Below are 118,860 nucleotides of genomic sequence, written 5' to 3'. Positions count from 1 at the left end.
TGAAATTTGAGCCTAATTTTGAGCCCTCACTAATTTATCTTTGTGTCTTGAACCTTTGACAATTAATTTTCAACATTGACCCATTTAATGTTCACAATATTTTATTATATTATACTTTTTCAATCATGTGATTTGTATTATTAATAGTGAGAATATAGTCAAAGGTGTGCAAATTGAGTTTTAATGAACTTTAACAAAGTTTTATAAATATGCTATTGGTCGAATTCATGTTCTATGCATTTTGATGATATGTGCGAATCATCATCAATTTATTTATTAAATTATTAGCATATCTCCGGTTAATTAATTTAATATATTGTTAAGGTAAAATACTTAGGCTGTGTTTGATAATAGCTTATTCAAGTAAAATTAGCTTATTTGACCAACATTAACTTATTGACTTTTAAATAAGCTAATTTAAAATGTTTGGAGGAAAGCTTATTCCACTAAATAAGCTCTTTTACAAAAAGCTCCTTTAAAAGTTTTTTCATTAACTTATACAATATTTTAAAGTGGAATGACATTATACCCCCATTTAATTTAAAATCCTATCTCAACTACATACCCTTACAATTAGCTTATTGGTCATTTCCCATAGTCAAACTACTTTAACAATCAGGTAGTCAAAACCAGCTAACACAATCAGCTTTAGTTTTCAGCTTTTCACAACACACGATCTTAATATTATTAAAGCTAATAAATTAAGTTCAATTGTGTTCGTAAATCGTACTCCCTCAGTCCCTATTAGCCGCCCCATTGTAAAAAAAAAAAAAAAAAGAGTCAAGCTTTATAATCTTAACCATATGATATTCTTAGGCCCTGTTCTTTTGAGCTTCTGGGCAGAGCAGAGCAGATTAAATTTCAGCAGAGCAGAGCAGAGCAGATTTCAGAATAGCAGAGCAGAGCCGAGCAGAGCAGATTTCGACATTATTATTAATATCATTATTAATGTTATTATTATTAATGTTGTTGTTGTTATCATCATCATCATCATTGTTATTATTATTATTAAGTGCGTATACCATTGATTTAGGTGAGTGAAAATATTAACATATGTGTACCATATTTAACATATGTTAATAGTAGAAAGATAAAAGACAACGGTTTAACATCTTCAAATTATTACAAGCGCATATCAAAATAGGAATATAATTAGATTAGAGTTTAACATCATGGTGAATTAACCATCCACTTCCATATGATAGTCATTTTCATCATCTTCATTGTCCCTTTGATCTTCGTTGTTATCACCTTTATTGTCGCTTTTGAGTAAATAGGGTTGTTGGGAAGAACGTATTTTAAAGCACACAATTTTTTGTTGTTTTTTTATTCTTTTTATATCATTGGTAATAATTATTAAATAAAATTATGTATTTAGTATTATTATTAAATATTAAGTATTGCTTTTCAAAAAAAAAAAAAAATACTAAGTATTATTTATTTTTTTGAAACAATTGTTATAATTATTAGAAATTATTAATTAATAATATTATTAAATATTAATTCTTAATATTTTGAATTATTTATTATTATTGATAATTATTATTAATAATTATTATTATGAATAACAAATACTAATTATTATTAATATTAATATTAATAATTATTATAATTATTATTTATAATTATTATTAATATTAATAATTATTATAATTATTTTTAATATTATTAATTATTATAATTATTTAAAATAATAAATTATTATCAACAATACAATATTAATTATTATTATTCAATATTAATTATTATTATTGTTATTATTAATTATTATTTGAAAATAGAGCAGAGCAGAGCAGATTTGATCTGAGCAGAGCAGGACTTAGCAGAGCAGAGCAGCTCTAAAGAACGGGGCCTTAATCTATATGAGATAACATAGTCATGTGGAATCTTATTAGATTCGTCTTATTGTATATTTTATCAATATTCAATTTTTTTCTTAAAAAAAAATCACATATGAAATTGAAGATGAAATCATTTTAAGATGTGTCTTGGAGATCGCATGCAAAATGGCAAATGGGGCAATATACTAGAGATGGAGGGAGTAATAGTTTTAGAGCCTTTTCTATTCATCTTAATTCCACTTCCTAATTTCCTTCTCTCATAAACAATTCGTTTCAATTTAGTTCAGTTCAGCCTCAATTAGTTAAGTTCAATTCACTTGTTTTCAATAAATCGGAATAGGCTTTTAGCCTCCTTTGCTTTGTTATGGCCTATGGGCTTTAAAGGTTTAAATCATGGGTCTCACTATTTAAGTTGAGATATGGGCCTTGCTTTTTCATGAGATTCTAAGGGAAGGCCCTTCAGTCTTTGTTATTGGTTTGCTACTTTGCTGGATAATGACTTTGATGAAATCCGAGTAGCTTGCTTACAAAAGTAGAAAAATAAAATTAGTTGATTCAAAAATTATTCCTTTGTTTCTTCAAAAAAAAAAAAATTATTCCTTTGTTAGCTCTAAATAATTTACGTTTGACAAACTTTGATTATAAATAATAATTTATACTTCCACCGTTTCTTTATACTTGCAATACTTCCCTAAAATGGAAATGTCACAATAGTTGCAACACTCTATAAAAAGAAAGTTTTTAATTGTGAAAATTGTACTATTACCTTTATTTAAAGCACATGACCCACTTGATTATGCTCCTTTCAACCTATTAACCTCATTCTATGTGTATTATATTATGTGAGGTCCACTTATCTTAAATACCGTAGTAAATATGTTGCAAGTATAAAGAAACGGATGAAGTATTATCTAATAGCAATATAACTACAAATTTGATATTTTAAAAGTTTACACTAAGAAAATTCAAGCACGAAAAATATATACTTTTTATACACGAGTAAAACATGAGCGCTCAAACATCGTATATGAGTAATGCTAAATTCAAACTATAACAATTTTAAGAAAACAATATCTTCATACTACGCATTTATAGTAGCAACCAAAACCGTTCCCTTAAACAAATATTAACACATTGACAAAGCGACTAATGAAGTAATGAGGACATATTATACAAATATCAACACATTGATAAAAGTAAATTATTGGTGATGAAGAGGTTAAGGATTCAAGCTTTGATATCAAGCAGTTATAAAATTTCAAATAATAAAAGCCAACTAAATAATGTAACTCAATTTCTTAGACTAATTAAGCCCAAATAAATGTGGCATAGTACTACGTAGTGTAACTCGTCCTTTAATTTTATTATACATCACAAACTCATCAATTATAGGCAGTATCAAGTAACATAATTTCCTACAGAAAGTAATAACAAGGAATATTTTAATTTATTTTATGTTTTTATTATACTCTATACATTAATAATTTCAATACTTTAATATAATCATTAGATAAAACCCATTTAAATGCATCGATCACATGTTTAACTATTTTAATTTAATTTACTGATGCATTACATTTAAAAACCTTGTTTCATGAGACATTCTAATAGAAAAAAATCATTTAATTAATGCATTACACATTAAGTAATTAGTATTGTAACGACATGCATGCATAGACAAAACTCAAGCTTAACAATGACTAAACATTTTTTACAATTAGATAATAACAAATAAATGTATGATTTAGGTAAACGTATAAAATATATACAACCTTGATTATTATTTATGAAACAATATTATAGAAAAAAAAAATCCAAAATAAATAAATTATTCCCCCATAAAACAAAAAGAAATAGGAAAGAATTTTAATTGATTGCTTCCTTTCGTCTCCTAACAAGAAAGCTAATCTAGGAGTGCAACTTTTGACAAAACAAAGCATCAAAATATGGATATACATGCATCAACGTGTTCTTTCTTCTACCAATCTTTCTCCCTCCTAACTTCACCACCTCCCATTCTTCCCCACTTGAAATTTTCTCATCACTTGTCTATTCACATTTATGTTTACTTTTTGTACGTACAAATATTTATTTTCTTTTACATAAATAACTCCTTCATTCTTTAAAGATTGCTCCATTTTTTTTTACGTATTAGACTGTTCTTTAAAAATTATCCCATAACAATAATGTATAAGAAGAACACAACTTTACTCTCACAAACATTACTTAAAAATTTCATTAATTTTTTGTCTAATCAATTTTACTCGGCCAAAACCTAATAAATTATTTAAAATATGACTATAGGGCAAACAATCGAGAATGAAGCGCATTAAATATAGATCAATTAGCAAACGAGTAGCAACGTCACCATATATATTTTCCCCCACAAATCCACGTTATCCTAATATTGTTAGTACTACGTGTATTTTTTACGTACTCTATATATATCCATATTCCTTGAATTTATATAAATACATACATAAAAATGAGACATATTTAGCTCTATTATTCATATCCTCAAAAAATAAAAATTGTTTTATCTTATATTATACCTTGATCATGGCTCAACCTGCTACTTTGCCTCTTCTTCCTCTTTCTATTTCTACTACAACAGGAAATAATAGCAACCTAGGTTGGTTTATTGTTCTTATACTTTGATATAAATGAATAAATAAATTTATAATTATTATATTTTTTATTTTGATTTATGAAATAATACTAAAGGGACAGAACTAAAGAAAAATAATTTGGGTGTTACGCAGAAGAAAGTGATGAAGAATTGTTTATGGTGCCGGATATGGACACGAGAGAGGAAGAGGAAACAAAGTTGATAAATCAAGGAAGTTTGCAAAGCTCTAATGGTAACAACAATGGTGGCGAAGTAGCGCCTCCTAAGCGTAAAAGAGGCCGTAATCCTGTTGATAAGGAGTATAGAAGACTTAAGAGGTTTGTTAATAGTTAATAATTTTGTTGTGTTCAATTTGAGTCATGATCTATGTAGATTTTTTTAAAAAAAAAAAAAAAAAAAAAAAAAAAAAACTTAAGAACCAATAATGACTAATTCGTTGGAAAATAATTAGGTTTAGCTCTAATGTAAGAGATATTATCCTATTAATTAAGAAAAATTTGACTATTAATTTTAATTATTATTATTAATTATTATATAAAAAGGACAATGGCAAGTAGATTTTTTTTTTCTTTTTTTTTTTTTTTTTGACACAAGCAAGTAGATTATTTAGATATGAGAATGAAAGGTAGAACATAACTCTAACATGAAATTTACTGTACTATAAGTCTATAATGTAGGTGCCTCAAATTACCCATCCAATTGATTAAACACATATTGTTAATTAGGCATTTTGCTAAAATCAACTACTCGTCCAAAAAAAAAAGAAGGAAAAAAAAAATCAACTAAAAGAGAAATAAATAAATTAATTTTGCTGGATATTATAGTATGTTAATAATAAATCGTGCCTAACAGATCGATTGAGTCTTAATTGAGCTTAGATAGATCTAATGATTTCTTGTGAGATCATTTAGCAGAACAATTAGTCCTTGAGAAGGATTGGTACTACCTCCATTACTCATCAAAAATTTATTTGGAGTAGATAATTTAATTGGGAGTGTAATTATTTTTATTAATTAATAATAATGAATCTTTATTTCTTTACCCTATTGGTCCGACAAAAGGGCAAAATATAAAAGTATATTAAGTATTAGATTTAAAAAAAGAGACCTTTGATATATGTATATATGGATCACACATTGCATTGTTTTGAGTCTTTAAGTGGATTGTAAGTTTGTAACCATGGTATGATGGTAATCATATACTACATATAGGTTATCAGTTTGTCATAATTTTATCTTATTAAAGATCAACAAAGTCAATTGTTAAGAAATTCATTTATTTGTTCATAATATATGCATTGCAATTATTTGCAAAGCTAAATACACCTTTTACAATATGGGAGATGAAAAAATTAACCTAAACCTAATACTAGTAATTTACATCCGATTACATCTCAAAATTTAATATTTTAAAAAACCTTGTATACTTCATAATTATTTCCTTTTCACCCTTTGTCAAAAAAAAAAAAAAAAAAAAAAAAAAAAAAAGCACTTTAAAAAACTTTAAAATAATTATTTCAATCTTACTTCTATTTTTATTTTTTAATTTGAACTCAACAAGGTTTATATATATACGTAGTATATATGAATATGATTTCTTGATATGATGGTGTTGTGTTAGTTTTTTAGCCTTTCCTTTTTTTATACATGCAATAATTGTATATTTCTATTTAAGTTTCAAGCTAAAAAATCAAGATAAAAAATTCCCAAATTTTGGTGAAAATATAAGATTATATATATACATATATATATATATATATATATATATATATATATATATATATATATATATATATATATATATATATATATATATATATATATATATATATATATATATATATATATATATATATATATATATATAATCTTATATATACCATTGTTTGATAGATTGCTAGAAAATTTTTTTGTCGGGCGTGCAACATTGTGTTATTGTAAATAAAAAAAGAAAAAAAATCCCTAATTTTCTAAAGTTGTATTGTTTGATGGGCCAGATAAAAAGCCATTCTATATCAATAGAACAACTATATACCAATTAAGTTACCAAGTACTTACATATCTCCACCGTTTATCCCACGGTAGTGGACGACTCAATGTGGAAGTCGATCTATTAGTAACTAGAAATATAGGGTCTATTCAGCATCATTGTAGTTTTTAGTTTTTTTGATTTTGAAAGTCTTATAATATATTTCTTAATAAGAATAAAGAAAAGTCTACATTATTAAAATCATCATTATTTTTATAACTGGCAACAAAAAAGTCCATATCACATTTTGTGGTTTCCTTTTTTTATTTTTAGTTTTCAAAAAAATCGAAAAAAATAAAGAAAAAGGCAAACGAGTCCATAATTATTTGTTTTTGAGTTCTAGTACAATGAAAAACAATTTTAAAAATATGTTAATTTTACTCCGTACTATTTTTTTTTAATAATGTTGAAGGGTTGTTGATTTATTGGTTGTCCCCGGCTCCTAAAATGACAACCATTCGTAGCATTCGACTAATAAAGAAAGTCAATCAACAAATATATAAGATCAAATTTGAGTCTAACCTACGTATACAATTAAGAGTTAAATTAAATCATCTCAATTGTGTGTTGAACAGCGATGTATGATAAAGATGAAAGCAAGAAAGATAAACTTTTTACATGTACTACTGGGCCAGGATTCGAACTCGTGACTGAAGTTCACAATTCCTCTAGATAAAGCTACATGCATGTACATGTAAAAATTGGATTTTTGGATAAATGATGAAGATTTTGTAGTAATGAAAGAGAAGGATATTTTGTAATCGAAACTAATTACGTTGGTTAAAATGCAGGTTGTTAAGGAACAGGGTGTCCGCTCAACAAGCACGTGAAAGGAAAAAGGTTTATGTGAACGATTTAGAGTCAAGAGCCAATGAATTGCAAGAGCAAAACTTCAAATTAGAAGAGAAAATTTCTACTCTTGTTAACGAAAACACCATGCTTCGAAAGGTATATCTAATGAATTGCCTACGTATCAATAAAATATTTATGGGTTTTTCTAAGCTATGCCCCCAAGTTTTTTGATTTCTAAGCTGTATCCATGCTTTTTCAAAGTTATAAGTTGTGCCCTACACCTCACGATATTTTATCAACAATACCCTTTGATAGCCATATCCGTTAACGAAAGTTAAGTTATTTTATCAACAATGGTGTCGTCGCGTTATTAATTTGACACGTGTCCCGTTCTAATTGGCTTAACACTTTAAAAAAATTAAAAAAACCAGAAAATAAAATAATAAAAAAAAAGTTATTGTTAACGGCAAAGGTTATTGTTAATAAAAATTAGTAAGGTTGAGGGCACAACTTAGATGTTTGAAAAAGTATGGACACAATTTAGAAACTGAAAAAATTTGAGGGCATAACTTAGAAAAACCCAATATTTATTATAGTATATACGGAATATAATAATTGAAATGTTTAATTTATTTCCAGGACAAAATACATAGTTATTTTAACATGTACGGAATATATGAATATAATGCCTCCACAACCACAAGTCCTTAATAATGCAAAAACATTGGTTCATATTGTTTATATTGAATGGTCATGATTACTTAGACATAAGATAATCATCAATCTTAAAATTATTACATTTTATTCACCTTATTTCCAATTGACTATTTGATTTTTTTTCAAAATCAATATATCTATATGTTTTTTCACGAACTAAACTAATAATATTTTCAAAATTGGATTGGAATAATTTGAAATAATTATATAATTCCTACATCGATAACTATAAATAAAGTGAGGAAAAAAAGTTAACCTATTTGATAAGGTTGTATGTTGAAATTCTTTAAAAAGTACATAATATAATTAAAGCGTTAAATAACTCTTTTTAAAGGCAAATGATATATGCAGCTAGTCACAAAGTGTATAAGAAGATTCAAAAGGAAAGAATAATGTGTTATGTGGTATTACGCCTTATATAATAATATCGATCCATACAAAATTTTGTTACACATTCCAAACTTGTACCATTTTAACAAGTATATTTAATTCTTATGTACAACCTTAAGATATACTTGTATCATATATAAAGTAGCATGAAGTCTTAATGCCTTATAGTCATATGTTTCGTTCACCTTATTTTCACTTATTTAAGGTCTAATAAGTTCGGTTAAGTTCATATAAATTTAGTTCAAGAAAAATAAATTTTTATAAGAGTTACCTAAGTTTACATTACAACTAATAAAGTTTTAAATAATTTCAGAACGATAAAATAATTCAATTCAGATAAGTGAAAATCGGATAAATAGAACACACTCTAAGTACCTAACCATTAGGCGGGAACAGTCATCCAGGCCACCAGGAATGCTTAGGGGTGAAAGTTCGGTTTTCGATTTGGGCAAACCGAACCACAATATTTCGATTTTTGGATTTTGCAAACCACACCGCACCACTTTTAGCTTTGAAACCAAAACAAACCACCTAAAATTTCGGTTTTCTTTAAAAAAAAAAAAAAAAAACAAAACCGCATCGAATTTTTGCTCCCTTTTTTTTTTTCTCCAGATTTTGAGATACTTGGTCAGTCTCGTGTTCGGTTTGAGGCTCGTCAGGAACACCTTCCACATTGGTTGCCATTGGTCTAGGACATATAAAAAAACACATATCAATACAGCAACTTAGCAAAGCAGTAACTTACATAGATTAATAGGCGAATTGAACAATTGAGCTTAGCAAATAGGCGAAATTGCAATTGGATCGCAGTTAAAAAGATTAATAGCATACCTTTAGAGTTTGGACGGTGGAAGGTGGACGGTTGCCAGTGGAGTGAGGAACTGAGTGGAGTATGAGTCTATGAGAGATTGAGAGTCGGAAGTTAGATTAGGGTTTTTTTTTTTTTTTTTTTTTTTTGTGCTTTATATATATACTTTGTCTAAAACTAGAGTTGGGCTTAGGGTTTATTTGGGGTTTGGGCTGAAAATTCGGTTCGGTTTCGATTTTTTGGTTTGTCAATTCCTCAAACCGAAACCGAACCATAAATATTTCGATTTTTGAATTTTACAAACCGCACCGAACCACTTAAAGAAAAAAAACTTAACCATAATTCTAATTCGATTCGGTTTTATTTTAAACCGAATTATTTTCACCCCTAGGAATGCCTCACTGGTAACTTCTTTTGAATGAATAGAAAAATTGTAAATCATCTAACTTTGACAAATTTATTACTTTTAAATTCAACAAAATTTGACTCTAATAATAATAACCAGACGGACCTACCAGTCTCACCAGAAATGAAGTGTAATAATGTTGTTTGGTAATTGACAAAAAAGGAAAAAAGAAAAGAAAAGTGTTTTGATAAACTCTTACGTAGTATATACAATCATGCATTAATTTGTTTTGTAATTGCAGATACTTATGAATACCAGACCAAAGACTGACGAAAGTGAAGACCCCAAGTGTTCATAATTTAAAGATTGCTCGCGTTTTTATTTTCTTATTTTGCAAATTTCTATTCAAAGATGTAATTTGTAATTTGTAAAATATTTGAATTATTTACATACAAAGCTTATATATAGTTTAAGCATAGATACATAAACTTACCATCAAATACACGAGGCTAACTGTATGCGTGCATGCACATTACTTAATATACTATTTTAATTTTGGGAAATTTTATCAAGAACTACCAATTAAAGCGCGTGTTTTGAAAACAACTACCTATTAATTTTTTTTTTAAAATAACTACCACAAAGTTGTAAAAAGTTTAAGTAACACTATCACTCTAATAATTCCAACTAGAATATTCCGTATGTAGGTTCCACTTTTCACCTTTACCTCATAAAATAACCATCTAAATTAACTAAATTACCCTTCACAAAGGTAAAAAGTGATACTCAAATGTCGGAGTATAAAAGGGTTGATTTTATAGGTAGTTGTTTTCAAAACACGTGCTTTAATTGGTAGTTGTTTGGTGCGAATGGGTATGTATGAAAGGGTTGATAATGTACAATTTTTATTACTATTTATTTTGTTATAAACTCTAGACACTTTTTTTAAAAAATAAAATAAAATACTTTGATCTGTGCAATATTCATATATACATGTCTAGTTTTTTTTGGACTTCTCTGCAATTAATTACAGTTCAATTCAATCAGCTTAGAGCTTGTTTGGCATCATTTTAGGTTTTCAGTTTTCTGTTTTTTTGAAAACTAAAAACCAAAAACAGGAAACAAGAAAAAGGTGTTTCCACTTTTCAGTTGTCAGTTTTCAAAATTATCATGATTTTAATAAATCTAAATATTTTTTGATTCATTATGTGGCATATATAATATACTTTAAAAAAACAAAAAACCAAAAAACAGAAAACCACAACGATGCCAAACGAACCCTTAGTTTAGGTTGTTTTAGTTTAATGTAGTTCAACTCGTTTATGATCTATAAAATAAAGAAAAGTATAGTCACTTGAGATCTTTATTAAATTAATAATTGAAATAATGTAATAATGTATTATTAGCAAACGTGAAAAGAGAAGCGTTGCAATTTTAGTAAAATGATGAAGGAAATACAATTAGTTAGTATCATAGTATGTTTTTCCTCAAAATTTAAAAAAAAAAAAAAAATTAAAAAAAAAAAATTAAAATTTAAAAAAAAATTAAAAAAAAAAAAAAAAAGTATCATAGTATGTGTTATGACTTTTTTCCTTCAAGACTTTGTATACTTAAACCGATCACTAATTTTATGGGCAAACTTACAATTAGAATTCCGAATGTTAAAAAAAAAACCAAGTGTGAGATTCATTATTGTCATATTCCAAAGTGACATGATTTTTGGCCCAAGAAATCTGGAATGTGTTCTATATATAAACTTCTATTCAAATGAATTGATAGGGTGTTTTTGCATTGGTTTGAACTTTAGAAATTTATTAGATCTTGTCGGTCTAAATTTTTCTTATGTGTTTGGTTTGATCTTATTATATTTGACCTTATCATTTAATTGAACTTTGATCATATGTATTATTAATTAACGTATGCTAATATATATGTTGTACTGTTGATAATTTAATAACTTCAGTACGAGTAAAAAAAAATTCCATATAAATGACAATAACCAAAGGCCGATCAATTAGAAGATACGATTTTTTTAAAAATATTAACTAAAATAGTTTCTCACATGAAACAAGTTGAACTACACATAGCTTAATTTAATCGAAAAGGAAAAAAAAATGTCTTTAAGGGTTGCCTAAGCTAGTCTCCTAGAGTCCTAGGACTCGTTATTGGTGATATATTTCCTTTAATTGAGCCTTTGTACAAGTCATGTTCATTGAGGTTTATGCTCATTGAGTATGTGTTCATGTTTTTTATTTTATACTTGATATTAAATGAATATTGTGCATACGCCTCCACCATCATATTTGCGTCATCTCCCCTTTACAATCCAACAACAAAAATTTCTTCAACTCTGATGCAACGACACCCCCCTTTTTGGTTGCCACCCACTTCCCTGTCCATCGTTAGCCTTTACCCGGCCACCTTCGTACCTACCTTTTTCTCTCTTCCTTCACTCATAATTTTTATTTCTGTTTTAGGGATGTTGTTGTATGTGATCAAACTGATGATTTTTTGAGAAGGTAAGGGTTGGGTGGGTGATCGTGATTTGATTGGGGGGAATGGGTTGTTAGTTCAAGGTTATTAATTAGGTTGGGTGATTTTGAATTGGTTGGATTAGGTTTGGAGGTAAGTTGAAGGTGTGATTGGGCATTTTTGAGTTGGTGCGTGGGGTGGTTTTTTGGGTGGATGAAGTGGTTTCAAGGTAGGATTAAGTGGTTTTGGGTTTTGGTGGGGGTAGGGGTAGGGGTTGGATTTTTATTTTTTTTTCCAAGGTGGTTGTAAGGATGGTGGTGAGTGAGTGGTGGAGGTGGCGGCAGCTGAGGTTGCGCTATTGCTTTTATCAAGTTTCATTATTTATTATTCAATCAAGCTAAGCTTAAACTCTAAATACAAAAAAGCACATTTGTGAACAAAGAACAAGTATTAGCATCATTGACACAAATGTTTATACCATGATAAGATGACAAAATATCATCTAGAAGACTTATAGAGTCGTAACGCATTAATCGTTATGCATTATGATTTCCTCATACTCTAACCACTGATCTACCACTCACGCCTAACGCCTTAACTTCCATCGAACACATGTCAAAATAAGTTGTTTTCTTTCAATCAATGAAGACTTTTAGGCCCTCCAAAATTTGTTAGACAAATAATCCCACATTGGTGATGAAACCCATATGATCCATAACCCTACCAATTAATTTAAATGAAAAAGTTCCATTACCCTACCATAACACCCCCTATTTTCATTTCATGCTACCACCGACAAGATTTAGAATTTTACCAAAAAAATATGGTATTTTGGTTCTAACAAGATCAAACACTCCTTTTACCAAGAAGAATGACAAAGATTTTACCAGGGAATAGCGCCCAATTATAAAATTAATTCATGCTAACAATATCACTGTAACACATCGGTGCAACATTAATTACTATAAGATTTTTAACCTATAGTTTTTATGTAATTAATAATAATTATGAGTAATGAGCAATGAGTAAGAAGACCAACATTTCCGTGAACTACAACTGTAAAGTTCAGCTGCATTCACATTTCTCACCTCTTTCTGTTTCTGTCACTTTCTTGGTGGCCCATTTCACATCCATTTTTTTCATTTTAAATTACAAATTATTTTCCATTTCTATGATAATTCTTACTCTTAAAAAGGGTATTTTTTTTTTTAATTTTCTTTTTAATTAAACAATTTATATTCTTTTGAGTGAGATTTAAGCAGAATTTAGATACCCAAATGGGAAATTTGAGGTTATTGTTAAATAAACCCATGAAAATTTTCTGGGTTTTGGGTGTTGTTTTTGTATTAATTTCAAGGAAAAGAGTTGATTGTTTTGAAGGATTGAATGTGACAGAGATTGTTTATGATGAGCAGAAAAATGGGTGGTCTAATAGACCTCTGTTGGTGGGTCTCACTCTAATTTCTTCTGCTGCTGCTAAAGGAGCTGGTATATTACTCTTCATTTCTCTATTATTTTCATAATTATTACATATAATTTGCTGATTTTTGTCTTTTGAATTATAGTTTTGTTTCTATTTGTCAGTTGAATTGCTTTTGCTATAATATATTTGTAAGCATTTGATTTTCTGTTGCATGACTGATTTGTTATTGTTTTAGTTCAAGTAGTTTGCATGCATGCTCAATTCATTGATGTGTAATGTCTTCTTAGATTGGATGCTGACTTTTCGAGATCAAATCTCGTTTATATTGTCTTTTGTGACTTTCTATACACCAAAAAGGTTGTTTAGCTTCCTAGAGCTTCAATATAGATGTCTAAGGATTTGCTATGCTAGTTATAGCTAAGCTGCTTAGATTTGGTCCTAATTATACGCATTTGTACATTATTGCCTTTGCAAGATGTATCGGATGTATCTTTTGGAAAGTAGCTTTATAAAGATGTTAAATTTGCTGTGCAATTTGAATTTCATGACAAGCTCCGTGTTTGGGAAGGGAATTCAGTGTGTTGTCTAATTCCTGAAGTGTTCATTCTTAATTGGATTGCACCACGATCACTTTCACATGAACATGTTGTCATTATTGCACTGTGATCACTTGTACGTGAGCATGTAGTCATTAAAATCATCGTGATCACTTGTACATGAAGTCATGAAGATCTAGTCATTATAAGTGCCTTTATAAATATGATTTTCTCCTATGTACTTGATTCGGATTGCAATTGCATTTTAGTTTGTAAATCTACATTTTAGCTCAAGTGCTCATGCTGGCTACTTGACACTCATATATAAGAATGTGTATGGACTATGGACACTTCAATTTCAGTCAATAAACACTGTTTTAATGCATGTATAACAGAAAAATGTAGATCTCTATATCATAACTTTGGGCACTAGTATTTGTGTCCACATATCTTAAAGACTTCAAGTTGAGATCTTTTCATGTCACTCTCAGATCCATACCCGAGTCTGACACTTTTATCTATGGTCCAAGCGTCACACTTCCTATATTAGACACTGTCATTGATCTCATTAGACAGCCATAATAGCTCCATATATAGCACCTCATTGATCTCAATGTGCAGTCTGCTTGGATGGATCATTGCCGGGATACCATCTTCACCGTGGATTTGGATCAGGGGCAAACAGTTGGCTTGTTCAACTTGAGGTGCGTGAAAAAACTTGAATATTTAGCGACATGTTGCTGGCATTGCTGCTCTTCAGCTGGCATGCTCCACAAGTTGGAATCAATTTCCCCCTTGTTGGCTGCAATACTGATTTTGTCACTTGAGATGATAACAGGGGGGAGGATGGTGTGATACAATAAGAAATTGTGTGTATAGAAAGAAAACACGTCATGGTTCCTCAAAGTATATGGAGAAGTTCATACCGTTTTCAGGATTACTCAGCAATAAGCGTTCCGAGAATCCTGGTATATGTTTGTTCATTTGTTATTTCTTCTTTATTCTTTGCTTATTGATTTCTATTGGATTTCTGTTCTATCAATGGACTAATTTCACTTCATTAATGGGTTAATGGTTTCTGCAGATTTTTACAATTGGAACCGAGTAAAAGTTCGCTATTGTGATGGTGGCTCGTTCAGTGGGGATAGCCAGCATAAGGTTTGTAAAACCATGGTTTATTTTACTGAAAGAAATTGAGGATATCATTAAAACACAACATAATTCTGGCCTATTAAAAATTAATACTAATTACATTTTTCTGTTAGCAATATTTGCATTGTCAAAGTTACTGTAATTCTTGTTTCCTTATACTTCAGTTCAATGCTATTATTTTTTCTGTAGGGAGCACAATTGTACTTTAGAGGGCAGCGTATATATTCAGCGGCTATGGAGGAGTTAAAGTCTCTAGGAATGAGGCACGCAAATCAGGTAATGCTTCTTTTGTTCTGGATGGAACCTATATATGTATATCTGGGCATCTGCATATGTTGACAGTTGATTCTATAGGCTCTTCTCTCTGGATGTTCAGCTGGGGGTGTGGCGTCGATACTGCATTGTGATGAGTTCCGAGCATTGTTCCCAGGACGTACAAGAGTAAAGTGTCTGAGTGATGCAGGGTTATTCCTTGATGCGTAATCTCCTATTACCTTATTGACTTATAATCATCCCCTCCCTCATAATTTAATCATAACAAAATATTCCTGTAAACTATTTTGATGACAATTGAAGCGATCAACCTTTTTTCCATGGATGCAATAATTTTTCTTTTTTTTCCCCATTGGATGAGTATTTTATTATCTTGCAAGTTTATCTATTAAAAGAGATGGAAAAATCCTGAATTATCTCAATTGTAAATACTCCGTAATATATCATATGCACAAAGTTACTACTACTATTATTGTAGAGATAAAAGTGTATGAAAATAACATACAAATGAAAGCATGACTAACACAATCTTATCCTGATAAATGTATTGGGAAACTGGCAATGAATCATTTTTATAAATGTAGTGGGAAATTGGCAATTGTAGAGACATTTTTATGATGTCTGTTGAACAAAAAGAAATTATCAGTTGAAATAATAAAAAGGGAAATCAGAGCTGGAATATGAGGAATGGTAGAGAGAACTCGCGAGCAAAAGAAAAAAGAAAGCATCAATGCATTCATGATTTTCACAGTTATATTTGGTATTACAGTGTTGATGTGGCCGGTCAACGCACTATGAGAAAATTATTTGGGAATGTTGTTCGCTTGCAGGTATTATTCTGAAATGACTCTTGTTTTAGTAGATATAGCTCATATGCAAGCATGTGCAGCCTATTTTAAGTGTTAATTACTTAATTATGTAGAAATTCGAGGGATACATATGACAAGGCCTTGTACAGCCATACGTCATCCGCTCATCCTTGTTATCCTTACTTTAGGAGTCAGCTTCATGATCACTTTCATTAAAAGTTATCTCAATTTTGTAAATTTTGTTCAATTAGACTTCCTTTTCCATTTGAACAGAATAAATGTGAAGATTGTGAAACCGCTTAATAAGCCAACTATTTTCTCTTCTTTATCCACCTTTTCAGTTCTCATTTTTTAGATACTAAAGTATGCTTTCTTGTGAAATTTGCAGGCTGTGGGTCCACACCTTCCTCGCAGTTGTACTAGTCGCCTTAATCCTATCATGGTAATATATCTAGCAAGCAAGCATGTTATCTGAGTTAAAAGTAGGATTACAAACATTTTTTATGCCCCAAGCCTAATCTTCTGTCAACTTTCTTTTCCGCAGTGTTTCTTCCCTCACCGTTTAATAGCAGATGTTAAGACACCATTATTTCTCGTCAATGCAGCATATGACTCATGGCAGGTTTGTCTTTCTTTACTTGAATCTTTGTCAGATGAACTGTGTGTCTGTCACTGTGTGCATTGTGAATTATACTCTGAATTTGTCATGGTATGAGCGTCTTTCAAAAAGGAAAGTTTGCAGTCTAATATGGCTTCACCTATTGAACTATGAATTTGGGATGAATCTGCCAATCAGCATGATCTAATAGAACTTAATTTGTGGATTTATTATCAACAGTTGCAGGGCTTTTTACTGCCCTCATCTTATTATCAAATGTTAAAAAGTGTCAATTAGAAACTAAAAACATTTAAGTAAATCATTTTCAGTATATATTAACATAGCTTAATCAGATTTTGTGCATTATAAAGTAGCTCTTGATGAGAGGCTAATGTTCTTGCTTGACAAGGGAGTTATTATAGTGTTTAGACCTAGAATGGTAGAACCCATGGTGTCCATGGCCTCAAATTTTAGCTTCAGGTAAAGGCTTCACCGGTGCAATTCATGTGATAACACCCCACAACTTTTTGGTTGGGTATGTCCATTGCTCTGGAGTTGGGACATAACTAGAACAAATTAAAATGATACTGTTTCTGTCTTGTCTTTGCCGAGTAGTAAATACATGGCAGGACCCAAATTGATTGGTTGATTGGATTGTTCAACTATCTCTACACTGCATTAATCTGCCACCTTTTTTCAATTTATTTGTATCCACTATAGAAAATAGAAATTAGCCCAAATGACTTAACTATGATCCTAAATTTTGCTTCAACCAGATTCAGGCAAGTTTAGCCCCTGCATCTTCTGATCCTCACGGAAACTGGTATGGATGCAAGTTGAATAATGCACACTGTAGTGCTCCACAAATCCGATTTCTCCAAGGTTCATTATAGCCATCTTATTTTCACTTCCAGTCTTTTCATATCCTGTTATGTTTTGGTTCCTTTCTTTATTGATACTTTGATAGGCTTGCATTATTGGAACAAATTACTAAAACTGAACCATTTTGAAACAGGTTTTAGAGGACAGATGCTCAGTGCAATTAGGCGCTTTGGTAAGTTCAGAAAGAACGGGTATTTCATCAACTCATGCTTTTCTCATGGCCAGACTGAGAGACAGGATACATGGTTTGCCTCTGGTTCACCTCACATTGGAAATACAGTATGTTATTGATCCCCTTTATAAAACTTGTAGTTTTATAGTCCTTGAAATAGCATTGAATCAATGGTTATTTTAGTTTCTCATGTTATATTTTAGAAATTTGAATTAGATTGTGGGGGTATATGAGGCGCATGTGTGCTTTTCCCACGTCAATAGTTCGTGTTTTCATTAAAAGCTATATTAAATATTCAAACTTTAAGGCAATTAAAAATACTCAGTAACAACATTTTCCAGCTCATAGAGTCGCTATCATAATACTAACTAAAGATTGGATGCATTTCACAGCAAAAGCTTCAATCAAAGCAACGATATACCAATAACCTTGGCTGGGCAATATACGGCTTTGCTCAGCCTCAAGTAACACTAGTCTTTGATGACTACTCTAGTGGATCCTATTGGTACTAAGCTGTGCTTACCAATCTCAGTACCAGAATACTTCTTATTAGCATCAATTAGAACTTAGGCTTTGTTATCCCAATAGACTCCTTTTTCGGAACTCAATTAGTGCCAACATCACACAAAGTAGTACCAATAGGATCCCACTAGAGTCTTCAAGGACCTTCGTGATTATAGGCATAGACTTTCTTATCTTTGAATGATTAGATATTTTCTTTCCCACCCAAGGTTTTTTTTTTTTTTTTTTTTTTTTTTTTTTTTTTTTTTTTTTAATTATGACCTTTAATGTCTTTTGAATTTTAAAATAAGCCAATCCAACTCTTATACCCTCTTTTTTTGCATCTTTAATTTGTCAATAAAAAACAAACCAATGTAAATATGTACTAAATATTGTTCATTTAATACTCTGGTTTATGCCATTTGTTGTGTAAATATTGCACCTTCGTGTTTCTGTTCTTTGTTTCTTTGTAAAACATACGAAGTAGCATTTTACACAATTACAAATTACTATTGTTGACCCAATACTGCCCTATGTAACCATAGTAATAAGCATTCGTGCTTTATCTACATTTAATATGGATATGAATATATGATGCCTACAATCCAACCTTAGTTCTTGCTGCATTCATTGCATGTTTTGCTTCATGATTATGTCATCTGATCCAAGATTTACTCCTGTCAATCTCATTTGCTCCCCACCGGCCACCACCTAGGGGGAAAATTTTAACAAAAGTAATGTTTGGCTAGGGGCAAAAAAGGGATGCTTTTTCCCTTTACATTCCAATTTTTCTTGTTAATATAAACTATTTATTATATGCAGGGGATCGCCCAGTCAGTTGGCAACTGGTATTTTGATCGAGCACAGACGAAAATCATTGATTGCCCCTACCCTTGTGACAAAACTTGTCACAATTTGGTTTTTGCACATCTTTAAACCATCTTCAATTTTTTACACCCACCACACCCAACCCCAACACTCCCCTCCTCAAACAACAAAATACAATACAGTTTGGCACATCATTTTATAGATTTTATAGCGATCACAGATAGAATATACTTCATAGTCTATCAATAAAATCTTTCTTCGCCTATCAAAAGTCACAATTGATTTGCTCGAGGAGATGTAATCAAAGAATTTATTGCTGAGATTGGAGCTTGTAACATTTGTGCTTGAGTTACGCCCAAGTTTGTTTGGGAAGTTTCAGTGTTGAACATGGCTCATAAATCACACTGTAAGTGTACCTGTATTAATATAGTGTTGTACCTACACTGTAAGTGTACCCTCAGAGATAGATGAAAAGCAGTGAAAATAGTATATTGAAATAGAGTGAAGTGTTGTATGCACGGCTATGCAAGAGGAAGAAATAGCAGCAGAGTTTCCAGAGCAATGCACAGGCAACAGGCTAGAAAACAACACATTGCCTACCCAAGGCCATTCTAGGAAGTGTTCTTCATGCAGCTTTTCTCATAATATATGTTGTTTCGATTCATTTAAATTTCTGTACAAGTTAAATTTAAGACAATACAAAATACAAATTTGAAGTGTAATATTATTTTATCATCATAGTAATATACTAATATAGTATGTCTCCATTATAACCACTATTACTTTCTCAATACTCTTTTATACTTTTTAAGCACTTATTAGTCGTGTGAAACTAGTTTCTATCAAGAAATTTTGAGGGAGCCCAATTTTCTCTTCTTGATAATCATAATTCCTTTATCAAAGGGTTAAAATTGTAATATAACAGGCAAAACTGCTCATTGAAATAGCAGTTAAGGGTATAAACAGTGCAATCATCAATCAATATTATATACTAAAAGACACACCAGCAATGATACGTGTCATCTCCTGGCATGTCCTTAGTTATTTTATTTTATTATTAAATAAAAATACTTATTAAAAAAAAATACTTATTAAGGAAACAAATCATTTATAAAAATAATTTATTTTTATATACATATTCCATATTAATGTAGTATCTATTATAATTAGTATAAAAAGATTTCACAAATCTTTTAAAAAAAGTTTTGGCAGCTACAAACCCAAAAATATATTCTTAAAATAATTTATAACTTATTTTAGAATGAGAAAAAAGATTGCTTGAATTTTTTTGCCTACTTTTGTTTTAGTTGTATATTAGAAACTCATGCAAATACAAATTAACCTATCACATACTTTTATTATTCCTCGACTAATATATGATTATAATACTTAGGGTGTGTTCTATTCACCTGATTTTCACTGATCTGAAGTTATCTGAACATACCTGAACTTATTAAATCTTATTAAAACTTATTTTAGTTGTAATTTATACTTGAGTAACCCTCATCAAAACTTATTAAACCTGATCTGAAGTTAACTGAACTTATCTAAACTTATTACATCTGAAATAAATGAAAATAAGGTGAACAGGCCCTTATCAATCAATAATATATAAATACATATAATTATAGATCACCGTGCATGGCACGGGATCTAACCTAGTATTATGCTATTTCTCTACCTTTAAAAATTTTGAGATAACTCATTGAAATAACAGTGTTCGGATAGTTATACCTTCTACCGTATTTATTTATTTTGAACCCTTAAACAATATTATATGGATATTAATTCCCTTAATAATATGGAAAAATTGAAATAAATAATCCCACCTTTGCTCGACTTGCTCAAAACGAGCCCACCTTTGTATGTTCTGGGAACGAGTCCATATATTTTAGAAAAATAAGCCTTTTTACCTATGATCTATTGAGCAAGTTAATTTTTTTTTGTTTTTTTTAGAAAAATCTTTCTCCTCCACCTCACCACCCACTTCCCACATGGCCACATGCATTCCCTGCCACCACCAACACTACCATCCCCTGCTCCTCGCACCACTCCTCACCGCAAGCAAAGTCACCGCATCACCTTCTCAGCAACAATACACCACCAAATAACAACATAAACCACCAACGTCACCTCTCATCTCCGACCTTCATCACCCTCAATTAATCACAGCACCTTCACACCCACAACCCACTTGCTGCACTCGCCCAGCACCACCACCGAACCGCACACATCACCTCTGCCAACACCGCAGGCCGCATTAACCGCACCAAATAACAGCAGCAGCACCACAAGTCACTTGCAAGCAATTTACAAACCCCCAAATCACCAATTTGGCGCACAAGCAGCAATAACTAGCAATTAATGCTCCAATTGAGTGGGTTCTTTAGGTGGGACTTTTGAGTGGTGGAGGTAAGTTAAGGGGGGTGGGTTGGTGGTTTTTTGGGTGAGTTTGGGCGGAGAGCCAGTGTGATAGGGGTGGGTAAAGGTTTTTACGTGTGGGTTTCAGGGTGAATGAGGGGAGGTTGCGGGTGGGATTCAGGATGGATGAAGGTGGTTGTCGCTGCGGGGAGGGCAGGGGCAGCAGGCAGAGGGGTGAGAGGCAGCAGTGGCGGTGGCTGGGGGGAAGGGCAGGGGCGGTAGCCGGAGGGGGGATGGACGGTAGTGGCAGTGGTTGAGATATGGGGGAGGAGAGAAGTTTTTTTTAAAAAATTATTTTTATTTATTTTTTAAAAATTGGACCAATTAGAAGGTGACATGTGACAGTCACCTTCTAAAAACCGGTTGCTATATTAAAAAACCGGTCAAGGGATTGTTTTGAGATTATAGAGGGGAAAGGTGAGCTCGTTCCAAAATATGCAAAGGTGGGCTCGTTTTGAACAGGTCGAGCAAAGGTGGGATTATTCTTTTCAATTTTTCCTAAAAATATTTATTTACTTATTTATCTCATTTTAGAAATGGATATATGGCTACCTATAACATGCGCATAATACGGTTAGCTGCCCTATTTATTACAAGTTTTCCAATTAACAAATGTTGGTTTATCAAAAAAAAAAAAAAAAAAAAAAAAAAAAAAAAAAAAAACTTGTATTATCTCCTTTATATCTCACTACTCAATACTATTATTTTAAAACAAGAAGTTGGAGGACACTTGTTCTCTTCCTATTTTTCCTGTTTTAAAATAATTTTTTTTAATTAAAAAAAAATTAATTACAATCATACATCTCTTCAATCCAAATCCTAATCATGCTTATTCATCAAAATAATATTTTCATCAAAAAAAAAAAAATTACAACAAAATTCAATCAAACATCTCTTCTACCCCAATTCCCTAATCATGCCTATTCAAGAAAATAATTTTTTTCATAAGATAAATAAATAAAATTATTACAACAGAAATTCAATAAAACATCTCTTACATCCAAATTTTCAAATTTTTTAATCATGTCTTTTCGAAATACATGCGTAGGATTATCATTAGATTTTAATCAATATCAATACTTCAATTTAATAACATGAACTTTTGCAAACAAATTAGAGTGCCATGATGCCATATTTACATTCCATTATTTTTTTTTTGTTTTTTACCTTTGATTTTTTTTTTCCAATTTACCTTTTTTTTAAAAAAAAAGAAGTTCTCTCTATCATAGTATCATGTTGTTTCATGAGGGTAGTTTCCCCCATCTTCTTTTAATCTTCTTCCTCTCATCTAAACATATTTTTATTTTACAACAAATCTCCCTCTTTCTCCTCAAATCCCTCCTCTTTAGAATTAGTGATTTTTTCTCAATTTAAATTTTAAATTATATTTTTTAATTGCTCATGAGAATTATAGTTGAAATTTAGTCAAATTTGTCTTTAATTAAATTTCTTCCCAACTGTTTTAAGTAAGTTCATTATTATGTTTCTCTTTTAATGTTGTATTCAAATCCTAATGGTTAGTTCATCTAATTCCGGGGAATTCCAATAGTTGCAAGTTAGTTGTGACGGACTGACGACCACTTAGAATTTGCCATTCGAACTACTTCTCAGGTTTCCTTCTTTTCAATTTTTCTTCTTAAAGTTGGTATATTCTTAAAGTTTGTTGACAATGTTTTATTTTTGGATTTGAAGGATTATTTTAATCGTTTATTCCTCTACTCCTAAAAATTGATGAGAAATTCAGTAGTGTTAATTTTAATTAAAATTTCTTGTATTTATTTTTTTATATAAATCTTTTTAGCCCAATTTTATGAGACTTTACTACTCTCAATTATGAAAAAATATCTGCTCCATAATGTTGAAATAATATCTCGGTTAACAATATCAAGACAATATATATATGAATCCATTATGTATGGGGGTTGCTAAATCCACAATAGAATTACTTATGCTGCGGTATTGAATGACCCATCTACCCTTACTTGTTTTTTTGGCAAATTTGTTATTTTTTTAAGCCCGTAAATTTACTAATTTTTTTAAGCCATAAATTTTACTAATTACATTAAGTGTATTTTGTTATTTTTAATAATTATTAAAAATTAATTAATATAAATTAAACAATTTGCTTAAAAAAAAAATTAAACGATACCCGGTCGCATGCTACATGCGACTATATGCGACTACACCACGGTATAGTCGCATATAACATTGCGACTATACCGTGGTGTAGTCGCATATAGCATGCGACCGGGTACAACGGAAATTGAAAAAAAAGTTCGACATATTCCTAACTCGACGGCGTCGAAGGTTCGTCGTCCTCACCAAGTGCCTCCGATATGAACGTAGACCGTCGTCGACTCATTTTATTGGACGGAAAGTACAGTGTTAGTGGTCAACTGTCGTGGAATCGGTCAAGTTTTTTGTTAAGGTGGAGTCGTGGCGGTGGAAAGTCAAGGTGAGTGGTGGAGCTGATGGTCAAGGTGGAGCTAAGGCTTGAGTATAGTCAAGGTGGGACAAAGTTAGTAGTTAGTAATGGTTGGATTGTTATGTTATTTTCAGAATTATAAGGGGCATGAAAGTCTTTTAATACTATAGCTTGAGTAATTTCATTGTGGCAAATAGCAATTCACTTACGTATAATGTTAGTTGAAATCGCATGGATTATTATTAGTCTTTTAATACTTATTATTTTATTAATGTTTATTTTTTTGAAAATAAAAAATAAAAATAAACCGTGCATTGCACGGATTTAAGACTAGTTATCCCACTATAATACAATACAGATTACAGAGTAACCATGTTATCACCTTCACTTCCAACGAACAGGCGGGACAACAACCACAGTACAGACTCACACACAAGAATTCATCTTCTTCAACACTAACAGAAGAGAGAGAATTTCATAGCTCAGCAATGGCGGTTTCTTCATCATCATCATCCTTATACACCGCCTTTGCTTCTCCTCAACCTGAATTCATGTCTCTACTCTCACAATGCTTCCGTTCATTTCATCCATGGCGTCCTCACCTCGCAGCTAATCCGAAACTTCCCGCCATTTTTACGCCTAAACCAAGGTCTGAACTTCTATTACTTCCTTAACTCAATTCATTCTTAATCATATTGTTGATTATCATTTTATCATACTCAATTTCATCTATTATTTGTAATTATGAGTTTTCAATTGAATTTGAATTTTAGATAATAATTGTGAATTCAACTGTATGATTTTATTAATTGAATATTATCGAAATTTGTAATATGAATTTGAAACGCAATTATGTAGACTATATGTTTAATCATTTCGACTATGTGCAGTATTTGTGTATCTTTATCTATCAAAGAGATAAACCTGGAATTTCGGGCTAAGGAATTGTTGGATTTTGTAGAAGTATGACGGTTAAGGTTAATGCTGGTTACAAGAAGAGGCCGATGGATACGCCGGGAGCCTACGAGTTGATTGATGAGGAGAGTGGTCAGAAAGTGATTCTTTGGGGTGGAGTTGATGATGTTGAACCTTCAATTCCTAGTAAGAGAGTACTTTCTTGGACTCCTAGTAAGGATCAGAAGAAATCTTCGAGTGCTCGGGAAGATATTGAAGGTACATCCTTTTCAGCTTATAGGTTTTGTGTAATGGACTTTTGTTATGATAACTTGATAACCTCTTTGATTATGAATTATGTAACTTAGTTATGTTGCCAGCTTGCCAGTTCTCGGTATAATGCATATTATATTATTGTGTGCAATTTTTTTGAAGATGATGCTTGTTATAATGTTTACAACTTTCGTTGTTGCCTTGTTGGTATTTGTAGAGTTGTTGCCTTGTTGGTATTTATAGAAGAAAACAATCTTCTTGGTGGAGGTGGAGGTGGAGGTGTGACTTAAATGGTTGTTGTCAACGGATGAACTTAGGAAAAAAAGGAAAGGGGTGGTGGAAGTGTGACTTTTATGGTTTTTGTTAACAGATGAACTTAGAGGAAAAGGAAAGAGGTGGTGGAGGTGTGATTTGTATGGTTGTTGTTAACGAATGAACTAAGGGATTTATTTTCTTGGTTGGAGGGAGTTAGGAAGGATATGAAATATATGGATTTGCATGAGAATGAGGCATTTGATTGTAAGGGATGGAGGAGGAGGATTTTTGTGGATGACTATACGGAATAATCACTTTTGGTTCATGTAGCCGACCCCACTTATGAGATTAAGGTTTTGATTGATTGATTTGGAACAAAAAAGAAATATAATGAACAATTAACTTTAGAGCTCCTTCCTTTCTATTATGTTCCACTCACTTTTTAAGAAGCCACTCACTTCCATATGTTATGCTGGGTTATGCAAAGATCATCCTTTTTATCCATTAATTTGATCATTGAAAAAGGGTTTGATATGAGTTCTAATAGATGAAAGTTCTGTTTTTTTTTTTTTTTTTTTTCCCCTTATTTTGTAAAGAAAATTCTGTATCCTTGATTTTACATTTTTTATTTTAACAATTTTATTTTTCTATTTTTACTTTTCTATGTATCCTTCATAGGCAGTGAACCTTCGTCCGCTGTTCAGAAAAATGTTATGTCATCTCCAACTACTCTAAGATTGTCTAAGGGTATTGGAAGGTTGAAAGCTGTCAAAATCAAAAGCATCGTAAGAAGGACTTCAAGGGAAAAGGAGAAAACTAACGATTATAGATATGAAGAACCAGATATGGATGAACTAGATGATGATGATGATCCAATTGTATCGTCGGATCCTCAAGGTGTCTGGATCAGAAAGAAAAATATTTCTGCTAAGAGTGGCATTGAGCAGCTCATGGAAAATAAATTGTCAAGGAAACCTTTTGAGCCAAAGGATAACTTGACTGATGCTGGCTCATATGTTTCTGCTACTCAATCAAGAGGATGGAATGATAGAAAACCAAGACGTGATTATAGGGGTGAATCAAGAGACTTGAAACCTACACGTAAATATAATGCTGGGAGTGATTTTTTCAGTCGAAAGTCATTTAGAGAATCGGGTTGTGGTGATGAAATGGTTGAGGCTCTGAGGGTACAGGATTTTGTTCGCCCTTCAAACATTCAGGTACACCAATTTATTGCTTGTAAAAGTGCATTTGGAGTTTTCAAGCTACTCTCTTGTCCAATTTACTGCATTCATGCACCTATTGTGTATCATCTAGTCTTGTGTTTGTCTTTTCTTGCTCTTGCGAACAGTAGAATTTGGTCAGTTGTGTCATTTAATTTATTGGCTCAAAGTGATTACTTTTCAAAAATTAATGAGTTTAAGCCTATTTTACTTTTCTATAAGTTTATAAAGTAATTTTTAAACATATTATAACCCTATCTATCATAATATGAGTGGGTACCATAATTGATGAGAAAAATATCACTTAAAATATCATGTTTTATAAACTACATAATTAATTACTCCAATTTAAATAAAATTACTTAAAATATATTTTTGGCCAATTTAAATAAAAGACAGGATGTTACAGGTAAAAGATAGTTCTAACGTGGTGAGTCACTGTTACATAATGGAATACGTGGTGAAAAGGACGTGATTTTTGTCATGGATCCTGCAGAATGGAAAAATCCAAAATATATTACTGAACAACTGGAATGGCTGACTTTTAATTCCATCCAAAATCTGACATCCATTTTGCACCATACTGTCATGGTATTCCTACCAAACCCCTTATTTGCTCAATTAACTGCATCATATTGTGTGGAGTAATTCAGAGGCTATTTCCTCCAAGGCTAAAAGCTTCTAATTATTTTTATGAAAGTTAATGCCAATATTAACATAAAGAAAAAATTACAGTACTTCTGATTGGTTTCCATTATGTTTTGTATTATGAGTGCTATATACACTTCATGAGGCTTACTATCACTTGAGACTGTTGAATGCAGGCAATGGCATATTCTCCTGTTGTGGAAGGGAAGAGCTGCATTATAGCTGATCAAAGTGGATCAGGGAAAACGTTGGCATACCTGGCTCCAGTTATTCAGCGTCTTAGACAAGAAGAGATTGAAGGAATTAGTAAATCAGCATCAAAAAGTCCTCGAGCTGTAATATTAGTCCCAACTGCCGAGCTAGCTTCCCAGGTGAGCTGATAATGTGCCATGATTGACATCTTCTTGCTGGTACATCATCTAGTGTTTAATATGATTCTATTTTTAATATTATACCTGTTTTGTTATTGCTCAATATGCTCATTCATAACATAAATTTTCTTCGAAGGCATTTCTTATGTTTCTTCTTAAGCTTCACATATTGACATGCCCTTTTCTCTTGAATATCCTTGTTTTACCCGTAATATACTTGAGAAACACATCATTTTCTTTGTTGGTTTTCCTTAATTGATTAATATGTTACAAAAACATGTTATGCAAGTTATAACTAAAGATTTGAACATTATTGTCAATTGTGGATTGTATTATATGCGAGGAGCATGGAGCATATGTGCCTGAAATTAGAATAACTAGTCAGAAGTGTTCTGAAACCCTGTTCTTAGTGGGGTCCACCCTGTGATAGTGGCTATAGACTGTTTTGTTTTTAAAATTTTGTCACACTGAATCTGCACTCTGTTTCGCTCATGTTTAAATGCAGGTTCTGCTGAATTGTCGATCCATCTCAAAACATGGTGTTCCCTTCCGCTCTATGGTTGCAACAGGAGGCTTTCGACAGCGAACTCAGTTGCAGACTCTTGAACAGGATTTGGACGTGCTTATTGCCACACCGGGACGTTTCATGTACTTAATCAAAGAAGGGTTTTTACATTTGACAAACCTTAGATGGTATATATCCTCATCTGCCTCTCTCTCTCTCAAATCTTAGAAGGGTTCTTACAGTTAATCAAAGAAGGGTTTTTAGTTTTTTACAGTTAACAATAGCCTAGTATAAATTCATCAAGGTGGGAGATGGGGTGGTTCAGATGTACTTAACCTTACTACTGAATAGACAAAACTCTTAGTAGTTTCTTCCAAAGTAGTAATTATGCTCCTTATTTATATTACTTTTTTTTTGAAGGTATTTATATTACTTATTTATTACTCCATTATATATTTATGTATGTGACGGTAAAGGAAGCATTATTTTTAATATCTTTCTGCCTAATGATTATACCTGCTTACATGTGAGAGAATCTGTCACCTTGTTTACCATGTTGTCAGTAAGGAAACACTTTTGATACTAGTGAAGAAATTAGTTGTAGTTGCATAAGTAGAAAATCAGCTTGAAACATTGAAGGTTTTCTCTTTCTTCTTTTCTAGTTTGTTGTCAACTGTGAGGTCATCTCAACTTGTTGATAAAAAATACATTTTAGATTCTGAATTTCCTGGTCTGGAATTAGGCGGTTGTGCTGTAGATTATAGATATGATTATACCTGGGAAATTCAAGTCACCCAAAACTATATACTATGATTTTGACTCAAACCAAAATTATCTGGACCCAGTTGGAGCTTGTGCCAACTCAAAAATAATATTGACTAATATGATTGATTTTTCATAACAGTTAAATTTCAATAGACCCAATGTGATCCAGACTGAATTGATCTGAACTGAATCAAATGGCTCATCAGCCTAATACTACCCAAACTGAAATAACTTATATCAAACCCAATGGGAACAACCAATTTCCACCCCTAGACATGAATATTCATGATTGAGCTAGATACTAAGCACATTCTCTCACAAGATCAACAGGATATAACTCCCTCCATCCCACTAAGATTGTCTCTTATACCCTTTAATTCACCTTTTAAAGAGTTCATTTGAAAGCATGTAGTGTTTTTTTTTTGTCTTTTGTGGTTGCGCATGGATTGTTAGGGGAGGAACATATACTAGTTGGGAAATGAGGCAAACACAATGGGACATCCAATTTAGGATAACTTTGTGGGATGAAATAGTAAGAGATGAGAGCAGATGATAGGTACCAATAAGACAGTCATAAAATTTGATCTCTTGTCAGTAGTACCAGGATAAAGCATCTTACTTAATCTGTTCTGAACTTCTGATGATGATGCACTGTGTTTGAAAATTTTAAGGACAATTTTTATAGATGTTGTCTTCCAATGCAACTGTGTAAGCTGGTTTAACCTGTTTGGTTGAGTGACAAACTCTCATTACTACATATATACATCCTTGAGAACTGAGAAGAGTCTTGGGCAAAATGAATACAAGTAGATGAATTCATTGCAAGAATCAACAAAAGATGGTAGCATAACCTGTCAATTGACAAAAAGCTAGTCCTCCAACATTGGTGTTCATAATTCCTTGTTGCAGATGGGATGTTAAGGTTTGAAGATTACATAGAGATTATGAGAATAGTATCATCATAAGGTGACTATTAATAGGGATTGCTGGATTATGAATCACTTGCATGCCAATTGTTTGTACTGTCAAGGCCTTAAGATTATGGTCAGTCAGTTTTTTTAAGCAGATATTTGCGTATTTCAGAAATATCAGATCAAAAGATCATGCCAGACCAGATCATATCTTTTTATTTGAGTTTATTTATTGCAAAATTTCTTTTATTCAGTAATAATTATAAATTACAAAAGTTTCATATTTGGATAGTACACATTCACAAGAATCCAATGATATGATTAAATTTTATCTTAAGGATTAGTGTACAAATCAGGTCCAAGTTTAGTCAAATCTGGAACTCAAACTAGGTCATATTAGAAGTATTGAGACCATGGTCTTGTAAATGGAAATTCATAGTCAAGGTCTTCCATCCTACCAGTATTGTTCTACAATAAATGTCTTTGTGTAATGAGATATTTGCTTGTTTCTTATTGGGTGACATTGCAAGTTGATTGTACGATGCTTGATATGACCTTGGTTAAGGGCTTGCCTTTTTTTCTTTAATTTGCTTTCAGATCTTGTAGGCTTACTCTAATGACAGCTGAGTAGTTTCACTTTCATCTTAATTACTCTTAAATTTGTGTCACAGTGCTGTGTTGGACGAAGTGGATATACTCTATAGTGATGAAGATTTTGAACAAGCTTTGCATAGTCTAATAAACACAGCACCAGTTACTACGCAGTACCTCTTCGTGACTGCCACATTACCTGTGGAAATTTACAACAAACTAGTTGAGACCTTCCCAGATAGTGAGGTGATCATGGGTCCTGGAATGCACCGGACAAGCTCCGGCCTTGAAGAGGTGCGTATTATACTACATTTATTTTGAAACAACCTCTTTGAATCTGTTATCTGACATTACTTAAATTGTGCACAAAAATTCTTTCTGTGTGCCATGCCAGTCTAGTTTTGTAGAATCTCAATAAGTTTCCAAATCTGCTATATGGCAGACTAAATATTCAAAACATAATGAGATTTTTGGTTTTTATTCATGCTTTAAGAGTGGCACAAAGGCATTAAAACCATTGGATCATCTTTTGGTTTTTAAATGCAGAGATATTAGCTTTACCTTTACTGTAAAGTGAATTCTGTAGGCTGTAACTGTAGTGACATGTTGAAGCCCATGGCTCATACTATAGATTTAACATGTAGGAACTGAAAAAATAAAACAAATGACAATGTGGTAGACTCAAGTACTCAACCAGTCATTGTTGCTGAGCAGGTTCTTGTAGATTGTAGTGGGAATGAAGGGTCAGAAAAGACCCCAGAAACAGCATTTTCCAATAAGAAATCTGCCCTTTTGAGGCTTGCAGAGGAGATTCGAGTTTCTAGGACTATTATATTCTGTAATAAGGTAATTTGGACTACTTTCCATTCTGTGTACACTTGTGAATGATTTGATTGCTCTTACTTTCAGTCTTCGATATATGTAGATTGAGACATGTCGAAAGGTTGAGAATGCCCTGAGACGTCTTGATAGAAAGGAAAATCAGATACGAGTTTTACCATTTCATGCTGCTTTGGAACAAGAAACAAGGCTCACAAATATGAAGGAGTTCCTTAGTTCGAAAACAGAAAACCGCTCTCTGTTTCTAATTTGCACCGACAGGTTTGTCACTGATGCTTTTGAGTAATAACCAAAAATAAGCTTGGCTCTTCACTATTTATGTTTTAGTTATGTTGATCGAACTTGTCTACATCTGAAAAGTATTGGCAATTTTGATCATATATATATGATTTTGGACTTGACCTATTCAGAATATTTTACTTATCTGTGAAGATTTCAGTCCCTTTGTCACTAACATCACTACTTAGGGACGAAATGAAAATTGCATTTTACATAATCAATTGTTAGATTTGTTTTAATTTGGCCATCTCAGTTACTCACATCCTGTGTTTGGAGTTCCTAATTTTGAGTGCTGAAAAATTGTTATAGGGCTTCACGGGGAATTGATTTTCCCAGTGTGGATCACGTTGTACTGTTTGACTTCCCTCGCGATCCGAGTGAATATGTACGTCGTGTTGGCAGAACAGCTAGAGGTGCAGGAGGTATAGGCAAGGCATTTGTGTTTGTTGTTGGTAAGCAAGTTTCTCTGGCAAGGAGGATCATCGAAAGAAATTTAAAGGGTCATCCTTTACATGAAGTGCCTTCTGCTTATGAATTAGTACGGTGATAAGGCCTGGACTGACCTGCAGTCGTGATTAGTTGTAAGGGGTCAGGTTACTTGCGTAATTTTTAACCTGACTCCAACATTTTTGAGTTGTAAAATAAATTATACGAGTAGTTATCATGGCTTATCATTTAATTGTTAACGAGTTATAGTTTTTTTTTTTTTTTTGGTTGTGCATGATAAAAGTAAGACATGCTAAATTATAGTCTCAGTATGATATTTTACTGATTCATGGAAGGTATACCCTGTGCTAATGTAAATCGAATCGGGTGACTGAAGGCGCTAATGCTTGCCTAAGTTCCTTGTAAAAGATGCTGGGTAAGTTGACAACAGTGGTGCATGGCAGTGATTTAGGAGATGCGAAACAGAGGGAAATAGGAGGTAAAAGGACTCAATTCAATTAGCTAAACGAGTTAATCAAGATGTGATTTTTCCCCTAAGTTTATTACCCCTAATTAAGAAATTTTTTAAATAGATTCAAATCTATTTATTTCATGTTTGTGGTTGATTTGTGCTTGACGCATTTCAAGGCTAAGTAAAAATACAACCAAAAATTTTGATAACATGTTGAGAATAGAATAATTGGAAAGCTGAAGTATATTGCAATGTATCAGTTATATAAAAATACAATGGTAACAACTAACCTAAGCTTAAATTCTAGAAATTAGGTAAATACATGGACTATCTATAATAACAAACTAAGAATGTATATCCAGTAATTACAAAGATATAGACAGAAACATTTTAGATTAATGATAATCCCCTGTATCAACGGATGCGACTCACATGAGCAAATGGCCCACGCGTCGCTTCTTTCTTAGGCGTCACTTGGTCTGGATTGCCAAAAACATTCCAGATGCGCAAGGTCTCATCCCCTGCAGAAGCTACTGCCAAGCCATCAGGGCTCTGTAACATAAATTCCAGAAAATCAGTAAAAATACAAATAATGAGGTAACTTGAGAAATGGAAGCTGCATTCTCAATAAATCAAGAAAAAGTACCTGAGACATGAAAAGTACTCTGGACGTATGCCCAGTAAGCTCTGCCATCTGCACCATTGATGGGTATTTCCACAATATTAAATTGTTATCAGGAAGCCCATGTGAGCTCAGCAGCTCGCGCTCATTATTGCTCCATAGCAAAGCCAAAACCTGGGATCCAGTGTTTACTGAGTTCAAGCATGCACCAGTATTAATGTTCCAGAATTTTATGCATTGATCGTTCATGCCTCCTCCAGAAGCCAGCATGTTACTCTGAAAGGGACACCAAGCAAGTGCTTTAACTGCAGCAGTGTGGTTTTGAATCCTGTGCAGCCACTGAGTAGCAGAATTTAAACTGGCCATTGATCGATCCCATATGTGCACAAGGTTGTCGTTGCCTCCACTGGCTAGATATCGACCTGAAGGTGACCATTTCAACCCACAAACTTCATGCCGGTGTCCTCTGTAAGTTTCGACTATATGACTCCTAACTCTCAAGTCATTGTTTATGATTCTGCTGTCTGCTGATCCAGTGGTGAGGATGTTTCTGTTCCAAGCCAGTGAACCAATACGAGCTTGGTGACCTTCTCTTAATGTTCTCAACTGCAAGAACAAAACAATAACAGTACGAAATCAAGCCAAACATAAAACCCTATAAAGCAGATGAGAAACAAGGACTACTAACAAAAACTAGAAATAAAGGAATATATGCAAGTTAGATTTATTCACCTTTCTACTGGCCGTGGAATCCCAGACCTGAATTACAGAATTGTCCAAGCCAATGGCAATATGACGACAATCAGGCGCCCAGCTCACACTAGTTACTGGGCCTTCATCATCAGAAACAGACGCAAGCTCCAATGTAGTATGTGTGGATGCATCCCACAGGTATACAGTGTTTTCAAGAGCAATTGCAAGAACATTGCTCTTACCCCAATCGAGTAAGTTCAAGTAGTAGTCATTTACCAGGCCAGGGCAATCAAGTATGCGCTCTGCAGTCTGCAACACAATCACAGTGTACATTTTAAGAATAGAACCAAGAAAATATCAAAAAAGAGAAGAACACAGTAAGAATATGGTGTTGGACCTAGGCACTAAGCAACAGGTAAGTTCACATGTGTAGGCTAAGCAAGACTAGGCACTTCAGTTAAAGATGATTGGTAACTCATACCTAACATTTACATACAAACACATTCAGGAACTCCGAAAATAAGATATAGTTTTCATTCAAAATTTCAAAAGTATGCCTCATAAGTCCATAAATAAAAAAAAAAAAAACATAATAGATATTATTAAATCATACTATGTAACATTTTTCCTCTTTTGCTTAAGAGCTTTGGACAATTGTTGCCAATACGCGCAGTCATACACGTTTATCATACATTAAGCCCTAAACAGATAATTTGACAGTAGAATTGTAGAAATTAGACTAATTCATAATTGATTAACAACTCCCAAAGAAAGTTACAAAAGTTGACAATCATAAATATAAATTTTACTCCGTATTAAACACCATCATAATATCAATCTCATCCAAGTAATTTAAAAAGAGATATAAATAAGTAAATAACACAAGGGTTCATGATTAATTTTCTTCTTTAAAACAATAAAAATAATTGATAATCAATGTCTTAATAATCAACATCACCAAAACACAACATACAAAATAAACATAATTTTTTATGACATACTCATCTACATATTCATACTCATTTCCACAGCACCAAATTATAACACATAATCAGAGAAAAGTCTATATACCAGAGGAACACGACGTATTCGCTTTCGAAGAGGCGCAGCCTCCAAGTTGGGGGTGGCATGGGGAAGTGGGGCAGGTGGCTTGTTACTGAAAGCAAGAATTCTAGGCCTGTTCATCCCAAACACCTCCTTCAAACGCTGCCGGTACGCTTCCTTCGACGGCGAAGAGGGAGATTGGTCCTTCTCCTTCCACCCTTCTGTCAGCATGTAGTGCGCATAATCGAAATCCATAGCTGACCTGTTTGGGATAAATCTATCCAAATCCAACTGGTTTTTTCAAATCATTCCCCAAAAATACAAATTATCAGTAGCCGTTAACCTAATTTCCGATAATTCAAAATCAAAAAAGAAAGAGGGATTAAATTCTTACGTTTTCTTTGATTCGATTATGGGTCAAATTGTAGCGAATGTGAATTGACATGGTGTGAAATTGATTGAATTGCAAGAATCACCAAGTTCCGACGAATTCCAACAAAACCCTGAAATTCAAAACAACAAAACACAACAAACAACAACAACAATAACAACAACAACAACAAAAATAACAACAATAACAAAATAATACAGAAAGAAGAAAAATACAGAGCAAAACAAAACAGAGTTAGTATAAAAGAAGAAGAGAAAAAGAAAGAAATAAAAAGAGCGTTACGAAATGACGACAACGAAAGGTTGACGCTTGCAGAGGAGAGAGAAATTGAGAGCGATTTCAGAAAATCAAAGCGTTGATCAATTGACGGAGATGAAGAATGAAAATGAAGGAAACCCTTACAAGTTGAATGTATTGTATAACGGTAAAATAATGTTTAAGGGCGCGCTTCTGTTTACCTGTACTTGTAAAATCAAGTCATTTTGTGGGTAACTGTAGATTTACTACTCCGTTATATTATGAGTTGTTGTTTAGCCGGCAGTCTGGCACAACATTACGGTCTTCGGAGTAATAGGGTTCGATGTTGCTGAATTTGGGTAAAAATTTTTTGTTGATTTTCAGCAGTTCAAGAACTTCGAGCAAATCAATGAAGAAATTGGGTAAAAATACACCTGGTAGTGAAGCCGATCAAAATGCTAGTATTTTTTTTAAAATTCATTTTAATTTATTTTTCTTGCTTGATATTATCGATTTTCTTATTTTAATTATGTTTGGATATTTTTTGAAATTTATTGCATTTTTAGTTTGAATTTTAAGTTTTATTCATGATTCGTGCTAATTTGTTGTTCATTGTCAATTTACCGTTAATGTGCTACAATTTTGTTGATTTTTGTAAAATATTTAGAGGTTTGGGATCAAATTGTAAGGAAATCACATTCTAGTCATCTTACGAGTTTTATAGGGTTATGTGTTGTAAATTACGCTTTGATGGAAATGCAATTGCACAACGCTAATTTAGTGTTGAGTTTGCTCTATTTTTTGGTTTCCATGGGTTTAAATTTGGCACTGTCAAAATGATAAGTCGTATTTTGTACATGTTCTTAGAGTCTACATATTTAGGTAGTTTTCGAATCTAGACTAGTTGTTCATAGCTTATTTTGGCTTGATTTGGTTTAGCTGTGATCATATGATGCTTTTATGGGTATATTCGTTGTTTTTGATGTATATAAGGAACTAACGAGGTTATATAAAGGTTTTATGAAGTTGCGGATCTTGATCATAGCTTGCCATTCACCTTGAAGGCCAATGTTTGATGTTGAAGAAGCTAATTTCTAGCCAGACACGCCAGAGACATGGGCGTGTCAGTGTGTTTTGAGGAGGCAGGAAGTTGGAAGTTGAAGTTCTATCTGAGGCACGCCTATGTCGAGTCGAGTGAAGTTGGCCTAGTGAGACACGCCCATGTCAGAATTTGACATGCCCATGTCTCGCTGGAGTTTGAAGAAAAATTGATTCTGACTTTAGGCACGGGCATGTCCTGTGTGACATGCCCATGCCTGGACAAATTTGGTCGGTTTTAATCCGAGTTCTTTCCTTATTCTATCCTACCTTTTGGCCTTATTATAAATACTCTTTAGCATTATAATTTCATAATTTATCATCTTAGAACCCTAGTTTTCTCTCTAGATATTATTTTCATTGCAATTCAAAATTATGCACTCAAGTTTCTTTGTTTATCTCTCGTAATTCAAGATTTGGTATTTTCTTATTCTCTTTAATTCCTTTTATTATTAATTATGTTTTCTTTAATTCTTGTTATTGTTTTCATTAATATGTGTGAGTAGTTTCCTTATTCTAAGATCTAGCGGAAGCCGAATATGATTAATGCACGATTTAATTCTTTAAATTCTCTAATGATAATTGCAATTGGTATGCTTAATTGATTGTGCTCATGCCAATACTAGATTAGGGATAATTAGTATTGTTATTAATCCATTGTTTTAATCTCAACGGGAGTTGGGATTTGACAGTTTTGAATAAATCAATTAAGGGTTTGAATTTCATCACGGGATTAGTTGAATGGATGATTAGGAAGTTAGAGTAATGTTCTTGAAGTCTTTAATTTACATAATTCCACGGAAGTAGGCTTGATTGTGATTAGGGAAGCCACTGATAACTCGGGAGAGACCATTGGTACTATTCAGGGATTACTTTTCCTCTTTAATCAATTGAATTATATGTTAGGGGTAGAACGACTATTGCATTAATTGTATTCGTGGTGATGCTTGATCTATCATATTATTCAATTTAATCGATTAGTTATTAATTCTCACTTAATTGATTTGGTTACTTGCTTAGTAGTTTCTTGAGTCTATTTAATTAGTTGAACCATAGTCTCTTGGGATCCGACCCTTACTTGCATGTCTACATAGTAGTGGTCTAGTTAGGTTTATTTTTGTTAGGTACGCGACACACCTATCAAATTTTAACGCCGTTGCCGGGGACTAACGGTTTCATTCTAGTTATTTGTGATTCGTTTTTACTAAGCATAGATTTTGTTGCATCAGCTATGTTCCTTGTGTCTTTGATCTCCCGTTTTAGTTTCTTTGTTGCATGCAAACTCGAAGTTCATATATACCCCGTATTTTTATACGTATTTTATTTTAAATACGTTTTTTCATCTAATAACATTTTTTCATATAAAAATATGCTTTACCTTATTTTGTGTCACGAAATAATTTTCCGTAGTTTGTATTAGAGTATGAACAAGTATATTTATACAACCTAACAAGAGATTAGGGCTCATAAGATCGGCCCATTAGCTATACACAATATATAAGGCCTAACATTTTGTTTCTTATTGAGTGCATCTTGTGGAGTTTTTACATTATTTGTAAACATAATTACTTTGACCATTGATATATCATAAATTGTATGAGTATATTAGTAAAAACCTATGAAAGTTTGCTACTACTTTGTAGGGTATTTAAATAATTTGAAATAAATTATTTATGGCATTTTAATTATTTATTTTAAATAAGTTTGGAAATATTTTATAAAAGGAAAGTTTTATTTAATTAATTTATTTTATTAAGTTGGGATTTAATTTAGGAAAGTTTTATTAGGAAAGGGATTAGGAAAGATTAAAAAAGGGAAAGTTTAGGTAAGAAGGGTTTCTAGAGAAAGGGGTATAAATATTCAACACTTGGGCAAATTAAACTTTGCCTAAAGTGGAGAATATCCAAGGTAAACTTTCTCTCCCTTCTCCTTTTTTCTTTTTCTTTTTCTTTCTTTTTCCCCTTCCCCTTTTTCGGCACTTACCACCGCCGGCCACCACCACCATCGGTGGGCTGCCGGGCAGCAGTGACAGTGCCACCAGCAGCACGACAACAGCCAGCTATGGTGTCGTGGCTACTGTTCGGCCACCCCCTTCGAAAAAAAAATTATTCTTTTTTATTTTTCTTTTGTTTAATCCTAGATCTAATTATAAATTATGAGTTTTGTGATGGTTTTATGATGATTGATTTTAAGTATGATGTGAATTAATTTTTCAGATTTTAAATTTAATTAAAAAGCCCCAATTTTTGAAACCCTAGATTTATAAATAATTGATTATTGAAGGAATATGATTTAGGGTGGTTTAAACCTTTAATTTAAGGGTTTTAAAGTATAATTACAACAAATTTTCATGAATTAATATTGCTGGAATTTTTGTTAGTATGCTAAAAATTAAGTTTCTTGAAGGAATTTTGACTACCCATTAATTGGGATTAAAGTATGAGATTTTAAATTAATTTTCAGCTTGTTTTAATTAAATTATGAGTGGTTTTATAAGAGTATATATTGCTGGAAATTTGTGTGGAGTAGATTTTAATGCCATATTATGATTTTGGTTTGTAGGAGACTTTGAAGTGAGCGATTTCTATTAGTTGTGGCGATTTTAAGATCGTATACGAGGAACGTTCGCGTACTTAGCATATTTTTGATGATGTAGTAACATGCTAGGCTTGATTATTTAAGCCTAAGTAGTATCATGCTAGATTATGATTGGAAATCGTGAATTGGTTGATATTGGTGATTGAATTGTGAAGCATGATTTATTTGTGATGGATTATTGAATGAAAATAATTATTTTGGGCATGTTATATATGAACCACACTTTTATTGTTGGCATGATAGAGAGCATGTTTGATTAAACTAATTGTTTAATTTGGTTTGGAATATTAAAAACGAATTTTATTATGGCACATACATATAATTTTTATTGATGCTATAAGCATGAGAAAGGAGCTATGTAAGTGTTTATGTACACGAGGAATAAATTATATGTTGGTGCCTTAGTGCACTTAAGGCGTTTCTAACACCGAGGGATAGGAAGTTTGGTGCATTATGCGTTTAAGGTGTCTTTGACAACGAGGTAGATTTAAAAAGGGTTCAACATTCAATATTATGTGGTCACTAATTATTCAAGAATTAAATTGGAATGTTTAGTTGTTTGGATAATTATAATGTTTGATTATGTCATGGTTTGAGAGTCATCACCAAGTTTAATAATATGTAAATTAACGTAAAGTGAAAGAGATTACGCACCAAAACTCTTGGAACATATACACCTTGAGTATGAACATATAGGGGGAGTTATGGGGTTTTATATTTAACCATAACTTCTACTGGGAGTATAGGATGCTGTATTTTCCTTTTATTATTATGCACAGGAATTCCGCTACTTACGAGTGGTTATTTTATAATGGCACGGTTAGCTTCCGTGTTAGTACCCCTTTATTGGGGCAAGTTAGGGGGGAAACCCGTTCGATGCGTAATCAATACTAAATAAATTATTTAGTTACTTAGTTGAGAAGTCTTGTTGTATGTCGTGTTCTTGTAAACAGGTGCAACGAGGTAAGTTGTGTGTTGATAGGTGAAAGCATGTTAGTGTGTTTGATTACGCTTATGTACTTAGCTTTGCTGATTGTGTGTTTGTGTGTTTGTTGGCCTTGTCTTTACCTTGGCCATATGATGACCCATTTTTAATGGAGAGTAGTGGAAACAAGTAGAGAGAAGCTTTTCAGGTGATGAAGCATATTCATGATGGGCATGAGTGAAGAGCGAATCATACTAGTTTCCATAAGTCTATGATGTGTTTATTGCTTTCATTATTTTATTATATTATGTTTGTGAGACAAACGCAAAGGTTTTGAATTGACACGGTTTTGTTAAGGGCCTACAATGGTTCTAAGTTGTAGGTTGACTTTCTTTTACTTTGGTTTGATTTTACTTTCGTTGGTTGACTTTTAAGTTGAGTCGTTTTGAACGTTTTTAAAGATAGTCTTCCGCTGTGTGTCTTTGATAGTTGCCTTAGCCGTTTTCACGGTGGCGGTAATGTCTTAGGTTTTCCTATTTTGATTTTTAAAGAGAGCAAAACATGTATTTTAAAAGAAAGGAATTTCTAGGCTGTGACAGTTCAGGTTCAGATGATTTAATACCTTTTGATTCTGAGATCGAAGCTACTGCAAGAAGACGAAGAGGTAGAAGGAGGAAAAATCAAAATACAAGAAACATGGTCGATCCGGGAACAAAATCTCTTTTGGAGTATGGTATTCCGAATACAACAACCAGATTCCTCTCTAGTATTGTTAGACCACCTGTCACTGCTCAGAGTTTTAAGTTGAAGCCCTAATTCATACAGTTTATCTCCACTGATTCTTTTGCGAGCTCATCAAATGATTGTCCAGTGACTCACATTGATAGTTTCTTGGAGAATTGTGACACTATGAAGCTCAATGGTGTTACTGATGATGCTATTAGACTACGCCTTTTCCCTTTTTCACTACGGGATAGAGAAAGGGAGTGGTTACAAGATGAAGGTATTGGTTCCTTTGATACGTGGGATAAGCTTGTCAAGGCCTTCTTAATGAAATTCTTGGGGCAAGAGAAAACCGCAAGGTTAAGGAACGATCTAGCTACCTTTCATCAATCCGATGATGAGTCTTTATATGAGGCACGGAGAAGATTCAAGCGTTTACAGAGACAATGCCCTCACCATGGTATCCCAGAATGGATGTTGATCCAAACATTCTACAATGGTTTGACTCATGAGTTTCGCATATACATTGATGCAGCATCCGGAGGCTCTATCATGACTAAGAACTCAACCGATGCAAAGGATTTGATTGAGAAGATGGCGGCTAATGATAATTACCATCCAAGAGGACAAAATGTCACCAAGAGGGGAGGTAATAAACATGATGTTGATACTTTAACTATGTTGACTAGTTCTGTGCAGGCATTAACTCATAAAGTCGATCAACTCCAAGCCGGGTCTTCTCGACCCTCGATGGAAACTTGTCAGAAGTGTGGAATGCAGGGCCATACTGCGCGGGAGTGTCAACCCGATTATGATGGAATGACGATTGAGCAAGCTAATGATTTTTATACCAAAACCTCCACAAGGCCACTTGATGAAGGGTGGAGAAATCATCAAGGTTTCTCATACATGAACAATCAGGCTCAAGTGAATCCTCCACCACCACCCGTTTTTCAAGCAAGGGCACCTATCAATCATCAATCCATGCACCAACCACCACCTCAATCTTCAAATCTTGAATCCATTATGGAGACTTTTTCTACCTCCCAACATCAACAATAAGAGCTTATATCAAAGCAATTTGAGTTACAAGCAAAGCAAAATGAATATTTTGAAAACTCGATTCAATTGCTTGTTGCTCAAAATAAGAGGATAGAAACTCATCTTTCTCAACTTTCACAACAAGTAAGTCATCTAACAACTCTTCAAGATCAAGCAAAAGTCCAAATGAAACAATGCAATGCAATTTTTGTGAAGAGAGATGAATTGACTACGATGGGATTAGAGGAGAAAGTGTGCAATCTGGAGTCGAAAATAGAAATGCGTGTGAATAAAGGTCCCAAATATGTTTCCCCACAAGCCTATGAGGAACCGATGCCATTCCCGCAAAGGTTATCAAAAGCCGTGCTCGATAAGCATTTTGGGAAGTATTATGAGACTCTTAAGAAGGTATATTCCACCATCCCCTTTTCCAATCCTGTGATTCAAATGCCTCAATTTGCAAATTTTGTGAAAGTAATTCTAGATCATAATCATAATGATAAGGAATTAGAAAGTGTGGTAGCGAAGGAGAAAGGCTCTAATATTTTACATGAGAGCCTACCACCTAAATTGGATGATCCTGGTAGTTTTACTATCCCTTGCATGATAAATGAAACATATTTTGATAGGGTCTTGTGTGATTTATGTGCTAGTGTTAATTTAATGCCTTATTCTTTGTATAATAAAATAAGGTTTGAAAAAACTTAAACCCTCTACTATATCTCTTCAGATGGCTGATAGAACTGTTAGACTCCCTAAGGGTGTAGTTGAAGATGTATTAGTTGGGATTGGTGAACTTGTTTTTCCTGTTGACTTTGTTGTAGTGGATATAAAAGAAGACCTTAAGATCCCACTTATCTTTGGTCGTCCTTTTGTTGCTACAAGTCAAGCTCTAATAGATGTTCCTAAAGGACAAGTGACCATAAGAGCTCAGGATAAGCAAGTTGTGTTTAAGCTTTTTAATGACCATAATTTTACTTTTGATGGTGGTACTTGTTTGAGAATTGATGCTACTAACCCTTTGGTTGATAAGTGTGTTTCTAATAGAAATCTTGTGAGCAAAAAGGACAATATCCCACCACATGATGGGTTTAGCTACATCAAAGTAAGCTCGGATACAAAGCACATCAACTCTAATTCGAAGGATTCGTTTCGAGGTAGATGTATTAATGAGCAATACCAGGGAGTATCTCCATTGTGTGGTGACCCAGGTTGAGCTACTAAAGAGAGGTCGAGCTAAAGACCTTAAACAAGCGCTAAATGGGAGGCAACCTATTCTCACTTAATTGATTTGGTTACTTGCTTAGTAGTTTCTTGAGTCTATTTAATTAGTTGAACCATAGTCTCTTGGGATCTGACCCTTACTTGCCTGTCTACATAGTAGTGGTCTAGTTAGGTTTATTTTTGTTAGGTACGCGACACGTCTATCACAATATGAAAATGATGCATGTATTTGCTGAAATTTGGCCTACAATTCAACAATAAATTGAATCAGAACTCTTAATCAAGAGATCAAATTAAGGACTTGGAGCAAGTAATTTATAATGTTCAATATAAGAACAACTATGTTAAGTGCTTAAGTCATTTCATTGATGATTTGGAAGTTGTTCTGAGAATATCAATGTGAGTAAATTCTTGTGGTGGGCCAACTGTTGTTATCATCATCGGTAGCCTGCTTCGATTCATACTTCATTGTTTTATACTTTAAGCTATGTTACATGCTGATTTTCTCCCTTTTTTATTGGATAAAGCATGTTAATGTTCTCTTAATTCTTATTCCTAGTTAATACTAACTCTTCTACCTTGGTCTTCTTGTAGATTTGCTCATTATTCTAGCAATGTATGATGACCTTGTGGCCTATGTGAGCTGTTGTTTCCCCCCCCCCCCCCCCTCTTTGTGGCATTTATATTAATATTAGCATTGAGTTCCCTTAAATATGTGGATTGTCTTGCCATTGTTATGATAGAATTGGAAAGTGTTTGATTTCAAGGTTATTAGCTTAAATGGCAGAGCAGTGTACAATAATGTACATGGTGTGGGTTCAAGCCCCGCATAGCCTACATAACACTTGTTTATTGGTTTATTTCGTGTGTCACCATTGTTGGTTGTTATAACTTCTAATTACTGAGCATAGCTTATTGGTTAGGGTAACTTTTGACCTTAATTAAAGTCACTTTTGTACTCATTTTGGGTCACTTTTTCTTTCGAGTAAGGTCTCTTTTTCTCTCGAGAAAGGGTCACTTTTTTTTACTTGGTTAGGGTCACTTAATCTATAATTTAGGTCACTTTTGCTCTATATTAAAGTCACTTTAATTAGTCACTTTTCCCCTTGATTAAAGACACTTTGTACTCAATTAAGGTCACTTTTTTTTCTCTAGTAAGGTCACTTTTGTCCTTAGTTAGGTTCACTTTTGCCCTTGAGTAGAGTCACTTTTACCCTTGAGTAGAGTCACTTTTGCCCTTGAGAAGAGTCACTTTATCCTTAATCAATAAACTCATTTTTATCTAGATTATGGCTATGTAGGACTTGAATCCACATCATGTACAAGTAGTACAACTATTGCACATTGATCTACCATTTGAGCTAATAGCCTTGAAATCAAACACTTGCACAAGCATTCAAAGACCATGTACACCCAAACAACCACATATAACCATTTTTATTCGAGGGAGTCACTTTTGTACTGAGTAAGGGTCACTTTTTTCCTTTGGGTTAGGGTCACTTTTTCCCTTGATTAGGGTCACTTTGGTCGTTGATTAAGATCACTTTTTCTTTGAAATAGGGTCACTTTATCGTTAATTAGGGTCACTTTTCTTTTGATTAGGGTCACTTTTTCCCTTAAATGGGGTCACTTTGGTCCTTAATTAGGGTCACTTTTGCCCTTGAGTAGGGTTACTTTTGCTCTGAATAGGGTCATTTTATCCTTAATTAGGGTCACTTTGGCCCTTGATTAGGATTACTTTGGTCCTTAATTAGGGTCACTTTTGCCCTTAACTAAGGTCACTTTATCCTTCATTAGGGTCACTTTGATTTAATCCAGAGTAACTTTCTTTTACAATAGGGTAACTTTTATTTAATTCTAAAATAACTAGAAGTAGGTTTCGACAAGGAGCTCCGCGAAGCCACACCCACCCTCTTTGGTATACTACCTGTCAACAAGGTCGTATATTTCCTGTAGTCTTCAACCAATCTAACAAAATGTAATAGGAGGACTTAGCTAGTGCGGTTAGTTAGTGCTTTGCTGACTCAGCAAGTTGGTTAATACTTGTAATTAGTGGGATAGTTAGTTAGAAGATATTTTTAGATTCTTCTAGGCTAATTACAGAGCATAAAATGCCTGTAACAATTGTAATAAACTCATTCGTTGTTTTTGGCTGAAATAAAATACCAGAGCTTTCTCTCTCTTCTTCCTGATAAAACCTATGTATTCTTCTTAGCTCATCAATGGCGTTTCTCCATTGATTTCACTTGATTCTTAGTGAAGTTAGCTTAAGATTCCAGTGCATATTTGTGTACTGTTACATTGGTATCAGAGCAAACCCATTTCAAGAATTTTGAATTCTTGAAAATACCCAGTTCAATCGAAAATACCCAGATTGATTTCTTTCGATTTTCTTCGATTTTTCGCTGCAATTCCTGTTTCTTGGATATTCTTTGGTGTAATCCTGGCACCAATTTCAGTAAAGAGGATGGATTCTGTTGAGCAGCAAGTTAAGGATCTTGAATTGCGATTGGGTGAGCAGCAGAAGGTCAGCTCAATTTTTCAAGAACGTGTGCTGAAAATGATGGAGGATTTGAGCGCGAAATTGGATGAAGTTGGGACCAAATCTCCAGTATCTACTCCAATTTCTACTCCGAAATCTTGTGATGGAGGGTCCAATCCAACCAGGACTCTTGGGTATGTTCCTTAACTCGAATTTCCTAGGTTTGATGGTACAAATTGTAGAATGTGGATAAAGAAGTGCAACAAATACTTTAAGCTGTGTAAGATTTGTGATGAACAGAAAGTAGACCTTGCTAGCTTGAACATGATTGATAAGGCTGAAGTGTGGGTAGCTAGTTATTTGGCTGGAAAAAGTAGTGTTGATTGGACTGAATTTGTTGTTGATTTAACTGCTAGATTTAAAGATTCTAAATCTGACAATGCAGTAGAAAATTTCAATAAGTTGCAACAATTGGGTTCGATAGAATCTTATGTTGATGATTTTGAGGAGTTAAAATCTTTAATGTTGCAGCAGAATCATGGGTTGCCTGATTCTTATTTCCTTGCTAGTTTCATTGGGTGCTGTTAAGCCCTTTGTAAAGGCTTTCAAGCCACAAACTCTAGCAGCAGCAGTTGAGTTTGCTAGACTGCAGGAGGAGAGTTTAGAAGCTTCTAAGATTGTTCCTAAATCTTACAGCTCTTATAATTCTAAACCTTCTTTCCCTTCTACTTCTACTGCAAAGCCTAGTACTGTTAATTCTAGTGCTATAGTCCCTTTTCAACCCAGCAAAACTCCTCAAAGAACCCATACTACCTTGACTGCAGCTGAGAGAAGAGAAAAGAAGCTTAAAGGGTTATGTTATTTTTGTGATCAGCCATATGAGAGGAATCACAAGTGTCCTCTTAAACAAACTCAGTTGTTCTTAGTAGAGATACCAGGGGAGGATGACAGTGATGGAGAAGACTCTGCAGAGGGGGATCTTTCCTTAGAAGTGGAATTGAATAATATGGATCCTCATATTTCTATGCATGCTTTGAGTGGCAGCCAGAATTTCCAGACTATGAGAGTTACTGGGTTTGTGGGAAAGAAGCCTATACACATTCTGGTAGATTCAGGAAGTACACACAATTTCTTTGGTTTGGATGTAGCAAAAAGGTTGGGATTTCAGACTGAGAGTATCTCACCTCAAGCTGTCACGGTTGCAGATGGTAATCATTTGGCATGTCAGCATGTCTGTAAGGATTTTAAGTGGTCCCTTTAGCATACAGAATTTAAATCCGATATGCTACTTATACCATTAGGAAGTTGTGATATGGTGCTTGGAGTTCAATGGTTAAGTACCTTAGGGACTGTAACTTGGAATTTTAAGAAGTTGATTATGGAGTTTGATTACCTTGGTGCACACTATGTCTTATAGGGTGAAAAACCTAGGAAACCAGTTGTTTCAATAAGTCAGAATGCTGAAAAGTTATTTAGTCAGCCTGCTCAGTTGTACTTTTTACAGTTAAGCTCAGCTCAAGACTATTCTGGGGTGCATTGTTGCCAGACTGAAGTTTCTACCATTCCTACAGCTGTGACTGAACTTTTACATGAGTATTCTGATATTTTTGCTGAACCAAAGTGTTTGCCACCTAGTAGAGCTGTTTTTTATCATAGAATTCCTTTGGAATTTGGTCAAATCCAGTGAGCATCAGGCCTTACAGATATCCTTTAGCTCAAAGGGATATCATTGAAAAACTGGTTCAAGAGATGCTGGATCAGGGCATTATACAGGATAGCTGCAGTCCTTTTGCATCTCTTGTGGTTTTGGTAGGGAAAAAAGATGGGACATGGAGATTATGTGTAGATTACAGGGAGCTTAACAAGAAGACAGTGAAAGACAAATTTCCTATTCCTGTGGTTGATGAACTCATTGATGAATTGGTTGGGTCATGGGTGTTTAGTAAGATTGATCTAAGGGCTGGTTATCATCAGTTGAGGGTTCATGATAGTGATGTGTTCAAAACAGCATTTAAAACTCATAATGGTCACTATGAGTTTTTGGTAATGCCTTTTGGGCTTACAAATGCTCCTGCATCTTTTCAGAGTCGGATGAATCATATCTTTAGACCTTTGCTCAGGAAGTGTGTTTTATTTTTCTTTGATGATATATTGATATATAATGGCTCATTGCAAGAACATTTGATTCATCTTAAAGTTGTTTTTGAGTTGATGAGGGCTCATACTTTGTATGCTAAGATGAGTAAATGCAGTTTTGCTATTGATAAGGTGGAGTACTTAGGTCATTTCATTTCTGGAATGGGAGTGGAAACTGACCCCAGGAAGATTGAAGCTGTTAAAAATTGGCTTATTCCAAGGAATGTTAAGGAGTTAAGGAGTTTTTTAGGGTTGGCTGGCTATTACAGAAAATTTGTTAAGGGTTATGGTTATATCTGTAAACCTCTAACTCAATTGCTAAAGAAAGGGGAGTTTAAATGGACTGATGTGCAGCAACAAGCTTTTGAGGAGTTAAAATCAGCTTTGAGTTCAGCTCCTGTATTGGCTCTACCTGATTTTTCTAAGCCTTTTGAAGTTGAAACAGATGCTTCTAATAAAGGCATTGGTGCAGTTTTGATGCAAGCTGGGCATCCATTGGCATTTTTGAGCAAGGCATTGGGCCCTAGATGGCAGAAATTGTCTGTCTATGAGAAAGAACTCCTTGCTGTAGTTACAACTGTGCAAAAATGGGAGCAGTATTTGATGGGACAGCATTTTGTCATCAGAACTGATCAGAAGAGCCTTAAGTGGCTTTTGCAGCAGAAAATCTCTACTCCTTTCCAACAGCTTTGGTTATCTAAGCTTATGGGATTCAGTTATGAGATTGTTTATAAGAAAGGGTGTGATAATGTGGTAGTAGATGCCTTATCAAGGGTCTCTGGTGCTGAAATTTTGTGCATGGCTTTGACTGTCCTTGATTCTAATTTAGCACAAAAATTAAAAGATAGTTATGCTCTGGACTTGAATACTACTGCTCTCTTTCATACTCTTTCTCAAGGTACTACTGTTTACAATTATGCTATCCAAGATGGGTTGTTGAGAAGGAAAGGCAAGTTGGTTGTGGGGCCAGATGATGAATTGAAAGTAGTTATTCTTCAATGGTTACACAGCTCTGGGCAAGGTGGTCACTCTGGTAGGGATGCTACCTTGATGAAAGTTAAAGGACTATTTTATTGGAAAGGGATGACTACTTTTGTTACTCATTTTGTGAGGAATTGTTTGGTTTGTCAAGCAAATAAACCTGAGAATTCTGCTAGCCCTGGTCTTTTACAACCTCTTCCAATTCCTCAAGAAGTTTGGGTGGACATTTCAATGGATTTTATTGGTGGATTTCCTGTTTCTTTTGGAAAAACTGTCATTTTTGTTGTGGTTGACAGATTCAGCAAGTATGCACATTTCATGGCCTTATCTCATCCTTACACAGCCTTGGAAGTGGCTCAATCTTACTTGGATTGTGTTTTCAAGCTCCATGGATGGCCTAGGTCAATTGTTAGTGACAGGGATGCTGTTTTCCTGAGCAATTTCTGGAGAGCTTTGTTTGAATTACAGGGCACAAACTTATTGTTATCTTCAGCTTATCATCCACAGACAGATGGTCAAACTGAAAGGGTGAATGGGTGTTTAGAAACCTATTTGAGATGCATGACTAGTGAATGCCTAAGAATTGGAGTAAGTGGTTGCCACTAGCTGAATGGTGGTATAATACCAATTTTCACACTTCTTCCCAAATGACTCCATATGAGATAGTGTACAGTCAACCCCCTCCTCTACATTTGCCTTATCTGCCTGGAGAGTCTAAGGTTGCTGCAGTTGACAGATCTTTACAAAAAAAGGAAGAAATGTTGCAGAAGGTGAAATTCCACTTGAGAAGAGCTCAAGACAGAATGAAAATGCAAGCTGATAGAAAGAGAAGTGACAGAGAGTTTGCTGTAGGAAGCTGGGTTTGGTTGAAGTTGCAGGCTTACAAACAGAAAACTATAAGGCAAAGGACACATGATAAATTGTCATCAAAATTATATGGTCCCTTTCAGGTTGCTGAGGTTATTGGAAAGGTGGCCTACAAACTGAAATTACCTCAAGATGCTCAAATACACCCAGTCTTTCATGTCTCACAGCTGAAGAAGTTCAAAGGAGTGCTTCCACCAGTTACTCATATTCCTTCTTGGTTACATGGAAGAGATGAGGAGGAAGAATGGGAACCTGAGTCTATTTTGGAGAGAAGAACTGTCAGACACCAAAATAGAGCTGCTGTCCAATACTTGGTTCAATGGAAACACTATCCTGCTACTGAAACTACATGGGAGTTTGCTGAAGTTTTTGAAGCGAAGTTCCCTGGTTTTGTAATCCAAACTTGAGGACAAGTTTGTTTTCAACGGGGGAGCATTGTAATAGGAGGACTTAGCTAGTGCGGTTAGTTAGTGCTTTGCTGACTCAGCAAGTTGGTTAATACTTGTAATTAGTGGGATAGTTAGTTAGAAGATATTTTTAGATTCTTCTAGGCTAATTACAGAGCATAAAATGCCTGTAACAATTGTAATAAACTCATTCGTTGTTTTTGGCTGAAATAAAATACCAGAGCTTTCTCTCTCTTCTTCCTGATAAAACCTCTGTATTCTTCTTAGCTCATCAATGGCGTTTCTCCATTGATTTCACTTGATTCTTAGTGAAGTTAGCTTAAGATTCCAGTGCATATTTGTGTACTGTTACACAAAACCCATAGCCCCAACTACACCGCTATTCCAAGGAGTATCAAACACTACTGAAAATTTGAATGCCCAGCCCACGTAATTGAGCAAAACTTCAAGAAGTCAACACCAGGGATCTTAGAGTTTTGGTATTAACCATACTCCACTAAAGAGCAGTGGAAGAATCATAGTAGAATTATACAACATTTTCACTGAAAAAAAAAACAAGCGAAAGCAAAAATCCCAATATAGTACCAAATTGATATAAAAAATAAACAGAATACATATTAATTAAATTTTGAGATATAAGTTTCCTTGTACGTATTTGTTTTTCTTGAAATTTCGAGCTTGGAACGTTGTCATCTTAAATTGATCGAATTCATCAACAAAATTCTCTGCTTCATCTTCAATGGTTGTGCGATTTAGGTAGAAACTCGTTGTATGCTTCAAGTTCTCCAAATTTTCAATTAATGGTGGTTGAATTTGTATAGCAGAAAATCTTGAATTAGGTATTCACAATTTGAGAATATTAAATGTGTTCGGCATTGATGATCGAAAATTAAAGGTAAGATCAATAGATCATCTCCTATTTCTTTCTTGCAATTCATCTATTCATTTTCTCTCTCCTCCATTGTTACTGTATGTGTTCAACAGTTGTGACTTGTGAGGAGAAGTAATTAGAATTCTGAATTTCGGGAAAAAAAAAAATTGTTCACACGTGCAAACAACCGATGTACAGTAAAATTACTGTACACCGGGTGTATGCAAAACTTTTTGTTTATAAAGAATATATAGTTATTTTATAAAAAACATATAGCTGTTTTGTAAAGAACATCAAATTTTTTTATTTTTTTATTTTATTTTATTTTTTTATCTAAAGAACATCTGTAATATTAATAAAAAACATGAAAATATTATGTAATAAACATTATTTACATATACCCACCATAATTTTAAGACAAAATTCAAAGAAGAATGCACAATAAGCAATGAACATTATATCACAAATAAAAGTACATTACATTGACAATTAAAGATCATGAACATATAGGTTTATTTTCACTCATTTTTGGTGCACATATGTTATTTTTACTTTAGGTATATGTTCAATACATTTTATTAGTATATTCTTTTCATTACGGCTGTATGTTCTATACATTTGAATAGGATGTTCTTTCCGCTTAGCAGCTGTATGATGCAAGGTACTCATGCCTGTATGAACCACACACTGGGGTTTTATAATTATTTGATGAGTTCGATTTTTTTTTTTGACGAATTATTGTTATTGTTTTTTCTTTTTACAAAAAAATTAGGGATTTCATGAATAAAATATATTCAAACGACACTTACATATAATTCCTAAGAAATTAATAATTCCAACACATGTTAAAACCAAATACATCGTAAATTCGATTAACAATCGTCTTAATAAAAAATTCATCTCTCTTTGTATCATTTTAAAAGTAAAAATATTAAAGGTTTTAGTCATAATTTTAGGATTTTTTGTGAACCACTACCATTTACTTTGCACTTTTGCAAACAACTACCATTTAAGTTTTTTTTTTTTAAAAAAAATAACTACCATTATTTGAAACTTTGTTTGAGTACCACTACCATTTAACGGTAAATGTTAAAAAAAAACCGTCTTGTGGGGCCCACCTTAATCAAACCTTAACTACCCACCACTCCCCCACCAGTCCACCACCACTACTACAAAAAGCGTGTTTTTTGGACGCTTTTTAGGACTCTTTTCGACGCTAAAAAACGTCAAAAAAATATTTCTCGACGCTGCTAAAAAGTGTCGAGAATACGTGAGTCGAGAATTCTGAGGGACACAAAAAATCGTCGAGAATATCGACGCTTTTATGTGTCCTAACTAATGTACGAAGTGTCAAAAAATATTTATTTCGCGCATTATCCCAAATTTGTGGAGTTTTTTAGCGACATTTTTACATGTCCACATACTCAAATTTAGCGACGCTTTTTGTTGTCTTGCATTTATTTGTGTCAGCCTATGGTATGGCGGGAAACTCTTGAAATATGAAAATGTGCAAAATATGTAGACATTAAAAAGCATCTAGAATTTTTTTTTAAGCTTTTTTTTTCTTTTTTTTTTTCCTTTTATCATACATACATTATAGTTATTTAAATTTATCATAAATTAAATTAATAACATTAAAATTAAAATAAACAAATATTCTATATATATATATATATATATATATATATATATATATATATTTAAAAAAAAACCATATTTAATCAACAATAATAAGAGTACGTAGTTAATTACCAAAAAAACGTCGCATATATATATTATAGTAGCTTGTCCCTAAATAAATACATCACTTATATAATTAAGATTAAAAACCAAAATATATAGATGATGGCGTTATAGACGATATAGTCGCTTGTTTAGATGCTCAAGTGTTCCGGCCTATTCTCTTGTTGCACCTACATTGCCTTTTCCAATCTTCAAAAAAAAAATACAAAGTATAAATTAGTATATTACACAATATATGCTTATACACACACACACACACACACACACACACAAGCTCTGATTTTCACACACACACACACAAGTAAAGAGTAAGTAAACAGTGTGTGTATTTGGCTATATATTTTATATTCTACAGATGCTCTTTAAATAGTACAATTTCTACACCAGAATATAAGAACCTTGCAGGAAGATTTAACTCCTTATCCCAAAATTGTGTATCTTGACCCCTAAGACAAGCTGATATATGTAACTACCATATACAATGTGTTAGTGTCATGTTTTAACAAAAATACATAAGACTGCTCATGCCAATGAACCACTTAACCATGAGTCGAAAATGCTTCACCATAATGGAGATCAGCAGTTGTTCGCCAAGACCAAGGGTAAATAATGTGAATGGATTAACAGCCCTGAAGTAAATATAGAGCAGAAGGTAATTTTATAGTTAAGATATGATAATCTGAGAGGTCCTTTTGCAATAACGTTTTCATGGTATTAATTATGAGCATTATCACAGTGACAGATCAATTAAACTAAAGTATAAATATATCAATTCTAGACGGAGGTTTGTCTTTCATCTTGTGTTTTCCTTATTTTTTTACACCACCTGCAAGATAATGTTGTGGTTTGGTAGTATAATTTCGTATGCGGTATGCAGAACCAAAAAGAAAGACCAAGATTGAAAACATTCTCCTTATTTTTCCGTCTACACATAAGTGTACTTCAGAACATCTCATCATAACTCATTAATATAATGTAGTTGTTAACATACCTTCCCTGCAATAAATATGGAAATTTAAGCAAAGAAAAGTTCTGAACAATCAAACAACGAATCTGATATTCAGTTCTGAACTTCAGCTCTGAATTCATTTCAGAATTCAGTTCTGAAATTCAGCACTGAATTCAGTTCTAGATTGCTTTAAGAAGAAGATTGTTGTGTCCGACCTGGTCTTTCAGCTTTTCATTTTCTTCAGATAGTGTATCATTTTTTTTGTGCAAAACATTCACTTCTTCTTTAACACTATCCATCACAATAGTCCTTTTTTGAACTTTTCCATACCCTTCCTTCCTTAATACACCACGCACTCCGAAAATGTCCCCCTTTTTAACCCCTAGTCTGTAACCCACCGGACGATCAGGAATCTCACCGCGATACATAGTTTGCTGAAACGCTTCATCTTCAAGCTCTTGTTCATACATCTTAGGGTGTATCATCCTTAGCTCTTCAACCTTAGCTTTAACATCATCCTACACCAACATTTAGGAGTGATGTAAGACCTCAAAATCTGCACAAAATTATACCACAAAATCTGCACAAAATCATACCAGAAATTTGTCACAAAACCATACCACAAAATCTTGAGTGACTGTGTTAGAAAGAAAGCTTCCGTCTTTACCCATATGGGTTTTAATCCACAGCGCTAACAAGCTCATTTTCTGTCCATGTTCATCTTCCTATAAATAATAAAGCAAAACAAGCATTAAAGATATGTACAACAATATATACCGCATATAACCTGGCTTTGCTCTTACTAACATCCTAAGTAAATATAAAATGACATATATATTCCATACATAATCAGCTTGTTGGTTTGCAAAAATTTTAGAGCCAGATCTATGAAACAGATTTTGAGAAGCTCGTGCTTTTTTACCGCATACTAACATAGTCTGCACTCACATTTTCAAATTTTTAGTTAGAGATTAATTAATATTAATAGAGTAAACAGTAAGCTAAATATTGTCCTTACTTTCCCGTAATCCGAATCCCAATATTTCACCAACTTAACCCAGTTACTACTGGTAATTCCATGTGGCACATTATTACACATCTCATCCAATTTCTTCTCTAATGGCTTGTAATAAATCTGTTTCAGAGAGTATTTGAACTGTCTCCAACATTTATTGGCACGCTTGAGAGCTTGGTTGTCATATTCCGCACCAGGAGGAATCACAAATCGGTCCTTCAGTAAAGTAAAATAATTAGTTAATAATATAAATCAGTAAGTAATCTATTAGAAGTAAGAGACCAGCTAAGTATGTGTGTTTAGGCAATGAAAGGGGATGTCTTAGGGACGAATATACTTACTCTTATGTCTGTAATTATCTTCCTTTTGAAATGCTTGTCGATTGCATGCCAATCTTTTTCCCCAACTGGACAATGTGACTCCATCTTCGCAATCATACTAATGAATTTAACCAAAATATGTCCACCTTTCCTAATTGGCTGGCATAAATCATTGAATTCGACATAGTACTGTACGCCGTTATTACTCCATACGTCAATTGGAAGAATAATACCACTTACTAATGTAGTATTACCCTTGGCGTCTAAATAAAATAACAAAATTAATTTAAAAGAAATAATCAGTTCAAAAAAATGTATGAAACAGTGAGGATTAGCAAGCAAATTCAGATATATATATATATATATATATATATATATATATATATATATATATATATATATATATATATATATATATATATATATATTGCCAACAAATTTTAGCAGTTCAAGCAATGGCTTGACTAGAAATGAAAACTTGAACTGCTTCTTGAATTACAAACAGAGCAGCTAAAACCTCAGATAAAAGAACTGACTACTGCCTCTATCCACCACACTCACAAACAGCCAACAGGAAGCTTAGAAGATGTTGCAAGATTCTTTCTTTTATTGCAGAGAATCTTGTATATACCTTGTTAAGAAAAATCCCTCGTTATTAATTATACAAATTTTTGGCTAGTCCAAGACCAGGTCATGTGATTTTGGGTGTAATAATTTAGGTTTGAGTTAGGAGATTCGGATGAGGTAACTTTTGTCAGGTCTATTATAATACCCCGTATTTTCTAATTAATTAATTAATTAGTATTTTCTAAAAAGGGTATTTTAAGAAAATTATTTTTCTATTTGAATTTTGGAGCCAAAATTATATTTGAATTTTTGCGCCATAAGTATTTTAAAACTCAATTATTATTTTTGGATTTTGGATAAGATTTATTATCCATTTATTTTATTTAAAAATCGAATTATTTATATATATTCCGGATATTTTAATTAAATAAAATTATATTTTATTATTTATTTAAGATGGCTGAAAATTCCTAATTTAATGACTATGATTTTCGGATTTTCTATGTATAGAAAATCTGATTTTCTTAGTTATTTTATTTAGTGAATAATTGGAATTTTATTAATTAATTATTTTATACAAAAAATATTATTTACAATTATTTTTAATTCCTTAAAACTATCAAATTAATTCCCTAAATATCTAAAGCCACCATGATGGATTTTTGGGTGACTTATTTTGGTAAATTATATTTTTAATTATCTCCTCAAAACATCTTATTTTCCTTAATTCTATTTCTCCATCTTTTTAATATATAATCATTATATTTTCTTGTCATTCATTCTTCTTAATTATTCTCCAAGTAATTTCAATGTCCTTATTATTTTTCATGACATACATACATTCCATATTCAATTATACACAATCACCTTAATATCCAAACTTTCCTTAATTCTTTTACTCACTTCTCCAAGTAATCTCTTAAACCCTACTTGCCATAATTCTTCCCATATTCTCTTGCCATAATTCTTGCATGAGGTAGCCTATAAATACCCTTCATACCTCTCATATTCTTCACACCAAAAACCCAATTCTCTTCTTCTCTCTTATTCTTCTTTTCCCTAAACCTTTTCATACTTTTCTTCTCCTTTTTCATACAAATATTATCCCGTATACCTTTGAAGCCAGTTTTCGGGCACTTCTGGTCAGTTTTTGAGGTATTGATGTTTCACAGAATATTGTTCCTCTCAAAAAATCCTTGAGGTTAGGCTCAAGAATCACCCAATTCGGAGTTATATTGAAGGAGTTATGACCTCTGCAAGTTCTGCCTATTCTTTCCTACGAAAATTCAATTCTCTTTAATCCTATTCCTTTATTTTATTCATGGTTAGTTTTCTAAAATACAAATACCTATTTCAAAGCTATAATTTTATAGTAAAGTATTATTTTAAAAGAGTTTTATAGTCCATGCACATTAGATTTGAGTTTATGTTGTGATAACCTTATGGTTATGTTATTTGCAAGGTGTATTCGTGATTGAATTTTGAAAGTGCGAAGTGTTGATTGATATTCGGAATCAAGGTTCTTGAGGTTCTTTTTGTGTGGTTTTTCTAGCAAGGATCAAGGTACGTTTAGGTGGCTAGATACCTTTGAAAGTGATTGGTTTGAATAACATGTTTTACATGATTTGATTGGTGATTGAATTAAATTGATTTGAATTATGATTTTGAAATTAATTATGTTTGAAGGTATTGATTTTAATAAAAGTATTTTGAATGATTGATTTTTAAATCATGGTTTGAATGGTTTGAATTACTTATCGTGTTTAAATAAAGGAATTGATTTTAAAAGGTTTGTTGAATTAAATAAAAGGTTTTTCAAGGAAGAGTTGTTGATTTTGAAAAGTTTTTAATATGAGATTTTGTTCTCAAATATCTATTTAAAAGGTTTTGATTTTGAAAGTATTTGGAATTATTAAAAAGGAGTTTGAATTACATTGGAATTTATTGGATATTAAAAGGATTTATTGAACCATTGAATTATTGTTATTAATGCTTTATAAGCATGTTGGTAATCCCACTATGCGGATTTGGTTTATTGATAAGGCCTTGGACTTTGTATGACCGGGTCTTTCCTCAAGAATAGCCTTGTAATGTAAGAAGACTAGCTTGGGGGGTGTGCACACTTGGGTGAGGAATTGGATTAAAAGAAATTGGTTCTTAATAAAGGAATTGGTTTTATTAACTATTATTTTAAATATTGAATCATTGGAATCGGTTTTAGAATAATAAGTTTTGAAATTATTGGATTAATTATTGGAATTGATTTTTAAAGCATGTTTGCAAATAAATTGAGTTTACATTATCTTGCACTTATCGTACTTAGCATATTTTGCTAATCCGTATTTCCTATTTGTTTTGGTTCGCCCTGTTTACCGTAATGGTAAGCAGTGTTGACTATTTTCAGGTGGAGTCAATAATTGAGCATATGGAGTTCCGGGAATGGTTTCACCTAGATTAGGAAGTGTTGGTCTTGTGTCTTTATTTTGAGTACTCCTAACAATGTTACTATTTTTATAAGTATTAATAAAAGAAAGTCGAGTTTCCGCTGCAATTTTTGTTATTGAGTTAAGTATTTTGAGTAGCCTTGCGTAATCACGCGGCAGTAATACGCCCAACTCTATCTCTACGGTATAATTATACGTATTATACTGGTATTTCCGTAGTGGGAGATTTGGGGGTGTTACATCTATAACATATCCGTATGTCATGGACTTATTCAAGCAACACACAAAAGCATCTGCCTGCATCATGCTGTCAAATAAATCAGAAATAACATGTGCACAAAGATGACCTTACAGGACTTCAAAATGCTAATCATTCATATCATAACAGTATAATCAATCACTAATTGAAAATCATTTGTGCGTTTTATCAGAGCGGCTCACAATATATAAAGTTGCCTCAATCTATGCTCTTGGTTCAAGTCTATACATATACATATATGACATTCAATGACAAGTAGACGTTGTAATGTTAATTACTTCTCTTACTGGTGAATTAATGTTAGCTAGTTATGATGAAACAGTGCTGGTAAGGTCACGTGCATAGGCTAATAGCATAATACTGTTATGAAGAAACCCAAAACAGGCAAACAACAAGGGAATAAGAAGGCTAAATAGCAGGAAGCAGCAACAACTAGCAAATCCAGAGCAAATTAAGACAGTCATTTCAAAGGTACTCCATATTACAGAAAAAAAAAGCATAATTAAACTCTACTCTTTTTCTAACAAATGGACAACAAACTATCAGTCCTAAAAAGAATCCATGCACTATGTATGACTTGATACTAAATAGTAGACACATGATCAATTAGTAGCAGGTATAGCAAATTCAGATTTCAGACACATGATAAATTCCTTGCATCCCAAAAGCCGTAAAGTAATACTGCATAGTAAGGCAGCAATAGGGCACAAACACCCCAGAACAACAAGAAGCAGCAGCAACATGGCGGAAACACACCACAACAACAACAAGCTTACTGCAGCAGACAACTTAAATAGAAAATATTTACCTATGGTTAGAACCTCCTCCTTGTCGTCAAAATCTATGTCTATAGGCTAATCTGGAAGTGCTTTTGGTCGTAAAGACTTAGATTGTTTCGGGATCTCTTCTGATGGTCTTCCACTTTTTTGTCTTTCTTGATTATCCTGTGGAGCTGTTGCTGAAGTTTTCACAGCACCTGTTTCACGGTTCTGGATTCCTCGTGTCGCAGGTTTTGGGCGCTCAGGAGGTTTGTGAGAAGTAGAAGGGGAGTTCAATGAGTCTGGTGCAATTGAATGTGGAATATTAGGTGGGATATTAGGTGGGATTAAAGATGAAACTTTTGGTGGGTATTTTTTTTGCTGACCTTGCGTAACTGCTTCCTTAACTGAACTCAATGTTTAACCAGGAGGGTTTTTCCAAATGGATCCTAAATTATTAGGTGGTGGTTGGTCACATTTTTTAGTGGTAATGGGTGGAGAAAAAGGTCCCCATTTGTCATCCCTAAGAACCTCAGTTTGTGGTGACTTTCTAGCTTGTTTTTTGGTGGGTTGTGAAGCTTCAACAGTAGAAGAAGTATATGCAGCTTGTTTTTTGGTGGGTTGTGAAGCTTCAGTAGCAGAAGAAGTATGTGCAATAGTGGTTATTGGTGATTGTGATGAGAGTGGATCATGTGACTTTGTTGTGGCAGCAAGTATGTCCCTTGCTCTCTTGCTTCGATACGTCATTTTTTACCTGATAAATTCGCAAGATAAGTTATTAAAAAGAACATAAATCAAAAATCATATAAGCATTTCAATAAGATTAATACATCATAACCGAATTAAGAAACCATGCAAGACAACAAAAATATTAAGCCAAGAAAACAAAAGTATTAGTATATATAAACTGAAGTATGAATTAATAAAAATAAATGAGCAATATACTAGAGTTGAAATATTAGGAAAATCCAACACTAAAAGTTATAAACAAATTATTCAGGTACATCAAACAAGTCCCTAGGCTTAGTCTTCACAACATGACACCATCCTTTTTGTATCACATCCCCAACATAAAAAACTTGTTTTGCTTGAGATGAGAAAACAAATGGATCATCATGCAAAAATCGACCAGTGTGCATCAATTTTGAGAAATTGACACGAACACCACCATTCGAATTTGTTTTGACACCCTTACGAATATCGACCCATTCACAACGAAACAATACAACCTTAAAAGAACCATAATAATCTAATTCAAAAATTTCTTTGAGTTTTCCATAGTATTCTTGACCCTCGGCTTCCACCATGACTCCTAAGTTTTGAGTTGCTCGAAATCGCTCACGATCCGCAATATCAAATTTGTAACCATTATAATACACTTTTCATCTTTTTCCCGCGGTTACTTAAGCCACCAGCTAAGGCTTTTCTTAACTTTCCTTCTACTGTGCTATCATCTAAATTATGAACCTATAATTCGAGTAAAATAAAGTTAGACTAACATAGTTGTATTAAATGAAATTAAAATAAACCCTAAATCTAAAAGCATATAACCTGGCTTTGCAACCAATCTGCGAGTTCATTAATTATCCACTGATTTTCAATAGAATCATTATCTTAAGATCCTCCAACATCCTTCTTTTGCCGTTTTTGTTTTATAAACTCACTATTGAGATTGAATATGTTATGTTAATAACCAGTAAATATTCAACGCTTTAAAGAAACACATAATGCTACTTACTCAAGCACCAGTGTTAGTTCATCAGAATGAAGTAAAATATAGCGATGTGCTTGCTTTAAACTTCTATCATCTAAACGGACATTTTCTTTCTTTCCAACGACACGACCACCAGTATTATACAGATAGTTGTCAATGTTTGATACGCCATCTTCATTCCTTCTAGGTCTATTGATTATAGTCTCAACACTTTCTAAATATCTCGAACATAATGCAATTGTCTCCCACAAAAGGTAACCTTCCGCTATAGATCCTTCCGGTTGCGCTTTATTGCTTACATGTGATTTTAAAAAGGCCAAGTACCTTGAATTATAATAACGATTATGTATGTGAATGTGAAAGACTAAAGAAATTTAGTAGTAGTAATAATAATAATAATAATAATAATAATAATAATAATAATAATAATAATAATAATAATAATTATTATTATTATTATTATTATTATTATTATTATTATTATATAAAAAATCACCTTTCAATAGGATACATCCATCTGTAATGAACCGGTCCGCCAAGTCTGACCTCATCCACTAAATGAATTAGTAGATGAACCATAATTGTAAAAAATGTTGGTAAAAATTCTTTTTCTAATTTGCAAAGAGTCAACACGAGCTTTGATTGAATGGTATCTAATTCTCTTGTATCTATAGCAGTTGAACATATCTTTTTTAAAAAGTCTGACAACTCCTCAAGCAAGTCAATAACTCTTGTGGCATTCGACGCCCTTAAAGCAACCGGGAGGATATCTTGCATGAGAATATGATGGTCGTGACTTTTCATATTAATAAGTTTCCGTTGCTTTAGATTCACACATCTTTGCAAATTAGATCCATATCCATCAGGAACTTTCACATTTTTCAAGACTTTAAAAAATCGTTCTTTCTCCTCATTAGACATGGTGTATGCAGCCGGCGGGATGTAACCTTGAGGGTCGATCCATATATGGGGCTTTATATTCAACTTCTTTAAGGCTTCTCTGCCACTCTCATCATCTCTACTATTATCCATATCTAAAAGAGTTCCTAATAAAATATCGGACACATTCTTTTCGATGTGCATAACATCTAAATTATGTCTAAGAGGATTATGCTCCCAATACTCTAATTCAAAAAATGTACTTTTCTTTTTCCACAGAACATCATCACCATCGGGATCGCAATCATCATCAAGTTCATTGGCAGCTTTTCTCCCTCTTTTTTTAGGAACTTTTTTTGACTTCCCATATACATACTTTACCCCTTCTTGTTGCTTCAAAACTTCGGCCCCGCTGGTACGAATCAGACAATACCATATTCTTCTTTCCCATCAAACAAATTAGCTTGTGAACGATATGGGTGATCGATAGGCAACCATTTTTGATACCCAGGGTAGATAATTTTGCCACCAAATCTATCTAAATACGTAGAATGCGTGCAAGAAGGACAAGCTTTGTAGCCTTTTGTACTCCAACCTGAGAGCATGGCATACGCCGGAAAGTCATTAATAGTAGAGTGTAGGGTTGCTCGCATTTTGAAGTTGCTTCCACTACAAGAATCAAAAGCGTCAACACCTTCCCACAACAATTTCAATTCATGGATTAATGGTTGCAAGTACACATCAATATCCATACCGGGACCAAATTTACCGGGAATAATTATAGAAAGAATAAAGGATGATGATTTCATGCAAAGCCATGGTGGTAAATTATAGGGAATAAGGACCACCGGCCATAGGGAATAAGGACCACCGGCCATGTGCTATAATTTGTATTCATAAGACGATATGGATTAAAACCGTCACTCGCTAGGCCCAATCTAACACTGCGAGGCAGCAGCAAACTCTGTATATTTTTCATTAAATTTTTTCCAAGCCTCGCCATCAGAAGGGTGTCTTAGAATCTTATCATCCTTATGATTAAAGTGCCATCTCATGTCCTCTGCAGGTTTAGATGAAATGTAAAGCCTCTTTAATCTAGGGATAAGGGGAAAGTACCGCATTACTTTAGCTGCCTCGCCTTTCTTACATGCTTCTTTTCTTTTCTCATTTACATCACCCTCCTTTCCTTTCACACTTTTCCACCTTGATGTATGGCATACATGACACTCGCTTTTATCCGCGAATTCGCCCCAATATAACATGCAGTCATTTAGACATGCATGGATTTTCTCAAATCCTAAACCCAAATCATTTATTATCTTCATACCTTCATAATAAGACGATGGACAATCCTTAATAATGGGAAATGCGTCAATTAGAAGTTCAAGCAATTTATTAAATGACTCAGCAGACCAATGGAACATACACTTTAGGTGAAACAAGTGCAATAAAAATGATAGTTTTGAAAAAGTAGTACACCCATCGTACAGGCCTTTTTTCAGAAGCTTCCATGAGATGTTTATACTTTGCCTGTTCTTCATTTGAGAAAGTTGATTGATACTCATCATCTACCTCGCGATTTATGGTAAACCCCTCATCCATGTCATATGAATTGTCATCTTCATTAATTGGTTCACTTAATGATGGATCTTAAGGTTTGTCGGTTGGTTGTGTATTAACTTTAAAAGCTGCTTTTAGTAACCCGTCCATATCATCTCGACCTACTTCCTTTGCTAGATCGTTACTTAGATCATGGGTCTTACTCCCTTCATCTTTACAATGAAATATCCAATTTCTATAGTTTTTATAAAAACCATAAAATAAAATATGCCCTCCTACTTCTTCTACAGAATTCGCTTTATTTAACTTGCACTTATTACATGGGCATTTAGTTTCCCATGAATTTGGTAAAAGAGTCTCTTTAGCAAGTTCAAAGAATTTCATGCAACCTTTATAATAACCAGGATCACCTCTTGGTAAATCAATCCAACTAATATCCATGTCTACAAAGAAGTATATAGTTTATTATAAACAATGACATTATAAAAAATCATTTTACAAGCATCCATAAAAAAATAAAAATTAAAAAGAACTACAAAAATCAAATTAATGTATCCAGCTAGTTTATATAACATTCCTTTTTATCATGGCATTTAATAAGGACTTAAACGAATCAAATAAATTTAGAAAACACAGTAAGATCATCCATTATGCAAGTCATTTACTTTGCTCAACAATTCATGAACATGACATCTAAGTATTGTAGTATGTCAAAAGGGATTTTTTAAAGAGGATCTAAGATAAAGTACCTTCTTTTGCCGCAAAAATACACTAAGAGCAGACAACCTGTGGGAATAAAGCTATTGAACAAGTCTGGAAAAACAGATAAGGTTGTGTTAGTAAACTTTAATATTTTAAAGGATGCAAAGTCTTTAAGTATGAATGCACATACACATATGTATGTCATATGAAAAGCTTTTAAAAGTGCATTATACAATATTAGTGAGCTACTATCTAAGGTAGAGTGTACCTTCATTTGCTGCAAAAGTACAGTATGAGCAGAAAATCGTGCAAATCGAGCTCCCGCTGGAAAAACAGAAAATGTAGTGTTAGTAAATATCAACGTTTCATTATATACTTTCATTCCGGGTTTATGTTTCGTGATTTGGATATCTTTCTATTACTCTGTTATCAGACTATATTTCTGCCACTGAAAGACTATTTTGAATAATTAGAGCATTGCAATATACAAATGATTTTGGGGAAAAGGGACAAATGAAATTGAGTAAAAGAAAACTTCCTCTATCTGATCAGAGAGACAAACGGGAAAAAAAAGGCATACTGTCATGGACCCAGTTAGCAGCTTAGCCCAACCCATCAAGGTTTACACTAGAAGGTCCAAACACAAACAAGCAGCCCATGGTCAATAGGAGAACAACGGTCAGCAAGGCAAGGGTCAACCAAAGGGTCCTTGAAAGGGATGGTTAAGGGAAGTCAACACAACAAGAAGAAGAGACAAATCTAATTAAATAAGAATTAGGGAAAGCACTCAACCTAGTTTCAATTATGTCAAGTATGGTTTTGCTATTTTAGTGATTAGTAGTCACATGTAACTATTAAACCTCCTGGTGTCTTAGAAACTGATTATAAGTAGAAGAAGATAGTATGTGGAAGGTATCCAGATATTATTTGAGTTAAGCACTTGTGAGGTTGGTAACCTAAAGTTACTTTGTGAGTCATAACCTCAAGCTATTCCTATCCTTGTAATTCTCATTAAGTATTATTAATCAATCAAGCTTCCCCCTAAATTGTCTCTAATTACAGTCATAATACATTGCTTAATTCAGATCCTTGACACATACATACATGAAACATAAGCCATGAAGATGATCAGTAACCCAGAATAAGTGGTTCCTGATAGAGTAATCAAACTCAAGGATACCAAATTGGAATCGTGGTAGGTTAGGAGTCACACAACACATCATAAACTTTTGAAAAGTCAATTAGTTTTGTAAGTTAAAATTTGCATTATATATAATCAAGCCTTTTGGGACATAATGATTTACAACATAAAAACTGTCAATATAGTTGTTGTATAACGCCACGTATATCACTATGCTAACCAGGGGCGGATCTAGGGGGGGTTCAAGGGGGTTCATTGAACCCACAGATTTTTCGGAAAAAAATTATAAGTTTTAATTTTTTTTTTTTTAAAAAAAAAAAAGAAAAAAAGGGTTAAAACTAATTTATGTGAGATAAATAATCAAATGTTAAAGCCTGGCACATTGGTAAGGGAGTGATTGTTAGAGCATTGAATCTCCTCCTTAGGTCTTGGGTTCGATTCCTGCTGCCCTCATTTTATGTTTTTATTTTTTTTTTGATATTTTTTTTGATATTTTTTTCCGAGTTCTTCTGTTCTTAATGAGTTTGTGAGACCTCTTATTCCTCTACTCCTCTTAATTCTTAAATCTTTATTTAATGGTTAATCTCATTTAATGTTTTTATCTTTCTTTTTTGTAATTTTTTTCCGAGTTCTTCCGTTCTTCGTGAGCTTGTGAGACCTCTTATTCCTCTACTCCTCTTAATTCTTAAATCTTTATTTAATGGTTGATTTTATTAAAATTAGTGATAATTAGTTAATTACATACTAATTTTTTTAATTGGTTTTAATATATTGTTGAATACTTGAATTGTTGACAAATTGAATTGTAGAAACTTAGAATTTAAAATTTTTACTTGGTCTTTTAATTGATAATTAGAAGAAGTTTACATTGTTAAATTTGTGTTTATTGGGGGCTTGAGATTTTTTATTTTTATTTTTATGTGTAATATTGATTTTTTGCAATAGAAATATAGATTTATAGAAGTAGTAATGTATTAGCACGCTTTAATTTCAAACTATGAAAACTCGAAAAATGCTTTTGTAGGTTTTTTTTTTTTTTTTTTTTTTTTTTTTTTTTTTTTTTTTTGTAAAATCCATCCATTTGTAATTTAAAAAAAAAAATGAACTTATGTATTGAATATTTAGTTAATATATGATCATCATTTTTTTAAAAATTCCGAACCCACAGTTCGGAATTCCTGGATACGCCACTGATGCTAACATATGTAGATTTCTTCTTGGCAAGTTACAAATAATGGTGGGTCAGCAGAAAAAATGAGATAAAAGCACTAAGAAGGACAGAGGAAAAGGTCTTATTACCAAAAATTTTATGAGAAGGCTGAACCAAAATTGAGCATTTTGTTACTTTATCACAAAGCAAAGTAGCAAATACTACTGAAAACTGCCTTTGATCACTGCAAAGGAATATCTTGGCATTATAAGGGGCCACAAATACATTATCTACATACTCTTATTACTTTTTAACAAACAAAATTGCTTTGGAAAATAATAAATTATGTTAACTACATAAATAAGAGTTAAAACTATAGTACTATGTATATGATAATAATATGAATTACCAGTCAGCTACTTTAAGCTATCAAGGAAGATAACCAAGCAACAAGAACAAGCTAAATCGTCAAATGGCAATATCAATCACATTTTTTTATAAGATTTTTCAAGTAGCATATGAAAGGATATTAATGATCAAAGCTTGACCACATTATTCAAATGTGACATATCAATACGAGAATGAGTGAGTAGCATAACTATCATAGACATAACCCTAACCAACGTATACAGACCTAACGCCTAACGGCTAATGGCTAATGATCAATTATCCTTTTCTCCCTTGCTAAAAACCAATAAGCAAGGCACATGGAAGCATTCCCTTCAATTGATCCACCAACCCCTCAATATCTCTAGCAGTATGTACCAAGAACACATGAGGACCATACAAAAGAATTTGAACCTCAATGTCATAATCATAATTAAAGACTGAACCTACAACAATTACCCCATATTCAGTAATCCCACCTCCCGAAAGTCGAGTTTCAGTAAATAACGCTACATTGCCATTATATAAGACCCTAGAAAACGCCATAAAATTAATAACAAACACCCATAAAAAAAACTACAAAAAAAACAGGAGAACCTTAATTTTTAAAGCAGAACTCACGAAAAAAAGACATAAAAACAAATTAATTTATCTAATTAAGGGCAAAAAATTACCTTGCAACAAGAGACTGATTCTTGTTCTACTCCAATTCAAAATCGAAGACATGCAAAGAATGATACACAATTTTAACGAAATTTTAGGAATTGTAAGATGTTAGGGTAAGCCAAAAACAATCGATATATAAATATCAACAAAATTGTAAAGCAAATTGAAGATCAATTACCTGAAATTTATGAAAGTGACAAGCAAATCCCCCCCAAATTCGTTGAAGTTGAGCAAGAAACACCCTGAAACGCTGATGATTAAGGGCAGTTGAGTGCGAGGAGCTAGAGTAGAGAATAGTTGCAATTGATGATTTGATGAATAGGGCATCACCGCATATCAGTAATTGGGGTTTATTTTTTTATGTTTTTTTGGAAATAATTGGGGGTATTATTTTAATACAACCCGCTATTTTTTTCCCCCTAAATTTTTTTAAATTGCGGGCTCAGCTTAAATCACGTGTATGACATGTGATTTTCTCGACACTAAAATGTGATTTTCTCGACGCTTTTCAGTGTCGAGAAATTCTCCGACTTGGAAAAACGTCGAGAAAATACGGAACCCAAAATCGTACACTGACGCCACAACCACGGCGTCGAGGAAAAAACGTCCAAAATACACGGGTTTTGTAGTAGTGCACCATTGACCCACAAGACTACCAACTCAACTAGCCCTTTAGCTGCAAACCAAAACCTATCCAACCACCACTTCACCTTGATGTACTCTTATTCCCTCTCCTACAAGACTTTCGCTGCCAAATCCCCATCCCACCGCGTCATCTCCTCTTTCACCTTTATCTGCCGGAACCTCAACGTCCACTCATACTTGCATAATAAGGTGGGGAAGTGGTGGGTGGCTAGTTCAATTCAAGTTCGGGGAGTAGTGGTGAACGGCAGGTTCGGTTTGGGTAGTGGAGTGGTGGGTGGTTGGGGTTCGGTTCAAGTAGGGGATTGGTGGGTGGTTGGAGTTTGGTTTTTGTGGGGAGTAGTGGGTGGTTAGGGTTCAAGCAGGCCCTACAAGACGATTTTTTTAATTATTGTTGTTAAATGGTAGTGGTACTCAAAAAAAAATTCTAATAATGGTAGTTGTTTTTTTAAAAAAAAACTTAAATGGTAATTGTTTTTAAAAAGTGGAAAATAAATGGTAGTGGTTCACAAATTTCCCTAATTTTTATCAAAAACAATTGATTTGGTTCAAGACTGATGAATTTGGCTAAAGATCGATTTTTTAAATTTCTTGACCATATATAGACCGTGTCGATTTCTTCAGTCTGGGTACCAAAAAAAATAAAAAAACATGCCTCTCCTTTTTTTCTCCCTACCCACAACTTTTACTCTCATAATCATGCTTTATCTCTTATCATACCTACAATATAAGAGGTCCGAATCCTCTATCCCACTATTGTGTCCCATTCCATATCTCATTCAATTTGATTGGACCACATCATTTTAAATATCAATATTCTTTATTTAATATTTAATAGCAAATTAAATTAAATAACTTTTTACATAATTTATATTCTAGTCCTTTTTCTATTTTTTACTCTTTTATACAATTACATTTAATTCAATCTCATTATTGTTTTTCTTTATACTGCTTCGATAACTGTATGAAGAACCCTAATTTTTTTTAAGTTACCTCAATTTATTCTTTCTCTAATTGGATCCATAAATATTAAAGCACTACAATTCACTTTAATGGATACTCCATGAGAAGTATTGACGAGCGATTTCGACAATTTACCATACAGGTATGAATTTTTTTTTTTGGTTGAGTTTAATTCTTATTGAATTACGTATCTATGTAATATTATATGCATATGTTTTGTTTCTGGTCATTAGGGAAGCTATTGGAGTATATATTGATAATTAATTTTATTATAAGCTATAACATAGTCAAAATGATACTACATAGTTGCTTAGGTTTTGGATACATGTATTTTTATTGATTTTTATATGTGATTTTTTTGGTGGTACAGGATTATTATTTTGATAAAGAAAAGGGGTCATTACAAACTAGCTGCAGACTATCTTTTGAGGAGCATGAGAAACTGAATGATAATGATGATGTGGTCAATAATACTAAAAATAACTTTGAAGAAGATGAGTACGGTTATAGAGGTAGTGTACGGGGAAAAAAAATAATGAGATTGAATTAAACGTAATTGTATAAAGGAAAAAAAAAAAGAATAGATAAGGACTAGAATATAAATTATGTAAAATTTATTTATTTTAATTTGTTATTAAAAATTAAATAAAGAATATTGATTTTTAAAATGATGTAGACCAATCACATTGAATGGGACATGAAATGGAACACAATAATGAGATAGAAGATTCGGACCCCTCTGCACAGGGCCTCATTGTGTGGAGGGCCCGCCCCCAATTTCTTTTATTTTTCATTCTTTCTCCCAAGCACTATGTCTCTCGTTGCATGAACTATAATACTTTCATTGCAAATTTATAGGTTTTCATCTTCCAATATCTCCTTAAACTTGTATCAAGTTTGCGTTAACTAAATTCATTAGTTATAAATTTTTAACAAGTAAAATTTAGTTGGTTATTACAACATCCTAAGTTAAATTAAACACATGTATTAATTTTTTATTACTAAGATTGATTCGTCAATAAAAATTCATACGACGTACAAATATACAATTAAGTTAGAGAGATTAAACATATTATTGAAAGTTTAAATATCAACATTGATAAAAAATTTATTGTATGTAGAATGAAATTTGTTCTCCTATAAAATATTGTATGAAGTATGTACTCCGTATCTTTTAATTGAAATTTGCCTCTTATCTTTTTCCTTGAGTTGAGATGTGCTTAACTGAATAATTATAATTAGTGTTAAAATCAAGAGATCATAAGTGTGTTCTTCAGTAGTATGAATTGTTGAGTTTCATTTTACTATAAAAATTATCATAATGATAAAATTTTACCGCATAATACACTATAAAATTTGATATGGGCCAACCTTTTATGGTGGCACAGGGCCTTTATTAAGAGGGCCCTAAGTATAACCAACAATTTGATACAAAGTTACTATTTCCAATATGTCAACTAACCCCTTAAATCAATTTTATAAGCCATTTATACTATCAATCGCATAGCTAGCCCACTAAAGCAGTAAAACCCAAAAAAGGAAAAATAGAAGGACAATAAAAAAATAAAAACACAAATTTTTGTACTTGTACGGAGTTGGCCACACCTTTTACTCGATTTAGTGTTACAAGAGTTATTCATCAATGTTAGGCTCTGTTCTCTTCAGTAAAAATAATATTAAATAAAATAATTTTAGTTCAGTAAAAATAAGTTTAGTTCAGTAAAATTCAGTTTTCTTAAAGAAGAATTATAATAAAAAATCAGTAAAAATAATTTCAGTTTAGCAAAAATAATTTCAGTTCAGTAAAAATAATTTAAGTTCAGTAAAAATAATTTAAGTTCAGCAAATATAATTTTGTTTCAGTAAAAATAATTTCAGTTCAGCAAAAATAAGGTAAAGAGAACGGGGCCTTATAACGATTATTTTATCAGTATTACAGGAGTTACTCGGTCAATATTATAGGAGTTATTTTGTTATTTTTACAGGTGGTCACTTACAAAACACAAAAAATTAAAAATTAAAAATTAAAAGAAATAAAATAAAATAAAAAGGGATAAGGTGCTGAACGATAAAAAGGCGGAGGAACGGCAATGAAGAAGATAAACAAGAGTGAGAAAAACACAAGCTCACAAAATATTCAGGCATGGCTGCCTCTGCCTCAGCATCACTCTCATTCTTCCATTCCACTTTAGCTTCTTCTTCTTCCTCACAACAACTTTTTCAGCCGCCTAATTTCGTCAATTTCCGCCCACAAACCCTCCTAGTCATTCAAGCTAAGGCTCACACTCGCCGCGAAGACCGCACTGCCCGCCATGTTCGTATTAGGAAGAAGGTGTTATTGGTTTTACCTCTTTTCTCTTGTTGAAATTGTAGCAATTTTTTGGTTTCTGGGTTTGTTTGGTTTCTGGGGTTTGACCATTTTGCTTTAATTTTTGTTGGGTATTTTCTTATTCTAAGAATTGTTTTGTTTTGAATTGTAATTTTGGAATTTATTGTTTTGGTATGTGGTGGACATTGGTTGGGGAATTGAAGTGAATTGTGAAATTATTGTGTTGGAAGTTGAATTTTAGGGTCCTGGTAATTTGATTAAATCCCATGAATTGGTATCCAAAAGAGGTGATTGGTAGTGTGTTGATTAATGTAGGTAGTGAATTGCGTTACCATTCCAGTTCTCGTGCTACGAATTGGGTGTCTACATTGTTAGAAAGAATGTGGGAAATGTATGATTGATGTATGGTTAGATTTATTGAGAGAATGGAGCAAAAGATGAAACTTTATCAATTGGAAGTTGAATTTAGGAATTTAGAGTCTTGATGAGTATGACCCTACAAATAGTTGCTCTTGATCTTTGGAGTGTAAAAACAGTGTTGGACTTATAAGATTATGTAAGGGAGAGTTTGTTTGGATACATGTTGTGAATTGTTAGCTTGGTTGCTTATTATGCAATCTAAGAGCATTGGTGTTTTTGGTGTGAAATTATTTCAGTTGGAATTTGGTTTGAAGTCCATTCAACTGTGTTGCTGTGTCATTTTGCCGAGAATTTAAATGAATAACGAGTATGGACATAATAATTTGGTTCATCTTGTGATTCTAGAGTTCTATATGCATCTTGTATCCCTCATTGTTGGTAATTTCAGAGGCCTAAGTTTTGGTGTATATGGACTGTTTATTTGGTGCAAGATTAGCTCTGCTTAACTGAAGGGTTCATAAAACAGGCTGTATGGAAGAGAATCTATTTCTGTGGTCACTAAAAGTACTTCATAAGAGCAATGTTGATGCACTTGATGAACTATTTACACCTTATTTGGTTTAGACTCATATTTTCATGTGGGGGACAGTCGGACACTTAATGCATCAGTCAAAACTATCTCTGGATTATTGCATCATGAAAGTGTCATTATATGTAGCTGTTAGACTGTTATAATAGAGCAAATGGTTACTTCCCATGGCTCCACAATTGGGAAAGTCAAGTGGTATGGAAAATGGAGGGGATGGGTCATTCAACATTAGGAAACTGCTATATATACAAAGTCATTTGATACATATTATTTGTTATAAAAAGGTGGGATTTTTATATCAGTTCAACATGCTTTATATTTATTTTGAGGATAACAAGAGAGTAAAAAGAGCATCAAATAGTATAAAATTGTCAACTTATAGAACACAATTTGCTGATCACCTTTTATGTGCTGAGAGTGGTTCAATTTGATGAGCTTGAATTCATCGTAAATATGGGATGAACTTGGAGCAGTTCCTTTTGCCTTCTTGAATTGTTTAAGGTTTTTCAAAGAAACTAAACTCAAGTGTGTACTGTCAGCAAATGTTCATTTTCCATTATCACCCCTTCTTGAGCTCTCTTTAAAAATCCTATCCTCTATTATAGTTCTTGTTTGAAACGTTGCTTTTTTGGGGTTTTATTCCTCTGTATCTTAGAATCCAACTCTATAGTCTTGGAAGTTGACATCTCATTGTATTCCAAGTGTTCCAACACTAATATTTGAGGTTCCTCAGGTAGAAGGGACACCAGAAAGGCCAAGACTTTGTGTTTTCCGCTCCAACAAGCATCTCTATGTGCAAGTAATTGATGATACTAAAATGCACACTCTTGCTTCAGCTTCTACAATGCAGAAACTTATCTCAGAGAGCATTGACTATTCATCAGGTCCCACAATTGTAAGTATATTGTCTTAAAAAACATTGCTTTCTATCTTTTTTACACAGGATTTTGTATATGATCATCTTTGGTATCCTGGCTTGGCTTGCATTTCTTATCCTTTTGAAACACGATGAAGTATGTTGAATTTTCTAAGCTAGTTTAATCCATTATCTGATTATCTAGAATTGAATCATGAGAGCTTGTTTAAGGTGAGAATTAGCTTTTGGCAGGAATCTGGACTTTCCACAGTAACAATATGTTTTCGTTGAGTGGCGAACTTTAATATCTACATTTGTAAATAATAACAGGCCACATTTCTAACTGTAGTTCATCGTAGAATAAATGGTAACTTTGTAAAATAGTATCTTCTTTGAGACTGTTAACAATCCAGCATGAGTACATGGAATTCTTATCTGATCATTTTTTGTTTAAACAAATTTGTTTGAGTACAACTTTTCTGGAATGTCATGCTGATTATTGTGTAATTTGATAACAGGAAGTGGCACAGAAGGTAGGTGAAATTATTGCCAAAAACTGTTTGGAGAAAGGAATAACTAAGGTGGCCTTTGACCGAGGTGGTTACCCTTACCATGGACGTGTTAAAGCCCTTGCTGATGCAGCGCGAGAACATGGCCTTGTATTCTGAAGTTAATTGTAACTAAATTCTCCTTCCTGTGAGAAAAATTTTTCCCCAGTCTGCTTAGTTTTGCAGCTGCTTTAGCAAAGAATCGTAGTTGTAATGTTAAATTTTTTTTATTTATTTTTTTTGGTACACTAAAAATGGCATTTGAAGAAGTATCATTGATGTCAATGCATGTAAAATTTACATTTGCAGAGGTTGAAACACGTTGCGTAATTTTCTTGTCATGACTTCTAATATATTCTGTTCTTATTTCTTAGGGCTTGTTCAGCAAATTAAACACTACCTCAAGGCAATTACGACTGCCAAAAGTCTACTTGCCTTAACTGTATAACTGATTGTTTTGTCTAATTATCATGTTAAACCATTAATGCCAGTTGCCAAATACGCCATCAATACAATTTCGATTTAAAATGGAAGTAGATGGACAGACAGCAAATTCATTTAATCAACTAACAAGCATTCCAGGTAAGGCATACTGTTATGTTCAATCAGTTTATGTTACCAAACTAAAATACTGAGCCATCAATTTCTATCACTATGCTAAATCCTCATTAGTAAATAAAAAATCTTATGCGATTAAGTTAAGGTCTAGATTGAAAACAAATGACATCCAAAAACAACTTGCGCAGAGATTGTCTTTGTTGTACAGGTTCAGTATTTACACCAATTTGATTGCCCAAAAGTTTGAATAGCCAACTTCCAACAAGGATAGGAGACATCAGATATTACATTTCCAACAAATCAGAGAATTTTCTCGATAAATAAGATAATTTCACACCAGAACACAAACAATAACCTGAGGAGTTGGTCTCGATCGAGACAGCCATCAATAAGCTGGCCTTGACCAAGACAGCCAAATACTAGTCTTGTTTAGTAGTAGCAGATTCACCATGCAGGTCTAAACCACAGCTGCTAACAAGCGTTAGTGTAGCAGTTTCAGTCTCAGCTGGCAGATCTACGTCACAGCTGTTAACAAGATCTAGTTTAGCAGTTCCAGTCTCAGCTGACTGGACTAAGTCACAGCGGCTAACGAGCCTCTCAACAGCAACCTTCATCACATCACGCCTCACTCCAATGTCAGCCAGCAGCCTGCTAACACAGTACATACCACATCCCACGGCTGCCAACCCACTACAGCTAGTGGTTAAGAATCTTAATGGGGAAGAGACAATTGCACTCACAGCAGCTACAAAAGCAGTGGCTTGTCCACTTCGACCCACACTAATGTCTGTTACCACAAGCAAACCCGTCTTACAATATATGGCAAAGTCCTCACAGTTGTTCCTGAAGATGTTGTAACCACCAAAACCATTTTCTAGGAGAAAGGAAGCACGGGATAGAACATCTTCTGGTGGGTCTGAGGGGGCCAACGTGCAGGTTCCACCACGTGCCTTAGCAAGGAAGAAAGCAGGTGTTACCTTGTATTCAAAGAGATAAAGCTCGCCATCCCAGAGGAAACAGTCAAGGCAGGATGAAATGACACCGCTGAGGTTTGATTGGTCACCACATACAGGGCATGGACTTTTTGCGCGATCAGAGGACACTGATGAGCTGAAGACGATATTGTCTAGAAAAGTTCCTGTGCCTATTTCCTGGCCTGGTCCTCTTGTAAAGTGGATGACTTTTCCCTCGCCAGCATATATGCCTGTCACGGATTACACCAAAGCCAGGTAAGCACTTGTAAGTTCTTCAAAAACATTATTGATGAATTTAAAAAAATACACTTGTGAAAGTCTCATCCATCACACCATCAATGGGCCTAAAACACAATAGCCAAAAGATGAGGCTAATTATCAGAACTGCAAGTTTTGTCAAAAATCCTACCAAGTCTTGATGTACAATGTTTACTCCAAACTTTAAGACTTGTTAGAGTTATGAGTGGTCAGACTATCTAAAGCAACCATGACAAAAGCACTATGCCTTATTTCTTAAAAGGAATAAGGATACACATAAGCGTTTAAAGTTTTCTTCAAGATATAACTTCTAAATAGTGAATTATTGATGGAAACACAGCTTTTATTTCTAAGTTGAAGAAAGTTGGACAATTTTTCAATCAACAAAAAGTATTTAGGGAACCAATGATATTATGCCCTGGGTCTAAAAGAATCGCATAAGCAACCTTACACATCCAATCTATCCCAATCAAACTCATCCCATGAATTGAAAGTTACCAATAAACTCTTCAATGAAAAACCAAGTTACAACTTTCAATCTAACAAACTTGACCCACAGCTACTTAAATGCAGACTAGATTCGTAACAATTAATATATAGATTGCTCCAAAATATATAACATTTCCATCAAGAAATACTATATCTTGAAAACAGCATGCTAACCACCAAGATAGCATTACACATCTAAAAATATTTTGAGCAAAACTTTTATTTGCATTACAAAGCAGTATAATTGAACACAGAATTGGATTTAGTGGTTTACCGCAAGTCATAAAAAAGAAAAAAATAGGGAAGCCACTAGGAACCTACTACAAGCTATCATGACTGAAAGTGACAAAAGTACTGATCTATTCTGAAACAAAATTGTATATTCACTCGTCACTACTCCTTGTGCCACCCTTTAATGTCAATACTTCTCATAGAACAGGACTTCAAATAAAGGAAACAATAGCAATAAAAGAATGACGTAACAACATTTCCCTCTACCTTAGGTATTAGAAGAAATAAGTTGAAAATTGATACTTTCATACCACGACCATTTTCTCTATAGTGTTTTTTTTTTTTTTTTTTTTTTAATAACTTACATCCCTTAATTTCCATTGTGTCAACCCTGAACCAGCACTACATGGCTATATCCTGATAAATGGATAATGTAACTCCAAACCAGAATGAACATCATGTTTTGAACAAACATAAACCAAATCATGGAGAGATAATGTATGACAAGCAGTGATATCTAAAATTTAAACAACACGCAAGAATTCAAGGTGAAGAGCACAACAGAACCATGTATACATCTAGAAAAAAAGTGAAAACAGTACCATAACTGTTCTAATTGATTTTGTTTGATTACCGAACCCAAACACTACTTCAGATAAGAGCAAATGGCAGCCAAAATCTACAGCTACCTTCAAACTGAAGATCATTACAAAGCATAATCTCAATCACGCTATTTCGAGTATAGTGGCAAGAGTATCACAGGGTTCTTATTCTCAGGCAGTCAGGCCATATAGAAGTCCAACATACTGGTCAACTATATTCTACAAAATAATCCATAACTCGATGAATGAAACCCGCTAAATCACATACTTCGTGAAATCGTGAAACATATGATTCATATCAATCCAACAAATAAGCTGAAACTAATCAGCAATAATTTGTGATTACTTTCCCATCATCAAAATGCTCCCAATAAAATACTTGTTTAGTTACAAGATCAAAAGCTAATAAAACACAATTTCATAATAAGATAAAAGTAATAAATACCCTTTGTCAAAACCTCAATAATGTTTCAAAAGTATTAGATTTCATTATCATAAAACTAAAGATAACAAAGTCTAAAATTAGAAAGTTCCAGAAAACGCCAAAATTAAAAACAAACAATTAAAACCCAATTCCCATAAGCATGTAAAAATCCCAAACAACATTTTGACTTCTACCCATTAAATTACTAAAATTGATTGAAAAGGGTTTTCAATAATTTCGGCTACATTTTGCTTTAATTAGAAAAGGGTACAAAATAAGGAAGAAAAAACCCACAAAATTACAAAAGTAAAATACAAATTAATTAAAATAAATCCAGAAAAAGAGGAGAGAAGAAAAATACCATGATGAGAGTAAAGATAGGCGTTTCTCCAAGAATAGATGTGATCTCCGGGTTTCAGGACTTCCTTTGAAATCTTATTCGAGAAAATTCCCATTTTTATATATCCCCTTTTTCCTGGTTTTCTTCTTTCTCTGAAGAGTGGGGATAAACTGCAAATCTATGAAAAAAAGCAAAATTTAAATTCAAAGTTCCCAATTTTTTTGCTTCCTTCGTAGTTAAGGCAGCAACAGATTTTACACGCTAATTTAAGAGTTAGATAATATGACGAATTGTATTTTTTGATTGAGTTTTTCCTTTAAATTATTATACCATGAATATTCCAAATTTCCAATTAGGAAATAAGAATACTTAAATACCAAGAAGTACAAACCAAGGGTTGTGAGATGCGTGGAGAGTGTCTCTCAATGGCATTTTCGCAATAAAGTCGAAAATAAAGCAAAACAGAGGTGTAAATTGGAGGGAAAAGATAACGTAATAGTAAAATTTACAACGGTGTGGTCCCAAAGAACGAAAGTGACAGCTGATTAAAAAAAACAAAAGTAGAAGAATTTTCGTAAAAGCGAAAAACTCAGACTTTCTACTGTTTTCTTCCCTGAAAGCAAACACCATGGGAGTATGTAAAAGAAGCCTGAGGGTTCGCTGAAAACAGCACGCCAAAGTGTTAAATTTCGCGGACTGGAATGGGTGATGTTACTGACAATGGCGCTGTCGTCGTTAGTAACACCGGCGAGGAAGAATTGGCGGTCGATGTTGTCAACGAAGGTGGTCGAGGACAGTTCGAAGATCTGGGCGACGGTGCTGCTTTGAAGGAGTTGTTGAAAGGGGTTAGTTATTCGCTTATTTTAATTGAGAATTGAGTTTATAAATTGGTAAAATTTTAGGGAAAAAATTAGGGTTTCATTTATGGAGGCTGTAATTGAGATTGAAATTATAGTTGTGGTGCAAATATTGTAAATTCCTTTATTGTACGTTTTAATATGCAAATTAGATAGTAATTGTGGTTGAAATTTGAGAAATTTGAGATTGGAATTGATAATTGGGTTCGATTGGTATGAAATTGATGTGTGAAAATTGATGTGTGAATATAAGTTGTTGTTGAAACAATGTGAATTAATATTAATCCTAATTGATAGGTTGATGTGAGTTAAATATGTGTTGTAAAATATGTGTTTAGATCCTTTGTATTGGTTAGCTGGTGGTTAATTGTAGTGTGATTGTTGATTGTTAAAGGAGATTGAATAGCTGGTGGTTATGGAGTTTGTTTATTTTTATATTGTGTGACTGTTCTCTGCCATATGTGTATATGATTTATGTGTGTCTTGATGAAGGTTGTGGTTGGTGAAGAGTCTTATAAGACTCCAAAGAAAGGGTTTAGTAGTGTTGCAATTTCAGTCGAGATAGAAGAGTATGTTGAAGTTGATGTTGGTCTTCCCCCTCCTTCAATAGGGATGGTTTTCCAGACATGGCAGGAACTGGATGAATATTTTAGGGAATACGGGAAGCAAAATGGGTTTGGGGTAGTTCGTACAAGTGCTTGTAAAGTAGGCAAAGGGCCTAATGCAAAAATGAGAAGGAATTGTTTGTGGACTTGTGAGTGCATTGGTTTGCCTGATAGGAAGCGGAAGAAGGCGGAGGTATTAGTGACTGATGCTCAGATAGTTGAGCACAGTGTTTCTGTGGGTGTGAAGAGGATGAGTAAGAAAGTAGAGTGTCATGTGAATGTGTATGCTAACGTTAACGAACGTGGGGAATGGGTTATTCAGAGGGCTGAACTGAAGCATGGAGGACACACTCCGACTCCAGGGAAGGCGAAGAATATCAGTCGCTTGAGGAAGAAGTTTCTGGTGGAGAATCCACATGTTGTGAGGCAGTTGTTTAATGAACGGAGAGCTGGGGTTCCCGTGGCGAAAATATATAACAAAATGGCGAGAGAGCGTAATGGTGTAGAGAACATGCCTTTTGCCCCGCAAGATCTTCATGAAGAAGTTGCTAAGGAGAAGAAAAGAATCTTTGAGGAAGGTGATGCTAAAGCTATGTTTACCTATTTTGAGAGTATGGTTGAAGACAACTCAAATTTTTTTTACACATATCGAGTGGACGAGGAGGGGAGGCTGAAGGATGTACTCTGGGTAGATGCAAGGTGTCGCATGGTGTATGAGGAGTTTGGCGATGTGGTTTGTTTTGACTCCACGTACTTGACAAATGAATACAAGTTACCATTTTGCAACTTTGTTAGAGTAAACCATCATGGTCAAACAATTTTATTTGGGTGTGCGCTTGTTAGAAGAGAGACTTTTGAAACCTTTGAGTGGGTTTATAGCAATTGGTTGAGGTGTATGCATAACAAAACACCGAAATCAATACTTACAGATCAGGACCCTGCTATGAGGAAAGCCTTGAAGAACACTATGAAAGGCACTGCACATAGGTGGTGTATTTGGCATATATTGCATAAGTTTTCTACAAAGCTTGGAAAGCATCCCAATTACCCTGAGTTGAAGGAAGAGTTAGAGAGTGCGGTTTACGATAGTCTGGACCGCGAAGAGTTCGAAATACGGTGGCCTGAGGTGATCAAGAAGTACAAGTGTGAAGCAGACGAGTGGCTGGAAGGTGTGTGCTTTGTTTCTGAACTCTGTTTTGTAATGTGTTTCTGACCTTGTGTGGTGTAGCAGTAGTTATTAATTATTGTAAATTGAAACGTGTTGGCAGTTGTAGTTATGTCGTTATTGAAAGAGAAGTTGTTGTTTTATTGTTACTGTTGTAATCAGATGCTATTGTTTAATAAATCATTTTTTGTAAAATTATAATACAACATGTTAAAAGTATTCATTGTGAAGTGTTAGAATTACGAGTTGTAAAATTATGATACATACAACACCCCAGAAAGTGATTGTTTTTGTGTAATTTTGAGAATGTGATGTAAAATATATCGTAAGGATGTGTATTTTGTTGAGCCACCTTTGGTAAATTGTGTTGGGTGTTCACAGGGCTGTTTTCTGAACGTGATATGTGGGTACCTGCCTTTCTGAAGCATTTGTTTTGGGCCGGTATGAAGACAACCCAGAGGATTGAGAGTATACATAGTTTTTTTGATGGTTATTTGAGCCGGCACACATTGCTTTGTGAATTTGTGGAGAGATATTGTGAGGCTCTAGAAGTCAGGGCTACTAGTGAGAAAAGAGCTGATGATAACAATTCCAGATATGTTAGGCAACCCATGACGGCATTCCCGACGGAGTCTTTGTTTCGAAAAATATATACGGATGCCAAATTTAAAGAAGTCCAAAGGGAGTGCACTAGGTTGCTGTATGTGACTGGTAGGGAGGCACACGTATAGCGTAGTTATTCATTTTATAAGAATGATGCTAGGTGATGTTTTACCAAATTGAATTGGATATGTATGTTGTTGTACAGGTCTGGAGAAGCGGAAGATCTCTGATGCAGTCATCGAACATGTTCTGGAGGATATTGTTCGGTGGAAACCTAAGAACTCAAGGAAGGAAGTACCCTCTCAGAGGAAACGTGTGTACAAGGTGACATACGATAGCATCACAAAAGAAGCAGATTGCGAATGCAGGTACTTTGATAGCCATGGTATCATATGTCGCCATATGATTATGGTGTATCAGATGAACGACTGCAGAGAAATTCCTGATAAGTACATCCTGCGTCGATGGAGGAAAGATGTAATTAGGAAGCACACTAGAGTGAAAGTGAAGTACCACGATCCGAGCAAGACGGAGGCGGTGTGTAGATTTGATAAGATGATGGTGAAGTTCTCTCCCATTTGTTGTAAGGCATCTGTTTGCAAGAGTGCGTCGGATGTTGTGTTGAACGGTCTGCAGCTGCTTGATATACAAGTAGAAGAGAAATTGTCGATGTTGACCCGTAACAAATCAGACCTTTTGGGGTGTAATGGGACACCTTCGTCTGTTTGTTTGGAAAAAGAGGCTTCACCACCTGATACTGAAAAGCAAGGGAGTTGTGCGAAGGACCTTTCAGTAGAACTTGGTACCATAAAGGACCCGCCAATTCCGAAGAAACCTCCTCACCGTACTACTGCGTCAAGGTACAAGTCGTGTGTTGAGAATCCGAAGAAACCAGGTAAGAGGAGCAGTGGGAAAAAAACCGCAGCTGCTGCAGGGGTTTCTGAAGCCAACCTCCACTCTTCTGTTCAGGTAATTAAGGAATTTCTGGAGAAGACCTTCGTTGTTATAAATTTTTGTTGTTTTTGTGAATCACCTTTCAGTCCTAAATTGAAGTGATTGCTTTATTGAATGTCTTTGATCAGGTGCAACATCCATTTCCTATGATGGGTTACAGTCCTCATTGTGTAGGAGGCATTCAAATGACTGATGGAGATGGTTCTTTGGGGTACTTCACCACATTGTCTGGAGTGCAGCGTCCTCCGTCTGTTGGGGCTGGCAGTTCTCCTACTCTGAGGCCCTTTTACCCCCCTCATTTTATGGCGTACCAGTACTATCAAATGCATGGAGTGCCGATGCAAATGGGGGGTGGTTACATGTCGCCTAATACGGCTCTTTCTCAGTTCCCGTACTCTGTGAGGCTTGGAAATGGCACAATGCCTGGTACTATGAACCAAACTCCCATCCGTGGTGGGTCTAGCAGCACCAAGTAGTAGCTTAACAATCCAATGCGCCCCACCATTTTTGTGTAGTAATTCTGGGATGTGGGTAATGTTAGTTGCTAACATTTACCTGAAGTGAGTTGCCTGTTATTTAATTGGGCTTAGTTGTAAATGGGCTTCAGGTCATTTTTTTGTAAAAAAACTCAAACTTATTAACTCTAACTTATGATGGGGGGGGTATATGATAGGGTATACGAAGGTATATGATGGGGTATAAGAAGGTATATGATGCGGTGTAAGAAGTTATATGAGTACCAGTTATTTGGCATTTTTTGTAATTGAAGGCAAAATCTTTTGGAAACATAAATCTGTTGATTGGTTAAGTAAGTTTTTTTTCTTTGTAGTTACACTTGTTATTTGTAGTTACACTTGAAAATGTCAAGTTCCAAATCAACAACGTAAAGGTTCCACTTTAAAATGTAAAGGACCAACTGTGAACAAAGGTATGATTCCACTTGTAACTGTAAAGGTGCTAAATGAAAAACGTAAAGGTCCAACTGACCAACGTAAAGGTTCCACTTAAAAATTGTCCAAGTGAAAAACGTATAGGTTTCCACTATTAGCGTTTACATATATCATTGTTTGACATTAAGGTTCCATTCTAAGTAGGTAACATTCGACTGGAAGGGCCATGGGGGCAGGTAGGTGCTGAAATGATGTTATGTACAGTTAATCCAGTTAAGGGGTACCTCTAAATCTCCCAAGGGTACCTCTAAATCTACCTAGGGTATCTGTAAATCTACCAAAAAGAAGGTCAGTGGAATTCTAAGCAGTTCCAACGACTTGTGGAGTTGTTAATATGTTTAAATGACTAACACATATCCAACTTAAATGGTATACCATGTTTCTAGGCTAAAATGACTGACACAAATGCAACTTAAATGGTATACCTTGTTCCTAGGATAAATGCTCCAAAAAAAGTATAATAAAAGGTCATCATTTTACATTACAAGTCCAATTTAGACATTAATTGTGGGATGACTATTTTCCCCATTGGTGTACTATTTTTATTAGTTGAATGGTTTGTAGCCATAATTCAACCACTATATAAGCTGTGTATAGATATATCTCTCTTACTTCATACTTCATCACAAAAATTCCCTATAAATGTACTTTTTAATTATCGTAATTTATCGTTGTTAAAGGAATATGGAGCTTCAAAGAGGAGATGGAGTACGAAGGTCTTCCTTGTGCGTCAATAGCCTTCAGAAATGGTTTTAACGACAAGCTTGTAAGTTGTAAACTCAACAGTCACAATTATTTGAGTATTTGTACCAATTCATAGTTGTGTTAACTATTCAAATCCTCTTTGGTTTTGTATCCTCTTCCTCCAAATTGGAGACCCTGGCTTCGTCGGGCAACAGATTCAGTTAGAGTCATGCGTGGTAATAACGGTCGTGTTTGGGATGTTACTCTATCTGGTGTTGAAGTTACCTCAAGTAGGCTCGTGTTTCTTCACCTAGGTTGGGAAACGTTTGTCACTGATAATGCTATTGTAGTGGGGGACACATTGAAGGTATATTACGCTGGAGGCGCTTTATTTTATGTGCGTGTATTCAAAGATGGGAACGAAAGGCTTTGAGGTGTCTATATGTATGTTTCATATAAGTCAAATTCATGTAATTCCTATGGCATCGACTTTGTGAATTTGGCGAAAAATAAATTACCGTGATGGAACCTTATGTGATTTCAATAGTATGTTTTTAACTCTTAATGGTACGACTGTCTAACTTGATGATGGACATGCAATGTCAATTAACGGCATGTTTTGTGGTATAAATAGAACAAAAGCCTGTCATAGTATATTGTAAGCCATAGGTCCTAATTTTGGGGGATTATTATTTTGGGGTTTCACTGGCATCTAAAAAGATACCGCTAAGATTTGTTAGGGTACCCCTAACTAGCCAGTTTTACTGTCGGAAGCAGGAATCTGTCTGGAACTACCAACTCATTTGCTGGTTTATCCAATGATATGGAAAGGTTTCGTTTAGGTGAAATAGTTGTCCATCTTATATTCATTAGGGTACCTCTTACTCTTTCTAGGGTACCTCTTACTCTTTGTAGGGTACCTTCAGTTGTTTAACAGGAAACAATTACTTAAAACATGTATTATCTGTTAATTAATTAGTGTACATGGGGTGATGAACATGTAATATGTGTTTAATAATTACGTAAAACATGTATTATGTGTTAATTAAGTAGAAGGCATAATGGGAATTGCATGAATATGAATTGAAACACCTAAGTATTATGTAAGAATTGGTGACTTCCAATAAGATGTTAAACGGGAAACCAGTTGTTGTGTGGCAATGTAATGCATATGACCATGGTTTGGTCTCTCCTAAACAAAAATATGATTACTACATGTCTTCATTTAGAATCTTCTAGCAGCATAACCATATAGTAATCTTATTATTAGTGGCATTACCCGCAATAAAATTACCCCATTTGTATGTGTACGCGTTGCAGAATAATACGGTTTCGGTGTTCATATTACATGAATACCATGTCATTAGGTGTTCTTTATAACGTAAATAGAAAACTAATTTCTATTTGGGGGGGGGGGGGGTTGAGCAACAACCTTGTCACATGGTCATCATGTGGTTCATGTTGTAAATGGCAAACATTAGGCTTTCATTCAGGGTTCCATTACATACCATTGACGATGAATTATAAGCAGTTGTAGGTCGATTAGGTACCACTAATCTTTAAGTACACAAGAGTAGAACCATTGACAAATCTTTAAATACAACTGGATATATTTGTAGATCGATTTTAATTTGACTTAGTGCATTTCAAGTATCAGTGGTACATATATTTATTACAGCAGTGTTATGAAACACGACTCCATAGTGACGACTGTATAATTTAGGTCATTCATGTTTGCAATTTTACGTGAACTGGTACCACTGGACAACGTTGTTGTACGGTTTTGTGTCTTAAGTGTACAACTAAGCGTTCAAATGGTTCAACTACATACGTTTTTATCCAAGAGTTGGTCATACTTGTGTTTCAGAGATAATGGAACATTTTTGTTTATTTATATAAGCCATTGTGCCCAAATGAAAATTGTAAGGAGCGCCAAATTTGTTTAGTTTTACCGCCTAAACTTTTCGATCACCACCTTTTCCCCTTCCCTATATATATGCGACATCAGTTTTCTTAGGTAGAACATAAACTTCAAAATGTCTTTGAACACAACCTCTTTGGTTCGCCATGGCACCAATTTCATGTCCGGAGCAAGCGACATCGTCTGGGTGGCTGCGAAGAGATGCAATTGCGGGGGGCAATCATTATCCGAATTCCGTATTTCGCTCTCCGAGGCAAATCCGAGGCGACCTTACTACAAGTGCAGGTGTTGTTCATTTTGGCAATGGGCAAGGGAGGAGGATTTCATTCGCGGTACGAACAACAATGGGGTGGTGGAGCTCTGGCATAGGGTCGAGGTGGTCGAAAAGCAAATTTCAATAATGACAAAATTTGCAATTTTGGCATTTCTTGTGGCGCTGGTAGTTCGTATTTGTAGTTGATAAAAATCGATGTAATGTCATTGCCTAAACCAAATGAATTCGCTGTATGTCTTGGATTTTGTCCATTGAAGCTATAAATAATAATTCAGCTATTTGAATTCGCTGTCAATTTTTTTAGTTACATACAACTACTCGTATTTTATGTTTAAGCATTCAAGCATTAACAAACAAAACAGAGCCACACCTAAATAATTAAACAGATTTAAGTTTAAAACATTAGCAATAAAACAGAGCCACACCAAAATACGATCAGGATACTAAAACAGAGCCACAAGTCCCTTACTAACATAAAAACGATACTGGATACTTAAAAACAGCCATTGTAACGACACAAAACAGTTCGACACTTAACCAAACCCACACTAAAGTACAACTTCATTATTGATAATACATAATGAACTTAACCCGAAGCCCAAGTCATACTACAGGGAGAGGTGGTCATTGTCTGAGTTGATTGCTCCATCATCATATCCCCCACCATCTTCGAACCATGTTGAAGTCGGGTGTTCATGTTCGGGACTCTGGAAGAATTTAGCTCCTGGCTGTGGAGATTACAAAATTGTGTTCTTAATAATAACATAAAAATTAATTTAACAAATAAACTGAAATAATTAAAAATAATGAACTCAAACAATTTTTAAAATAATACCTGCAAATCAACCCCCATTTGATGCCCATAGGCAAGGTCACCCCTTTTAGTCACCCAAGGGTATACATCGGCCTTTTGCCAAATAAGTAACACCCCGAAGTACCCATTCACCAACCCAAACCCATCTACGGAGAACACCCCCTGCAGGACATCAGTCACGTACCCAAGCAATGATGCGTCTGCTCTAGCCTCGGTGACAACCACAACCTCCGGAGAAAATGCATTGTACAACTTGTTAAACGTTTCCTTGAAAGATGAACGGTTCACATTCCTTGCATTCCATACAATAAATGTAGCACCTTTTGGGAAATTGGGAGCGCCCGGAACGTCCTCGGTAGAGCCAAGAACAGAGATACGGTGGTAGCGAATCTTCCTAAGTGAAGTTCTACAACTGAAAACATTTAAACTCACCAGTTTAATGTCCATGTTCACTTCCATTACATGAATTGCTACAATCTTAGACCCAACGAAGATATGCTTTTCAGTTATGGGAATGGTATAGATTGGAAGGTGATCCGTCATTACCAGTGGCTTACGGTCGAACACTGGGATCAAATCCTTGGGTATCAATGGAGCTCCAACCACATCCACAGAAAGTTCACACAGCCATCTTGCGAACACCGGGACACCCTTATGAAGGTATCCTTCTAGATCCGACAGAGTAGGATAGTAAGCAGACCTAACATCGAAATCAGCCACCTCCATAATGCTTTCGGGTATGAATGTGGTGGTGTCATCTTCAAGAGAATATATAAGTTGGTCGCGGATTACGCTTATCGGTATCGGATCCATGCTAAGGAAGTAATCATCCCCAGCGTAGAAACTGATGTCATTGAAGTTGAACTCAGGTTCTAGGGTGGTTAAGAAAGGGGTGAAATACATCACCAGATCTGATGGGTGTGGCTGCATTAGCTGACCCCAGATGTTCCGCATGCTATTGAGTCTTGTGGACATGGCTTCGCATAAAAGGTTGGAGATTGTTATGGAAAATGTTTAGGCGAAAGGAGGTAATGTAATGGATCCAAAAATGAATCCAAAATTAAATTCACAAGTGAAGTACAAGGTTAGACTCGCACTTTTGTTCACTGGTCAAGGAAACTGTCCAACCTGACATACATAGTAGTTGTTGATGTGACAATTCAAGACTACATCAGAATAGCTTCTAATAGGTTTGATATTACCTATTTTTTAGTATTTAAGTGTGTAGCAATATCTATGAAAAAAGTACACTAAGTGAAGTACAAGATGTCATTAAAATAATGTAATAGCTGCTGTGGTCATGTTCTGTCCAACTGCAAACACAAAAGAGCAGTGTGACAAGTTCCTGCAGTACACTTGGCTCAAGGCGAAAGTCACTTTCATAATTCTGCTCCACTTTGAGAAAATATAATGAAGAGAGGAAAACTTATATTTTCAAGTTTTGGCCAATTAAATGTGACCATTGGGGTACTTGGCCAGAAACTCTTTTAAAATCTTGAAAAAGCAAAAACTTCACATGTGTGGTGTACCTTGTGATAATGTAATCCCAACAAAAATAATCTAATTGGTTGTCCAATTTCTAAACTTATCCGAACTTTATTATATATACAAAATGCGTTAGACAAACCTCTAGTAGTGTCCAAAATGAAACCAAAAATCAAAACGAAATGCGACATAATAGATTTCATTCTAGAAGGTGGGATCCAAACGGGTGAGTTAACAGAAATTTATGGGGAAAGTGGAGTTGGGAAAACTCAAATTTGTCTCCAACTGCTGCTAACTTGCATGCTAGACCCTCCCGATGGTTTGTACGGGTCATCAATTTACATTCAAGCTTGCCTTGTATTTCCTTAAACAGGTTAAGTGAGTTGAGCAAAACCATATGTGGTTCAATTGTTGGTGAAAATCCGTTGTCTTCGGTCCTAGTTAAAAAAAATAGACTACCCTGACGAAATATTTTTAGTGTTGAACCAAGTTGAGCAAATGGTCTTGATTTCACATGAAGGATGCCGACACACAAGGGTCGTTGTACTAGACTCAATTGCGTACTTGTTCAGGCATGCACATGACAACACCGCAAAAGGGTTTATGGAGAGGAGTCAAGTTCTAGTGTCGGTGGCTAAAAAGATGAAGCATATAGCACGTACATACAACATTGCGTTCGTTGTTGTTAACGAGGTGTATGATGTGTTCGAAAGTACAACCGGATTTCAAAAGACCTTTACCTCAGGTCGGGAAGTCAAGGCATCATTGGGGGAAAAATGGGAACAACAATTGTCGAATAAGATGTTCATTTCAAACCAGTACGACACCAAGTCAGAGTCATGGTACCGCGAATGGCTAGTAGTGAAAAACACTAACACGTCCTTGCAAGGCAAGAGATGCCCATTCCGTATATCAAATTTGGGATTGGGTGGTTGCTAAACCCCAAAACCCAAACCTAGTGGTCCAATTCAGGCGAGTCAAGGTACCACTACACCCGGCTTTTGTTACATTACCTAGAACTCGTATGATCACTAGGGTTCAGTTACGTACCACTGTGTTAGACTAGTTCCCCTTTGCAACGCCTAACAAATCATGATGCAAGTACACTTTGCTACAGTTGTTACACTGACAAGGTGAACTCCTGCATTAAATCATGTAATTGAATACAACACTCATCTCGTTGGGCTCAATGCAAATGTACTAATTGTATGGCAAAGGTAGTTGAATTTATTCAATTGGTAAACATTTCTGTATATATACACTAATTCCCACTACATAACAAACAAGTGCTTACAACAAACCACAACAGCTAAACTAAAGATCTAGATTCACAGCATGGGCAACAAAGGTATTCTTTACACCCACTATTCAAATTCATGTTCTTATTCATGTTGTTTATTTATGTTCTTCATGTTTCAAATTCATGTTTCAGTCCTCAAATTCATGTTCTTTATTTACTTGTCAATTACAACAACTACTTGTTTTCATATGCACATGTATACGTTTAGAACTCTAAAATGGAGTCAAATATTTCTAAATTGGCTCAAACATGTCTCAAATGGGGTCATATTTGACTCTAATGGGCTCACATATGTCTCGTTTTGCATAAACGATAACTCAAAACAGTAAGACTTTGTCAGAAATGGGTCAAAACTGTGTCAAATGGGGTCATACATGTCTCAGTTGATCTCAAACATGTCTCAGTTGTTAAAACAAGTCTGAAGATGGCCAGACTTGTCACAACGGGTCACATGTCTCACATGGTGTCATACATGTCTCATTGGGGGGTCAAACATGTGTCGTTTCGCCTCATAAATGTACTAGTTGGGCTCATTGTTGTCTGAAATGGGCTCAAACATGTCTCAGTTGGACTCATAAGAAACCAAAGGGATCACAAATGTCTCAGTTGGGTTCATACATGTCTCAGTAGGGGTCATACATGTCTCAGTCATCCAATAATCTGTACATGACTCTGTACATGACGACATGCACCCTTTTCATGAAAAGGGTCAAACATGTGTCGTTTGGGCTCATAAATGTATTAGTTGGGCTCATAGTTGTCTGAAATGGAGCTCAAACATGTTTCAGTTGGACTCATAAGAAACCACAGGGATCACACATGTCTTATTTGGGGTCAAACATGTCTCAGTTGGGGTCATCCATTAATCTTTACATGACAATTGACATGCACCCTTTTCATGAACATCTCGTTTGGGCTCATAAATGAATTAGTTTGGCTCATAGCTATATGAAATGGGCTCAAACATGTCTCAGTTGGACTCATAAGAAACCAAAAGGATCACACATGTGTCAGTTGGGGTCATACATGTCTCAGTTGGGGTGAAACATGTCTAATTTAGGGTCATCCATGAATCTGTACATGACAATTGACATGCATATATACCCTTTTCATGAGTTTCACATTGATAAATTCATATTTTAGTGGTACTAATACAACAATGGTGTATGCAGTTAATTCTCGGGTCGAAAAACGTCGTAAAAAGTTACTACGAAGAATCGCGAGGATTAAGAAAACGGGGGTACACGATCCAAAGGCCTTGATTAGGGATATGTACATGCCTAAGTACAGTCAACAATTGATGTTATCCCATCAACTAACCACGATTGCAAGGGGTGGCTTAGAGGAACCGATCAAAGGGATTGACTTTCACCCGGAGTTTCCTTTTCTCACTTTGTTCAAGCTTGGTAGGGCACGCTACTTCGGTAAAGAGGCTTTTTGTTTCATGTTGTATTTGTTGGATGTGGCAAAGATAGCCGTGTGTTTTAATTTGAGGACACTTCGGCGATCCTTAGTTGAGTGTGAATCATACCCAGATTACCACAAATACCTCCGACGTTTTTTGGAGTTGTTCCAAGAACTTGAGGAATGGTGGTCGGATGTGGATTATCAAATAGGAAAGGGCAATGACTGGGGAGTTATCCTTCTCAGTAGGAGGTTCACAACACCTAATGAACAGGGAGTCAAAGTGACATTTGACTGGGTTCATTTCACACAAGAGGATCCGACCTTCTCCTTTGATACTAATTTGCGTATTTCTTTAAGGCGCAAAATGTTAGCTGAAAATGGGTATGATGAGTTCTCTCTTGCTGCTGCTCAGCCTTTCACCTACAATGACTACCCACAACAATATGTTGAACGCCTCAACCATGCACTGCATTTGTATGAAATCAGGACACAATCCGACTCCGCTGCGGGGTTGGGTTGGACATCAGAGTCCAGTTACGAGTTCTGATGGGTGTTTGCTTTTAAAGATGTGTTATCTATGCTGTACTGGTGTCTTTAAATATCCTTAAATCATGCATTATCTATGATGTACTGTCTCTTTAAATAAACTTAACTCATGCATTATCTATTGTCTATGCTATAATTAAGATGTTATGTATAAACTGAAGTTGTTTTATGTCAGAAGATGTTTATGCTAAGTAACAAATTCTTGTGTTCATACCAATAAAAGTAAGTTAGAAACCATTTCAAGTCTTCACTACCATCTGAGATAGTATTTTTCCCACAACAGAGGAACTCCTACATCTGAAGCCAACTAATCTCCCTATGGACCATGGCCATCTTCATTGCTCACTCCGACAGCAATGGCAAACCAAAAAAATGCCAACACAGTATTTACTAAATATTCACAAAACCATCACCGAATATCATCACCATCACCACAAAGTTTTCTGACTAAACTAACATAATCACCTAAAATGTATTCTGAGAAGTTGTTGTTCTTTTCGGCCACACTCGTTCCTTGGGCAACATATCATCAAACTCACAAATCATTTCATTAAAAGAATTGTTAGCATCCTCCAAAAACAGCCTCTTCTTCAGGTTTTTCTCCTACATTGTACAACAACACAATTACTAACCATGGTTTACATCACCCATTTACGAACCAAATGCAGCAACATAGATGGTCTCAAACTTACCAGAGGGTACCCGCTTTCAAAGGAACTTCTTGCACAATGTTTGATGCACCCTAGCATTAGCACTCCACAAGAGAACCTGTACATGAATAAACAAGAACAACATCAAACATAAGTGATAATAACTTCAGGTTAAATTTAGCTTCATTCAACAGGTTCTTACGTATCAGTTTGCTTGACCATGGGGACCACATGCCTACTCCATTGCTGAACACTCCCAACCTCCCACAGAGGATCCTTTAATTGAAATATAACATCAACACCCTTCACCTAAATACCATTGCAAGAGTAATTTATTTCAAAAAAATAACATAATTCTGTAACAAATATACACCTGATTAAAGGTAAAAGTGTTTGCCTAACTAACTGACCAGTTCTGTCACAAGCACGGCATGCTTTTCAAACGGTTCAGTGTACAGAGAGTCGATAATCCACACCTGCCTCTTCACCATATCAATACACAAGCACCACCAGTGCTCGTCTGACTTCTCAGCACACCCATCAAGCACAGGGAAGTAAACCTGCTTCATAATGTAAAATTCATTACATATATGTGATACAAGATAGCCAATAAAGTTTAAACAAAATGCACCACAACTGCTGACATACAAGTCGAATATCCTCATTTGGAGTTGACAACAACAGCTTGCAATACTTCCTTGCCAGGTTCTCGTAATCCCGTTTGTTAGCCTTTATCATCATCTACACAACATAATAGAAATACATAATAGAAAGACATCATAAAAATATAATATATATCACATATATCAAACACAACAACTTACAGCGAACGAAGGATCAATCAAAATCCTTTTCCTCCTATTCTGAAACTCCATTTCCCCCCAATACAGTGTACATCACCGACGCCATCCGCACATATTGATGATCAACTCGGGCTCTAGGACCTCACACCATAACAGTCCCTCCGACTAGCATTCATTTCATCACATTTGATAATCGACGGCCCGTCACTGCCCAATAACAGATCAAATGACTACCACTACAAAAACTAACAAGATAACTTACATGCTTGCAATTACCCATTCCAAAACCATATGACTACAAAAGAAAAACTAACAAGATAACTTACATGCTTGCAATTATCCATTCCAAAACCAAATCAAAAACTAAGAAGATAACTTACTGGTTTTCGTCCTTCAAATCCTTCCAACCTTTCACAAATGTCTCCAACCGCTTATCAAAAGCTGTTTCCTGGATAGAAGCATCTTGTGGTTCTCCATCAGTCGAATAACTTCCAGATGATGAGTCCTTCCCTTCAGTCCTGCACCTCTCCATTGGTGCTTTGGACTTTAAAACCTTGTTACTACTGCCACTAAGATGGGGCTGGCTCCCTTTACCAATGCTAAGGTTGTTCTGACCACCAGCTTTACAACCGCTACCTAGAGCAGTTCCCACTATCCCCTCCACTAAGCTCACTAGCCTAGGGGTTAACATGGCCATGACCTGCAACAGACATAACATACCGCAGATAGCAAATAACTTGTACCCTCTAGCTCCTTTTACCAAATACAAGTATAGCATGCAGATAGCAAAGCCTAGTTACCTGATCCGCCATACTACGAACAGCTGACTCAGGAAAAACAACATTATTATCCACCACCTTCAAATTCCTATCCACTAGCTCCACATCACCATCTCTTGGGACTAGAGGATGGTCCTCCCCGTAGGCAACGTCAAGCATCTGTTACAAAGGAAGTAAATTTAATGTACATCTGACCGCATTTTTAATTGTACAAATTCTCATTTATACACTCACCGGCAACTGCCCAAACTCTTCATCTGACTTCATGTCTTCATCTACAACAGCACGAACATTTTCTGTGTCCCACGCCATCAGCCTTGGGTATACGCCCCACCGTGTTGGTACACGGTGCAGGTGATCTAAATAAAAAATCTGCATAACAAACCACTCCAATCAATGTCTATTACTTACACACCTTAATTAACAAACATAATAACAAGGCTTACCAACAGAAACACAATACTCCCACCACAACCGCCACGAAATCCATCCTTCTGAAACTTTTGCTGGAACCTATCAGCAGTGTCACGAACCCAATCAAGGGTAAACGTGCACCAGTCATACTCTCTAGCTTCACAAGCCACTGCCAAAGTTGGAACCAAGGACGCAACAAGATTTAAACTGTTTGTAGTGGAGAAAACAACCATGCCAAGAGCCTCAATTAAAAATGAGGTCATAAAATCCTCCTTATCCACTTCGGACTCCAACTTCACGAGAGAACCATCTTCCAGCTGAGGACATAGTGTTGCAGCTGCTAAATTAAGGGAAACAATCTCTCCCTTCAACCCAACTCCATATTGTTGAAACACCCGCACTATCTTCTGGGTATCCTCTTCAGAATCCCCGAGAACTAAAGGAACCTCCTTATTCCCCATTGGAATACCAAGGACAGACCTAACTTGTTTAGGCCCCAAAGCAAGAATAGATCCATCCCCAAACAACATAGTACCATCAGCAAACACCCTGGTCATCAGCCAATAACATAACTGCCTCGGGATCACCTTCATATCCAAATGCAACAAACCGCCAAAACCCATACTTTCAACCAACTCACGCCTCGTGTCATCAAACATCTTCACCACATCACAAAACTTCTCCACTCGACAAACGACATTGGGCTGCTGAAAAACACAAATCAAATCAAATCAGACCTATTCACACTAACAATTGTCAACCAAAAAAAATTTAACACTCATTTCTACATAACCAAATCCTCTATACCTTCCCAATTTTCTCAAAATGTGTCCGTAGGACAGCACCATCAGCCATCACTCTATGTCCTTCGGTTTCAAATCCCTGCTAAAACCAAGACATTTGTTAGGCACACTTACTGCCATTAAATAACAAAATTAGCATCTTTTATCCATTTAACCACAAAAAAAAAACTCTACACATAATTACCTTCTTACTCATCCCTCCTTCAACATACTTCCCTTTTCTCTTCTTACTCTTTCTCTTCATGTATTCCTTTATCAGTACCTTCACCAATCCGGAACTTGAATCTGAACCCTCATTGCTGGAATGTTGAGATTCACCAACCTCATCAGCTTCATCTTCCAATATTCCCTTTAATTTACCCGTCTCTTTGGAACAACCCAATGTCTTCGGGTTCGATGACAAAGCCACAGGTTTATGTACCTCCCGTTTCAATGGACCCTGCTAAATAAATTAATTAAGAGTGAAGTTTACCATTCAAAATAACCATATGATGCAAATGAACTAATTTAAAAAAACTCACCCCCCACTTTGTCCGGTTCATCGAACGAACTATAGACTTCTTCTTCATCTCTACCGTAACACTGCCACTTAAACCCATCCGAAACATAATCAAAATCAACATGACACAGTACTTTGCCATCAAACACAAATACATTGGTCATACTACAACACAACACTAACAATCAACTTGGCTCTCAATACTCATACCAAAAATTAAAAGGCACATATGTTCAAAAATAACATCATATAACAGGCCTCTTCAACAATGGTACACTCTCAATCCTCTAAATAAGTATGCAGCCCATAAAACATCATTATAACCACCCCACACCAGATAAATAAGTATGCAGCCCAAATATGTATCAGCTCTACCAAATTCAATTCAATTCGACTAAATCAACAGAGTATCCCTATTAAGTTCGACAACTTCAACAACCCACAGCCAATAAGTATATGAAAATAAACTCAATTCAACTAAATGAACAGATTAACTCTGGACATTCAATTAAATTAAGGCATTATAACTACAAACCCTAACAATCAATTCAGATAATACTGAAATCACATCAAACCTATACCAATCACATCAAAATAGCATTTTCAATTCAAATAATAACCACAACATAACAGCCAAAAAATACAACCGTTCAATTTCGACTATAAACCCTAACACAATCAATTTCGACTACAACCAAAACATAAAACCCAAAAATAAACATTACTCAATTCAACTAAATCAACAAATTAACTCTGACATTCAATTAAATTAGGCATTATAACTACAAACCCTAACAATCAATAACGAATTTCAAATAATAGTGAAATCACATCAAAACTACACCAATCACATCAAAATAACATTTTCAATTTCGAATAATAACCAAAACATAACAGCCAAAAAAAATCTATACAATACTGTTCAATTTCGACTATAAACCCTAATACAGTCAATTCAGTTATAGAAGATTTAAGGTAAACGTATATCCACACCTTACCTTACAAATTCCCGTTCCCCGGCGACGACAACAACACCAAACAACAGTCGACGGCCTTCCGGTTACTATACGCAACAATTCCGGTAAACTTTCGGACTCGCCAACAATGTCACTCCACCGCCGACCTCTTACTCGAAAACCACTACCAGGGACAGAGAGGAGAGAGTGGGAAACAGAGTGTTTCGCGGAGAAGAGAGAACAAGATTGAGGACGAAGAGGAGAGATAGGGAAACAGAGTGTTTTGCGGAGGAGAGAGATAAAAACTGAAGGAGGAGGAGAGAAAACGACACATTAAAGTACAAAAGTAGAATAACGGGATTCATTTACCTCGAAACGACAAAAAACTATGTCCTAATTCAAAATCAATACAAAATTACCTTTTTGCCCCTGCGAGACACGCATATACGTCTCACAACCCTGCGTTTAAATGACCTCCTTAAATACGGAGTAAATAAATACTCCGTAATGTTTCACAAATTCCTGTTGCGGAATACAGTATGAAATTGCCCATTTGAATAGCCTATGGCCGTTTAGACAGTAAACATAATTTCAATTAAGTAAATTTGGTTTAGTAAAAAATAAATTAATTTCAGTAAAAAATAAACCTAATCAGTAAAATAACTTTAATTCGTAAAAATGATTTCAGTTCAATAAAAATATTTCTATTTAGTAAAAATAAATTCAATTCAACAAAATTAATTTAAGTTTGGTAGAAATAAATTCTAGAATCAGTAAAGATAACTTTAATTAGTAAAAATAATTATAATTCAACAAAAATAATTTCAGTTCAATAAAATTAATTTTAGTTTGGTAAAAATAAGGTGAAGAGGAGAGGGCCTAATTAAATTTATTAGTTTTTTTTATTTTATTTTAAAAAACATACAATACTAAATTTCTAAAACTATGGTTTCAAAAAAAAAAAAAAAAAAAAAATCTAAAACTATGGTTTCTACTTTGCTTCAATCTGCTCTGCTCTGCTGAACTCTATTCTGTTCTGCCCTGAAGATCAAAAGAACATTGCCTAAGTAAGTGTTGCAATTATTACGAAACAAATGAAAAAGGAAAGTGTTGCGATTATTACGAAACGAAAAGAGTATTCTGTATTATACCTTCTTTAGCTAGCTTGTCCTATTTAAAATTAAATTTTGGGATGATAACTTTAATTACTTCATATGAAAATCTTTAAAAAAATTATTAGTGGAAAACTTATTCATGTGGATTGATTCGTTTTGATGTGTATTCTTTTACACCCTCCATTCCCATATATTTAACCTGTTTTGACTTTTATCGTACTCTGTAAGTTTGACTGCCAATATCTTTAATCTTACTTATTAACAAAAAAATATGCATTTTTCCCGAAAAAAAAACATAATAATATGCATGGTAAAAGTTTGCAAAAATCAAAGCGTGTCAAATATTCAAGAACGGGGGGGGGGGGGTAAATTTTATATTTCGTAATTTTTTTAGTTTATTTACTTACAAGAGTTACAACACAGTGTTATGGCACACAATAAAATATTTAACAGTATTTGCACATAGTACCTAATCTTTCCTTATACCCGACATAAAATAATAAAGGACAAAAAAATTATTGTGTTATTGAATGCTTAATCAAGTATGTTCACCTTATTTTCACTTATTTCAGGTAGAATAAGTTTAGATAAGTTCAATTCAGGTTTAATAAGCTCTAATAAGGGTTACCCAAGTACAAATTACAACTAAAATAAGTTTTAATAAAGTCTAATAAATTTAGATATGTTCACATTAGTGAAAATCAGGTGAATAGAACACACCCTAAGTTAATTTTGGAAAAGAATTTTAAATGAGAAATTATTTAAAGTTTTCTAATGCATTAAAAATAAGAGCAAGGAGGTAACTTCCATCATTAATGACATTTTCATAAATACAAAATCTGATTTTGTAGGGAGCCCATTAATACGCATGTTTCACGATCAAAGCTCACCAAACCTCATTATTTTCCCCAATTACAAATTGATCATCAAAACTCCAAACCCTAACTTGATCTCTATCTCTTCCTTCGGCTCACTTGTCCAACCGACCACCATCGTGCCGCCTCCCAACCATCGCCAACGCCACTAGCATGCATGCTCCTAAAAATACTAATTTACATAATATTTGTGCTCTCATAATCTCATTTACATTTAAATTAAAATAGTGCATTAGACATAATACTTATAGCTTGAATTTATTAGTTTTTATTGTGTAAGATGTTATTAGATTTTGTTACAATGCATATTTTCATAATATCACCTTTGTATAAATTAATAATAGACCATTTAATTAAGATATTATTACTTTATTAGTGGTCAAAGTTGTACATTAGCATATTTGTCAGTCAAAGTGTTAAATTTATTATGAAATGAATGGAGTACATAAGTGCGTGATTCGGTATGTTAACCAACATTAGACAAATTGAAATTTCACCAGTTTTTATTTGTGAGATGAATTCAAGTTTATCCAAAATTTCAAATTACTATCTCAAATTCTGATCATGAAGCATGAGGTGTAATTCCCATTGACATTATAATAATTAATAGAATAGTCAAAAACCCTAATTTTGTAAGAAGACTAAGAACTGTAACTATGTAGAGAGTAACTAATAAATTGAAATTAATACATTTTATGTAACTTAATGAATTCTCCTTAGATAAAATTCAATTGGATCAAAAATACTTATAAAAGATTTTCTGAAATCTAATTTTGGATATTGTAGGAGGAATTATTGACAATTTCAAAAGAAATTTCATTTAATTGGGTTAAGAGTTAAGCTAGTAAAATCTGACGAGTCGGGAAACATGGAATGGTAAAAACAAGTACACACAAAAAAGTATATGGTGGTAAAAATAAAAATTTGGGTGACAAAAGGTGGCATGAATATATATATATATATATATATATATATATATATATATATATATATATATATATATATATATATATATATATTTAAAAAAAACTCTTATTCAAAATAAGTTTGTTCTTCTAAACTTCGTAAAATAAATTAATATAATAAATCAACAAAAACAAGAAAAAAAAATTAAGATAGGGGATACCTCTGCCTACGAAGAATGAAAATTATGGGGTGTTGTTAAATGTCGCTTGCAAATTACATACTAACGCTCCCATTTTTATAAGGAATTTCCTTTTCTACCCCTAGCATATAATTACGGAGTTTCTACTCAACGAGTCACATATTTCACTCTCTAACCTCATTCACTCTCATTTTATCTCTCTAAAAATTTAAATCTGAATTTTTTAAAAAAAATCTGAAATTTAAATCTGAAAAAAAAAAAAAAAAAAAAAAACCATCACCAACAACCACCTTACAACCACCACTTGAAGAACAAGGCAAAGGGATGGCTGATGCGAGGCGAATTAGGGTGACTTACGGTGGTCGTGGGTTAGGAGGCGGCGGTGTTGGCGGTGGCGGCGAACAGGTAAAAGCTTTAAAAAAAAAGGAAGTGGTGCTTCCGTCCAGAAATTCCGGAAGACCCTTGGAGGATCCGCCTGGAATTTCCGGATCCTCCTTGGTTTTTCCGGAATTTCTGGGCAGAATTCAAGATCCGCTTGAACTTTCCGGAAAAACCTTGGAGGATCCGGAAATTCCAAGCGGATCCTCCAAGGAACTTCTGGAATTTCTGGGCGGAAGTCCCAATTTTCGATTTTTTAATTTTTTTTTTCGTGAATAAATCTTATTATTATTATTATGATTATTGTTATTATTATTATTAGTAGTTGTAGTATGTTATTGTTAGCATGATTTTTGTGATTATGATTATTGTTGTTGTGATTATGATTGTTGTTGTTGTTATTGTGATTATTATGTTATTGGTACATTATTTGTAATGTTATTGTTATATTTAGTAATAGTATTATTATTATTGTTATTATTATGATTGTTGTTATTTTTATGATTTTTATTATGATTATTTATATTATTATTCTTTTTTTTTTTGTTGAAACCTTATTATTCTTATTATTATTAGTAGTATTATGTTATTGTTAGTTTATTTTTGTGATTATGATTATTGTTTTTGCAATTGTGATTATTATGATTATATTTTAAAATTTGTGGTTGGTATGATTATTTTTGTGAGTATGATTTTTATTATTATTATTATTATAGTTGTTGTTGTTGTTGTTGTTGTTGTTGTTGTTGTTAATGGTGTGTTGGTATGAAATAAATTAATTTGAATAGTATTTTTTGTAGTCCAACTTTAAACAAGTAGTATTTTTTGTAATTATTACTGAAATTGGATTTTGTACTTATTTTATGTAGATCGAGGGTTCTGGTGCTCGACATGCAATATCACGACGTTTGAATGCGTCTGTTAGGAGACAGTCATCTTGTTCAGCACCGTTTCAGCCCGAGCAGCAATACGAGTCTACTAGTGGTTGGTCGGGAGACCAACAGTCAGGAAGTAGTCGGCCCATGTATTCGCCAGGTGGAGTACCTACATCTGACGAGGAGGAAGTCTCGGCTAGTCATGCTGGTGACCGGGATGAAGAATCGAGCCCTCAGGATTATCATATGGTATATAGGGGTCAGTATGGGAGATTTGTTGGTAGTGGATCGAGTCAGCCTACTACCAGCTCTGTAGAGGCATGGTTAGTGCAGGAGCCGATGCCGGGTGGTCCTGAGGATGGGACTGTTATCCCTAGTTTTGATGGTCACGTGGCACGATATATATGGATCGATCAGGAGCGAAGTGTTTTGCGGTGTTTGAGTAGGTCAAAGCTGTGTTCTGACTTGGTTACGTGGCGAGGTCGTCAATCAGTGGAGAACCTCCAATTGATTGATGGTAGTTGGTTGTCTCACTTGCCCGGGCTGATGTTTAAAAAACTTGATTGGTCGTTGAATTCTGCTTTTATTGAGAGATGGTAGCCAGATACAAACACTTTTCATATGCCATTTGGGGAGATCACGATCATGTTACATGATGTGTACAACATTCTTAGGCTACGTGTACATGGCAAGATGGTCACCACTACACCTAGCACGAACTAATTACGGGACGCGTGCTCGATTACCATGGATATGACTCCGGATGATTTATCTGAGATTTGCGGCACAAAGACGATTTGGCAGGGTAGTGGGGTGTTAACTGATAAGATTTTTGAGTCGACATTGGAGGTTGAGAGGCAGTTTAGTGCTCAGTATACTGCGTACTTGTGGTTAGTGCTTGGAGGTTCAATGTTTATAGACAAGAGTGGTAACCATACGCATCGTTCCTTCCTCCACGAGCTATGTTATATGGATGTCCCTATTAACGAGTACGCTTGGGGCACAGCTGCACTGGCTTACTTGTTTAGGCAATTGGGCACGGCATCACAGAAAGGTGCTGATTCGATCGCTAGTTGTCTCACGCTTCTACAAGCGAGGATTTACGAGTACTTTCTGTGCTTTCGGCCTCAGCATGGTACCTTGACGAGGGACCTTAATATCCCTCGTGCGTCTGCTTGAGATGTTGGAGCGAGATGTCCTAGCAAGAACTTGGAGCGCCTAATATCTTTTCGTACTAGAATTGATGCGCTGACTGACCGTGAGGTGAATTGGCTACCGTACGGAGTTGATCCTGGACTTGGAGTGCCCCCCACTTTATTCATTGGCTGCATCCAGTACCGTAACATCATAGAGCCGTACATGCCTGATAGAGTGGTTTGACAGCTTGGTTTCATGCAAGGCATTTCTCGTGACATTATCAGGCCAGAGAAGGCCAAGAGGCCGACTAACTTAAAGATGTATCGGGTAGACTTACCGACCGAGATGACAGATGTGATGTGGAGGAGGTTTGTCCCTGGGGTATCTCAGAGTGTAGTTTTAGGTGCCCTCACCAGACTTAGTGTTGGAGATCCTTCTCTTACGCCTGGTTACATGCAGTGGCTGTATAAGTTTTCTCACCCTCGGGTATCTCCAAGTCTAGCAGTTACAAGCAATCTACCAGAGCGGACTAACACTGATTATGTAAGTTTTTGTGTTTATTTTACTATTTTGAATGACTTCTAATAATTGTTGTTTATATAATATGTTATTGTGTGATTTGCAGTGGATGAGTCAGTCGATGGAGATTCACCAAAGAGCACTAGTTGAGTATCCTCACATGTCTAGTGAGACTAGGACAATGACGAAGCAGCTTGTATTTGATTGGAAGTCAAAAATGGGGCTCTAGATTGCTTTTTGGTCGTGTTAGTGGTTTTAATGTGTACTTGTTTAAATTGTTTTATATTTCTTTGTTATTAGTCATGTACTATAAGAACTGGACAGTGTATATTTCTTAGTTAGTGAAAGTACATTACAAACTATCTAACTAATGCATCCCACATGTTCCTTCTAGCTTCATATTGTTGATCCCATCCATTAACACTAGCCTCGTGGTTCTCAGTCCACCAACCAGTGATCGGCGGGAGAGGTGAATCAGGTGCAAGGTCAAGATGGATGAAATGTGATCCACCAACTGTAGCAATCACGAACTCCCGACTCGGTGACAGGACCCCGTTTCGTGCCCTCAGCGGTAACATTGTGATGCATGGGTAGTAGCAAGTTGGTACTAGGCCTACCCCGAGACAAATCACCCTTGTGTTGAACCATGTAGCAATAAGAAATAAATCTTGAATATTTACCATCCAATGCCGCTCCCCAACAGCCCCACCATCCCATCGAATACGCTCTATGTTCATCCAAAGTCGTCCAAGCCCGTAAATCCGTTCGTACAAATCAGGATGACCGGCGATCTCGTTCGCTATTGTTTCCCGAGCGTCAAACCATAGCGCCTGATCACCAAAGAAGAAGTCGGCGACACGACGAAAGCCACAGTTCCCATCACCAATGACATCCTTCCAAAACGTAATGTACGGCAACATCGGGCCCGGAAGTAGGTTCAAATACCTGCCCTGACTAATGTCAAACGGATCTGTTGTATATAATAAAAAGATTAATTATTAGTAAAGCTACAACATGAAATACATATACTTTTTAAATTCACTAGACTATTAATATTACCCATTTCTTGGTCACCATCACGTTGATTGTATTTATGGTTCACATGCTCGAAATAATTTCGATCACGCCTGGTGTCATTGTTCCTTCGTCGACCACGAACGTGGAGGTTCACATGTGGTTCTTCAAGTTGTGTATGATCCGGATGCAACTCCTCTTCAATGATGCGCGATAAATTTCGACGTACAGCAGGATCACTTTCCATGACTTCATCAATAAGGGAACGAAATCGGTCGAATTGTTAACCAATTCTGGAATGTTAACACCATCACCAATAACCAAAGTCTTCCAGAAAGAATGAATTTGGCTGCTATACAAGCCTGTCTGTGCAACTAGCGAATCATGTATCTGGCAAGCACACGGTACACCATGAGTTACACGCATAGCACATCCACACCGCTCATAAACCTGGTAACTCAAATCCCGCATCCTTTTGGTCTCCTCATGAAGTACTTTCAAGCAATGTTGAGACACTTTGCCATTTATACGTGACAGTGGCAATTGTATGTACATCTGACCAATTTTGGACCTTGATGCCTCCAAAGTATTACGAATTTCAATAACTCGATTACAGATATGACAATGGACTCGGACCTATATGGTATCCAAAGAACATGCATTGATTCAAATTAGTAAAAACATTTTGCTATTATTTATTATAATTACAAATACGAAATAAAGACAACAACTAATATAGTAAAACAACTAACCTGTGGATGATTCAAACCGTCTTCACTGCTGAATGTTGGCTCTCAACTCTACAGTTGGTTCATCCAATACGTCACAAATTTGGTTTTATGACAAAGCCATGTTCTCTTAACATACTGAATCACTTTCGGAAAACTTGCCCACTTTGCTTTCATGGTAGCTACAACACGATCATACTCCGCCTCGGTTGTTGCATCCATGATATGTTTCCATTTGCCATTTTAAAAACTGGCACCAATCTTCTTGTTTTTGAACAACCTCGTCACCTTAGCCTCCACATCTTTGTTAATGTGCCATCGACAGAGTAAATGTGACTTCCCTGGAAACACTTCTCTCAAAGCCGCACATAGCCCAAGTTCACGGTCTGACAAAAATACTGATGGCTCTTTATCAAACCCAATCAATTCCCTTAATCTCTGCAACACCCACCAATAGCTAGCCGTGCACTCGTCGCGTATGAAAACATAACCAACTAGAAAATTCTGGTTTGTCGGTGTCACACCTACTATCTCAAAGAACGGCATGCCATATCGATTGGTCTTATAAGTAGAATCCATCCCTATGACGTGTGGGTATGTGCGGAGTATGTTGACCGTGATCGGGTGCACCATAAATGCATGTTGCAAGACGTCGAGATCATCGGACATGACCCAATAAATATACTTACTCTCTCTCGCCAAATGAAGAAATTGCTGAACAACTCCTCTTCCTTCGGACATCTCCATCCTGAAGTCATTCCAGCAGTTGTAAATGTGCCTGATGTTTGGATGATCATAAGGAAATTGCTCTGCAATAGTTGCCATGATGTTACGGGGCGCAACCTTGGACTTTGTCATGTCACGCACAACCTGTTTTGCACCCGGGCTCAATCTGCTCACTTTACGATGACCCTCTTCATACATAATCATTGGGTGGTTATGTATCCCGGTGTGATCATTTTTCACACGGATCTTCCAACTATCAGTGCTGACTTCATAATATATTTTGATGTAGATGGACAACCATTAGGTTTGGTTTTTGTGTCCTTCCGTATCGCGTTCTCCAAATCTCTCGGTTTGCTCCTCCGTGACCGATCACATCTCAAATATCGATACGGCCGACCATCTCTAGTTTTGTTATAAGACGATTTCACCAAAATAAATCCCGGATTTATGGAAACAACATCCGCCCATGTAACTGCATCCTCAAACGTTGTAAATAACGTATGGACGAAATTCCCACTATAATTCACACCGTCACCGCCGTCTTCAGATTCCATATCCTATACAAATTAAACAAAACAATAATAAGGTTTATGTCATTATGTTCTTTTTTATAATATTAATAATAATATTTATAAAACAATATTACAACTAATAATATTATTAACATTAATAACTAATACTAATAACAACAATCATAATAGCAACAACAATAATCATAAACACCACCAACAACAATAACAATATTAATAATATAAATAACAAAAAATAATACCCTAACATAATTACTAATTAATATAATAAAAATAATAATAAGGTTTTAAAAAATAAAATTACTCCAAATAATAATAATAATAATAATATTACTACTAATAACAACAGCAATTACAAAACAATTACAACAATTACTAATTACTCAAATTATCAAAAACTAAATCGCAACAACAATTAAAAAAAATTAATTAACTTAAACCAAAAAAAAAAAAAAAAAAAAAAAAAAAAAAAAAACTGAAAAATGGGACATCCGCCCAAAATTTCCGAATGTCCCATGGTGGATCCGCCTGAAATTTCCGGATCCACCATGAAACATCCGGAAATTTTGGGCGGATCTAGACTTCTGCCTAAAATTTCCGGATGTTCCATGGTGGATCCGGAAATTTCAGGCGGATCCACCATGGGACATCCGGAAATTTTGGGCGGATGTCCCATTTTCAGAAAATTAAAAAAAAAACTCTTACAGAATGTTCCGACGTATTCTCCGGCGTACGAATGTTCCAGTCGTCCATCATCCAAGACCCGTCGGAAAAAACTTGATGATTAATTTTTTTTAAAAAAAAACGATTTAAGGTGGTCATGGGGACCGATTTGGTTTGAAGGTCGTGGGGACCGATGTGGTGGGCTTGGGATTCACGGTGTACTACTTTGAGGGGACCGTTAGTATGTAAAATGTGCATGAAGGGAACAAAGTCCTTTTTTAATATTACAACTTGCATAAAGGGCATATTTGTCCATTGAAGTCAAAATGGGAGCGTTACTATGTAAAATGGGAGTGACGAATAGCAATTCACAAATTATACTACTTACAAATTCTTTGGCAACTTAATTGAAGGGGGGTTGGGCACTTGACAGCAAAAATGTTCAAGGATGATTAGAGGTTGTTGTTAAGGATGATGGAGCCGGCTGGGTAGTCCAAGTGATGGTAGGTGAGTTGGAGAGAGAGAAAGATGGGAGTTTAAATAGAGTGGGGGCGAGGGGGAGTGTGGTAAATGTTACGGTTTAAATAGGGGTATTTTGGGAAAATTATTAGACAATAATTAACACTGAAAAGTAAAGTTACGCCTTTTCAAAATACAAAGGGACCTATATTTCTTTTTCTCACTTTTTTTTTCCTTTGATCTTCTTATTCTTTTCCTTTTATTTTTGATCTACTTATGTTATATTTTGTATTATAAATTGAATCTCTAAAACAATATATATATGTCGTAAAATAGAATGATGTAAAAGGTAAAAGATCAACTTGATACTCTTACTGAGCATGAAATTACAGCTTCCGATTTAAATTTTCACCAAATACACTACTAAATTGCATAATTTAATATCTTGTATTTTGTTTGAACACAAAATTTGGAGTTGCAAATTGCTATCAATTTTTACCTTTTGTTATGGACTTAGATTGTAAATATACATTGGCTATATGTTATGCCTATTTTTTTTTCTCATTTTGGCAGTTTTGTACTAGATATAAAACATAAAAGGGTAAACCTCTAGGTCAACACTTTAATTTATAGGTTAGGCAACGAAACTCAACCCATTGTATGCTCAAGTTTGAACTCTACCATTAACTCATTAAGAGGGTTTTATTTTGGTGCAAACTTTGTATTTTGGGTCTGTTTGATAATGCTATTGTTTTCTGTTTTTCAAAATCATATGATATATGTCCTATAATATATTAAAAATTAATCAAACTTATTAAAATCATGATAGATTTAAAAACTTACAATGAATAGAAAAGTGAAAACATCTTTTTCTTATTTCCTGTTTTTGAAAAAAAAAAAAAAAAAAAAAAAAAAAAAAAAAAAAAAACTGAACCAAAAACGATGACAAACAAAATTGTTGAATTGGTTGTTGTTAATCTTATGATAATATATTTGATATAATGTGGAGCATGGTCATTTAGTTGTTGGGTGTAGATAGATAGAAAGAGAGAACAATAACTAATATTTTGTTGGTCAATGGGAAAAACATAAACGGCAGATATAGAGAGATTCATTGTCAAATTAGAATATAGCAATCAATATAGTAGTAGAATGGACAAAAATAAGAAGTGTTCTATTAATAATATATAGAATATACTTTGTATATGACAAGTTCTATTAATTGAATCTATGGGAAGTAATAATGATGAATACTCCTTTGTCAAAATAAATAAATAAATAAATAATGATGAATACTTGTGTTTATTAAAACTAACATTTGTTTACACCCTGCATTTCCATTGATCTTACTTAGAGCACTAACACTAGTGAGGAGAATTATTTCTCCTCATTCTCTCTCTACCCACTTTCTCACTCCTCCCACCCATTTCTCCTCAAGAGTAATGTTTTTTACCACATCAATACTTATAAAAAAAACTCCTCACCACTATCTCTCCTACTATTTTCTATACCCCACCACAATACACATCACCTTTTTTATTTTCAATATTCTTTTTTTTGATAATTTTTAAACTAGTAGGATACGGTTATGAATACAATTAACGTTATAAAATTTGTGTTTTGCTTTAATTAATTACATTATAAAATTTGTGTTTTCCTGTTAATAATTTTTTTTTTTTTTAAACCAAAAAAGTTTTCTATTAAACAACGTTTTTTTGAACTTAATTATTTAATTAAAACGACATTTCTTAATTATATTACATTAATATAAAAATACAATGGAATTTAAAATAACGATAGTACAAATACTTTGGGCCTAGAAGATTATTATAAAGTAACCTTACTTTAACATAGACCGGAGTAATTAATGACACATTACAATAATTTATTCGGCATTATTAGGATCATATTTTTGCCAAATGTGCTCTACCAAATCTTGTTTGAGAGATAAATGGGTCTCTCTATCACGAAGGGCTATCCGTCTCTGAACATACATGTCAAATTCAATGTTGGGTGGACATCCGACATTGTATTGGAAAGGCTCGTCGTTGTTCATCGTGGCACTTGTACTCGGTCCCGACCTTACTGTTGTACGTTGTGGGCGATCTTCTTCATAGTACCGTCTCAAAACTTCTGCATGCGTGTAGTTTTATCGTTCATCCTCTACAATCATGTTGTGCATAATGATACAAGCTTTCATTATATCACACAAAATGTCTTCATCGAAAGCAAGTGACGGTTGTCGCAGTATAGCAAACCTAGCTTGTAAAACTCCGAAGGCCCGTTCAATGTCTTTCCGAGCTGTTGCTTGTCTATCAGTGAATAACTTGTCTTTTTGAACCTGAGGATGTGTTATACCTTGTATAAAAGTTGGCCATCTCGGGTAAATTCCATCGGCTAAGTAGTAGCCCAAGTTTTACTAATGACCGTTGACCAAAAAATTTATTGGTGGTGAACCACCTTGTAGTACATCATCAAACACCGGAGATCGGTAAAGAACATTAAGATCGTTACATGATCCAGGCATTCCAAAGAATGCATGCCAAATCCATAAATCTTGATCAGCAATGGCTTCTAGAATGAGGGTTGCATTCTTGCTACGACCAGCATACTGCGCTTTCCAAGCCATAGGAAAATTCTTCCACTCCCAATGCATGCAGTCTATACTACCAATCATCCCAGGAAAACCACGCCTATCATTTTGGTAAAGGATTCTCCTTATATCTTCATTTGTAGGACTTCGTAGGTAATCACCTTCAAACTGTTTAATAACCCCCTGACAAAAATGTTGCAACGCCTTCCTAGAGGTTGTTTGGCCAATACGCAAATATTCATCCACGGCATCTGGAGCCAGACCGTAAGCTAACATTCTTATTGCTGCAGTGCATTTTTGCAACGGTGATAAACCTAGCCTTCCTGCTGTATTCCGGCGTTGCTGGAAAAATTGATCCCCTTCAACCACCTTGTTCATAATATGACAAAACAAAGGTCGTTGCATTCGAAATCTATGACGGAATTGGTTTTCGTTGTAAACTGGATTATTTGCAAAGTAATCGTTAAATAACTGCAAATGCCCTTTTTCTCTTTCCCTATCCCCTCTTGGAATTGGGACACAATTAATATCGTTTATAGGTTTGGTTTCTTGTGGTGGGTTTTGTGGAATCAATATAAGTGGTAGGTGGTTTGTGACAAAATCATCAACGAGGTGATCGAAGTCTTCATTTTGATTAGAATCTGAAGAACTTGAGCTTGAGGTGATGGAAAACATCTGCATGGTTTTGGTATGATAATTGGGATTGTTGGGGTGATATTGTTTACGGTTGAGTGTAGCACATGTATATATAACAAAGTCATTCATTACTTAATAAAACAAAGAGTAAATGGGACACGTGACTAACTTTTGCAGATGATATGAATCTGAATCATAAAACTATTTCAATGCATGTGACTAGCATTTTCAGTTGATATGATGTATCATTGCAGATCACATAACATTGAATACTTACTCAAATATGTACTAAATACTGAATGCATCACTAAAAACCAGCACTAATTGTATTTGACTATTGACTCGGATTTGACAATTCAGGAAAATTTTGAATGTATAAAACAAAACGTACCATAGAAAAAAAATTAAATAAGCTAAAAAAAATTTATTTCATAAATCATTATGTTGAACATAAACTTAAACATAGACTAAAATAAACTTAAACATAAATTTAAATTGGATATTAAACTACAACATAAACTCAACATAGGCTAAAATAAACTTTAACATAAATAAAATTCGAACTTAAACTACAACATAAACACGCCAATAGTAGACATAAATTCATATAAAAGTTACGTTGTCCTTTTACCATAGACTAATTCAATTAATTCATCCTTCCACACCTCTTCAGTAGGAGTTAGCGGTGTAGTCTTTCCCAGTAGAGCTTGTAGCATATCAAAATTCATCTTCCTCTCTTATAATTTAACCTGCTTTTGTTTTCTCATCTCCCTTTTCTCGTCCAGATCCAACTTCTTTTGATGTAGAATAACCACTCTTTCTCTGTTTTCATTATTTGCCTTCATTTGCTCACCAATGCTTAAAACTGCACTTTCAGAAGCCACCTGTTTCCCCTTATTATGCTTGGCTTTTGCTTTTTTAACACCATCGGGTCGAGGTAGACCTCCAGACGAGAAATCGGTAGAAGGACCATCACCTTCAACTTCAGTTCTAGATCTCTTCCCACTGCCACTGCTATCATCTTCGATATCATCACCACAAGCTTGTCTTTCCTCTTTTGACAATCCCCATCTCAATTTAGTCCTAAATTTTGGGTCATTTTAATCATTTCCCACCCATGCTAACAAGTGAAATTATGTGGAGGCTTGGCCGAAATATAGAATAACTTGGATGCGTTGCTAATTCGGTCAACTTCATTGTAACCACTCCCTGTAGCTCTACCCGCTTCATCATAGCAAGTGCTCCCTTGTAGCAAATCTGTTGCCATCCTTCTCCAATGGCTTTCTAAACTCTTCACAGGTCTGGGCGGTAAGATGTGGGGATTCTCAGCTTGCGCTTTATCATGCGCCGCAGACATTTTGCGCCAAAGCACAATTGCTTTTTGATTTGTACCTGAAATCGCATCTTCACTGAATTTCATGTACAAACCAATAAGAGCTTCATCCTCTGCAACCGACCCAATACGACTCGCTCTAGCGAGTTGTTGGGGTTGATTGGCCGGCATTCTTGGAGGAGGTTGAGGGTATTGAGGTGTTTCTGGAACATTTTCTTCAAGCTCCTCCTCGTACTGAGAGTTACTCCCTTGATACGTAGGAGGTGATTGTGGTTCATAATAAGTGTTTTCAACGGGAATTTGAGGAGGTGTTTGTTGTGAAGTATTTTGCAGAGATGTGTTTCCTAATCTTTGTAGGAAAAGTTGAAATTGAGGATTGGTAAGGAAATCATCCCCTAAATCAGCTAAATGAGCAGAAAATTGAGAGTAATTGGAGTTGTTGGGATCCATTAGATGATTAAATTTTAAAAAAATAAAAAAAAATGTTAACAATATTTGATGAGATATAAAGTTAAATACTAAACAACAATTAGAAATAATAATGCTAACAATAATAATAATAATAATAATAATAATAATAATAATAATAATTTTTGAGAAGATTTTAAATATGTATTACAAAGTGAGAGATAAGTGAATATAGGGATTTTTTTGTGATAAGTATGTGAAAATATATGAAAATGGATGTCTATTTATAGAGGAAAAAAAAATATGAACGTTGGTGTAAATTTTTTTTTTTTTTAATACGTAAATATGATTTATAACGGTTACAAAAATGTTACCGTTGGTTTAAATCAGGAATATTTTCATTGGTTGGGAAAGGCTGACAGGACGCGTGTCAGCATGCCATTGGGCCGCGTGACGCGCCCTGTCAGCAGCTGCAATTATTTTTTTTTTTTGCTTCCTTCCACCAAAATGCAGTGTTTTGGGGAATGTCACGAAGCCACAAGTCCCAAAACACGTCGTTTTGGTGTGGGGAATGTCACACTTATTGCTTCTCATGTACATTTTTTTACCTCCTCACTAGTGTTAGTGCTCTTATACAACATAAGAAATGAAGGAAATGATTCCAATAGGCAAATAATAGCTGGGCATAGGTAGAGGACATCGATAGGCAATACTACCCATATGGAGAATAGAGAGGGTGCGGATTGAGTTTTATACTCATTTAGACGGTTGGGGATATTTGGTACGTACTTATCATGGTGGGGTATAGAAATTTTAGATGGATATGGGGATATGATATCATATCCATCCCCTTTGCCATCCCTATTTGCATAAATCATCACTTCAAATTGTGTTTTATGGCCTGCTAAAATGATTCTACTTTGAGCATTATTTCAGGTAATTAAAAGGGATTTTATAGAAGTGTTGGTTCTCATTGACAATGAAAAGAAATACCTTAAATGAGAGAGAAAAAAAAAAATAATCAAGTATCAACTTTAACCTTGCATCAGAAACCTTTGTAGAAGAATTTTCTAGGCTATTTTCATCCTTCTAGTTACTATTTAAATGCAAATTCTCCTTCTAGAAAATGTGTTCAAGATTAAAACCTTCAAGATTTATGCTTAGCACAGATGATGATGCATCTATTGCCTCCGTATACGCAGGACAAGGGGACAGTAACAGTTAAAAAAAGTGTTGCTCAGTTTAGGAAGACTGTCAGGAGAAGGGAAGGTTGATCTTGCTATCGATAACCAATTGATTTCTCCAAGCAGCAAATTGATTCAAGCCTCTGAATAGTTCCTGAAATCAAAAACAAAATGCCAAAACCTGCAAATTAGCTCATGATTCAGCAACCAAGAGCAGAGTGTGATCAAAACCTGCTACAGCTTGAACAACTTTGTACTGCTCAATATCAACTGAGACTGGCTCCGATTCATCAAATGAGCTGCCTAAGCCAAGCCTCCCATTTTTACCACAACCCCAAACCCACAACTGCCCGTTGCCAGTGACAGCAAGTGAATGCACACGGCCACAAGAAACAGCTGTAGGAATCTCCTCGGCTAAACTTGCCACTGCTAATGGTTTTCTCTCATGGCCTGGCCTTCCAAGCTGAGAACTCCCATTCCATCCCCAAGAATATACAGCTTTCCTGAAATCATTGCCATCCTCTGATGCAGGCATTTCACAGATTGCAAGGGAATGTCCTAGCCCACATGCGACTGACAGTGGACGGAAGCTGACGTCAACTGGAAAAAACCCTAGGCCTTGATTTTCTCTGCCTAACTGACCATAGATGTTACTGCCCCCGCTTAGTATGGTGTTATCACCTGTTGGAATTTTATATTAATTTAGGCAATTCTGAAGAAGTAACCAATAAAAATAGAAATGAAATTTGTATAAATGGCTTACGGCAGATGAGTAAGGAGTGATCAAGGCCACAGGATATATCAGTCACTGGAATGGAATGTAGTTCTTCTATTAAATGTGGTTCCCACACAATTGGCATGTCCTTTTCCTTCGCCATACTTTCCAAGACAAGTTTCTCAGCAACATCTAGGGCTTCAGAGGAGGTCATCTCATGCCTTCCAGGTAATTCTGCACTTGAATCTAAGGGCGAGGCTTTGACTGTCTCTCCCAGTCTTCCTAGTCTTCCATCTGCTGAATAACCCCAGCTAAACAACTTTCCATCAACTGTTTGAGCAAGCACATGTCCCCAACCAAGTGATACCTAAAAGGGTGTGCCAAAATCAGGTTAAGTCCCCTGGAGTTTTGGAATGTGGTACAAATTGACCCAAATTTTTTTTGAAATGCAGCAGATACAGGAATCACCAAGTGGAATGCAAAGTTTGAGTGAAATTATTTTAAAAAGGAAAAAAACTAACAGAACTAGCAGTATATAGACTACAATTCTACCTTAGAGGCATTAGATAGTGACCACCTTGGTTATATGTTCTCCAGTGAGTGCTTTGACTTTGGATGGCACAAGAGACTCTGTTATTCCTTTCCCATGCCCAAGCTGCCCACGCTTGGATCTTCCCCATGTCCATATAGAGCCATCATCACCAATGGCAGCAGATATTACCCCAGATGCAAATGCAGATTGAACTTTCACATTGTCTAATTCTTTCACAAGCTTTGGTTCGTTCCATGAACATCTGCTACGTAAATAAGTAACAATATTACTATGATAGAATGTTAGAAACTATGAAAAAGGCAAGATTCAGAGATTAGTGAAATTAATGCACAAGTTATGGGCAGGTCTTTTAAAATTAAGTAGTTTGTTAGCATCAATCTCACACAGGGATGCTATGTCAGATGTCACATTAGTCCAAACAAGCCGATACAGGCAACTAGGCAATGCACAGCCTATCTGTTTCTCAAAATTTGTGAACCGACACCAGGTTTGATGTTTAGCATATACTTACAGAGCACACAGGTTGGTCTGGACTAACTGGTGGAGGGCCGTGGAGCAATGAATATTTTCCACATCTGGCTTTGGTTCAGGACATCAAGTAATCAAGTTACATTGGTATCTTTTACATCCTTCTTTATCTATGTTTTACATCTGCAGTAGCTAGGCTCACGGCTCACCCAGGCATAGTCAATGAAGACTCTTAAAGTTGTGACTTGTGACCGAGGTTATCTAATAAGTACACACTACACTTCCAATCACGGAAAGAAAGCACTATGCGCTAGGTAGGAGAATTCCAATACCTTTGGGGTTTATCAATGATAATAATTTTTGGATCATAATACACTAAACATTGATACTTAAACAGCTAATCACATGTCCTCTATTAGTTCCAAACAAGATCTTTTGGGATCAATATCCAATTTTCATGAACACCCTTTCGTGTAGCTCTCTATGAATCGAGATATAAGGCGTAGGGTTAGAAAGTAGCTCTCTACAAATTGACACTAAACACCTTTAAGCGATGAAAACTTAACTTACATGCTATCAGCATTATTTTTTCATTCAAAGATGTAGACAGCCTCAGCCTGTTTATACTTATTACCCTTGATTTGACTCAAAAAGTCCCTGCATTCAACCTAGTGATTATCCAGGACATATATGACTAATATGAGGACCTAGGTCTTTTTTAATTTTAAAAGCAGTGTCCATAATATGTTAAAATTCTAGTGCCAGATAAGAAAAAAAAACACTTACAAGCACTAGAGTAGCCATAGAATAATTGTAATTAACGGAAATACATAGGTGCTCAAACCACCAATGATTTCCCTTTCTTTCTGCAGCATTAGATAGCATGCTCTTTACATTGATGGCAGAAAACCATTGGCAAAATACGGATTCTCACGTATTCCTAATCATCATATAAGCCCATAGAGATTGAAATCACATTGTTTCAATCTTCAAAACCTCTTCACCTAATCATGCCAGCCTTCCAAACTATGAGCTACAGCTTAAATGTGATTTGACCTTTTGAGCATTGTCTAGATCAAGAGAAGCAAATCGTTCTAATACACCATAGGGCCAGTCTATCAACCAATTCATCTGATAATTTTGGCTAAGGGGACATACAGGACATACTCATAAACTTCAGAAACGATCAGATCAAGCAAACTTCAGGTCACAACGTAATTAAAGGAAACCCAATGTTGATAGTCTAGAGAATTAAGTGCTAAGAATGTTAACATAGAGCAACATATAAACAAAATATCAGGAAGAATAGTTAAATATGGAATGACAAAAACACACACAAGAATTTTACGTGAAAACCCCCTCCTCACAAAGTCTACACTAGTACCTCAACAGTGGTACTTATCCTAACCCTAAAAATACCCTCACACTAATATTGTATTTGTCACTCCGTCATGTCCTCCCTTACTACAACAGATTTGTGCTCACACCAACTCTGAGATGCACTCACTGCTTTTTTTCTTGCTTACTCACTTCTTCTACATCTTTTCCCTTCAACATTCACGACACTTTTATAATGCCTAACCTCCCACTTTTCTTCAATCCTTAAGATGCACAACAACTAGCATATTAAATGCTACTAGGGCTTCTTATGAGACGGGACAGCTCGCAAGCTACTCGGTCCGGTCAACACTCGAGCTCAAGCTCGAGCCCGAAACGAAAAGCTCGTGAGAAGCTCGATAAGATTAACATTTTTTTCTAAAAAACATTTATACAATTCAAACAATTTTTTAAAATTATTCTCTTAATTTCTTATGTCTTAGCTTCAAAGTATAAAGCATTAAGATAAAAATAATAACAATATAATTTTTTGTAATCATCATAAGATTTAACCGTTGATCTCTTTTCATCCTAACACTTCAACAATCAAGATTCAAAATTGTAAACCTGAACAATAAAAAATAAAACCATAAACACAAAACCCTCATACCTCTTAGCCGCCACTCTCTATACTATCTCTATCTTTTTCTCTCTCTCTCCCTTCTCAAAGCTCAGGCTAGCATAAATCTCCGGAATCCAACGTCAAGCTTAACTAATAGCCAATCGAGTCGAGTTCGAGCTTCAATCAAGCCAGTTCAAGCTCGAGTCGAGCTTAAGCAATAGCCAATCGAGTCGAGTTCGAGCTTGTTTTTTGGAGCTTGCGAATTTTCGAGCTCGAGTCGAGCTTGGTTTTAGCTATCGAGTTCGAGTTGAGCTTAGTGATACAGCTCGACTCGCATCGTAATCACCCCTAAAGGCTACTACCCCAGAGTCAAGAACCTATTGTCTACCTCAAGTAGACTAGGTATGACACCGATATAATAACTTTAAGTCTTCCATTTTTTAAAGACTTCTTACAACCTGGACTTAAAGTCCACAACCCCAGCTCTATCGGCTTCACTAGTTCACTTCTTTCTTCTGGTTGGGATAATAAATCACAAAATTAACTAAGTAATATTATTATTGTTAGTTAATACTAATGTTATAAGAAATGAAAAGGAAAGAGGGAAAAAAAATTCACAGAATTGGCTAAGTAATAATATTATTGTTAGTAATAATATTAATATTATGAAAAAAGCAAAAGAAAGAAGTGAAGTGAATGGTTGGGGTTGTGGACTTTAAGTCCAAGTTGTAAGAAGACTTCAAAGAATGGAAGACTTAAGGGGTGTTTGGTTAGGAGCTTTTTGGAGTAAATAGAGCTTTTTGGAGCAAAAAGAACTATTTGACCATTTCAAAAAGCTCTTTGGGGTGTTTGGTTACGAGCTTTTTGGAGCAAAAAAAAGAGCTATTTGACCATTTCAAAAAGCTCTTTGGGGTGTTTGGTTAGGAGCTTTGTTAAAGAGTTTTTAGCTTTTTGGTAGTTTTATAAACTAAAAACAACTAATACTCCCTTAGTTTCGTAATAATCGCAACACTTTCCTTATACATCTGTTGCATTATAATTGCAACATTTTCTTATTATTTCTCTCTTCCACCACCCTACTTTCACAAATATTTGTTAATCACTAACCACAAAAAAACACAAAATAAACTTTACATCAAACTTTACATCTATGAACTTGAGTAGAAAAGGCATAATGAGACGAGTATGACAGAGCCGTCCAACAAGGGGTAATTGCTTCACAAAATTCATTCACAATAGCAATGTTAAATTTTGCTCAACATTTATATAAATGAATACATACATTTAAAAAGTATTATATGTATAAAGGAAGAGGAGTGATAAACCTGGGTTCAAGAAGACCTCTACCAAGCTGACCCTCATCATTTCTACCCCAAGCCCACAACTCTCCTTTAGCTGTCACAGCAAGAGAGTGATAATGCCCAGCGCTGACACTCATGACATCAGCTGGGAGCCCAGGTACTATAGTTGGTTCATAAGCATCAGCCCCAACACCAATCAAGGAAGACGGCAAGCCCAGAGCTCCCTGACTGCCATCCCCAAAACTCATGACAGAAAATGATGAGCTACCATATCCAGTAACTCCACTACTAAAGCCCCTACATCTTGAAACAAAAGCAGTAGCCACACTTCTCTTCCAAAGAAACCGCATCATCTCATTAAGTTTTAAACTATGTACCATATCTAAGCTAGTCTAAACTAACAGCAGCAGGACCATACTGATGTCGCAATACCTAGTATGTTTATCTATTTGTGTTCATATAGTAGGCTCTCAAATTGAAAATTCAGCAACAAAGCAACCTGTGCTACATGAAACAATAGCCAGTTTTAATCATCAACTAGAGATACAACCCCACCAATCACTGTTTTGTAATTGTTTAAATGAGCATCTAATGGACAACAATCCCTTTTGTCAAGCATTGATTATTGTATAATCCAAGGTATTTTCTTTCACACGCCAAGTTTCAAACTTCAACTCCCACAACCCAAAAAGAAAGGTGAAAATTGAAGAAGAGCTTCTAATACATGTATGACCAACAAATTATAGAACTTTGACAATCTACAAATCACAATTTTTTATAGACACGCCCTCCATCCCAAATTCTCAATTTTAGGCTGAATTTCTATTTTGGGTCCCAAAATAATTTGCCAATCTTTGAATATCGTAAGTTTAATAATGAAATTTTCCACATTGTCATACATTTAAGGCTTAGAACCCTAATGTCAGAATAAAATGCTTGTTCTTAACAGTTGTATAAATTAGCAAATACAATTACAATATCTCGAGCAAATTCTATAAAAATGACCAATAATCTAATCAAATGTGGTCTATTACAGTCTTGTTATTTTTCCGTCAAACCATTTGATGATTTGGATTAATAGTAATACCCAAAATATGAAAATCTGAGTTGAAAATTCAAAGTCCATAATTATTTTATTTTTATTGCCATTTGTGATGCAGTTGTTCTTCATTAATAAACTAATGTTGTATTCAAAAGTAAAAAAATGAAACAAGAAACAAAGAGATGAAATTCTGATAATAAGATTACAAAAATACAATACCTGAGCTATGGAATGCGAATGAAGAAGTTTGAATGCCCAGTTTGCCGAGCAAGTCACAGAAATTGCCTACAATTTCAGAGGAACGCTCGCGGTCCAAACTTACACGATTAACGTTTCTAGTCTAGTCACCTAAGGGAGCAAGGCTCTGTTTACTTCAAAAATAAAATTAATTTCAATTCAATAAAAATAAGTTCAGTTCAGTAAAAATAATTTCAATTTAGTAAAAATGATTTCAGTTTAGTAGAACTTAGTAAATGTAAAAAAGAAATATAATAGTATTTATTTTTGCTGAATTAAAATTATTTTTACTAAACTGAATTTGTTTTTGTTGAATAGAAATTATTTTTACTAATTCTATGTTATATTTCTTCTTTATAATTACTGATTTTTACTGAATTAAAATTATTTTTACTGAACTGAAATTATTTTTACTAAATATTATTTTTGTAAGGTGACGTGAACATGGCCTAATTCTTTATTATATTTGCTTTAAAAAATGATTGATTTTTACCGATTAAAAATTATTTTTATTGAAATGAAATTATTTTTACTAAATATAATTATTTCAAAGGGGAAGTGAACAAAGCCTATATGTTACTTAATACTTATTAATTAACCCGATT

At 34.5% G+C, this 118,860-nt stretch overlaps 11 protein-coding genes and 1 non-coding gene across 14 annotated transcripts; 7 read left to right on the top strand and 5 right to left on the bottom strand.

Moving 5' to 3' along the window:
• Window positions 1-4,313: 4,313 nt before the first annotated feature.
• Window positions 4,314-10,114, top strand: LOC145582969 (transcription factor HY5-like). Its single transcript, XM_081640045.1, has 4 exons — window positions 4,314-4,473; window positions 4,604-4,787; window positions 7,290-7,446; window positions 9,853-10,114. The coding sequence occupies exons 1-4, from the start codon at window positions 4,401-4,403 to the stop codon at window positions 9,907-9,909; spliced, it is 471 nt and encodes a 156-aa protein (XP_081496171.1). The 5' UTR covers window positions 4,314-4,400; the 3' UTR covers window positions 9,910-10,114.
• A 3,093-nt stretch (window positions 10,115-13,207) lies between these two features.
• On the top strand, window positions 13,208-19,976 carry LOC145582968 (pectin acetylesterase 10-like). Its single transcript, XM_081640044.1, has 12 exons — window positions 13,208-13,511; window positions 14,604-14,686; window positions 14,821-14,950; window positions 15,067-15,140; window positions 15,324-15,410; window positions 15,489-15,613; window positions 16,177-16,237; window positions 16,605-16,658; window positions 16,761-16,838; window positions 17,591-17,696; window positions 17,830-17,975; window positions 19,192-19,976. The coding sequence occupies exons 1-12, from the start codon at window positions 13,301-13,303 to the stop codon at window positions 19,303-19,305; spliced, it is 1,269 nt and encodes a 422-aa protein (XP_081496170.1). The 5' UTR covers window positions 13,208-13,300; the 3' UTR covers window positions 19,306-19,976.
• A 4,447-nt stretch (window positions 19,977-24,423) lies between these two features.
• Window positions 24,424-32,452, top strand: LOC145581930 (DEAD-box ATP-dependent RNA helicase 50-like). The gene is made up of 9 exons (XM_081638969.1): window positions 24,424-24,692; window positions 25,005-25,216; window positions 26,144-26,685; window positions 27,513-27,707; window positions 28,213-28,400; window positions 30,560-30,773; window positions 31,194-31,325; window positions 31,405-31,580; window positions 31,908-32,452. The coding sequence occupies exons 1-9, from the start codon at window positions 24,532-24,534 to the stop codon at window positions 32,143-32,145; spliced, it is 2,058 nt and encodes a 685-aa protein (XP_081495095.1). The 5' UTR covers window positions 24,424-24,531; the 3' UTR covers window positions 32,146-32,452.
• A 456-nt stretch (window positions 32,453-32,908) lies between these two features.
• On the bottom strand, window positions 32,909-35,593 carry LOC145581929 (cell division cycle 20.1, cofactor of APC complex-like). Its single transcript, XM_081638968.1, has 5 exons — window positions 35,250-35,593; window positions 34,883-35,146; window positions 33,851-34,120; window positions 33,143-33,724; window positions 32,909-33,048 (listed from the first exon to the last, which is right to left on the bottom strand). The coding sequence occupies exons 1-5, from the start codon at window positions 35,298-35,300 to the stop codon at window positions 32,911-32,913; spliced, it is 1,305 nt and encodes a 434-aa protein (XP_081495094.1). The 5' UTR covers window positions 35,301-35,593; the 3' UTR covers window positions 32,909-32,910.
• A 5,591-nt stretch (window positions 35,594-41,184) lies between these two features.
• LOC145583612 (small nucleolar RNA R71) lies at window positions 41,185-41,291 on the bottom strand. Its single transcript, XR_014100235.1, has one exon. It is a non-coding gene; the product is annotated as a small nucleolar RNA R71 (small nucleolar RNA).
• An 8,047-nt stretch (window positions 41,292-49,338) lies between these two features.
• Window positions 49,339-49,965, top strand: LOC145580831 (uncharacterized). Its single transcript, XM_081637922.1, has one exon. The coding sequence runs from the start codon at window positions 49,339-49,341 to the stop codon at window positions 49,963-49,965; it is 627 nt and encodes a 208-aa protein (XP_081494048.1).
• Window positions 49,966-52,580: 2,615 nt separating this feature from the next.
• LOC145581928 (uncharacterized) lies at window positions 52,581-67,161 on the bottom strand. 2 transcript variants are annotated; one of them, XM_081638965.1, is made up of 10 exons: window positions 67,099-67,161; window positions 64,015-64,070; window positions 63,794-63,857; window positions 58,942-59,645; window positions 54,885-55,126; window positions 54,547-54,759; window positions 54,374-54,466; window positions 54,149-54,253; window positions 53,744-54,046; window positions 52,581-52,768 (listed from the first exon to the last, which is right to left on the bottom strand). In XM_081638965.1, exons 5-10 carry the CDS (start codon window positions 54,978-54,980, stop codon window positions 52,733-52,735), a joined length of 846 nt encoding a protein of 281 aa, XP_081495091.1. In that variant the 5' UTR covers window positions 54,981-55,126; window positions 58,942-59,645; window positions 63,794-63,857; window positions 64,015-64,070; window positions 67,099-67,161; the 3' UTR covers window positions 52,581-52,732. The 2 variants fall into 2 exon arrangements, with proteins under 2 accessions (XP_081495091.1, XP_081495092.1); XM_081638966.1 differs by lacking the exon at window positions 54,374-54,466 and having other exon boundaries at window positions 52,581-54,046.
• A 3,626-nt stretch (window positions 67,162-70,787) lies between these two features.
• LOC145582967 (large ribosomal subunit protein uL18c-like) lies at window positions 70,788-73,713 on the top strand. Its single transcript, XM_081640043.1, has 3 exons — window positions 70,788-71,027; window positions 72,707-72,868; window positions 73,348-73,713. Exons 1-3 carry the CDS (start codon window positions 70,839-70,841, stop codon window positions 73,495-73,497), a joined length of 501 nt encoding a protein of 166 aa, XP_081496169.1. The 5' UTR covers window positions 70,788-70,838; the 3' UTR covers window positions 73,498-73,713.
• Window positions 73,714-74,103: 390 nt separating this feature from the next.
• Window positions 74,104-77,563, bottom strand: LOC145581927 (protein LEAD-SENSITIVE 1-like). The gene is made up of 2 exons (XM_081638964.1): window positions 77,275-77,563; window positions 74,104-75,139 (listed from the first exon to the last, which is right to left on the bottom strand). The coding sequence occupies exons 1-2, from the start codon at window positions 77,366-77,368 to the stop codon at window positions 74,355-74,357; spliced, it is 879 nt and encodes a 292-aa protein (XP_081495090.1). The 5' UTR covers window positions 77,369-77,563; the 3' UTR covers window positions 74,104-74,354.
• Window positions 77,564-77,860: 297 nt separating this feature from the next.
• On the top strand, window positions 77,861-80,068 carry LOC145581926 (protein FAR-RED IMPAIRED RESPONSE 1-like). Its single transcript, XM_081638963.1, has 2 exons — window positions 77,861-78,098; window positions 78,603-80,068. The coding sequence occupies exons 1-2, from the start codon at window positions 77,955-77,957 to the stop codon at window positions 79,926-79,928; spliced, it is 1,470 nt and encodes a 489-aa protein (XP_081495089.1). The 5' UTR covers window positions 77,861-77,954; the 3' UTR covers window positions 79,929-80,068.
• Window positions 80,069-88,063: 7,995 nt separating this feature from the next.
• Window positions 88,064-88,504, top strand: LOC145580830 (DNA repair protein XRCC3 homolog). Its single transcript, XM_081637921.1, has one exon. The coding sequence runs from the start codon at window positions 88,064-88,066 to the stop codon at window positions 88,502-88,504; it is 441 nt and encodes a 146-aa protein (XP_081494047.1).
• A 23,287-nt stretch (window positions 88,505-111,791) lies between these two features.
• LOC145581925 (ultraviolet-B receptor UVR8-like) lies at window positions 111,792-118,355 on the bottom strand. 2 transcript variants are annotated; one of them, XM_081638961.1, is made up of 5 exons: window positions 118,238-118,355; window positions 117,001-117,475; window positions 113,293-113,509; window positions 112,764-113,082; window positions 111,792-112,681 (listed from the first exon to the last, which is right to left on the bottom strand). In XM_081638961.1, the coding sequence occupies exons 2-5, from the start codon at window positions 117,354-117,356 to the stop codon at window positions 112,194-112,196; spliced, it is 1,380 nt and encodes a 459-aa protein (XP_081495087.1). In that variant the 5' UTR covers window positions 117,357-117,475; window positions 118,238-118,355; the 3' UTR covers window positions 111,792-112,193. The 2 variants fall into 2 exon arrangements, with proteins under 2 accessions (XP_081495087.1, XP_081495088.1); XM_081638962.1 differs by having other exon boundaries at window positions 117,001-117,480; window positions 118,238-118,336.
• Between the last annotated feature and the right edge of the window lie 505 nt (window positions 118,356-118,860).

The sequence above is a fragment of the Chenopodium album genome, chromosome 15 (assembly GCF_948465745.1).
Source record: "Chenopodium album chromosome 15, dcCheAlbu1.1, whole genome shotgun sequence".
Lineage (NCBI taxonomy): Eukaryota > Viridiplantae > Streptophyta > Magnoliopsida > Caryophyllales > Amaranthaceae > Chenopodium > Chenopodium album.
Note: the sequence above shows the minus strand (reverse complement) of the source record. Positions and strands in the feature narration are given on the sequence as shown.

What these genes read in the sequence shown, in the direction of transcription:
- LOC145580830 (XM_081637921.1), top strand. Translation starts at nt 88,064, where the DNA reads ATGGTCTTGATTTCACATGAAGGATGCCGACACACAAGGGTCGTTGTA.
- LOC145582968 (XM_081640044.1), top strand. Translation starts at nt 13,301, where the DNA reads ATGGGAAATTTGAGGTTATTGTTAAATAAACCCATGAAAATTTTCTGG. An exon ending in CAGCATATGACTCATGGCAG is followed by an intron (nt 16,839 to 17,590) that starts GTTTGTCTTTCT and finishes TGCTTCAACCAG; the next exon opens with ATTCAGGCAAGTTTAGCCCC. An exon ending in CACCTCACATTGGAAATACA is followed by an intron (nt 17,976 to 19,191) that starts GTATGTTATTGA and finishes TATTATATGCAG; the next exon opens with GGGATCGCCCAGTCAGTTGG.
- LOC145580831 (XM_081637922.1), top strand. Translation starts at nt 49,339, where the DNA reads ATGACTCCATATGAGATAGTGTACAGTCAACCCCCTCCTCTACATTTG.
- LOC145582969 (XM_081640045.1), top strand. Translation starts at nt 4,401, where the DNA reads ATGGCTCAACCTGCTACTTTGCCTCTTCTTCCTCTTTCTATTTCTACT. An exon ending in AGGAAATAATAGCAACCTAG is followed by an intron (nt 4,474 to 4,603) that starts GTTGGTTTATTG and finishes GGTGTTACGCAG; the next exon opens with AAGAAAGTGATGAAGAATTG. An exon ending in GAGTATAGAAGACTTAAGAG is followed by an intron (nt 4,788 to 7,289) that starts GTTTGTTAATAG and finishes GTTAAAATGCAG; the next exon opens with GTTGTTAAGGAACAGGGTGT.
- LOC145581930 (XM_081638969.1), top strand. Translation starts at nt 24,532, where the DNA reads ATGGCGGTTTCTTCATCATCATCATCCTTATACACCGCCTTTGCTTCT. An exon ending in ATTTTTACGCCTAAACCAAG is followed by an intron (nt 24,693 to 25,004) that starts GTCTGAACTTCT and finishes TGGATTTTGTAG; the next exon opens with AAGTATGACGGTTAAGGTTA. An exon ending in CAAGCTCCGGCCTTGAAGAG is followed by an intron (nt 30,774 to 31,193) that starts GTGCGTATTATA and finishes GTTGCTGAGCAG; the next exon opens with GTTCTTGTAGATTGTAGTGG.
- LOC145581928 (XM_081638965.1), bottom strand. Translation starts at nt 54,980, where the DNA reads ATGATTGCGAAGATGGAGTCACATTGTCCAGTTGGGGAAAAAGATTGG. An exon ending in AGATAATTACAGACATAAGA is followed by an intron (nt 54,760 to 54,884) that starts GTAAGTATATTC and finishes ACTTTACTGAAG; the next exon opens with GACCGATTTGTGATTCCTCC. An exon ending in ATGAAAAGCTGAAAGACCAG is followed by an intron (nt 52,769 to 53,743) that starts GTCGGACACAAC and finishes TTTTTTTTGAAG; the next exon opens with ATTGGAAAAGGCAATGTAGG.
- LOC145581925 (XM_081638961.1), bottom strand. Translation starts at nt 117,356, where the DNA reads ATGGTACATAGTTTAAAACTTAATGAGATGATGCGGTTTCTTTGGAAG. An exon ending in CTGGAGAACATATAACCAAG is followed by an intron (nt 113,083 to 113,292) that starts GTGGTCACTATC and finishes ACACCCTTTTAG; the next exon opens with GTATCACTTGGTTGGGGACA. An exon ending in TCACTCCTTACTCATCTGCC is followed by an intron (nt 112,682 to 112,763) that starts GTAAGCCATTTA and finishes AAATTCCAACAG; the next exon opens with GTGATAACACCATACTAAGC.
- LOC145582967 (XM_081640043.1), top strand. Translation starts at nt 70,839, where the DNA reads ATGGCTGCCTCTGCCTCAGCATCACTCTCATTCTTCCATTCCACTTTA. An exon ending in ATGTTCGTATTAGGAAGAAG is followed by an intron (nt 71,028 to 72,706) that starts GTGTTATTGGTT and finishes GAGGTTCCTCAG; the next exon opens with GTAGAAGGGACACCAGAAAG. An exon ending in ATTCATCAGGTCCCACAATT is followed by an intron (nt 72,869 to 73,347) that starts GTAAGTATATTG and finishes ATTTGATAACAG; the next exon opens with GAAGTGGCACAGAAGGTAGG.
- LOC145581929 (XM_081638968.1), bottom strand. Translation starts at nt 35,300, where the DNA reads ATGTCAATTCACATTCGCTACAATTTGACCCATAATCGAATCAAAGAA. An exon ending in GAATACGTCGTGTTCCTCTG is followed by an intron (nt 34,121 to 34,882) that starts GTATATAGACTT and finishes ATTGTGTTGCAG; the next exon opens with ACTGCAGAGCGCATACTTGA. An exon ending in ATTCCACGGCCAGTAGAAAG is followed by an intron (nt 33,725 to 33,850) that starts GTGAATAAATCT and finishes TTGTTCTTGCAG; the next exon opens with TTGAGAACATTAAGAGAAGG.
- LOC145581926 (XM_081638963.1), top strand. Translation starts at nt 77,955, where the DNA reads ATGGGTGATGTTACTGACAATGGCGCTGTCGTCGTTAGTAACACCGGC. An exon ending in TGAAGGAGTTGTTGAAAGGG is followed by an intron (nt 78,099 to 78,602) that starts GTTAGTTATTCG and finishes GTCTTGATGAAG; the next exon opens with GTTGTGGTTGGTGAAGAGTC.
- LOC145581927 (XM_081638964.1), bottom strand. Translation starts at nt 77,368, where the DNA reads ATGGGAATTTTCTCGAATAAGATTTCAAAGGAAGTCCTGAAACCCGGA. An exon ending in CTATCTTTACTCTCATCATG is followed by an intron (nt 75,140 to 77,274) that starts GTATTTTTCTTC and finishes AATCCGTGACAG; the next exon opens with GCATATATGCTGGCGAGGGA.